This window comes from Venturia canescens, chromosome 1 (assembly GCF_019457755.1).
Source record: "Venturia canescens isolate UGA chromosome 1, ASM1945775v1, whole genome shotgun sequence".
Classification (NCBI taxonomy): Eukaryota; Metazoa; Arthropoda; class Insecta; order Hymenoptera; family Ichneumonidae; genus Venturia; species Venturia canescens.
Window position 1 is genome coordinate 10,054,864 of NC_057421.1, and position 139,424 is coordinate 10,194,287.

At 40.9% G+C, this 139,424-nt stretch overlaps 2 protein-coding genes across 2 annotated transcripts; one reads left to right on the forward strand and one right to left on the reverse strand.

The window, feature by feature from the left end:
- Positions 1–2,777: 2,777 nt before the first annotated feature.
- Positions 2,778–63,511, forward strand: brat (brain tumor). The gene is made up of 2 exons (XM_043421601.1): positions 2,778–4,684; positions 55,993–63,511. Exon 2 carries the CDS (start codon positions 56,012–56,014, stop codon positions 58,373–58,375), a length of 2,364 nt encoding a protein of 787 aa, XP_043277536.1. The 5' UTR covers positions 2,778–4,684; positions 55,993–56,011; the 3' UTR covers positions 58,376–63,511.
- A 27,272-nt stretch (positions 63,512–90,783) lies between these two features.
- Ets98B (DNA-binding protein Ets98B) lies at positions 90,784–128,701 on the reverse strand. The gene is made up of 6 exons (XM_043425994.1): positions 127,992–128,701; positions 100,477–100,862; positions 99,672–100,345; positions 98,748–98,902; positions 95,278–95,479; positions 90,784–95,030 (listed from the first exon to the last, which is right to left on the reverse strand). Exons 1-6 carry the CDS (start codon positions 128,022–128,024, stop codon positions 94,690–94,692), a joined length of 1,791 nt encoding a protein of 596 aa, XP_043281929.1. The 5' UTR covers positions 128,025–128,701; the 3' UTR covers positions 90,784–94,689.
- Positions 128,702–139,424: the final 10,723 nt, after the last annotated feature.

A 139,424-nucleotide genomic window follows, 5' to 3' on the forward strand; every position in this document is an offset into this window, starting at 1 on the left:
TAAGTTTAATCGGTACGTTGAACTCGGTCTAAAAGCGTTTTCAAAATTTATCACTCATTTGACTAGCATGCAGTACAGGAGTTACCTTAAGGATATATTGCACAGGCGATACAATGTTGCCATGCTAAACCATGCTAAAAACATAAAAAAATTCAAAATGATCAGAATTTTATAAAATTTGGTGAACATATTCTTTAGTGCCAAATTTGACAATACAAATTTTTTAAGATTTTTCTTCTGTACAGTTATCGAGTAATTGATCACTAAAGTTCACGTGTATAAGCATAGCGTTTCCATATATATAGGTATACATTCCAGGCATAAGAAATCTGCTTTAATGCGTAATTACTCGATAACTAAACAGAAGAAAATTTTGAAAAAATTCGTGTTTTCGCACTTGATGTTGAAGAACATTATCACCAAATTTGATTAATTTCTAATTATTTCGACTTTTGTATCATTCACCCTTAAAGGAGGCATTTTGGAGCTGGCAGTCCTGTGCCAGCACAGTAGTAATAATGTTAATAATATTGTCATATTTATATTTTATATTATAACATCTTATTATCAATACTCAATTGTATGAATTGTATCTTACATTATAGAATCTGTTATTAAGTATCTGAATATATATTCAAAAATTAATTCTCCAAGAAATAAGAATTTAAGTATTTAACTTGTAGTCAAAATTACTATTGTTTAATTGCCTCCGTGGTTTTTCAGAGGCATCAAAATAATTGAATATCAATATCTCTCGCGCTCTCTCTATCTCTCTCTCTCTCTCTCTCTCGCTCATGCAGGGAGCGAGAAGGTAAAGAAAGGAAGAAAATACATCGAATTCTACAGTATTGAATTTTTCGGAGTTGTTCGTCCAGGAAGTTAATAGAAAAGAATAGAGAACAAGAAGAGAAAATAGTGTTGATGAGAAGCGATAAAAAAGAAAAGAAAAACGTGGCTTTGCGAGAGTGTTTTTTGAAAAATTCTTTTTACTGTGCACGGAGAGAAAAAAATACAAAAAATTACTATGCCGCCGTAGTGTTAGGGTTCTATATCGCCCGTTTTGGAGATTTTTATCAAAAACGTTGCAATTTTCGTGTCGTTTCCAAAGAAAAATTTCTAAATTGCTTATTTACAGTTGAGCATATTTCAAGAGCGAAATTTCAAGAGCTCGAGTACAAGTGTCGTCGATCCTCCAAAATGTTTGAAAATTTACTATGGTACATAGCAGATTTTCATTCGCGCTTGTACCTTAATATATCGGTACACATGTGTACCGATTTGTTTTGGCATCGCACATAAATTTTCATCGAGTTTTCGCTTCACAAAAAATAATTAATAAATATTAGAACATAGAACCTTACTTCTTGGCACCATAGAGTAGTTTTTACTGAAATTTTCTCTCCATGTGCGTTCTATTGTGTGTCTCGGTCTCGTTGCGTCTGCCCTTTTAAAATTATTTATTGCTCCGTGCCATGCGCGCTCTGATTTACGACAGAAACGATTAGAGTAGGACGAAAGGATCATTTTTATGATTCAGGGAATTAGATCAACGTTGAAAAAAGTTCGAATCACCATTTCCGAAGGTTAGAATAAATGTTTGAGTATTGTTCTACACTGGAAAGCGGTCCAATCAAACAATCGGGTTTCGACGATTTCCGTTCGACTGAAAAATCCATTGAGCGGCCGGTAGGAAACGAAACGGGGAGCGCAAAAACGCCGGAATGGTATTTAGGCCGAGGATTTTTATTGCGACGCCACTGCTCTCGGTTCTGTTTTGGGGGCTGTCGTTGTAAGGGGCCTTCTGCGTCTCGCACGCTCGTGGAGATTTAACAGAGCAAGGGGGGAGCGTGCGGGTCCACGAAGCCTCAACGCGTCTCGGCGAGGTCCGAGAGGGGAAGCTCCGTCGGTTTGGCCCCGTCGCGGTGGTTCTATGAGTTTAAACAGATTCGCAGAAAAACGAACAGTACGTGCATTGACTTTGCGATCGAGCGATAGCATTAGCGCGCCATTGAGCTCGACAATGAGAATCACAACGAGAATCGAGTAAAATCCTTTCGCGCACCAATTATTTATCGTACCTGCCGGTTCGTTCCGGTGACAAATTGAAGCGGCACGGAACAGCGCCGGAGCCTAAGCTTCGTTGGATTTTCCGGGGGAACAAAACGAATTTGAATGAGCGTCGTAAACGATCGTGTCCCACCCGCTTCCAATGAATATTAACAGGTAAATGCCAATAAATCAACATCTCGACGAAATCAACTCGGGATTTCAAGAAAAATAAGTACGAAAAGGTAAAAAAAGAGCCGGAGAGCGAGAGAAAGTAAACAATGTCAATATAGCAGAGCAGGAAAGAAAGTGAATCGAAAGCGAAAGAGCTGCGATTGGTCATGGGAGCCGGATTTTACAGTTGGATTATGACCTCTCCTCATTCGTTTTCGCACCGTGTATACTCGCTTTCCGCAAACTACCTTTATTAAGGATACATAGACGGTTTCAAAGTTACCCGTACACGCTCTCGGTACAGCGATAGAGGGACGGTCTCGAGAGCGAGCGGCGTATGCTTACGATGTATCGTTCATGGTCCTGGGGATCGCACGGGAAGTCGAGAAGGGGCACCGCACACCAGAGCGGCGAGAGTTGAGAACGTAGGCCAGGCCAGGCGAGCCAGAAACCAGCAGCCGTAATAACGTGAGCGTGTGGTGCGCGCGTCTGCGAGCACGGCTCGAGTATATACAGTGTTTCAATTCGTATAGGCGAGGACGGAGGGTGTGAGAGAGAGAGGAACGATGGAGAGGCACAGAGGGATAGAGAAAAAGTGAGAGTAATGGGGAAAGAGACGGGGCGAGCGGAGAAGGAAGAAAGTTTAAAAAAAGATGGGAAATGGAAGGAGCACGAGAGCGAAAAACGAGGGAGAGAAGAAATGCGAGTGGAAGAGTGAAAAATAGAGAAAGGGATAAGAAAAGCTAAATATTGAAAGAGAGGGAGAGAGAGAGAGAGAGAGATTAGGCGGGAGCGAAAGATAGAAGCGAACGAGAACGAAACGCTAACGGAGAGCGAGAGCGAAGGAGGGAAAGAGCGCGGAGCGCTCCCCGGCTGTACCCCCACCACCGGGTCGCCCGAACCGGCGTGCGCGTCGTTAGACTCGAGGGACGCCGACGTCAGGACGCCGGACGCGCGCACTATTCAGTTACCAACAGACCGCGCGACTGTTCGTACGAGCGTGACGTTTACTTCGCGACAGCGAGCGAACGTGAACGGGGTTTAAAACAAGAGAGAGAGAGAAAGAAGAATCTTCAATGTCAAGAAAGGAGTGAAATCTCAGAAGGAACGGATAATAACAAGAGGAGTGTTTACAGTTTGGGGAAATAACGCAAAGAACAAACGATTTACCAGTATTGTGGACTCTTGAGATAAAACACTATAGAAATCCGTGGAATTCGGACTGTTTTACTCGGTTGGTCATCATTTTTACTCGTACCTCGTTTTTTTACCTCTGAAATTCTCGATTATACCCTGCCGTTTGATTGTTGTCTATCAACAGCGTCGCCAATTAAGTTTTTCAATCGTTCTATTCTGCGATAAATACGCGCGCGCGTGTGTATGTGTTTGGTAGTGACGTTGTGTGTGGCAAAGAGAGTCGCGGTCGAGCGGCATCCGCGCGGGTTGAACAAAGGAAGAAAGGCCCGAGAGCAGAGACAGGAGCACAGCCCCTTTTTGCTCTCGTATATCCCTTCTTTCTTGTCAATTTCATGAAATTTCACGGTAACCGGCTCACTTGGAGACTTCGCGAACCCTTGTTCCGAAAGTTCACTTTTTTCAATATATACTCGACGGAATTTCAAGTTATGTGAGCGTTCTTACCACCGTCTGTATATATACACATTTGTATATACGCATACATCCCATATTCATTTCTTCGTAACAATCGAGACAGACGAGCGCGCACCTATTTATATTCTCGGTCTACTCCATCCTGTGGCGTGAAATGTGTTTGTATCCGTCATATTAAAACATACTTCTAGCATCGTTTATCGAGTGTGTTCACGATACATTATCGTGATAAAAATTCGTGTCGGCTCCCGAAAGTGTGTAATTTTGGCAATTTTTGGGATTTTCCTTCAGGATTGGATTGACTAAAAATCTGAACGAAATTAACGCGCTGGACAATCTGACCCGTGTGTTCGTGCGTGCGTGTGTGTGTCAACTTGTGCGTTTTTTTATTTAATATATTTAAATATCTGAAAAATCACGTCGAGTAGAGCCGCACTGTCTCTGTCGTGACCGACGACCTAACCTCCAAACCGGAAGAACGCTGCGGACGCTAAAAAGACCCGACGCTCTTTCATAGAACCCAACGAGATTTATTCATATCGTTGAGTATTTTTATCCGCGGTATTACTCGGGTTCTCTCAAGGGACCAGGAAAATACGGAGCACCGAATAAATAATTGAAATAACGTTTCAACAATTTTTATACATTTTTGTTGTTGTTGAAATATTAGTTTCACGAGAAGCCGGCTCCCCAGTCTCGTTTCCCGCGCGCGTCGTGTTTCCTTAGACCGAAAGCAAATAAACGCGAGCGACAGAGAAGGGTAGAGTCTCTTTGTGTGACATGTGCCACGTTGAACGACGAGTTTGAAGGAGAATTTTTGCGAACAACTGCGGATTATTCTCGTACATATACGGTGAGTCATGTTTTTTTGTTTTTTATTTTTTCGTCGTTCTACTGTCATTTTTATTCCATTTCCATCTCCCTTTCCTTCTTCACGTTTTCAACGCTCTTCGGTTCTTTGTTGAACCACGTGCTCTATCTGCCGCTGGCTTCGGGGCCGCGTTCCTCACAAAATATGGCGTACCACGCATTTCCGATACTATTCTAGTCTGCGAGTTTTTTTTACATCGCATAACACGGAATACGTACCGGCAGCGTTGGGTTTTTCGTATTTTCTAAAATCCACTTCATTATCTTATTTAGAGTGCTCACTGTTGAGGTTACCTTTTTATTATTTGAAAATCTATTTCTGCTGGATGAAAAAATGATTTTCTATTATTTTTGAATCGTTGCAAAAAGCGACTTCGTGGGCATTAAAAAATAGAGAAAATTCAGGAAATCCATTATGCTTTTTTTTTTTATCGCAAACGAAATTTCGAATCGAAATCACGATTCGAATCGAGTAATAGACAGAATTATACGATGCTTTGCATAGTTCCGAAACTTTTTAGTGCTTATGATAGAGCTCGCTCGCTCGCAGAGTGCTCAGTGAGAGAAGAGAAACATGTAAACTGACGAAATATGACAGAAACAGTATCGATTCACCAACCGCTCGAGTGAGTCGCTCGTTCGATCTTCTCATGCGTGAGTATAGCGTTGAAATAATCGCAAATGACGGAAATGTGATCGAAATCGAAAAACCGGTTTTTCGCTACAATTCATCGTGATTTTTGAATTCCCATAATTTCGCTACGACTTTTTACCTGTTTTCGCGTCAACTCGAGCGTCGTTGCCATTCGTTTTTCCACTACATTAGCCAACCTCATTGTACCAGGGCTAAGGGGAGGGACAAAAGTTTTGACTGAAACTTTTTAAGCGAAAAAATAGTTGGCGTTTTTAATAAGCCGGTTTCTGCGTTCTCTCGTCCAACAGCACAGCTTTGAGTGTCGTGTTTTTCGAAGGATTATTAGCGCGCAGGTACGAAGGCATCTTATCTGTATCCAACGGTCTCTATGAATTATATTGCTTTTGGCTTTCATTGTAAGTTGCGCGTAGAGGGTAAAAAAGAGCCCTGGCACAGACAAGCCAACGAACCAGACCCCAGACGGGGGTCTTTCTCGTCTCGCACCGCTCATTCATTTTTTTGTTCCTCTTTCTCCCTCTCTCTCTCTCTCTTTTCCCTGTTACCAGGACGAGCAGCTGCAGTCGAGGACACTCGCTCGAATTTCTCGCTCACTCCTCCGGCTACGTTTACACACAACGCGCACACGGACACATCAAACACTGTAACGTCAAATATAATATCGTCCGCCGTTCCAGTAGGCTCGTGAAACAAAATTTCTCAGCCCTGACGTTAGGACTGTGCACTAGGAGTGCGCGCGGGGCTTGCAAGAAAAAAGGCAACAGTCAAATAAATTATAAGACTTTGAGTCCATTTACGAACAGGAATTAACTTTCTTTGAGAAATTCCATAACAGACCTTCGGTCTGCATTATTAAAATGATTGGGCTCCTAAATCGAGTTTCAAATCGTTTGATAATTGAGGCGTGCCATTAGCGAAGTAATATTTTATTATTGTCATAAATAATCTTCGATCAAATCATCAAAAATTTGCTTTCATCAACAAATATTTCTGTTATTTTTCGAGTGAAATCACGATCGTCAAACTTCTGATTGCTTTTACATTTCAGTTATCTTCATGCTGAATCGATAATATTTTGTGACAAACAAATCCGTCAAGATTTTTCGTTCTTCTTTGTAATTTCGCGAGCGAGAATGAAATTTTTTGTGACAAAGGTTTTCCTATTTTTTCATTCTTTTGCAGTCTCATTCTTCTTTCATTCACCCGAATTCGATCGAACCCAACTTATGACGCTGAAGTTTCCAACGTTGGAGTCCAACGAAATGATCGAAAAAAACTCTCCAATAATTCCAGTGATTCTGCTATTTTGTTCCCTGCCAAATTTCCGATTCGTAGTTTTTCAAACTGCACCAACGATTCGTGAAATAAAAAATTGGTGAATTACAAACGTTTTTTTCGTTCATTTCGTTGGACTCCAACGTTGGAAACTTCAGCGTCGTCCCAACTTCACATTCGTTGAAGCACTCAATGACTTGAAAACAAAAATCTGAAGTCTCACGCGAATTTGTAAATTCTTGCAGCCTCAAAACTCCGCATTTTTGTCTCCCCTGGAAATAAAGACTGTGGGAAAAGAGCGTGGAAAGTTGAGGAAAACAGTGAAAACTAGATGGGACTGAATTATTCGTAGTTCTCAGTTCGATCGCGTGCTGTCATTGCGGGCACTAAAGTGTAGTATTCTTCGAGAGCATTACGCATGTAACTTTGTTGCGAAGTGACAGGTGTAATTTTCATAATCTTTCAGCTGATGATGCACTCGAATTTTTATTCCTTCGTTCCTTTCGTGCCGACTCCGTTTTTCTTTCTCTTTATGTTTCATTCCTTTCGTCACTGCGGAGCGAGCGCGATAAGTGTAGAATAGTGTTGCGGGTCCGAGGGAGAAAGAGGCACGAAAGAAGTGGAAAGAGGAGGAGAGAAAGAGAACGCAACAAGTTGAGTCGGCACTTTGTGTCCGGAGAGTCTACCTCGATAGCTCACGCGATTTTTTTTCAACGTCAAGGTCAACTGTAGGGAGAAAATGGAAGTGAGACAAAGAGATTGCCGGAGCAATCTCCGGCGATCCTTTACAATGTATACAACGAATGTGCGGGCATTTCGTGTCACTTTTACGTTCTCAAACCCTGACCCCTTTTCATTCGTGGGAATCTGACGAGTTTTTCACTTCAAGGGGGCAAAAGGACTCGTATTTTCATCTGTTTTTTTCTCAGTTTCGACTTTTTTTTGCTTCCCTGAACCGAGGTGGCTGCGATTAGACGAAAGCACGAATGCTCCGGCGGAAATAAAGCTCAATGGGCTCCCATTCGCTCTTGGAAGTTTCGAGAATTCATTGAAAATCGATTGCGGCTTTTTCGGGTTTGCAAAGTACGTCGAAATCCGCGTGGACCACTCAAAATACTTTTTCACGATTTCTTTTTGGTGGAAAAAACAAAAAACGTGCGCGAACGAAAAGAGGGTGGAGTTGGAAATAAAATGGTGACGTGAGACGTCTCATGAGCGAAAGTGATCCGGAGAGGAGGCAAATAAAATGAAGACCGAGCACACGATCCGAAGCCCTTTTTTCTCTCGCTCTTTATTTCTCTTCGCAGTCTTTCGTATTTGCGAAATAAAATCAAATACTAGAAAACGTGCTGCGAGGACTCGATTTATTTTACGACTCCGTGAGATTTCTTGCTCCCCGAGATATTTTTCCATGCTCTAGAAAAAAAATCTATTCGTAGAGTCTAGAGGGAAAACAAACGTTGATTATTTTTTGAATTCGAACGAAAGAATTTTCGGGCTCAGCACCACCGAGAGCGTGCGTAGATCGGCTCAAGGTCACAGTCGTTGAACTTGAAGTAACCGATGCTCCGAAATAGTTGACGCTATTTTTATCCCTCTCGCCCCCAGATTTTGTTCGATTTTCACTTCTCGTGTTTTTTTTTTGAACCTTTTTTTTGAAACTTGGACGTAGAGAGTCCGTCAGATGAATCAACGATTAAAATCTCGTTAATAATTATCTGGAAACATTGATAGAAAGTGGAATCGGTGCGTTTGTAAATGGACGATCCAAAACGACGTTGAAGTTTGCAACGTTGAAGTTCAACGAAATGAACGAAAAAAAGATTAATAATTAATTATTTTTTTTTTCACGAATTATTGACGTGGCTTAAAGAATTATGAATTGGAAATTCGGCAAGGAAGAAAATTGGAGATTTATTAGAATAATTTGAGAGTTTTTTCAGATCATTTCGTTGGACTCCAACGTTGAAAACTTCAGCGTCGTCGATCCAAAATGATTGAAGAATTTTCCAAAAAGTATGAAGTTCCTCTCTTCAGTGTTGAATTCAATGCTTTCGTCAAACTTTTTCAAAGTTTTTTTATCGATCAATAAAAATTGAGCTTTTCACGTAATCTCGAAAATCTCAACGTCATTCAATGACAAATTCGTAAGACAAAAATGCCTCGAATGTCGTCAAAAGTTCTACTGCGCCGTGGACGTTCTTTTATTTTGCGTTCCTTATTTTACGAGACACGCACACACACGCAATACTAATCTAAAAAGTCACGCGATCGGTTACCTCGAAGAGCTCTTCAAAAACAGACTTGTACGCTGGGAAAGCAGTGACAAAATATTTGCGATCGCTCCGAGCACTCGTTTACATTCGCATCGATCGATTCTTCGCTCCTTATCGTACATGGTTTGTTCTCGCTTATCGTATGTGAATTTCTATCGTAAATAGATTTGACAGAATCGTTACTACGCGTGGGGATATGTCTATTCGGAGAATCGATAGACCCCGTTGAACCGAAGAAGTTGGAAGGTGCCTCAAGTTCACTCGAAATGAAGCACGTCAAGTTTTACTTTATCAGTTAAATAGCGAGCCACCACTCCCATTGTTGGTTTAGAACGCCATCAGAAGAGTGTGCAAAGCACGCTCGTCAAGACTCGAGCGATGAATTTTCCCTCCGATACGAAACTTCATGAAAAGTCTTAAAAAAGTGCGCGATTTTTTGGAATCCCCAAGAAGTACGTTTCTACAAAAACGAACGACGCTGAAGTTTGCAACGTTGGAGTCCAACGAAATGATTAAAAAAAAACCTCCAATAATTCGAGTAATTCTCCAATTTCATTTTTTGTCGAATCCGCAATTCGTAGTTTTTCAATCTGCGCTGATACTTTCGTTACGTAAAAAATTGGTGAATTACAAATGTTTTTTTCGTTCATTTCATTGGACTCCAACATTGCAAACTTCAGCGTCATAATTCGGCAGGGAACAAAATTGGAGATTTACTGGAATTATTTGAGAATTTTTTTAGACCATTTCGTTGGACTCCAACGTTGGAAACTTCAGCGTCGTCATAAAAACGAATGTTGAAATTGTGAAAACTAACGAACTCAAGTGCCTGAGAAAAATTACTGGAATTTCATAAAACGAATAAAGTTTTCCGTAGGCGAAAAATAGGGAATTCATTCCAGTAGATTAATTCAATAATTCATTAGCATATCTTACGATCTCCATATTTTTTCACGGAGTGCTTGTGACGTCCGGATCACTCGTCATTGTCATAACTTTTCTGAGATGCTCATCGGGCCGCTGCGCGAGTGCGACCCAGCACTGGTTGCGCGTTAGCAGCTTAAGTCAAGATTCCAGCATAATTTGAGTGAGTAAATAATCAGCGAATGTCCACTTTTTCACCATTCAATTTAAAGTGATTTGGAAGGCAGCGAGGGTCGTTTTATTCTTAGAGATAACGACGATGGGAATTAATCTGACGCGAAACGCGCCTTCGAATCGTACAGTTTATACAGAAACTCGAGTCTCTCGATTCAACGACGCTGAAGTTTCCAACGTTGGAGTCCAACGAAATGAATGAAAATAAAATGATTTATCCATCAGTTTTTTATTTCACGAATCATAATTGTGTAGATTGAAAAAATACAAAGTACAAATTCGACTGGAAATAAATTGGAGAATTACTGGAATTATTGGACAGTTTTTTAGATCATTTCGTTGGACTCCAACGTTGGAAACTTCAGCGTCATCTCGATTCAACGAACAGAACAAGGCCCGACTCATCCGATTTAGCAACGTAACGAGGAAATATTATTTTCGCACTCGCCGAATACGATGCCGGAGTTCGCACTAATTCATTCAAAAAGTATGGTGGCTGCGGATATTCAGGGACCTATTTAGGGTTAATTACTTCAATTAATCTGACCGACGAACGTCGAACGGAGGGAGGGATACTTGAAACCATAATTAATGGCGTGCTTTTCATTCCTCAATTCAGCATTTGCCAAACGCACGGGGGAACGTCCTGAAATCACTCCTCCAGTTTTCGGACGACTGCAATTTATTCGGGGGCATTTAAAACGCACAACGACACTCAACGAGCGAATGAAGCTGAATGAATCGTTGCGTTCTTACGAAATAAACCTCCATTCGGTTTGTTCGAGTCTCGAAACTTTTGCTTCTCTTAAATTCTTCGCTCGTTGCAGCAGCTTCTCCCAGTAATTCATTCACAATAATGAAAGCGAGAAAAAGTTTTTCCCTTGACAAAAGAGTCTCCGGCTTAGCACGCTGCTCTCGCCTTCGGCCGGAGTCGCATCGCCCATGAATCTTTGATCAGTCGAGCCGTCGCGAAGTTCGATTGCTCCGTCGGAACCCTCGCGTTGAATAACTGCAGAAAAGTAACTGGAAATAGTTGTCCTCGGAGTCGTACTTCGAGTTGAAAACTGTCGAAAATTAGGGAAATTTTGTTCGGGAATGATCGAAAGTTTCGGGGCTTTTATGGATTCGGTAATTTTTGAAAACGTCTCGACTCTTCGAGTTCTCAAATCTGTGACGAAGTTGATTCGGTCGGAAACAAATGATTCGAAGAAAGTTTGAAGTTCAGCAGGAATGAGAAACGACTCAGTGGTCGATCGTTTATTCGACGACGCTGAAGTCTGCAACGTTGGAGTCCAACGAAACGATTTTAAAAAAGTCTCCAATAATTCGAGTAATTCTCCAATTTCGTTCCCTGCCGAATTTGCAATTCGTAGTTTTTCAACTTGCACTGATGCTCCGTGAAATAAAAAATTGGTCAATTACAAATCTTTTATTCTTTCATTTCGTTAAATTCCAACGTTGAAAATTTCGGCGTCGCGTTTATTCGAATCCTTCGAAAGTCAGAGGAATAAATATCACACAATTTTTATGTCGACTCTGAATCTTCATTTGTTTCGGGAGTGTAATAAGCCCAAAAATGCGAATTCCGACTCCATTATTTCGTATTATTATCGCTCATTTCGTTCCCTTCACCGGAGTTCATTGCGCTGTTCTTTAAAAACGTGAAAAAGAAAAAAACAAAAGAATGAATTGAGCTCGGGGATTTATGGGACGCGCGAATTATTGAGCGAGCTCGTATGGACTCGCCTTCGATGCTGTTGTTACGCAAATTCCCATTCGAGTTGGCTCGATCGCCGTCTCTCTGGGCTTCCGGAATGAATGACGAGCCGCGGGGGAAAGAGGAGCGACGGTTTTGAGCGAAAGTTGTTTTTAGCGTTTCATTGCGAAGCGAAACTGGAAGTTGGGAAAATATCTCGGAGAGGTTCAACTTCCTTAGGGCGAACTATTCGCGCACGAACGACGAAATTGAAAAAATTGGAGATCCGGTCGGAAAATATGATCGATGGGAAAGTTGAAAGCCGGAGTTTGAGCGAAGCAAAATGATCGACGCAGTAAACAGGTGAAAAAAATTGTTGCGTTCAGTGACTGACTCACGAGTTGACTATTTCTCCAGGTCGACTGCGTGCCATTTACCTTGCTTAGGCCGTTTAATGCACACTCGTTTTTCTTTGTTCTCGAATATCGCTGTTTTCTATACGGACGAGATAAATCTCTAGCCAGTTCTCGCCAAGAATTTATCTCATTTGGAGTCTGTCATTATTTGAGGTTGCATAGTTTCGAGGCGCCGCACGAGTCGCTCGGGTCGAATACTGCTGCGTGAGTCATTTAAAGTAGATCGAAAGTCGGAGACAAGGTCGTTGGAATGATCTTGCTACGTTTATGGTAACTGCGCGTGAACTCGAGCGAATTTTTCCAAAATCCCGGAACTCCAGAACCCGAATTTTTATCCTTTGCTCTAGAAACGTAAATTCTTACGGAAGAAACAAAATCTCTATTCAACAAACACATCTATTTATTCGGGTACTTGAGGTAGTTCATACACGAAACGATTTCTTCAAGAAAGTCTGGAAATTTATACAGAGTTTTTATAACGAACGAACGCTTCTTACGAAGTTTATGAAAAAAGCACACAACAACAATGAAGTATGTGATGAAAGTTTGGGAAAAAATCGAGACGATTGTCTTACTGGTAATAAAAATATATTACGTTGAAGATTAAACGATATTGATAAAATGAGCACTCGTAACCTAAAATTTGCTTATTCCGAAATTTCGTTTCTTCTTGGCTCGGCCCATTCCTGTCGTAGCCTTTTGTCATGACGCTGAAGTTTGCAACGTTGGGGTTCAACGAAATCATTTAAAAAAGCTCTCCAATAATTCCAGTAATTCTACAATTTCGTTCCCTGCGAATTAGCAATTCGTATAGTTTTTCAACTTACACCGATGCTTCGAGAAACGAAAAATTGGTGAATTACAAATGTTTTTTTCCTTCACTTGGTTGGACTCCAACGTTGCAAACTTCAGCGTCGTCTTTTGTCTTTTTATTACCACTTTTTTCTCGATCCATTTCCCTTCGTGTTTTCCCTTGCGCTCTCTAATGCGATCTTTTACATAAAAAACTTGAGCATTTTCGCCGCAGGGACGAATGAAATGTTGGGTCAAGCCAACGATGGATTTCCGATTAATTAATGGCCTGCATTTTCATTGGCCAACAGATAAGTTGAAAAAATGTATTTACAATTTTGAATAAATAACACTCTGACATTAATTTAAAGCGATAACATCTTTAATTGGGAAGTGAAAATCGAGCAAATTTAGATGCCCATAAAATACGATCCTGCAGGCATGATCTACCTTAAGAAAAGCCGAGCACTCGAGGTTTTATTGAAAGATCGATCCCATTGAAGCTTGTACTTTGAAACGGTTACTTCGAGTGAAGTAACGATTGCGAAAGTGGCCGGAAGTCCGAGAGTGAGAAAGTAGTAACGACTTATTTGTTTTGTCTCTATCGCTCGTGCTCTTTTGCCCTTTTTTCTTTCTCTTATATTCTCTTCGAAGACCGGATTACCGTTGCTTTTGCTTATTTTCTTTTTACCTTTCTCGCCTACTCGTACTCTCGGTGCTCGTACATTACGTACGTAAGCATGCTGCTCGCACAGCGACGCACGCTGCCTCGTACCTTTTGTATACATACGAACGTTTCGACTTTGGCTACGTTCCCCACACTTTTCTCTCCTCTCCTTTCTCTCCCCCCTCCCCGCTCCCCTTGGCCGACCCTCGCTCGTATTTCTCCTCTTTAATTATGTAACCGTGTGGGTGAAAGAGAACGTTGAAAGCTCGGGAACGTTTCGCTGGCTAGTCTTTGGCGAACTCAACTCCGCGCGAGCAACGCTCAGTTAACGTTGCAGATACGAGAGAGAAACCGCAGTTACATACGCAGTCCTCTTTCCCCATGCATCTTTGTACACGCTGCATGTAATATGATCCGTGCGCAATACGTTGCGTTTGTCCCTCGCACCAATGAGCGAGCAATTTATGCTGAGTTCGATCGGAAATAATTCGACATTATCGAGCGATCTGAGGCTACGAAATGTTCGTTGTTATACGAAGGTCTTAAAGACTGCTGAAACGGTGCGTCTTTTCAAACGATCGAATCGCGCTTGGATCCAAAAGTTCACAGGCCCGATTGGTCCAACGATGGTGAAAGTTTCCGCTTTCGAAATTTGCGATTATTTCTCGTCGTGGTGGCCACTTGGTCGATTATATACTTTTAATAAGTCCGACTGGTCGGAGCCTCGAGCTTATGAATCCCAAACGAAGAGAGCTTATTCAGCAACACTCGAGCTTCCAAGCGTACATTTTTGTTTTAACTTCCTTCAGTACTTGGCAATTTATGATTCTACGACTCCCGTTGCGTGCACGGCGCAACTTGGTGCGCCGAGTTTCACAAATTATCGTTTCTCCTGTTGCTGCTCCTGCTGCTGTTCTGCTCGTCGCAGACACCAGGCCCGGTGCTTCCGTTATCGAATGACAATGATCGTGCAGCTATTGACAGACAACATAAAATCAAACTTTAGCGAGTAACGGCGATCGATGGTCCGTCGCTATTGCTGCCGGATCGCCACTATTATGTTTCGACTAAACTCCACTTGAACACTCGAAATTCAAGCTGATTCGGTGGAATCGAAAGCTCGTCGAAAGCCACAACGGAAAATGAAGTCGTAGAACGAAACGTGTGTTGTACACAATCGATTGGAATTTCGTCCAAGTTGGAAGGATAAAAGTGAACTTAAGTGTGTCGCAGAAAGTATATACGAATGGCTGTGACACACAAAGCCCGATAGCGACACGTAGCGATGTTGCTCTAAAGAAAATAAACGAACGTTTGACCCGCCAAATTATCCTCGTGTGCTATAAACTTAAACTTCTTCGCATTGCTTCACACGGCGATTGTCGTCTACCATGTACATGTGATGAACGCATTTTGTGGGGGGTTGGCTATTAGATTTGCGCACCGTGACGTGTGCAAAGCCGATTCGTCCTGAGGTAAACTCGAGAGAGATCGATATCTGGCGCACTACACCATCCCCGCAGTACATCAGCACACCAAACTCGAGTTTTCTCATACACGCATTAGCGCCAGAGCCTCACTCGCCTTCTCGCCAGCACCGGGGAATAGAAAACTTTAATTGAGCCCCCACTCGCTCTTGGAGTTTATCTTCATTGAGCGATCCTCGATCAGAGATGCTTCATCGGAGATTACGAAAGTTGGCACCGTTCGATGGAGCGGATTTTACGTCGCGGCTGATGAAATAATCGTTTTTTTTTTCGTGGTGCCTGCTTTGACGGATTGCGATTCTCGGACCGTGTGCGTAGCCTGCAAAAAGGAGCTCGATCCCCGACGATTTGTCTCATCGTCAATCGCACCGGTGCAGCGAAACGAAATTGACGCACACTTTGTCATGATTCATAGTCTTTCATAGAAAATCGATCGATTTCCGAATTTCAAATCAAACCTTTGGAGCAGCTTTCACCAATAAAATTGTACGTAACAAGTGCGAAAAACGAGAAATTACACAAGGCAACGAGAGTTGCCACGCGAAAGCGTCGATCGAGACGAATGCGAGGCGATTGAATTCGTCGTTTTCCGCACTTGTTACATCAAATATTTTTTTTCCATCCGGTTCACCATTCTTTTCGACAAACTTTGTACTATTCTTCAACACCGATAAATTTCATTGTGATTTGTAGAGTGCCTCGCGAGAAATGTTTATCGGAATTGATCGTTCGCTAATTGATTCCGAAGCATCGTGCAATCGCGATATCATGACTCCGATGGCTACTAATTAATTAGTCAATTATATGACTTACGTCGTTTTTATCGCGCACCGACTTTTTCTTCCGTGAGAAAAAGAGCGTCTCGCGATCTCGCACAAAGCAGGTGTGCGGCACGCGGGGTCTACGACTTATGGCCTTGGCACGCTTTGTCGCCCCTTCTTTCCACGTTTTTCTTTTCTTCCCTTCTCCGTCTTTCTCCCTCTCTCTCTCTTCTCATTCTTCCTCCTCTTCTCCTTCGCTCCTTTTACGATGCTGCGAGTATCTCCATAAAAGCGACGATTAAAATCACCTGTTTCATCAAGTTTAATTGATTGAGAAAGCCAGTGAAAGGCGTCAGGCTCAAACCCCCCAAATAAATGATTTTATACTAAATCGAATGAACGAAAACAAATTCAGTACAAAAAACTTACAGTTTAACGAGATTTCAATAAATGAAAGAGTGACAACTAAAATCAAACGACGTCCAGGAATTGCCACCTTAATTTCCACATTTTAAGGCCAGTGATCCAAAATTCCAATTTTCAAACGCATAACTATGAAATACAATTTTTTTATGACCCTGAAATTCGCAACGTTCGAGTCCAACAAAATGATATAAAAAACTCTCCAATAATTCCAGTTATTCTTAAATTCTGTTACCTATGACGCTGAAGTTTCCAACGTTGGAGTCCAACGAAATGATCGAAAAAACTCTCCAACAATTCCAGTAATTCTTCTATTTTGTTCCCTGCCAAATTTGCGATTCGTAGTTTTTCAAGCTGCACACCAACGATTCGTGAAATAAAAAATTGGTGAATTACAAACGTTTTTTTCGTTCATTTCGTTGGACTCCAACGTTGGAAACTTCAGCGTCGTCTGTTACCTGCCTAATTTGCAATCCATAGTTTTTCATTTTACACGAATGATTCGTGAAATAAAAAAATTGGCGAATTACAAATGTTATTTTCGTTAATTTTCTTGGACTCGAACGTTGCAAACTTCAGCGTCGTTATTTTTTCCAATTCCTGTAAAAAATCCATTATTCCCCCCTAAAAATCTGCTCACTTTCAATTGAATAATAAAAAAAATGGCTGTATCAGTATGCCGTTGATCGATCGGTATGAGAATGAATTATAATTATTACGTATGCTGTGCATACACACCAGGTGCAATGAACGAGACAAACCGAGACCGTCAACCGGACCCAGCTGTTTGTGTTATCAGCTGTGCTTCTCGCCTCGGCTCACCGATTACACACCTGGTGGATTTTTTTTTTTTTTATTATTTTTTTTTTCTTCTTTCTCTCCACATTTTTTCCTATTTCATTTCGTGACACACACCGTCGCTAGATGCGTGTGCGTGCGTCCCTTTTAGCACGAAAATCCTGTAAACATTATTGCAGCGATTATTTTTAAGTTCGATAATAACAGTTGAACAATGCAATGAATTATTCGTGCATTCCAATCGACCGGTTTTATCAGCATGAAAGCGCTCATAAAGTATTGACCGAGTAGAAAGCTCGTGTCATGCATTATTTGTATTTAAATTCATATATGAATACAAACGCTTGTTTTTTATTCCCCTACTTTTTTTTGCACAACGACTGCTTAACTTCTAATGATCGCCTCGAGGCCATCGTACGGTCACGAAACTTTCGCGTAGCGAAATATTCATCGGGGGCTTCTATTTATCCGCAGTCTTTGGACTATTATAGTTGCTCGTGTGTGGCAAATATACTTTCGAAAATGCGCGTCACGAGAATGTTTAGCGTTACGAAATATCGCGAATTTCTTCATCCTTGAATCAATATTGTTATTTGGCATAGCCGAGACACGTGTGCGTGCGGGGATTGGCGAAACGAGTCATTTTCTCGCGAATGATTGAACGACGATTATATACAACGGTGTCAACGCGGTAGCGAATGTCTCAACGTTTATGATGGAAAGCGGTTAATAATTGATCCAATTTGGTTGAAGTTACGGTAATAAAGATTGTTCAATATTCATTTAGGCTTGGAAACAGTTAATTTTCCTGTAAATTATCATCTCGACACACCTTTTTCTATCGGATTAATTCGTTGGAGTCAATCATCGTGCTGATTTTGAAGTAAACTTTCTGGATGGAAGCAGCTTAACGGTAAATTCGTTAAGGTGTAATAACTCGGAGGCTCATCTCAATTCGAGGTTCATTTACATTGAAAGTTTCTTTTTCAATTCTTTCCCGAGGCTGTAATTATGGATTCGTGATGTAATCCTGCGGCCGTCTCTCGTGACTCTTTCCTCACTCGCCTGCTGGACGTATTTAACACTTTGGCTTTTACAACAGTCGCATTCGACTTTTTATTACTTTTACTTTTGAACTTGATGCTCCAACTACGATGGAAATTTTTTCTCATACTTTTGCCCGTACTCAGTACGTATAACTGTCATCGTAAGGGAGCTTTCAGAGTTTCATTATCGTTTCGGAGTACGTAAACATTCATTTGGATGCTGGCTGTACAGAATTTTTGAAATATTATTTTGTGTGCACACGAGAGTGCTCGTTATCGCTACGACATGTGGTTCTATTTGCTTTTTGCGTCGCGGGAGAACATTTTCTCTCTCCGCGTATCACCGGAAGCGACTTCCGTTTTTTCTTCGAGTCCTTGGCTCCTGCGTTCTCTCCTCTATCTTTCTGGAACGTTTTCGACGCGTGCCCAGATGTGTTTCTCGCCGTTTTTTCCTTCCCATTTCTTTTTTACTCTCGCTTTTTTGGGCCGTTTTATGTCCACTTTTTTCTTCATTTTCTCACGTTTTTCACAGCATGAATCCTCTGCTCCTCCGTCCTCGTGTCCTACTGGCTCCATGAACGAAGCACTTTTTCGCGCGGGGAAAATTCGGAAGAACAGACCGCCTGGCACAAACGGTCGCCGCGTTTAATAACCTTTGTTTGTACCGCGTTGAGACCGAGCGCGCGTCCATGTCTGCGCATCGCCTTCGAGGATTTATTGTGCCTCGAAATTTCTCGTGGAACATTTCGGAGCTCCCAACGCACCACGTTTGTAGGTTAGTTCAGCGGATACACACTCCCTGTACTGCGACGAGCTTCTCCACGCTTCTCGCCTCAACTCTCCTCCTCGTTTCGACATCCTTCCGCAGGTACACTCGATCACAAAAGGAGAAAACTATTAGCCGCGCAGATGCCTTCGGACAAAAACGTTTGGAAATGGGACCGAGTTAATATTCCGAATATTCATAACCGGAAATCACAATTTTAATGATCATGTCAACGCGCCTACCTCGATTATTGCAAAGGATGTACGACGCTGAAGTTTCCAACGTTGGAGTCCAACGAAATGAACGAAAAAAACGTTTGTAATTCACCAATTTTTTATTTCACGGATCGTTGGTGCAGCTTGAAAAACTACGAATCGCAAATTTGGCAGGGAACAAAATAGAAGAATTACTGGAATTATTGGAGAGTTTTTTTCTATCATTTCGTTGGACTCCAATGTTGGAAACTTCAGCGTCATAAGGATGTAGAAGTGTACAAGTGGTGATAAAAAAAAATTACAAATACGATTTCACGGACAAGGTGATCTTCGGATAAAGTATAGAAAAGACAAAAGCTCTATTCGAACGATTTACAAAACTCTGAATATACAGCATACTATGAAAGTCTGAAATTTTTATTATAGAAAATCAGATCTATCGGAAAGTTCAAATATACTAAAGGCTGATGAAAGGTTCGTCAGGTTCACGAAAGTTTTCAACTCCGAAATTGATATTTTTGATGGTCTTATTTACCGAAAACCGTTGTAATTCGGACCGCTCAACATTCCGAAAAAGGACGTTCAGAATCTTCGAAATTTTGAAACCTCGCACGGAACGCAAATAGCGAGTAGGGCGACGCAGCGAAGTTTGAACCGTTGGAGTCCAACGAAATGAACGAAAAAAACGTTTGTAACTCGCCAATTTTTATTATTCCACAAAATATCGATGCAGGTTTTTTTTAGATCATTTCGTTGGACTCCAATGTTGCAAACTTCAGCGTCATCAAGTAGGTCGAATGCGTTTAGATAACGCAACACCACTGGAGTTTCGATAGTGCGGGAAAAATCTTTCGGAGTTTTGACCTTTCGAGATAATGTTTCTTTTCGGACTTTCAGTCTATTCGAGGTTTCGTATTGTCCGAGTTCTGATCATCTTGACCTTTTATTTGTGAATATAAAATGCATGAATGTTTATCTACTGAACGGTTATTCGACATTCTTATTTTTGAAACTTCCAACTGTACGAAGTTCAGCCCTTCGAGAATTGAACTTTCTAGTCAAACGATTTTTCAATATTTTCGACTTTCTAACCTTTTAAGCCTAACCTTTTAAGGACGGGAATTTTTAAGTTGAAATTGACCTTTTTTTACACGAAATTTGTGCATAATATCGATGAATTTTTCAAGCGGAGTGCCCGACCAAACTCGTCGTCAATATTTCGACCAGAGCCGTCCTACAAAGGTAGCCAAGATTTCAATATTACAAATTTTTTTAAAAACATCAAGTACTAGCTAGCAATAGAATTCTGAGCTTTCTAGTTACTCTAAGTGCATCACTTTAACCTCGTTTCCTGGAAATTCATTGTACAATATCGTTCGAGGTTTTTACCATCAATTTAATACACTCAAGCGAATTATTTCCACGTTTATAAAACTCACGATTTGAAGTACCTTTCCGGGAGAACGAAAGTCGATTGAATCCTTTCGTGCGAGATCAATGATTACAAATATTTCGTAACCCACTAAAAATCGAATTATTTTTTAGCAGAAGATCGACGACGACGGGCCAGTGGGAAAACGAAAGTTGATTTTACTGTTTCAATAAACAAACGAATCAATTTTTCCTCTTGCTCGTGCGGAAACGAACGAATATTTGGAAGCTCATTATTTCGACGTTTTTTTTGGACGACGCTGAAGTTTCCAACGTTGGAGTCCAACGAAATGAACGAAAAAAACGTTTGTAATTCACCAATTTTTTATTTCACGAATCGTTGGTGCAGCTTGAAAAACTACGAATCGCAAATTTGGCAGGGAACAAAATAGGAGAATTACTGGAATTATTGGAGAGTTTTTTTCGATCATTTCGTTGGACTCCAACGTTGCAAACTTCAGCCTCATTTTTTTGGGTCGGACTGTACAGCCGGTAAATTCTTAATGCCGCCGTATACATTTTCGTCCCACACACGCGCATATCCACCGGTTCCTTCTAATCTCTTCATTCCTCGTATCCTCCGGTTCTTTCTTTCTTTCTCCCGCTTCTACCTCATTCGCATGGAGATCGCAACTCAAGGATTTTCGAATGACAAAAGTATGATATCGTTGATCCGCGAGGGCGCGCGCGCGCAGTGGAGGCGAGACGACATAAACCTTGGCCGAATCGTTTTGAATAGTACGCACAAATAGCGCATTTACAGGAGCCACGCTGAGAACTCCGATTTGATGGAACAATCTCTCGGTTGGCCTCTCACTTTGCCATTCAACGATCGTCGTTCCCGACGCGGCAGTCTCGTTTCCGGCTTATACTTCGACGATCAACTACATTGCGGCTCCAACGCCGTTCACGTTACTCGTGAGACACGTTTCTGCGTATCTCTCGCGCACACTGCGACGAACCACCCTGATGAATTTTATAGCGTTGCCCCCGCAATTTTTCTCCTTTATTACTGCCACCTTTTACGTCATTGCTTCCGAAGAAAATCTCTCGATCTCGACGTAGTTATACAATGAAACCATTTTGCTGTACGAAACACTCCAATTGCTGGGTTATAAAAATGAAAAGTCGAGTAAAAAGCAACGAAACGAATACACCGGGCTGTAAACGCCTCGTTATTTTTGCCAAGCGAAATTCAATGTACAAAACGAAATATAAAATTCACCGGTGACATATTTCTACCCAATCTGAAGAAAAGCTTCATTTTCTTGCGCTCGTGACGAAGCTCGATCGTGTTTAACGAGGGGAAAATATCGTGCAAGACTCCAACGCTTGGGCCCAACCAACTTGCTCGTAATCTTCGACGAGCCTCGCTTTATTCGCTCCTTAATTACATCCGACCTTCGTTCTCAACTTTAGCCCCTCCAACGAATCTTTTCTTGTCTATTCTGTGAGCTATACAAGCGCAGACGTACCGAGTACGTGTATATCTATAACCCGTGTGAGACATCGATATACGTACAAGAAAGCAATCACGGGAATGCCCTATTACATTAGCAATGGTGTAGGAGCGCCGCGAGATTAAGAGATAACGAGGTTGACGCAGAGCTAGCTCATCTCGACTCATCTTTTTGTCTCGCCAATATTTTCAGGAGCATTTCGTTCCTCGAGCACAAAGTTAGCGAGTTGAACTTTTCCGGTTGAACTGTTACGCGGAAGCGAGCCGAAAAACCGAGATCGATTGTTCGACGTTGTCCTCTGGTTTTCATTTTCGGGCGAAATTCATTTGGATTATCGTTTCCACAAATATAAACTTTTTACCAATCAATGAAAACGCTGCAGATTTCCGAGGTAGAGAACGTTCGAGCGTTGGCAGCATTGACGTAAAACCTTCGAGTAGATTTTTGCACTGCCGCAGAATCGAAAGTTGTTGCCGCAGTTTGAGAAACCATGAAATAAGTGAGTCAAAAGTGACACTGAAGTTTTCAACGTTGGAGTCCAACGAAGTGATCTAAAAAAAAGCTCTCAAATAATAACAGTAAATCTTCAACATTGTTTCCCCCGTCGAATTTGAAATTTGTAGTTTTTCAACCTGCTCCAATGATTCGTGAAATAAATATAATTGGTGAATTGCAAATCACTTCGTTGAACTCTAACGTTGAAAACTTCAGCGTCGTTGAGTAAAAACAGAAGTAAGGAGACGGTGAATCCACGCTCACGTTTTCTTTGAGAACGTTGCAAATAATGTTGGATTAAATATTTAAACAGTGGATTCGGCTCGGAGGTTGGAACGAAAGCAGGGCTTGAGGTGCTGCACGCGAGCGTGCATAACATCAGGACAATTTAGAGTCGAGAGAATGACGCAGATAAAAGAGAACGAACAAGGGTGAAGGGGATGAAAAAGAAATGAAGTTGGAAAAGAGAAAAATAGGAGAGTCGGAGCAAGCAGACCTAATACACGTACTTGCTTTCCCATCCGCTTGTACCAGCGCTGAATGGCTTCTAATTTGCGACCGGTGGTTTAATTGTGACTACGTGCGTGTATTCAGAAACCGTATTATTCGTACGTACACGACGGAGGAGCCTCCAAAGCGGGGGGATTGCCCGTTTTCACGGTTTACGAACGATTGTACATGCTTTCGTGCACGTAAGACAGAGAAAAAAGGAGATGGAGAGCAACAGCGGGGAAAAGGGGAATTGAGTACGTGGCCAACTCCACCTGCTCACCTCCGCGTTTCTCACTCTGCAAAACTCCTGGCTCAATGCTTGAAGGAGAGTTAATTCCGTGACCGCACTTCCGCTTTTCGATGCCAGCTGCGAATTTGCGCATTGGGACATACGTCCGAGAGACACACGTACGCGAGGGTGCACGAAACTCACATATGGACGCGGCGTTTATATCTTCAAACTTATCATATAAAAATTTGTGTATATTTTTGTAGATAGAAATGGACGGGGAGGAGAAGAGCTTCCTTGGATAGAGAACATAGCCATCGTGTCGTTGTTCGACGACCGAATGCCTCCGAAGTCTGCAGTGCCACTACGCGGCCAATTCCAAAACTTTCTTGGTGCAACTTGAAGCAGGCGAATTATTCATTTTCGCATTATTTAACGGAATAAAGTTGTTATTTTTTGGCAGGTTTCGGTCGAGATAATATTGCTGCATTCGAGGGTGCTCTGATGCACAATTTCGACGTCGAGACGTTGAACTATACCAGTAAAATTTTATTGCTTCCCGGAGGGGGCAGAGTCTCCGTGGGAAAGTAAGAAACGGGCCAAATGGATCAAAAGGTTAAACACTGTCAATTCATCCACTAAACTTTCTGTTTCGACAACGTTAAAACGTCACTCGATCCAAACAGTTTTTTTTTACTTTCACGTCATTTTGGTCTCGAAGGCAATCGTTGTTGATCGGACGAAAACCGTATTTGATTATTTTTCACACTTTTTTCCCGAAATTTTCATTGTTTTCACAATGTTTTCACAGTCAAAATAGCACCCGGCAAATCGCACATTCGGACACAAGAGAGCGCGCACATCGGCAGAAGTGTTGCCCTCTATAACACATGCACGGTCTCTGTGTCGAGGGTTAAAATAAAATTCTTCATCCGTTTTTGGAGTTCTTTTTTCGTTTTTCGTACAGCGAACGTTCTCGATTGTTTTCGACCGAGTATCCATTTCCCGTTGCATTGTTTCTCGATTGTTTCGTGTCTCCCGATATACGATAATCGATTTTTCGTTATCAAGTGTGGCCGAAAACTCGAAAATGCTTATCGAACGGTCGCACGTATTCCAATTCCACGGGGCTCTAAGCTCTCGTTCTGTTCTTACGTTTTTTCCCCTCAAATTTACAGCTAGGCTGATGGCTATGCGTGCATTCGGGCCCCTAAGCGTATCCATATTTCTCCCCTCGCTTTGATGCCACGCCGCTTCACACCCTCGAGTGCTTTCTTCCTCGGTCGCGCAAACTGCCGACAATCTGCTCTCCGAACGATATTTTCCTATTGAAAGCATCGACGAGCTCCGCATTCGTGGCCTAAAATACGGAAGCGTATTACATCTCGTTGCGAACACTTTTGCGCGCACCCCCTGACGAAAAAATCCCGTTAACCTTCGAGCGTAACCGAAAGCCTTCCTGGAGATACGAAAAGCACTCGCGATGTCAAGCACTTTATTATAATACGTCGAATATTCGTCCCTCGTACACAGCGTCGAGGCAACTCCGTGCTTTTCGACGCACGCGCTCGCGTACCGCGTCACTGATAATGGAGCGATCCATTCAGATTTTCGATCCACGCCATCGAGCCCGCAATCTCTGCTCTTCATCGCATACGTGATCAGTCAAATCTTTCTCCCCAAATTTCTCATATTTTTTACCGCGTTAGAAAATGTTGCTGGTGAATCGATTTAAATGCATTTGAGAAAATTCGGTTATGACAGTGTGGGCTTTAGGAGATTCGCCAGTGGATAAACGATTTTGTTTTCAATTCTATGAACTTTATTAACTGACGAAAATTAAGCTACAATTTTGTCCCATCAATCTTGGAAGCATTGCGTAGGAAAGAGTGGAGTAATTCTGGACGCGGGTAAATATATGGACACTGCAATATCTTTATATTCCGAAAGCCTCACGTTCACGCACTTGAACGCATGCGATAGTCCTATCGATGTTTAATACACTCATATTATACGAGACGTGAATTTACATATATTTTCATCGAGGTAGGATCGATTGTAAAATTTCGTACATTTTGTATAATTTTTGCCTATTAAACGAATTGATAAAGCTAGGATGAACGGTTTTAATGTTATCGAGAAAATAAATTTAATATCCTAGTTTTATGTGAGTATCATAAACGCAGTTCAAATTTTGGCTTCTCCCATCGTTTTTTAACTATTAATTAACTCGTGAAATTTTGCAGTTTGGGGTAATTCCTAACGGCTTTTTGGGGGAATTCCGGACGTTCTGCTCCGGCCCCATATCAATTGATTTTTTAAAACTTCAGTAACGTCGTCAATACGTATGAAATAAACGCCAACGTATGATATTGAGTGCTTAAATGTAGCAGTGAACGATGTGAAAAGAAAAAGGGTATTTTTGTTTTGAAAAATATGAAAATTCACCACTCGAAGACTGGATTACGTGCATTGAGTGTGAAACGTGGGCTCTCAAAGTTGCAGAAGCGACAGTACGAGTCGAAGATATGTTTGCGATATGGCTAGCAATTTTTAATGCAATTTAGATTTACCTCAAGAGTCGTTGCTAATTATCTAGCAATTTTTATCTATCAGTTGAAATTTACATCGGAAATTGCAAACAAAGTACCGAAGAGTAAAATACATCGAAAATTTATTTTGTAATTTCATCATATCGTTCGTTATTCATCAATTTCCCTTAGACGGTCCGAATTACCTCAATTTCCCCTACTTTTTTTCAAAATTTTTCAACTCTGCAACTTTGCAATAAATTAAAGAATCTGTGAACGATTCCTTCACGAATGAAACCTACAAACTTGATATGTGGAATCGAAAATTTGACCTCCCAACACCTCAGGCAAATCCGTGCAGAGTAAAATTGCTCTTCTTCGCTCGCTCTTATGCCCTCGATTTTCACGCAGGGTTACCTTTCACAAATATATTCCGAGTTTCCGCATCTCGTTTCAGTGACGGAGAAGAGGAGAAGAGTCGAGCGCGCGATATCGCAGCCGGAAGTGAAAGAGAGCAAGCGAAGGCTTGTCGACCGTTTTATACAGCTTTTGCTGTCTTTGTAGCAATAACCTCTTTTATTTGTGCATAGATATACACACATTTTTACGGTTATGCGATGCCCTATACACGTAAATGTGTTTTTCTCACGATCGAATGCACAAATGCAGCTCAGTTGTGCCTCGAATCTCACGTACAACTGGAAAATCTCATTCGTTCGTAAAACTTTTTATGTTAAACGTCAAATGGGGAAGTACCTCGTTGTAGATATTTTCGATTTGATAAGACCCAAGACTTACTCGCGTCATCGACTCTTGCACACCCGCGGCACAGACGACAAAAACATTGTTTTTCACATGTGAAGAAACTTCATCTCGACGCCTGCATGAAAATATGAGCAACTGAGATAAAAAAGCAGTTGCAGTACATCTCGACCATAGGTGACACTGAAGTTTGCTGCAACGTTGGAATCCAACGAGAAATGGGCTGAAAAACCTCTCCAACAATTTCACTAATTCTCCAATTCTGTTACCTGCCTAATTTGCAATTCGTAGCTTTTCAGTCTACACCAATGATCCCCGTGAAATGAAAAATTAGTGAAATACGAATCTTTTTTTCCTTCATTTCGTTGGGCTCCAACGTTGCAAACTTCAGCCTCGTGAGCATAGAAATTCCGATGTAAAATCACACGCGAATATATTTTGTAGCGATTCAACGAGCTTGAGACTGCCAAGAGTGGGTAGAAGTACGAGTCGTGCGTGGTGGAAGTGCTCGTGTCGAAAGATACTCCAAGTGTTCAAACATATACTGCATTCAAACGTAGATACATTCAAGTACGAGCTTAAGTATCTTTATTACATTGCCATGCTTATGGTCAAGATCAGTCTCAAGGATTTGTGCTAGAATTAGAAGAAACTCTCACAAGTAATCGGAGGATCGATGATTAGAGAAGTGGAAATTTAATTACAAAAATCCACTGATCTTTCATCGATGTTATTTGTAATTGATCTCTCCGCATATTCATATCGATTTCAAGGGCTTGGAGGGGAATATTAGGTGTGTGAAACGAGGAAGAGGGAGAAAGGAACGAAGAAAAGGGAAGAGGCATTTTCTAGCACTCGTCACTCTCTCCTTGGCAGCGAATCTCGAGGCGTTTTCTGTTCCAGAAATTCATAGCGCAAGTCGACGAGCGAGGAGCTTAAGGAACTTATATGCTTGGTCGAGAAAGCCTCGTTAGATTCCCATGCAACCTGCAGGTTGAAGCTGAGGGAGGGAGAGAGAGAGAGAGAGAGAGAGAGAATGTGAAACGAGAAACGACAGAAAGTCGGAACGGGGTGGTAGGGATGGCTATATCCGCCAGGCATATCAGGGCTTCCTGATGATGGCAAAGCCCTGGTGAAGAATACAGACATACACGAGTACACAAATCGCCGGGAATTTCTCAGAGTTTTCTTGCTGCATGCTTCGAGTATATTCAGGGATTCTCATTCATTCGTCGACGATAAAGTTGTAGCATTCTCACGAAAGGGTTACTAGCGACCCTTCCCTCTCTCTCGCTCCTCCACTCACGAGGAGAGATTGAAGAGATCGACGACGAGACACTCGAGACGAACGTGCCCCTTACTTTTTTGCTCCATACGGTGGGAAACGCTTTAGTACTTGGTGTTTATGTACCTCGTGTACAACAACCCTGCTCGACCCCGTGTATGCTCCGAGGGCAAACATTTCCGAGTTTCATCATTGCCAAAGGCTTTTTTCACTTTGTACTGCCCTTCAACCTCTCGCTCTCTCTCATAGCGAATGTGGCACGCAGAGAATTTCAAACTTGAGATTTTTCAGAAAAGAGTCGACGTCTATGGGCATTTTGAGAATGCTCTTCGAGCCTCCTTGTCGAAATAACGAGCATCAACAGATTTCCTTGATTGAATCTCGCTCCCGAATCGATTTGGGGATTCGAAGGAATTTCGATCGTGAGAACTCGACCTGAACGACGGAGCACGTGCCTCTGGATTGAAAGTTTTGCACTGTCACGATTAAATGTGTGTTTCTGTACCTCGAATCTCAGAATAAAAGGAGCGGGAGAGAGAGAAAGGGAGGAAAAAAGATGGAAAACTTTTCCGAAAAGGGGGGGAAAGAGGGAGATGTTGGATATGGGAAAAGGCCGGGTCGAACTGCTGAGCACATACACGATATAAAGGTGTGGCTATCAGACTTTGGTGCTCGGGAAGTTCGCAACCGCATTCGAGAGAGATATTCCCGAGCCTATTGGCTGGTTGAGGTCACATTTTTGCCTCCTTTTTCACCTCATTCTTCCGTCTCATCCTTCGCCCCGTCCTCATTCTCCCGGCGAGAGTTTTCTTTTTTCCATTCTCCGCACCCTTTGTTGTCATACTGAATCTGCCATCTTGTCCACCGTATGTCTGCCTTTGACCCACATCCTTTTGAAGAATCATGTCATAAAGTGCCTCTTTCACAACATATCTTGGGACTTTCTGAATTTATTTTCTGTTGTACACACTACAATCTCAGATCGGCTCAAAAAGAATACAGAATCATTGTAACAATTTGTATACACCGACGAATCTCCATCTGTTCATCTTATCCATGCAATTCAGTGCCAAATAACCCTCTCGGACCGAGGCTTATTTCACGTTGAAGGAAAATTATTCCCTTCGTAATTTTATCTTAAAACACGTTCTAGTTTACGAATCCATTGTGACATTTTAGTTTTTTTTTTGTTAGGAAATACGAATTTTTGGCCATTGGGTGAGCGCAGCGCCAGGTACTTGGAGAGTGACATCAGGAAAATTTACGAATGAATCCCTAACACCTTAAATACATCGTATTAGCTTCCCTCTGAGAGGATATAACGTTTGGAGTTTGAAAAACAATTATGGACTCACTTTTTTGCGATAACAAAAGCACGTTTTCACACAGTGCCAACTCAACACAAAACGTCGACTTCATATTGATATTACGATGGGCTAAAGCAGTTTATCTCTTGGTTTAGGAGTATCTATGGTGCAATCTAACCTTGCTTGATGGAACTAGGCAGCAGCTAGAACCCCGATCTTACTGACCGTTGCAGACCGAGAGGGATAATCAAGTGTAAGAATGTCGAAAAAAATTGAGCAATTTCACTGACGAAACTTGAGTGAATTTTCCTTTTTTTGTTTAGGAGTATTTTCGAAAATTTTTACTACTAGAAATAGTGAGGAGTTTGAAAGAAAGTCTCGGAGAGACTTTTGAAAATAATTACATAACCAAAATTCATCGTTGACTTGAGAGTCGAGTAGAAAACCATTTCGTCTGAAATATCTGGCATTAAATTATTCCAATTAATAGCAACGTGAATCGTGGTAAAATGTAAATGCGATGACAGAAGTTTTCCTATGACTCAGCTTCGTTGGTTTCGTTCAACAATTCCGGTGTTCGCGTGACACGTGACGATCGTTTGGCGCTTACGTATCGATTGTACCTTCAACTCTTTGTTTTCCCAGCATGTATATTCAATACCATTTGGTAGTTTTCTGGAACCGAGGATCAACGCCGTTCGCGATGTTGCTCGAATTTCACAATTTCACAAGCCCCTAAATTCAGCGTGCGTGGACTGAAGAGCTTCCTTGCTCATGGACACGCACGCCCCTCACGATTGCCCTCCTGGGCAACTGGGCGGCTTCGATTACACCGGAAGTCTCGTCTTCGCAGTACGCTTGAGCTCGGGGCTTCCGGTCATCGATGCTCCGTCGATGATATCGAATGATTTCGATCCGCGAGTCCCCGTGTGAATTTGAACCTCGATCTGCCTCACAGAATTTTTTGCATCCTAGAAAAAAGTTGAATGGAGGACGGCAGAATCCGCTGACATTCGAGCGGATCCTCGATTGGATTTTCTGGAACGCAAAAGTCCTGAAGAAAGTCGCACTCACGAGTGAAGCTTCCCTTTGCCGTCACAAAAATCGTCCCTAATTTTTCGGACCGCTCTAATGAAAACGTCGATGTTGAACGGATTTCTTTTCGAGTAGATTCTCGACGTCAAAACCGTATTGTCGACATCGTCCTAATGAATATTGATGGAGCTGATGAAAGAGATGGTAAATTACCGGAAATACGAACTCACGAGCGCAGCATACACGCATACGTACATTGAAATAAACAGAAAATCTCCCTCTCTCGCTTCAGCAATAATTTTCTTCCCGGTGTGAGCACTCACGCGAATTCACCTTATATCCTCTGACGAACGTCGGCGTTAGTCGAGAGGGATGTGATCACTAAAAGCGAGATTAAATGGGATAGCGTTACCTCAACGGACGCGGGTGCGCACGGTGAAGAGCCATTTTGCGCATTGAAATCGAGGGCCATCAATCCTCACGTCTATTTTCTCTTCATCTCACCTCGTACACTGCGGGCGGGTGTTATACCTCGACGCAAATATACTCATTTACTTTCAAAGAGTGATAGCTTAATGAGGGGGAATGAGAACAAAATTCAGGGCATCCGGGGCTCGAAATCTTCTGCACTGCATTCCCGTTCGCCCTCGCCGTTCCGTAGTCCGTTCCAGTTTATCCGGAGCTTTCAGAAGTGCAAGAAAAATAAATTCTTGCTGCCTCAACAACGTTTGTTCTCAAGATGCTCGACATTTTTTATGCGTTTGAAAAAAGAGCTTCTTACGACGCCCCGAAAACAGTTTGCCCAATTAACTTGGACTAAATTCTTCAAAAACATTTCAGATGAGAGCGAGAGAGTTAGACAAAAAATACTTTTTATTTAACGACGCAAACTTCAACATCATAAATGAGGCTCGGTCTAGCTTACCGCATCGTACAATGTGTACACGAAATGCAACGCAGTCTTGACAGTTTCGGTACGACTTTTGCGAACGCAGCACCGAAATATTGTACCGTAGTGGTTTCTCGTAAAGGAGATGACGCGTATGTACGTTGGAAACTCCCTCGGGTCCTTACACGCCACTCACGACGCGAGGAGGAAAGTTTTCATTTTCTCTCAAATCGTGCATGCTCAGTCTCTCCCCGCTTTTTCTCTTTCTCTCTCCCTCCCTCGCCTGTCTTCCCTTACACGTTCCCACCCCCGACTCATCAATTTTCACTCCAACTTTTCCTTTCGGACACGTAAACATAGTTTTCCGATGGGAAACGGATGCTACGTAAACACGACGTCATCGCACACAGACTCTGCGTATAACATTCCCATATATCGAGTTGCCCCATAAGATATGGGCACGATGATGTGTAATCTGATATTATTTCGACCTTAATGTCCACACGAATGTCCAATATTTAACCACACCAAGTGCCTTGGAAGTGCATTGTATTACATGCAATTGGTCGATTAATAATTATCATTTTTTTTTCTCTCGTTTCAGGTGAGTCCAAACGTCCGTGCGAATACGTAGCTCTTATCGGATTATAAATGAATGCAGTATTGCGGTACGAATTTTTTGACATTATCATTATTGCTGTTATTGCGACTCAAGTTTTTGTGTCTCGCTAAGATCGTGACAGTGTCGCATTATTATTACGATTTGTAGTATCCACATTGAAAGCTCTAAAAATATACGTAATAGTAATGGCTCTAATTAGCTGTGTTTAATAAGCATTTGGCCCTGTAAAACGTCATGCCTGATCGCGTGTTCGAGACCGCTTGAGAGAACTTGAACCGCATTTCGGAGACGGTATTACTATCGACGAGGCTCGGAGTCTCGTCCCTGCAGTACAAAAAGTTTAATGGAATTGCGGTCATAAGTTCATAAAAGAAAAATCTTTTTCCTCATCTTTGTGTTTTATTTCTTATCGCTTGAAGGATTTGACATGTTTCTTATTCGCTCGAGACACAAATTACTCGCTATGCTTGATTCTCATTGCGAATATCACAGCCTGAAGTTGGGATCGCTGCCTTTTGTTTTGACAAGTTTTTCGTTCAACTTTCATTCCTACCATTATTTTTCGTAAGCGCAGAATACAAATGGTTACTTGAATAATCCACGTCGAGTTTGTATTTGAAGGTTTTAATGAAATTCTGTTGACTGTCAAGCAACGGTGCTTTGCAAAAAAGGGACAATTGACAATTTCGCTTCTCCTATCCGAGCCATTGTAAAACATTTTTCCCATTTCTGAAGCGAGGTTCTATCTTTTTTTGAGCGAGCTATCCGCTATCTGCCAGGTCACAAAAAAAGTTCTTCACTGCTGCAGTGATTGTGACCTTCTCCCTGGCTGAAACAAAAAAACCAAAAAAACTATTAAACTAAAAGCTATTGCCCGTACAATGACCCACGATTTTGATAAAAAATTGAAATTTACCAAAATGGCAGAGTTTTGAAAAACTGGAGGGTCATCGCACAGAGAAACATACGAAAAAGTTGAAGAAAATCGAAGCGATCAGATGATTTGTCTTCGAGCTACAGCTGCAGCAAATTTGAAAAATGTAGTTTTGAGAAAAAAGAGGTCAACCGCTGTGAGGTTACTCTTTAGAGGACTGTGACTCAAAAACTATTTGAGATATTCGTTTCAAATTTTACCATGTTATTTTTAAAGGTATAGACTACAGAAATATGCAAAAAAAAGTTATCTTCAAAAATTCACACTCGGTGGGCCATTAACATTCGCAAAGGCCATTCGATGGGCGACGACCCGTGAAAAATGTGTCGTGGCTCGTTGTGCCTACACAACGTAATGCAAACGTATCAACAATTTTCATTAGAAACTCGAATAATTACTCGATTACTCGAGGCCATATTGCTTATTAATAACATGTCCAAAATATCAGAGAATCGAACGCTGATTCAACAAACAAATATCCGGAGGCTTGTCACAATTTCAAAGCAAAATTAAGGCCTGCCCGTAATACAACGATCAGAATCCTCATTACTTTTTGCTCGCTGTCACGTCGATCGAAATCGTGCGTCAAAAGGTTTTGCTATCAAACATCACGACACGAAAACGTAGCCAAATTTCAAGAATATGCGTCTCATCTACTCAATTATTTTAAAAAAATGTTTAATTAAAAAAAATCAACAAAATTGTCAATTTTTTCTCTTCCCTAAAGTGTTATCCCCTTAATGCACCAATTAATGAGAGCTCGAGACCGAGTGACTTGCAATAAAGAGCGGTAACAATTAAGACGATGACAAAATATGAGGCTGAAGTTTCCAACGTTGGAGTCCAACGAAATGATCGAAAAAAACTCTCCAATAATTCCAGTAATTCTCCTATTTTGTTCCCTGCCAAATTTGCGATTCGTAGTTTTTCAAGCTGCACCAACGATTCGTGAAATAAAAAATTGGTGAATTACAAACGTTTTTTTCGTTCATTTCGTTGGACTCCAACGTTGGAAACTTCAGCGTCGTTGACAAAATTAGTAAACTAACAATTCGAAAACGTCTAAAAAAATGTGAGCAGTCACGCAGAAAGACTATTATGAGAGCAAAGCAGCAGATAGTCTCGAATGAGAGAGGACAGCAAAAGGAACAATAAAGAGAAAGAGAGAAAGAGGAGAAGGCAATAGAGAAAGGAGTAAAACGTACGACGGAGATTCTGGGAAGCAAGAGCGAGTGAAATTTGTCTCCGGTGGCCGGTAACAACGTGCCCAATTTCCGGAGAACGTCTCAACTCTAGTTGGTTATACGACAGTTGTATATGTCTGTCTGTGATAGGCTGCACGTGTAAAAAACTTGACTAGCATAATTTCAAGCCCTTATATCGTACAGAATAGCAGAAAAAAGCCTGTAAATCAAATTTTTTTCGTGCTTTTCTCCAAATTGAAATAAAACAAAAGTGTATAAACTTTTGGAGCATTTTCTTTCATTTTTTCGAGCCAATATGGGGGAGTTTCAATAGAAAGAGAAGACTCGAGTTATGATTGGAAGCCTCTGAAACGTTCGTAACCATCGATCCTAATCTCACGGATAAAAAGTGCTCGAGGAGGATCGATCATATTTGAATTTCCGCGCACATTTAAATCTACCACTCCACGGGATCGGGTCCTTCGGAAAACTCTTTTCACCGCGCGATTTCCCTTGATCCATCGTTCCTCCTTTTGATGGGCTGACGCGATTTTTCTTGCCTCCGTTTCCCAGCACATATTTGAGCTCACACGGATCGAATATAGTCAAGCACACACATATTTCTTCCTCCAAAGAAGAACAAGAGAGATCGCGGTGTTGCGAGGTTCGAGGTCCGGTCTGGAGCCTGAGCGAGTCATCGCACCCTGTAGTCGCTGCGAGCGGGGGGCTCGTTCAGTGCTCTCCGCGCTGGACAAAGGAGCTTCTCTCCTTGCCTCTCGCTGCTTCTCTCTACATTCTTCCCGATACTGGCAGCGGGCGCGAACCTCCATGAAATATATACATACACAGACACACGCATTAAGTACGAACATGGAAGTAATGGAGTAACATATTCAACACGGGCTCCGATCGACCTTCGATCGTGTACGAGACATACGCTAGCATTTTTTCTCCCCCAACAACCTCGCGCAAAAGATTGTCGGAATATAGATCCGTTTGAGACGTTCGTACGTTGTACTAGTACCTTAAAAAACGATCAGGGCTGCTCACATCCTGTGGTTTTCCTCGTGCGAATCGTTCCCGTTAATTTTTCTTCCTCGGACTCCGTCTGGTGGGGTTTTTTCCACAAGATGAGCTTTGTCTTCTTACGTTGAATTGAACGGCGTGGCGATTTGAAAGGAAAAAGCAAGGGCAGCCGAGGTATCCTCGTGTGTCGCAGAGCCACGGCAAAGCCTACTCGTTATTTCCCACCGACGTCATCCTCTTCTTCTACACTTATTCTTCTTATGCTTCATTTCTTCTCTTGCTTTATTTTCTTCTTTGCGTCATCTTCTCCCTGCTCATCGTCCTTCTCCTCTTCTTCTTCTTCTTCTTCTTCTTCTTCTTCGTCTTCGTGCCGAGTCGCCGGTGCACTTCTTCTCGCTCGGGCCTCTTTTCTTACCGCTTCTCGCGAATCAGACTCCTCCAATGTGGATTGGCCTGCGAACCCTGGCCGATCCTTCCTTTTTCAGCCTTTTGCATTCCCCGGGCGTGAGCGCTGGGAGCGTGCCCATGCTCGTTCCCCTCCCGCCTCGTTCCCGTTCTTCGCTTCTCCCGCGCGCACAACTCACCTATGATATTCGCCTCTCTCTCTCTCTCTCTCTCCCTTGCTTCCCTCTCTTCGCGTACACGTATATACAAATGTGAGTTTCTACGAGGCTCTTCCCCACGTCTTTCCATAATTCACGGTGCTGCTGCTGCGAGAGATAGCCGTGCAAACCTTAAATATCTCCCCGGAAAACAACGTGTCGTTTCGCTATATCTGTATATCTACTGGCTATTTTACACGAATGCGCATGAATTTCGTACCGCCGTGTTACAAGGGGACTTGGATTCATTGCAAAACGTGTGGGCGGATATCCGAGAATATTTGATTATCTTACATTTTTCCTCGAAGATCGATCAATCGTGAGTGGGAGTGGGGGAGAGATTACAGCAGAAGCAATTTCCCACATTATTCTCTCGCAGCATCCTCCACTCTGTTTACGCTCTTTACTGCAATAAAATTCTCCTGACGTAATGAACTCTTTGCCTGAATGCTTTTCCCTTTGGATAACATATTTTAATATCGCCAACGCATCGAGGGTACAAACTTCACTTTGCCGCTTCGCCTCGCAATCGTTGGGCTCCCTTTTCTTCTTGTTTCCTCTCGAACGACGCGCGTTTCAAATCCTTTTCGAGAGAAGATATACTTGAGGAAGAGAAAACGAATGAGGGAATAAGCAGGCTTGAGACACCGCGAGATTGATTAAATTCTCGCTCCTTTTCTCCTCCATTTTTTCTTCTCCTTTTTTTTATGTTTTTTTTCGTGAGATCTGGAAACGCGCGTGAGACGTTTCTCATCTCGGTATCTCTTCGCTTCTACCAGTCTGACGCGTGTACATGTCGGTCGTGCACGTGAACGTCCCCGCACATGTGAGTGTGTAGCTCGCGGCTTGATTGCGACGTCTCGTTCGTTTTCATACAGTCGAAACACGAAGGCATGAGCACAAGCAATCGAGATTGAGTGAGAGGCCGAAAGAACGGCTCGTCTTCTCGCGAATGTGTACGCGTGTGTGGTGGAAGGGAAGTGAAAGAGCGAGCACTGCGCTCAAATTGATATAAAAGCTTCGACTAGGTGCGAAGAGGCGTCAGCTCCTCCGGCTGATGTCTTGTCGGGAAAGAAAAATGCTCTACGAATACAAGAGAATTCTCCTCTGCATCGCGTCACAAATTCCCTCCTCCCCCCCCCCCCCCCCCCCCCCCCCCCCCCCGGTAAATAGTACTTGAAATTCCAACGAAAAACACTCATTTTTCGCCGCATCGTACGGATACTGGAAGCAGAAAAACGGGAGAAACCGGAGCTTCTGGTTTTTCGCCAAATGTCAGCCTGCAAATGGAAGTGGCATGCTCTCGGGCATGCCGGGTCATCCATTCGTATCCAATTGGTCCAGGAGCACAGACCAAGAGACTCTCTGGAATTTGGAAATTTATCCTCCACAACTATAGGAACAGTCACGTATGCCCGAGTAAATGAAATGTACCTAAACTGTGTCGATCCCCGTCTCCCTTACGCGTGTCCTCTCCGTGTCACGCGAGGCATCGCCACATCAGTGCTCCGCTATCCTGCTCGCGTGCATGCATCCATCAACCGAAGAGAAAATTATCATTTGCACGAGAAAACATTGACTCCCTCTGCTGCTCCAACTCCTCTGCTTTCTCATCGACACACAATCTTCCAAGAAGCCCTCGCACACACGAACAAACCTAGTAAAATCGCGTCCTCCCGAAATCCGCCTCGATGCATCGCCGAGACAACAACGATTTACACGTGTCTCGTGTATATGAGAAACTCCTTGGATCAACCGCTTCCCTTGCACCCTTCGTTCTTCGATCCGTCCTCTTCGACACGATTCTCTCTTGTGCACGCGAAACTCCCCCTCCCTCCTCCGACGAACTATGCTAATTTGAGGAAACTCTTTGTGTACGCAAACTGACGTGAACCTGCACTCGACAGTCACATTAAAAAGCCTTCCTGCTGCATGGGCTTAATGCGACGAAGCCCACGAAGCGACTCGTGATTTATAGAGTTTTATCGGGATTGAGAACAGTCATATATTCACAGATTCAAGCGAATGGGCCAGATATCAAATGTTACAGGATTTATATGTTGTTTTTATTGTAGATTGTCGATTACGTAATTACTGGTCCAGCTGCTATAATACCGAGTCATTCATGAATTTTTTCGACGGGTATAAATTATAAATATGGACATGAAAAGTATTGGGTCTAAAAAATACACTCTTAAAATACACAACATTTTTCTTTCATGTTTATTTTACTCAGTTTTCGCGCAGACAAATGGAGGAGAGGTCCAAAAAAGACGAGTTCGCCCTGTTGATGAAATCTCTAGAGTGGATGATCGGAGAAAAAAAAGAAAAGTGCTTTTAGGTTCGACAGGTAAATGGCTATAGCGGATATCATACGATTTTTGATTCTTACAAAAATGACAAAATGAAAGCCATTTTTTCAAAAGTTACGACAAAAAAAACACGTTTTTTTCATCGTTTTTTGCCAAAAAAAACATAGTTCCGGTAAAAATTTCAAAATTCGTATGATATCCGCTATAACTATTGTCACTAAGAACATTTGATAACATTTTGGTAAGGATCGGTCGAATAGTATCGGAGATTTTGGCAACGAGCCGTCTAAAAACGTAATTTTGTGAAGAACGCGTTTAAGAAAGACAGGTACGCGGTAGGTCTCTCAAAAGTAGACTCAGACTGTTCAGATATTTATAAAATTTTAGTATGATACTTTGAAATATGCATACTTTCGAAAAATGCAATGAAAAAAATCGACTCTTTGTAAATTCTAATTAGAGTAAACCCCTTAATTGTTACATCAGCTCCATCCCAAGGTTTGTGCCCACTGAAAAGTCGAGCTTTCGTCCAAATTGTTAATCCGAATAGCCAATTGTACCAGAGATCCAGCTTTTGAATAAGCCCCACACGCACAAGAAGCAACGTGTGTATCCCTGGTTGTTCATTGTTCACCAATCGAGTCCAAACTATTTCTATTTAACACTGTATCGTCGAAGCCCGATAAGAAACATTTGCTGCGACAGTCGTAGCGAGCAGTAATTATGACGAGAACGCTTACATTCGTGCATGCATACACGCAGTACGAAAATATCTGATTCGTGGTAGCTGTCCATTCCGACCACGATAAAATGTCGTTGGCGAGCCTCTTGATTTAGATATTCATGGATAATACCATATCCGAGGTACACACATGCACCCATCGAAACACTCTACAGAAACGAACTCGTTGAGGTTAATATTCGAGCTCCGCTACATACACGAACGCTTCGCCGTTACGCTTCGATAACACGTCATACCCACTGCAGAGAGTGCTGAGTATGTGTGCGAGTCTGTCTGCCGTCTATACCCTGTGTAATTGCGAGATCCCGTCGTTATTCTCGCCGATTTTCTGTATAAATTAATTCTCGCGACGCCATATTCCATGACCGCAGGCGCCATGCTGGTCCCCTTCGGGTGTGTACCCTTCGTTGGACGTTCACCGTCTGCGACGAGGCGTTTTCAACCCCCTGCATGCACGTCGCAGTATGCCAGGAAAAAACTGTAACTCAACTTCTTTCATCGTATTTTCATTCGGTTGTCGCCTCGTGGACGAATTTACAAAGGTTGTATATTATTTCATTGCTATTAACGGGAATCGAGACGAGGGAAGACTGTCTCACTCAAGTTTAATGAACGTCGTGTCGGGACAATTTTTATCCGCTTTTGCCTTTTTTCTGGCTTCACAAGGGGTGGAATAAATATCAATTGCCGTTGGACTTTACCCCGCGAATCTGCTCTGCTGAAAAGTTCCACGTACACACGCTTCGTTGTCATACAATTTGTGCTGATCGTTGCGGAACCTTGACGCGCGTGTTTCGTGTTTCGGTGCACTTGTCCGCGTCGAGTATTCCCACGATTATTTATCGTCTCAACGTTTCGTCGAGTCGGACGACCTTTTTCGATGGTGGGGAAAAGCGATCGGGGGTTGCATCATTGTTGGACGATCCGTCGAGCGTGACGAAGTGGACATCGACGAAACTGGCGACGGCAGAGCCGAAGGAATTGATTGTTCTAGCCTTCCCGGATCTTTTGTTTTTCGCTTCACTACTCGGCGCGACGTGATTCTTTTTCTCAGAATTTCCATTTTTATCAAACCCCTGGTAGATAATTATACTGGCAACTGGATAAGTTCAGGATTATTTCTTCCCTCGTATTCTCTCTTTGTTTCTTTCTCTCACTCGTATTGAAAAGTAATACCAACTGACACGCGAAACGTGGTATTACCAAGTTTGGTAGAACTGATAGACTCGCGACACACGAAGGGCATAGCAATCCCGACCGAGAGGGTGCCCCGCACGCAAACGTGTTTCAAATTCGGATTAAAACTTTGGCCGTGTTCGCTCCGCTGGCGAGCTCTTTCGTAAGAGGGTGAACTTTTACTTATTATATATCCGTCGCGTACGGAGAATAATATTTAAGAATGAATTTCTTCATTGACAAGAGTTATATTATCCGTAACTCGACGTCTCTTCGCATTTATTAAAGATCCCTCGTCGCCGGTGCTCCGTTGAAGATTAATAACTTTGAATTCGCATGAAAGTCCGTTGCGAATCATTCAATTCAGGCGGAAAAACTTTTTTCTCCCCTCCCACCAGGCTTTTCGCTTTGTTCGATCAACTTTATTCGGTACAAGACACACGAAAAATTTGACACTCCGAGAATTCCATCGTTCCATTCGGCATCCGCGTTGTCTCATGAATTTGCCCGGAAGATTCGAAAACCCTCGTAGGGGGTGCAGCCAGTCACATGATTCACTATGTCATGCATTTATGGATTTCGAGCTAGCATCAGTAAAGCACTTTCGTCCCATTGAAAAAAGCAGCAAAAAACGCATAAATTTATATACCCTTGGAAAAAAAACTTGCATGTAGATTACCGAGCGAGTAAAAAGCTGCAGGCTCGAAGATACCGAAGACGATCACCAATACTACCCCCCCCTGTTGCGATAGTCTGACGTTGAGAAAAGGGTGGTCTTTACATCCCCCAACGCAAACCCCGAGATAAAACGCTATACACGCTGGTGCGGAGGTAGCTATGAAAATTTATGAGGAAACATCGAATATTCCAACTTGCATGTCGGTCACGTTGAGCGCTCAGCAAGTCTTTTGTGCCTGCCTCTTTATTCTCAATAGTCTCGAGAATTCAACTATTCTCCAGTCGAAAATTCTCAACACTTTCGAGATATTCTTGGACCGAAGGATTCTTCAGGTTTCGTGACGAATGTTGATGCACACGCAAGTTGTCTTGGAAGTTTCTTGGCATCTGATTCATCGATTTGTCGGTCCTCCTGTATCTTTACTGCTCGGATTCCTCAAAATTTGTTGTCAAATCTTCGTACACTGCAACGACTTTGCACTCTTTTATTCGTTTCATCGTCGTTGAATAGACAAAGTATCAAATCCTATTTTGACACAAGCAACTGGATCTCGCCGTCGGTATGTTGAACAGAGATTGAGAAAATGAATTGAACGTTTACGAACGTTGTGTCGAGAAACAGCTCGAGATATTCGTTATTATTATTGTTCATCCCTCCGAGTGTACGGCATCCGCATGCCAGGATCGCCCTCCAATACTGTTCAGATTGTATCGCAGTAAACACGTGCCGTGTGTCGTAAACGAGGTGATATAAAAAAAAGCAGCAGCAAATTGAGTATAGAGAAAGAGTTTCGGAAAACGAGAGCACCAAGATGCCGATCGCGGCTCGTTGTGGGAATATGAGAGCGAAGGACAGAGAAAGAGAGAAAGACGGGGAGGCCCCAGGAGGTAATTTGCCAATTTGTATGCCGCTTGGGCCCAAGAGCGTCAAGCACATGGATCGTAAAGTATGATATAAACGCAAAGGTTACGTGCGCGCTCTCTCCTTCTCTTTCTGCTTATCTCCACTCTCACTCTTTCTAATCTCCTTTTTTTTCACCACAGTCAGTCAGCGAGAAATTCAACGTCGTCGACGACGAGCCGGTCACGAGGTTACCCCCCCAAGTCCTGGTGAACGTTTAATTAAAACGAATTGCTTACGTCAGCCCTCGTCTCGTGTACCTAATGCTAAAAAATAGGCTTGCTCGTCACCGCCCGCCTCGGTACGCGATTTCTTGCTGCAGCATGTTAATCCCTCTATCCAATCTCCCTCTTGTCACTAATCCCTTCAGATACGTTTGTACTATATTTCCTTTTTCAAATTGTATTATTGTTTCCTTTGTGGATATTTCCGTTCCTATTTCCCTCGATTTTATTTTCCTTTCGCGTCTACACTCGACAAACAAAAATGTCTCAAATTTCCTTTGTGATTCAAATATCTTCGCAATTCACCAACCAGAAATCTTGGCAATTTCTCGAATGAAATTTGCTGCTTCACTGCTCAGACGATAAAAGTTGAAATATAAGTAATTTGAAGATTTGTGGAGACAGCAAGTGATTACGTTCAATGAGAATGTCGGGAAGCTTCTTTACAATGATCACTGAGACAGAAATAAAATCCTCCATAACCTGACAAAGTTCAATGTACAATAATGTACACTTTGACCGCTGTTTATGTCCAATAATCGTTCTGATCCTGCTTCGTATATCTAGAAAAAGCTTAAAATTAAAAATAAAATTACTTTGAAGCTTGCACCGTCGGAGTCCAGTAATTCTCCAATTTCGAATTTGCAATTCGTAGTTTTTCAACCTACACCGATGCTCCGTGAAATAAACAATTGATGAATTACAAATGTCTTTATCGTTTATTTCGTTGTATTACAACGTTGCAAACTTCCGTGTCGTAAAATAAAATAATTATAAAACCCAAAATTATCTTCAATTCGTGCTAGCACAACGAAGTTAATGATGAAAATGTTAGAGCAGGTATCGCATTGTTGGCAGGAAATAAGATTTCGGGCAAATCACGTGAATTCAGTATTTTTAACCAATTTTTATTTCCCTGCACTCGCCCAGTCGTTCATTACAAAATCCTCGTATTCAATGGAGCTTGAAATGTTCATTTTTTACTTTTCGAGCCGCACAGAGATTCACTATTCATCCGGAATCCGGAATACGTCAAGAGACTTCGTCGAGTCTCTTGATATATGGAGGACCGCACACGCGTGTATTACGGAAATGAGCGCGCATATCCATGATACGGATATCGACGAAATCAAAGAATTCAGCAAAGCGAATGTCTCGCTCTGCTTTTTAAACCACACCGCGTCAGCGAGTATGTACACCCGAGCTATTCATTTTGTGTATAGTAGAAAAAGCACTGTACAGTCGATTTCACCTTCAAGGATATCGAAACGAATCTCTTTTGCTCTTGGTACTTCCCTTTGATTTCGCGATGCTCATACAAAATGATTTTTTGGTGCATTCGTTTCAGCACATTCCTCTCATAGATACACCGTTTGCTGTGGGGTTTCTTGATATCGAATACAAAGAGCATGTCACTTTTCTTTTCCATATTTTATAACGAATAATAATATTGATGATGAATCAATTTATTCGTTGCAATAAAATCGAACGCACTGAAAGCTTTTTTCGGATTTCGAATTGTGCAAATTTATTACTGAAAATTGGATGCTCTCTGAACCAGCAGCAGCAACAGCAGCAGCAGCAGCAGCAGCAGTGAGGAGTAAACGACATTGAATTTCAAGAAGGTTGGGAAACGCGTTGAATTATCGTTATAAATTCTATTTCTAGACGGCCCGAGAGGCATTCATGCGCAGCAAAGCTTTCCTGTCAAAAGCACCCTTCTCAATCAACTACGCACATACGCGAATCCAACTATCGATCCATTGTTGGAGATTTTTCACAGCGATAAATCGACGTGTCACTTCTCTTTCCTCGCGGACTTGTCGCAGAAAATATTCTCCGAAGCGTGTGAGCGAGAGTGTGGAGGGACTCATCCCGATTGACTTCGAGAGATCTTCGAGTGACGTATTCCCGTTTTTCTATTTAACATTTCCTCTGGCTCGGAGAATTACGAGCCTCAATCCCGGAATCCCAGTGTTTATGAGCTTTCTACCCAGGGATTCGACTATAGATTTCTGTGTTGTGGGGATGAATCTATGGGAGGTTTGAAGCGATACGGGAGAATAAGGGACGAGCAGAAATAAGTAACTGCAAAAGAAAAGCAGAAAGAAAAAATCAGGAATAGTTGGACAATCACCGAGTGGCAAAACTTGTTTCCCTGTTTTCCCAAGCTGTTTGTTTCGACATGAAAAAACAATGTGATTGAATTATCATGATTAACTAATTCAACGTGCAAATGGTACCACAGCCGTGGAAATTCGATTGAGAGTTAACCTCGTCGATTGTATAAGCCCGTGGGCCCCCATGGAATAATCAGATGAACGTGTTGGATTTTCGCGTCCCACGTTTCTTACTAACGTGCAAATATAAAGGAACAAAAGAAGAGGCGAGGCATCACCAGCACGGCGCCCGTATTTCTCATGAGCGGCGTTTCCTCCGTCCTTCCCGCTGAGAAAACTTTCCGTTAAGAGTCTTATCGATTGAGCTAGCCCTCCTACATTGTATACGAGATGTGTGCCTTCAAGATATACCGGCCCCGTACAGTCGGGACAAGAAAAATATTATTTTGTCGAAATATCGTTGTCGAAATTAAACTTCGCGAAGGCTTTATCTGAAAGGGAAGATATTTTAAAAAATCAACAAAACTAGTGATTTTGTCGATGATTTCGTTGAATTTTATTTTTCCTGCCAATGGCGGATGAGTGAAGATTAACAGTTAGTTTAATCAAGCCCCACCGAAGCAAGCTTTGAGTTCTTAATTAATCTGATTGCTCGTTTGTATTTTCATGACATTCCCAAGGGGTGACTTCGCCTTGATTTTGAGGCCTGCACAAAATTCTCGAAGATTTTCGTCACTCTGGCTCGTTTTTCCTCTTTTTCTTTCTTTCCATGCTCCACTTTTTATCCGCTGGTACAATTGGTTGTACCGCACACAGAGTAATTAGGCTGTTCCCAATAGTTTCTGATTGGATGATGGCCCGCACGCTTCGTCGGATTCTGCAATCGATTCTGCTGCAGTTCTTAGCAGTAGTACGATGAAAGTGCAAGTATATTCGCTGATCAGCGAGTGAATTAATCGCGAGTTGTACTGAGATTGGCTCTTTTGTGAATGAAGAAAAAAAAGGAGTTTTCTATATGCCCGTATGAGCACTGTCTCGCCAGCGTTCTCTTGAGCGTCCTTTTACTTTTTTCATTCTTTAAAAACGCATCCAGTTACTTGTCCCTCGTTGTACTTTTTGCTCCTCCTTTGTCTCGTGCTCGAGGGAAAGAGTGAGAGAGAGCAAGGTGCGAATAAGAATTCCTCTCTGATATGCAACATGCGCATTGTCATGATGCACGCTGTGCGGGTATACACGAAATACAAACGACGAGTGTCAAGTGTGCCGGGACCAAGCAGCGAGGAAATGAGAGATGCATTGATAAAATGAGCGAGTAGCTATACCGGAGTTTCAGAATGAGACGCGGAGGAGAAAAATGAGAGAAAAAAGAACAAAAAACAGAGGAAGAATGTGTGAAAGAAACATGTGGGCTCACCGGTGACAATGCTCCCAGTTCTTTCCTCCTTAACACTCCAAAAGCTCCCCCGTAACCTTTAATTCACTACGACTACAGTTCGCTTTCTTTTTTTTTGTCTCATCTCATTTTTTGATGGACATTCAATAGCGTACGATCCATTTCGGAGATTGCGATTGACGTTAAATGAATCCTTATTACGCCTGTAAATCTGCGCTACTTGTAGAAAATAAAACTGCGTAGTGTGGGGAAAATATTATTTTTTACGAGTGCTTACACGCTTGCAACGAATCGTTCGAGTTCGTCGGATATAATTCAACGATATCAAAAGTGCTGTATTCGATGGGTGAGAGCATTGGGTTATTGGTGACATCGATTAACGCCTTACATACGTCCAACAATGCCTGAAACGCGGTAAAGAAACTGTTTTTAGAAGAGTTAGCGATAGAAATTAATAACAATAATTTCTATGCGTTGCTTATTAGTATTTAAACTTTGTAAAGAAATTTATTGCAATTTTTTTTAAATTGCAACAAAAAATCATGTTTCTCGAAGCACCTTGAAAAAAAAGTTGCTCCACGGTCTGCATTATTTCTTCTTGAAATGCTGATAGATCTGCAAAACCTATAAAAAAATTCTTATAAAATAAAGTTGCAGTTATAGGCTGTCGAGCAGGATATTTGGAATTCGGAAAATTTAGCAATTTACGGCAGTTTAATCACAATAGTAAAAATCCGACTCGACAGACTATAGAGAAAACAATTTCGAATATTAAAAAAAAGCATCAAAAAGTATTAAAAATTGTACGAGTTATCAGTAGATTTGAGAAAAATGCATTTAAAGTTTCAAGTGCGCATTAGGCCCTCTCGTTGGGCAGTCACGTTTTCTACAATAACTTTCGATCTATGGGGAATTTTTACAATCGACTTTCACAGAAATACGCCTAAGACTACAGAGAATAATAACCTATAAAAAAAATCAATTTTTGGAAAATTCTGGACGCATGTAAGACCTTAATAACGTTCGCAATCGTGAAAACTAGATTATCGTTGAATACAAAACTGCATTTTATTGAAAGTAATGCGTCACAAAGAGCAGTCGGATTCGACGCAGTTTTTTCGTACCGTGATGTTAAGGAAGTTGAGGCATTAGAATGAAAATGATGTCGTCGCTTTTAAACCGATTGCATCTTATAAAGTGAAGTGTAAAAAAATCAGTTAAATTTTCAGACAGTTCAGGAGCGTCGTTGCTGAGAAAAATTAATAACAATTTGGGCCAAATAACATGTAACCTTATGGAAGTCAAGACACATTCAGTGATATCTCTGTTAAAAATGATGCTAAAAATATGAAATTTTTTGGGCAACATGAGCAAAGCTTGCCGAATAATGTCAATTTTTTCAGATTTATTAGGAGATTTGCTGAGATTATATTAATAATAATCTGTTTCCCGTGCAGTTTTTTGAGCCTAGGATCGTCACCGTCCGTGTTTTCGACTGAGCTTTCACCAGTTTTTCGTCTTTTTTTCCCGACTCTTCTTTAAAGTGTATGCAACGTTGTCAAACTGTAAACTGACCTAACTTTTGAAAGCTACAGGTCATAACTTTTGGGTAAAAAAAATGACTGTACGGCCTCAACTTCCTTAAAGTATTTGGTTCATTCGTCCATGTTTTGGGCCAGAGTGATTCGACGCTATTGCGTGATACATCGCATCCCATTTACTTTTGATAAAAGAGTGAAATTGAAAAGAGGAAATTCGATGATGGTTAAAGTCTGGCGGACGTAAGCGTGTGATAGGGTAAAAGGTGTGCGCAGATACGAGCACTATTACGACTATCGTTATCATGGCTACCGCCGTCACGAATAGGAACACAGTGTGCGCACGGTCCCGCACTTATCCTACATCTTGTCTCGTGGTGATGATAGTAGTTAACGCCACAGGTGTGCACTTCTAACTTTCTTTCACTCTCCTCGTCCCCCCTCATCCCAGTTTTCCACTCCATTTTCCATTCCGTATTTTTCTCTCCTGCAGTCGCTTTATCGTATTGTTAAATAAAAGTCGAGCTCTGACGCAACGCGCGTGCCCACGACCGTACATTCTGCTCTTCGATAATCTCCGGGAATCTTGAAAATCGTTATAGCGAAGTGTACTCGCTCGAAAGTATCAATCAGTCGTTAAACTTTGACTGAAATTTTTTCGTCCGAATTTCCATTGGCAGGGGTCGCGCAGCACGATGGCGAATACCCGTTGGCAGATTTTTTGTAACCGGTCAAAACCGACGACGCTGAAGTTTGCAACGTTGGAGTCCAACGAACTGAACGAAAAAAAAAACATTTGTAACCAATTATTTATTTCACGAGTCATTGCTGCAGGTCGAAAAACTACAAATTTAAAATTCACCAGGCAATAAAATTGGAGATTTACTGGAATTATTCGAGTTTTTTTTACATCGTTTCGTTGGACTCCAACGTTGCAAACTTCAGCATCGTTCAAAACCGAGTCGAGAAATTTGTTTTCGATATTTTGCAGTCATTCATGCAGAATTTGATTATGCCTCGAAGCAAGCCCAACATTCCCACTCATACGTCGTCAGAAGTGTTGAACCACTAATCCAGAGACGGCAGTAGTGGCTCGAGCGCAAGTATTTTAAAAAAAACGTGCGAACCCTCCTGCATACACTCTTAAAAACCCGAATACGACCATTTTCGGGCTTTTCTCTGTGTATACAAAAGCAGTAAATGTGTAAGTCAGCCTGATACGATCAAGAATTAAAGTCCTTTTGTTGATAGGTCTCAGGAGGGTTAAAGATACGGGTTAATTACTTGATGATCTTAATTGAGATCGTTCTTGAAGAGAGAGAGAGAGAGAGAGAGAGGGCTCACGAAATAAGTCCATTCCACTCGAAATTAGACACTTCCGTTCGAGCCGTCGACCTCTCTCCGCGCGTTGTCGTGTAATGTGTTCTTGCGAGAATTCGTGTACGCCCATTCGGCCATTGCGTCATCGCCGTTTCGCGTCTGACTCGGATTTTCTTCCAACCGGTCGATAATCAAGATGAAACAGCATTATGAAATAGTGTTTCATTAATTAAAAACGAGGAGGTTTATTCGGTGCGACTGTACTCGAATGCACGAGAAAATAATCGGCTCTTGAGCTGTTATTTAGAAGTAAAAATTCGGTCGTGAAAATCTCCACGATTTCGTTCTAATTATTAAGTACAAAAACGAGAAAAACTTAGGCAGAATTAAAACCACACGAGACACTTCGATCGGTGGAGGGGCCTAATCTCGTGGTCAGTTTCAGCAGCACGCGCACGCGGAATTGCACAACTTTACAAGTCGCCATATTCCCCGTACCGTCGGCGAGACTTCGTGAGAATTTTGTTCGCAAACATTCTAGATTCTCCGACGGTTGATTTTCTTTCAAGCCTCCGAGAATCCAACGAAAGCGCGTTAAAGCATAAGCGACCGAGTACATAGCGGCCTGTGGTGCGGCGCGGTGTGACTCACTAACCGGTCAAACGGTGCTTGAACTTCTTCGCATATCGCGCGATCTTGTGAAACTCTTGGTACAAGCGCTTTCGCGTCGTCTATTAATTATTGCTTCGTACAATGGGCATCTCACTCGCTCCCTTTTTCTGAGTCATCACCGCGGCTGATCCGTCACCCGGAAGTCGTCCGTCGACTCCCGCGTACCCCGGGGCCGGTGACTGTACCAGAGAAATTTCATTCTTCAAATCGCTTGGATCGAGCTTTTTCGCTCGCTGCCCATCGACGTCTCTACACTCGATGGGAGCGTCTGCCGTTCGAGCCAAACAACACTTTGCTTGCCTGAAAGCATCGAGGCGGAATAAAATCAGTTGGTAACAATCCCGCAAACGCGCGATTCAACGGATTTGCCCGATGCTTGGACGCGATAACTATTTTTGTCGTAGGTTTAAAGGAGGCGGATCGATTGAGGCGGTCGAGGATATTCCAGTACAAAACAGACGGCTTCGTTGCCCTGAAATACGCTGAGAAACTCTTGAGAGCTTCGAGAATCAATATGGTTTAACTTCAACAATGTAATGTGTATGTTTATATTTATATATGGAGAGGAAATGAGTGTGGCGCTTGCCTCGACGCCCCCGCGTTCATTCTCTGACTCTACTTTGACCTTCTCTCCCTCTATATCATTCTTTCCCTCCCCAGGGGTACACTGACCCCGCGTCGTGCTGTTTATTCCTCCCGCCATCTACTTCACGGAATATGGAACCAATGGCAGCGTTCGCAATGCTGGGTGACTTTCGAACTCGTTAAATTTCACTGCGAAACGAGAGACACGAATGCTCGCTTAGGCTACTGCTCGCGCGGATGCATTGCACGCAGGAGATTGAAGAGAAGCAGAGAGAGAGAGAGAGAGAGAGAGAGAGGGATTGCTACATCCGGAAATTATGGTACGACGTTGTCATCGTACCGAATCCCCTGCTCTCTCAGCAACGATTCTCGATCCTGTTGATAAACTCGAGAAAAACGATAACTGGTCGCGCTCGTCATGCTCTACGGGTGCGTTCAAATACTTTGAAAAAAAATAACATGCTAAAGCAGCCAGGCTGCTTCGTGGTTCTTGAACAAAGCAAGCTTCTCACTAAAATTCACGCAGCTTTGTCTTGAAACGTTCCACGATGTCTGGCATCCAGATAATGAAAACATATTTTTGTATGAAGAATATGTGGCGAGTTTTTTGTTTGCATGTTCACGGGGATGAATATTTAACGAGCACATAACTTTGATTCTACTCGAGTAAACTCAATTAGCATAAAAAACTTTAGTTCGAGGAGCAACGTTTATTTGCCCATTAAATAACGCATTGTCCATTTTCTCGTTTTATCAGTAAAACCTTCAATGACGAACAATATCGTGAGATTTAAAAAATCTGGTGAAAACTCGCGAAATTATCGCAACCGATATAGCAGAATCATTCAATCGTTTACGATCGTCATGATTCGGAGGAAGGCGGGTTAGGTTTAGTCGGAGCAGCTAGTGGCGTTGAAACGTTATTGATTTTGTCGCTCGACGGTGGCCGGAAGTGCGCCAGGTATTCAACGCGTATACACATTTACACCAACATCCGGGCTAACCTCCTCAGATCCATAAATCATTGGCTATTCTTATTGACACTAACCCCGAGGCTCCAATCGTACCTTCATATTTGCGTATCATCGATACTAACAATACAAAGCCTCGATCCCATCAGCATTGAACTTGAAGGGGCAAAGTTTTTGTCTTCCAAAGTTTTTCAAGCTGTAGATACTCCTGCATCAGATGAAAATGAATGAAAACAAACTTTGTGATTTTCCTCTCACATTATTCGCTTTCCTAAACAAATGTGTAGTTACATACTCACTCCCTAATAATTTGGCATTTCTGCGTCATCGAAGTTCGTAGGAGATCGACGATTGTACCGGACTTTGCGCCTGTTTTCTGTTGAGATTTTCCAGTTCAATGCTTGCGGTTATATTGACAAGGAAAAGATGTTTCTTTAAAAGAAATCCCGTGCACTTTGGGATTATTAATGAGAAAATACAAGAGCGCAAAGCTTGTTGAAATGGATTTAAAACATTGATGAGTACTCTGCGACGAGTTTAAAATAAAGCGCGTCAGACTAAGCCTTTGTGCTCGGTAAAACTCCACAGGGATGTGGACAAGAAAGAGAAAGAGGTGAAGAGAAGGGGGTGGAGGGAGCGCGCGACGATGAACGCGGAACTCGGGGCGTAGGGTCTTCGTTAAAGGGCGATGCACCGACGGCGTATTCTCGGGGGTGGTTCTCGCTCGCTTTTCCGTCGCTCTCCCGTTTCCTCTATCTTCGTGTTTCTTGTCCCTTCTCGCATGCATCGCAATCGGCCAGAGACCGGCGAGTCTGGGATGGCGTGGTCGTCGAAGCGCGCGCGGCGTTCGGGGGGCGACGGCGGGGTCGATGCGGAATCACCATGGCAACGAGACGCGTCGTCCGCCACCCCTTGCCGCCGCCGACTTGCCGGGGTGCATTCACCGAAGGGGTGCGCCCATTGCCAGCTAAATTACGAGGGGAAAGCGAACGATGACGCCCAGCAGTTTCTCTCCCATCTCGCTTCCCTTCTCTTTCAAGCGACCTAACGTTCGCGCCTCTTTCGCGCGCGCTCTCCCTTTTTGGCTCTCCCTCTTTTATTACTCGATTCTCTGTGTGATAGAAGAGGGGAGATCGTGCCAACAATTCCGTGTGTAGACGAACGAGTTTTCGTGTACTGAAATAACCGGGAATATCCGATTGGCTAAGTTATATATTCACCGACTCTCTGGGCGAACGTGGAATCTCGTATTCTAACGAAAATCGTAGTCTAGGGTCGAGGTTATAGTCCAACGCATCAAGGTCCCCGTTGCTAAATTTTCACGGCTCCGATGCACTTCCAAGGTCAGCCTCCCGATGCTTCTCCGTATCTCAGAATCTCAGCCTGGAACCCGCCTAGTTGCGACTGAGATGAAAAACGTTTTCGCATGCCCTCTTCCATTGAAATATCAGCACTTGGCTTCGTCCTACAATTCCTCAATGCGCCAAGTTCTCATCGAACAACAATTATTGTTTTGGGTGGGGATAAAATGGTAGAATTACTCAAATTTCGAACAGCTGAAATCTCGAGTTTAGACGATGCTGAAGTTTCCAACGTTGGAGTCCAACGAAATGATCTAAAAAACTGTCCAATAATTCCAGTAATTCTCCAATTTATTTCCTGTCGAATTTGTACTTTGTATTTTTTCAATCTACACAATTATGATTCGTGAAATAATAAAAAACTGATGGATAAATCATTTTATTTTCATTCATTTCGTTGGACTCCAACGTTGAAAACTTCAGCGTCGTGAGTTTAGAAACTTCGAACTGTTATGTGGAGACGGATGAATTCGAGTAGAGCTTTGAATGTCGAAAATAAATAAAGTTGAAACTTGAAGGTTCGAAGCACGTTTACAGCATCGAAAATGGAATGTAACAATCGCCCGTCGAACAACTACTGGAATATCGTTTTTCCGAAAATTTGGCTATCACTCTTTCGATTCATAAATTAATAGTCAGCAGCACTGTGAATAATCACAATTTTGAAAATATTATAACGAAAGACTAAATGTTAGTGAGGTTGGAATACTTTGAAATACCAAAAAGTCAAAATAAAGAAATGCAACGGAGCTCAAATACACGCGTCTCACTCACTTACCCAGACCGGTCATCTCCAATTTCGAACATTGCCATTTTGACTTTCGTCATTTCAAGCCATCGCTATTCTGCATATCCAACTTTTACAGCCTCGAAAAATTCTCCTTTTATATTATCCGTTGCTCTATATTCTGGTCTGTCTATAAAACAACTGCTCTTCATTTTGAATTCGAAAATATGAACTTTTGACATTCGTACAGTCTCTTAAAATTACAACTTTCCAAATTTCGAAGTATCGACCGTTCTACAATTTGGTTATTTCACATATTGAACCCTGTCCATTGTTTCACGGAACAATCATCTCGCCTACTCATTGCCCGTCCGCATTGCGCCACGAGACAATATTTCCCCAACAGTTGGGCGGACCGCGTGCTATTTTATTATTTTATAGAATAACTCCAGACCTCGAGTACCAAGGAAATCGATATACCTAATCAGATAGAAACTCGTAAGCACACACACACGGGTCTGGAGACTTGGAAAAACTCCTCGAGGGTCCTAATATACGATGATAGAAGGAATAAGTGGTTCCTCATTTCGATTCGGGTCAACGACCCGCATTATCTCCTAACATTATGGGGAAAAAGCTCCGTCACATAATGTCCGAGAGGTCCGTAGGTTCTCGCCTATTTGAGTCGATCGATATAATTGAGCTGTACATAACGTCAATTAAACGAGCTCCATAATATTTTTTCATTTATTTATTCCTCCTCTGTGCGATACTCCGAGTTCCCGACAATTCTTACTTTTCCAAACCCATCATTGTTTCCGCACAATTAAATTGATTCGTTGTTCCATGTAACTCGGGAGTTTTGGAGACCTATGCGCAGTACCCTATGACGCCAAGGTCGGCCATCATGAAAGTGTGTACTTGTGTCTCCTCGGGTGTCGAGTTCTGGCTACACACGTAGGTATATGCGTGTACACGCGCGCACAGATCGTTTCATATCTCCCACGGCAAAGAGAGGGGGACGAAGAAAAAGGGGAGTTGAACCAGCGGGAAAGAGTACCGCATGAGAGGGGCTCGAGTATGAGGGAGAAAAGAAAATACACGAGTGTGGAAGTGGTTGAGTTTGAAAGCCCAGCATGTAGAGGGAGAGCGTGTACATACAGAGCGATCCTTTCGACGATGTTCATCGATCGGTAAAGGGTGCGCGCACTGTTCTATACTACTGACTTTTTCATATCCATACACGCGTGTATGAAGATGCACTTTGGGAAAGAGAGAAAAAAAAATGAAAAAAAAAATAAGAAGAATTCACGTATCAGTTTTTATTCTGAGCGTGTCTCGCAAACCTGCAATTGCGTTGCGTAGTGCTGGTCTTTCGAGAGAGAAAAACTTCGAAACGTAATAACGAGCTTGTTGTAGTTGTCGAACGTTCAAGTTCGATCGAACCAAGTCCGCGAATGCGTTTTCGCTTAATCTCTTCTGCGTTACTGCGTGCACGATCTGTGCCACTGCGAGTTGCTGGATTGCCCCGCAATCGGAAAATAAAATCGCTCGAAGAGCTCGGAATATCTGCATATCGAGCCATGTCACTCACGCACTCGTTGCAACTTCAATCGCGGAGCTTCCAGGCATTGAATACGCCGAATTTATTTACCTTGGATCTTAGTAGATGCAAAGGTTCTTCTTCTCCGCTGCTGTTAAAGCACTGCGGTTTCGAAGAAGCTATTTTGCCTGTTGCGATCCCATCTGCTTTTGGATTTTACGACCTGCTGATGGCGAATCCTTTGGCTCGAACAGCCACTGCTATTGGCGTGTACTCCAAGGCGGGCTGATCAGTAAACATCAACGTTACGGGACATGGAATGTCGGTTAACCTTGGATTCGTGCTGTTTCTCTCTTTTAAAGACGAAAGACTTTGTGTATCTTTTGTAGCACTGGAATCGTTAGAAATCGCAGTTCAGCATCGTCCAACTTGAGTCATCTCAGACGATAACAGCGCTATAAATGATTGACATTTATTAAATTCTGCATCGAATGATTAAACAGTGAAATTCGACCTCGTTGGTAAATCCACCGTCGAACCATTTCGACGTGGACGTTTGATCGAGCATGCGAGAACGCATTTAACTCAAAACGACAATCCGAATGAAAGTAAAATAAGTGGACTGGAATGAAAGAGGAGCGGGAATTGCGGCGTAGCCCTATTCGACGCGAACGACTAGTTTTCATCGATCGTCTATTACGATGACGCATCCTTGAGTTCTCGATGTTTCTCTAGATTTTCCATAACCTCATCTGCGATGATACCTGTCAGTAATCGTCAATGAGACGAATGTCCACACTCCCAGTCTCTGTGGAGTCTCGACCAAGAGAACTTGCAATAAACAATAAAATAAATATACTCGACCACTAAACGGGCTTATTCAAAAGTCGTAAAATCCTCGGAACGTTACATCTCCCTGATTATCTCTGATGCCGTAGCCGAGACAATTGATGATGAGAGCGTTCCTTGCAAATGTGCAATGCTCGTGAGCTTCTCGAGTCTGTCAGAGAAACTTGAAGAGAGTAACAATGGATGCTCGTGGTAGTCGCTCGGCAAAACGACCCTTGGCAACGAGAACGTTAACCCCGCTCTCTGTATCTCTGGATAGCATCAAAATTCTTGCACGAAGGCGCAGTAGCAGCAGCAGCAGCAGCAGCAGCAGCAGTAACAGCAGAAAGGCGCAGCAGCGCGTTGCTTGTTCCACAGGCCTCTCTGCGGAGGGACCAGGATTTAGTTACAGAAAGAGAAGAGTCCTCCGTTGTCCTGGTGGTGAAAATGATGCTGGAGAGCCGTACGGTCAGGGCTGCAATGTCGACCGCCACTCAGAGATGCCACAGCGGCTTGGTCCTTTGTACCAGAGTCGCCATGAGTCCACCAATGCTTTCTTTCTTTTTCCTTTTGAGAAAGGCCTCGCGCGACTGTGGCTTCCAGTCGCTTCGTCGGTAGAGGCTGTAACACTACTACAGGAAACAAGCGATAAGAGTACTCGTAGTGGTAATAGTTATGTAGCAGTAGTAATCCTTACCGCGCTCGTAAATTCAGGAGAACCGGAGAAGGGGAGATTTCTGATGTGGGTGATGGTGTTCGGTGAGACAAAGAGCTTCGAAAATTGGAGAGTGGGGAGGTAGAAAGGGAACGGTCGGTGGGGGGGAGGCGAGAGAGCGAGGGTATTGTCGCTAGTGGGAGAAGAGCGATAACCTTCGCGCTCATGACCTTGGTCTATCTCTCTTTCTGTCTTTCGCAGGATGTTAGGTAGCCGAGAATGGCAGGCACTCGGCTGAAACATGGTCAGAGCCGAGCGATTTAATTAAAGGGTCGAGAGAGTATGCGGGAGGAAGACTCTGGCCGTGCTCTCCCCGTAACGAGAGTAGTATTCGATAGGAGAACGAAGCCGTATGAAAGACGTCTCTCCCGTGAGAATAACCTGCTTTATTTTCTTACGTGTCTTGATGAAACTCTCCTCTTATTGGCTCTATTCGGAGCCTCTAGTGCCCGTTATACCAAGCGATAAAGTATTTATATACTTGCGTGAAAAGCAAAAGAAAATCTGTATCGAACATTGGTCGTCTTTACCTGTCGTAAATCAGCTTCAGTCGCCGTTAAATTCATTCCAGACACGCCGGATATTGAATCCATCCGGATGAGCATGTGTGCATGTATATTTGCGAAGTACGTGTGTTTGTTTACTCGGGGAGTCAATAATGATTTATATTATTCGTAAATGCACAATTTAGGATTGAATTTGAATTATTATTGCAATGCTTTGTTGGCGTGGAGCAGATTTTTGACTTGATCGACGGATAAATCGTGCAAGTTCTGTTCAATGGCTGTAGTGGGCTCGAATCTTATGAATTTTCTTCTTTTCATCTGTTGCAGGGATGCCGGTTGACTGAAGATGGCCTCCCCGACACCCTCGTTGGAATCTCGCGCAAATTCCCTCGGCTCCCTGGTCTCGGTGTCACCGCTAACAGTGAGCGGTAGCTCTCCACCGGCAAGCGACTCAGCGATCTGCGACGTCGACACTTGCGACATCTGTCTCGATTCTGGTAAACCAGGTGACGGGCCTTGTCCTCACTGTCGGATTGGAAGCGCCGGTGGTGGTGTGAGGTGTACGGGCTGCAAATCAACCGAATCGGACGCGGTAGCGCGTTGCTTCGATTGCGCCAATTTTCTTTGTCCGAATTGCGTAATGGCGCATCAATTTATGCACTGTTTCGAAGGGCACAGAGTATTGAATCTCGGTGACTCGAAGATGGAACAGACCGAGTCGAGGAACAGCATTGTCATAAGCGGCAGTGGGGGCGGTGGAGTAAACGGCGGAGGCAACGGTGAAAAAGCATTGTTCTGTCCACGGCACAAGACCGAACTACTCAAATATTTTTGTCGCGCTTGCACCGTACCGGTGTGCAAGGAGTGCACGATAACCGATCATCCGGGATCCTTACACGACTGTGCTCACATCTCCGAGGCTGGACCACAACAGTTGGAAGCAGTTGCGAGGGCTGTCCAAGATTGTCGTGCCAAAGCGACTGAAGTACGGACCGCTGTCAAGGCTGCCGATCACGGTGCCGCCAGACTCCAAGTACAATATCACAAAGCCCAAAATGAGATAAACGACACTTTCCAATTTTATCGATCCATGCTGGAGGAGCGGAAGCAGGAGCTGCTCAAAGAACTCGAGTCTGTCTTCTCCGCAAAGCAAATATCTCTCGGCATCGTAACGCAAAAAGCTAACGAGATGGCTGACAAGATACAACAGACTTGCGAATTCGTTGAAAAATTAACAAAATACACAACCGTTACGGAAGTACTTATGGTGAAAAAGCTGCTTGACTCGAAGCTCCAACTATTGTTGAGCTACACCCCCGACATCGGTGGACAAACGGCTGACCTCGAGTTCGTCAGTAATTATCAGGCCATACAAGTCGGCGTTAGAAACACATTCGGCTATGTCAGAAGTACGGCTGACACGAACAATTGTGGACCCAGCAAACAACCGCCAATCGCGAGACCAACCGCTTTATCGAGCGGAGGTAGCAGCAGCAACGCAAGCAGCGGACCCGGAAGCGCCGGATCCCTGGGTGGTCTTCTCCTCGATAGGCCGTACAGCAACGGCCTCGTGTCGACGAACACCAACTGCGTGTCATCGACGTCGCCCTCTTCGTTCGAGAGCAACGTAATATCGAAAAGATTCAGCTCGGTGAACAGCCTCGGGCCATTTTCCACGACCATAAGCGATCTCAATCTCAACGGGATGAATAATCCTTACGAGAAATGGAGCAACGGCGGTAACGATTCTTATCCCGTAACGAGCAACGATCATTTTCCAATGCCAAATTCAAACGCACCAGCCAACGATTCGGTGCTCGATCTCACGTCGAAACTCATGTCAGCGGCCGCCATATTTCCACCCAAGTCACAGCTCAAACGACAGAAAATGATTTATCACTGTAAATTCGGTGAATTTGGAATAATGGAGGGACAATTTACGGAACCGTCGGGGGTCGCTGTGAATGCGCAGAACATCATCGTCGCTGACACGAACAATCATCGTATTCAAATATTCGACAAGGAGGGTAGATTCAAATTCCTTTTCGGCGAATGTGGCAAGAGGGACGGCCAGCTGTTGTATCCGAATCGCGTCGCCGCTGTGAGACCCTCCGGCGATATTATCGTCACCGAAAGGTCGCCCACTCATCAGATACAAATTTACAATCAGTACGGACAATTCGTACGAAAATTCGGTGCCAATATATTGCAACATCCTCGAGGTGTTACCGTCGATTCCAAGGGGCGTATAGTCGTCGTCGAGTGCAAAGTAATGCGTGTCATAATATTCGATCAGGCTGGCAACGTCCTTCAAAAATTCGGTTGTTCCAAGCATCTCGAGTTTCCCAACGGTGTTGTCGTCAACGACAAACAAGAAATATTCATAAGTGACAATCGCGCTCATTGCGTCAAAGTTTTCAACTACGAAGGTGCTTACCTCCGTCAAATCGGTGGCGAAGGTATTACGAATTATCCGATCGGTGTCGGGATCAATGCCGCTGGTGAAATTCTCATTGCCGACAATCACAACAATTTCAATCTCACGATATTCACCCAAGACGGCCAATTGGTATCGGCACTAGAGAGCAAAGTAAAACACGCTCAGTGCTTCGATGTTGCACTCATGGACGATGGCTCGGTTGTTCTCGCGAGCAAAGATTACCGTCTGTACATTTACCGTTACGTCCAAGTGCCACCGATCGGTATGTAGAATTGATCGTATAATAAAGTCGAATATTCGACCACCGCCAGCCCCTCTTGTGTCTATCGAGCTCCAAAACGTAAATAATCGTTTAATCGCACGACGTCGTGCTATTTACCGACCACCAACCGAATGTCTACACCTCCAAAGGGGAAACATCACTGGCAAACGAGAACCGTACGAATTGTATCATTTTTTCCGTGGACGTTGAAACGACCGAGCGTCAACCGAGCTAATTCGAAGTACCGAGCGTCGAGGCTGATTGTATGCATTGCCAGTGATCCTGTGACATCAAGAATCCTCACTCACTCACTTACCTCAAATTCCTCTCAAATCCGGAGGCACTCTGTACCCAAGACTGGATCTTGGACGTAATCAGCAGCAGCAGTAGCAGCAGCAGCAGCAGCATTACCCTCATGCGCTCCATCATCTTCGGCATCCTCGTAACCGACTTCTACAATGTTTGAATCATCATCGATTGATACATCCACCGAGAGCATAGTCGTCAGTATCCATCAACGAGCGCCAATAGCTACGAGCCGTGCTCACGTACATTTCCCTTTGGACCCACACACTCACAGACACAACACACAAAGACACATGCGAACATGAATTTTACTATTAATACGCGACCCGGTGAACTTGATGTTCAGGACGAATGAAGATTTTCAAGCTAAAACTCGAGACAAATAACGATGACGAAGACGAGCGTCTTCTTTACCGAACAAAATGATCGGATATTCGATTTTAATGGGTTTGATAAAAGTACGAATTCGATACGTGAAAGCGTGTCGAAACTGCTAAAGTTGAAGGCGAACGAATAAATAAAAAAACAGAAGAAAAAAAAGAGCGAAAGTGGGGAGAGAGATGCCCACGTCTGTTTGCACTCCTTGTGAGACATTTTGGAGAAATAAGCATAAGTGAAAAAAAAAAAACAAAATGAACAATTATTCTTTTCAAATGGTTACGACACACGCACAAATAAGAGGACGTTCCAAAAATCCCTTTGAATATTAAACGAGAAGAAAGAAAGAAACAAAAAACAACCTCCCTCTCCCTCCGAAGCGAACTCGGATACAAACCGAGACACACACGTACACACGCGCGAAACTTACTTGTTAATGTTGTTATATCTGAAAATACTGTTGTTGTTGTTTAGTTGTAGAGCTCGCCGCCGCTAGTCACTTTCCTCGTTCCCTTTATGCCCCCCCCCCCCCTCCCCCCGCCCGAGCCCTTCCGCTTTCCGAAAAGGAAAAGATAAAAGAAAACAAAAAATACCGTAAAATCATGCCCCCACGTTGCCTCTTAACACTTTCGTTGATCCTTCACCCTTCTCATTCCTTAACGACCATGTCCGAGTGATTCGAACATGCTCGTTTCAATCTCAGCCAACTTTGTCACCAATTGTTTTTCTCTCATATTTTTTTTTTTTTCCTAATCTCCAGTTTGTTACGTTCATCGAAGACTCTCCTTTGGAGTCGTGAGGATTTTTTTTATCTTGTCTCAACAGTATTCATATAGTTTAAAAAAAGGTTCATCGGATATTCAGTCCAAGCTCGTGCTAGCCTCTTCGCATTGATGACGCGACTGTGTTCGTTGACCTTGAGAGCCCCCAACTCTTTCGCCCAGCATCGTCATTATTACGCTCATCATTAAGGTATTGACCTAAATTTCTCCATTCGCGTGCAGAATCAACGCGAAAGAGAGAGAGAGAGAGAGAGAGAGGCATTTGTTAAATTTTACTTTACCTTATATTTGTTTATGATCCGTGGATGCGCCTCGGTCCTCGAGTTCGTGAAAGCCTCACCAATTTCACGTTCTAACTGTGTATGCGTGCGCGTGAGTGTGTCCAAATGCGCGGATGTATTTTTTTCCAATCGAGACATTAGAATTCATTAGGATCGCACGTGAGATAAGATGTGATAGAGATCAAGTAAGACATAATAATGCTGCAGGAGCATCGCCATCACGAAAGCCCCCCCCCCCCCCCTCCGCCCTCCCCTCGCCCCTTACGAGATGTGTTCCTTATACTTACTAATATCTCACTGTGAGCTCTCGATTATTTTATCATAATCGTGTGACTGGAACAATACAAAAAAAAACACGTTGATGCGGATGTTAGTCGCTGACGATCGTTTCGTTTTTTTTCTCTCTCTTCTTTTTATCTTAATTTATATTTATCATATTTTTTTAGTGTCTCGGATGAGAGCTCTGAAACGGGTGATATCCGGTGCGAAAGTTGCATTTACGCGTTGTATAACGAAAAATTAAATGGTCGTAGAACTTTTTTACAATGGGACTGTTCATGTCCAATTGACATTCGTAGATTTTGTTTGTTTGTTGGTTTGTTCTTATTTTTTTGATTTTCTTCTCACTCTTTTTTTTTTTTTTAATTGTGCATTATTATTATTATTAATTCTGTTTCTAATCTTCTTCTTCTCATCGTACTAATGAACGAGCCCTTGTACGTTTCAGCATTGTACATAAGCTCCATTCATATACCTCATTGTCCGATCGTACGGAAAATCCCAAGCAATCTCCTCCCCCCTCCGACTTTTCTCAAATCATCGCTCGATAATAATTCATCATGAAACAGATGCATGAAAAAATCGTACGATCACACATACGCATAGTAAAGTATTCAGAGAAATCATACCGGCGAGTCATGAGTCGGAGAAACGATTGACTTACGAATCAATCGATTCTCTCACTCGAATCCATCAACTTTCACACTTAAAAAAATGCTTCCTGCTCTCCTGTGTTTTTCTCTCCTTTCCATTACTTTTATCTGTTACATTTTCATGATGTTTACTATTCAGACGTAGTACCGTAGATCGTAGTCCGTAGGGAATTTAATTACACCATTTAAATTTGTTCTCTTAACTCGCTCTTTTTATTATTAATATTATTGATGATAATATTATTATTATTATTATTATTATTATTATTATTCCCTTCACCACGTGTTATTATCGATTATTATTATCGTCTTTATTAATATTATTATCCTACTGTCATCTATTATCATTATATTAATTCATATGACAATTACTATTTTTATTATGATTATGAATTAAGCATTAATTATTATTATAAAGTGACTGCCGAAACTCTCTTCTATTAATGATAAGTTAATTTTTTTTTCTATTCTTGTTTTCTCGTTTGCTGAATATCGCACGCAACATTTTGCTTGTCCTTTTCCCTTAAGCCCTGTAGAAAAAATCGAGTGGGTTCGCTCTCAGCGACGCGATTACTGCAAGTGCGTATTTTTTTTTTTTCTCGTGTACGCCGTATTCGATCGAAATTACATGGGCTCTTACACACATACATACATACATACACACACACACACACACACAAAAGTGAAGGACATAAACACAAATACGAAAGTATTAATATATTTTGTTGGATGAATCGAGATCGTTGTCGAATTGTGGACGGTTGTGGTCTACGAAAAAATTAAAGAAAAAAAAAGAAGAAAGAAGCAACGCAAATCGATTTCATGCATGTTTACTATTTACTATATTATTGATTATTGTATTATTACTATTATTATCGTATTATTATTGTATTATTATTGTATTATTATTGTATTATTATTATTATTATTATTATTATTTTCTATTTTTATCTACAAAACGCGCGATTGTATTTTCATGCCCAAAAAGTGGGCTAGGAAAAATAGATGAAATGAATTTTGAAGCACAATCGCACTGATCTCGAGACAAGCAATCGTTTGTTAGCGAAATCTCGGACGAAAAAGATACTATTAAAAAAAATAAAAAAATTGAATAGAGAGGAAAAGTAAATTATGAGATGAAGGAACGATGGAGGATTAGAAAAGCAAAGAGATACATTAATCAAAGAGGAAAAGAGTCTCTCAAAAATTGACGTAAAAAAAGACTGTAAGAGGTTAGCTGGCGAAAACAACACCTTAACAAAAATTTTTCTCAAGCGTTGGTTTTATTTGGCAAAAAAAACAAATGATTGTTAAATATTTAACGACAACAGGGAAATCATTGATAATGAAACGTGATCCGAACGAGAATTAAACGAAGAACGACAAACTCTCCGTTCCTTTTCTTCTTATTATTATTATTACTATTAATATTATTTCTTACTATTATTAGTATTATTATTTTTATCAACTAGTCCCAAGACAAATTGTCCGGAGTTCCGAATCGACGAATGAGACCTCGGTCCAGAACTCACGGGCTCATCGAATTACCTTCGAAATTACCCAAGAGACTCGCGAACGAGAAACTCCGAGTCGCCCACACTACGGGTCACGTCTCGTTCGATCGGTGAATGTACTTATTTGGAAACAAGAAAAAAAAAGTAATCATAATAATAATGAAAAATAAAATCTCCTTTGAAACGCCCTCATATAAAAGCTTCGAATCGCGCGGATGGGCAACATTTTCGCCAAAGACCTGTCGTCCGTCGGCTGGTCATGATCTCAAAATAAATGCGCGTTAGAAAAAAAAAACAGAAAAACGTTAATTACCACGCGTTTTTCCTAGCTCGTCGATCCTTCTGAGTGCTCGTTTTTTCTTATGTATTATTTTTACAACTCCTCATTGAAGATTCAAACTCGATGTACCAAAGTGCTGGATAATTATATTATTTTGTGATTTATAAAAGGAAATTTAAAAAAACAATTAATCGTAAATAAAAATGATAAAAGAAATAAATAATGCAATCAATGCCGCACTCACACTCCTCATCTCCGTTAGACTCAATCAAACTATCAGATCGCTGGAATTGAGTAGCGTCTCGTTTTGTGGGTGTTTCGGTTTGTTTTTGTTTGTTTGTTTTTTTTTTTTTTTTTTAAATATATACATTAATCGATTTATTTCGTATAAACATTTTCGAGTTTGCGTAGTATTTATTCTTTGTCGTTTCGAGAGCCGAAGAATACTGTTAACGAATCCATACGATTAATCACTTTCGCGCCAGCTAACCGTTTGAAAATGCGTCAATTGTATCCTGAATTTCGATATAAATGTTGAGAATGTCCTTCTTCTTCGCGAATAATAAACTAGTAGAAAGCGGAAGAAAAAAACAATTTTACGATGTGCGATCTAACACATTGTACTCACGTTGTACGTACACAAGGAAGAGATAACGAAGATTTAAGATAAACAACAACAACAACAACAGCAACAACAACACCAACAACAACAACAAAAGATCATTGAAATTTCACAACGATTATTCCTCTCGCAATCATTCTCTTTCTCTTTTTTTTGTACGGTTTGTTATGTTATTATTTTTAGTGATAAACCCAATTGTTCTTAATTTAAATGTACATTGTATTTTTGTTTGTTTTTTCTTTTTTTAGTTATTTTTTTGTTGTAAAAGGCTTTTTAATAATATTTTCAGTTCTCATTACAATGCAGTGGTTTCTGGTGTTTTTCATTTTTATTTTTAATTCTCTCAATATGATTTTCCCCGATCCTCGAATGTTTCACGATTTTCCTTTATTTATTTATTTTTTTTTTTTTTCGTTCACATCCGGAGCTCGTTAAAATCTCATTTTTCTTGCCTGTAAACGCAGACGAATTCATCGATTGAAAAATATCGGAGGTTTGCCCACCCCCCTCCCCCCCCCCCCCCTTTTACGCCGTAATACTTTTACAAGAACTATCATCTGCCTTCATTGTACAATTATCCAAACATTCCACTTCCGTAAGATTGTCCATTGTTTTGCTATGTGCTCTGGTCCATGTCGTGTTTTTTTTTCCATTTTTTTTTTGTGTTTTTTATTCTGTATATGGCCAGTAACCACGAACTTTTCGTGTCAACATTAGTTTTGTCTTCAATCATTTCGATTATTGATTTGTGTGTGCGTGTGTGTGTGTGTACATTTACGAGTGACTGCCTGCTGCTCCTGTCTGCATATATTCCTTCCACTCGTACTATTGTTATTTATATTGGAAAAAACGTAAGTCAGCAACAACAATCTGTAACGAATACTTGAATAATCACGAGTATGAGAGAACGGTGAGATCGGTAAAAATGCGGAAAAGGAACGAAAATGAGAAAAAAGCATTATTTCGAAATTCGATGAAGCTGAAGCGAATGAAAAAATCGTTGACCCATTCTACATTGTCAATTCTACGAAATGTTCGTTTTTCAAGTAGTATACTGCGAAGATTTGTTTTGTAGCTGGATGCTGCGAAATTCTATGCACATATAATATTCTGCGAATGATACAAAACAGGGAGTTTTTTAGATCGAGCAAAGATTACCAAGGGCGTAGTTTAACGAATCAGTTTCACTTGATACAAATATTCAAAACTCTTTCGAAATGACATTTTTTTTTTATTTTTTTTTTAATCTTGTACAATCAAACTGTCTCGGGATTACGCCCGTACAATTAGGGCTGCTGAATTCGAGAACGAAATATTGATAAAAGGAGGACCTTTCGAGCGAACCATGTCGCGTGGCGTTGGAGGGACGAAAATTATAAGGAACAAGGAAAAATAACGAGACACGATGCTTTTGAGGGTCGGGGGCTCTGTAATCATTTCTGCGGCGATCGAGGATTTTCTACTATACTCAACCGTACGTATTTATTGATTATCTCGCATTCTGGCGCTCGGCAAATGCATTAACTGATTGAAAACGACGTTTTTTAGGAGTTTAGCGTTCGGATAGATGACATATATATTTTTGTACGTTCGCATGTGTATGTACCGAGGGGCGCCGTTGCGAAGATCGTATTGCGAGAGCGTTTGTGTATCGTAGCAAAAAAAAATAAAAAAAATAATAATAATCATAATTTTGAAGATTACAAAGATTGCGCAAATTAGAAGAAAAACACGAAAGAGAGGACGCCGAAACGGACACGAGTGGATAGGAAGCAAAAACAAGCAAGCAAACAAAAGTCGCTTGTTCGAAGAGTTTGTACGTTGAAACGCGGGTGGTCGGTGGGGGGCGGGGGGGGGGGGGGGGGGGCGCGGCGACTCTTTGATAATCGAATATACTCTTCCCGGGCCCAAATAATGTTACTTAACGATACGAAAATATCGTAAAAAATGTCAAAAGATTTTGAAGAAGCGAGTGATTGAAAAAAAAAAATAAAAATAAAAATAAGAAGAAATAAAAGAAACAAACGAAAGAAAAGAAAAACAAAAATTTCGTGAAAATCCAAAGACGCGATTTACGCGTCGGAAAAATTCGCGAGAGGCGAGTCGAAGCTGAGGGGAAAAAAATTGAATAGTCGACGATAAAATATTTTTAAAAATCATAACAGCTCCATATTGTTGCATGCCTAGTTATCGTATAGCGATTATTCTCGATATATCCAGCTGTGGCGGAATTTTCAAAGCATTCAAAACGACACGTATTCGTAAACGAATAAGTCATATTATTTTTGCTTTGTAGCGATTTATCGTCTACGTAGGAATTAAGGTGGTACGCGTACGTTAATGAATATTATAATTAGGTATCGTATGTCATACTCGATATGAGTCTGTCTATCCGTAGATATTTCTAGGGAAAAAGAAATATCGCGAGAACGTTAGTATTTCGATGTCAACGTTCACGAAACATTCGAACGAGACTGGATGGGAGATTCAAAAAAAAGGTCACGAATCTCTAATCTGCGCTGTCACGTCGGAGGGGATAACGATCGCGAAGTTCATCCGAAGCTCCCAAGCGTATGTCGCAGGGCGATGATCATGAAGACGATTTTTCGAGGCGATCGAATCACCCAACACCCGTGAATGGCTCTTGGGCAATCCGCAAATGCGAGCAATTATATTATCTGCTTGAAAGGAAGAGAGAAAAAGGGAGGAAAAAAGTTGTACTTGCCATTCGAACAAGTATTATTCGGTTCGAGCTGTCTCATTATTACGTACGTACTTACGCAATATTGTTACGTCACGGATGCGCGAACCATTAACCCAAAGGCAGCTTTCTGTGGGATACTATTTCTTGGAAATCCGCCGGCGAAAGATTAGTCTCTGAATGATTTCTGATGTTGATTCGAACGCGAGGAGGCTGTTGAACCTCGTTTTTTAAAAGGCTCTTATAGCTCGAGAAATAATCGCCGAATAAAGTGAGGAAAATTGTTGTTGATTTTTTTTTCTTTAATTTTTTTTTTTTGTTTATCGGTCGACACGACTTAATATTTATCGTAAAGACACAACGTGTTCCCATGGAAGTGGTGTACTATTGAAGATCGACGGGAAGCTGACCCGAACGCATGAGAAATAACGGGACGATGATAAATGATGCTCGGCCGTACTTTTTAGGCCAAGAGATAATAAATGTGGATCTTGAGACGAAGGGCTCGGAATGTATTTCCTTACAGATATGAAATAAGGCAATTTCCGATTGGCCTCCGTCTCGCCTCTTTGTGTGATCATTCTTATTCATTCGTGTCTTGATATTTCCGTGCGGGAAGGGGGCGAAGGCTGCGAACTTAACGTAAGACTGACTAAACAAAGTTGCGAAAGGATCGACGTTGTACAGGGTGCGCGGTAACGAGGAACGCGAAAGATCGATCGAGCCTTTTCCCTTGTAACAACGGAAACTCGTCTCGAAGACACTCGAAGAGGAGAAAGAAGAAAAAAGTGATGAAAGAGAAACCAAGAAGGTTAATCAGGCCGTCGGAGGGTCAACAGTCCGGTCGGTCCATTCAGTCAAGTTCTCTCTCGCTCACTCTCGCACACTTACGATTCGCTGCTCAAATGAGAACCGGAAAGTCAAGAGCATCGAAATTCAAATTCATATCGGTTTCGGAGCTCTCTTCTCGAGATAAAGAACGAGAGACAAAGGAAAATACCGCCCTTATTCGCTGACGAATCTCGATAAAATGTTATCTCGAATTCAATACGAGATTGTAATCGCATTTCAAATGTTGGGTCGAGCGAATATCGTCTCGAGATGACGACTCGCGGATTTCGATAAATTCGAGATGCACGGGAAAAATAATAATGAAAACCACACAATTGAGGTACGAGAAATATCTCGCTAGACACTATCAATCGTCGATTATAAACCTCCTGAACAGCCTCGTAATCGGGATAAGTGTTAGACTATGATATTTTTAGAATTACTACAGCTGCGGTTCGAAAAGGGAATATTTGAACCGATCGTTGAATGAATATCTTGAGAGATTTCTTAATTTCGTTGCAAATAATATTGCAGAAAAAAACAAAATCATTCGCCAGAAGAATGACACTTGAGGGGACGCGGTTCAACGGAGAAAATAGTTTAACGATAAGGGAGAGTGCGATTAACGGGGGGAAAAATTAGAGTGTCGTTTAAGTGAATTCTCCAATAATTCCAATTGTGTCCGTAATCTTAATCGTGAACGTCTCTATTATATTTTTCATTCCCAACTTCCTCGAGGACTTATCGAAGTTGGATATGTGCTTGATTAAATAAGCGTATAGGTGTTAAGAGCAGTTATTATTGAAAGTAAGGTTGTAGTATTCGTAAGTCAAGTGTTTTTTCGGACGGCGACGTTTTCATGGTGCCGCCCGCCATCTTGTTATTAAATTGTACGATCAAATGTCTAGTCAAGGCCTCTCGAAGAGAAACAAAGAAAAATTGATGAATTCATTTCTTTGCTACTTCGCCCGATACTGCGTCAAATTCCACCGCGGTAATAACATTATATTAAATCAAGAAAATAAACAAAAGTAATGAAGAATCGCGATCACTTGATATAATCGTTGGCGATTACGAATTTCGTGAAATATTCAAAATAACTGTTAGGTTATAGGGCTTGACGTCATCCTAATTATTACCATTATCAGTTATCGTTTATATTATTATCATTATTAACTTATATACCGAGGCAGGAGAGGAAGAAAAAAATTAAACGCAAATTATATATAGATATGTATATGCGAATATATATATATATCACTATTGTCATTGGATTTATTGCAACACTTTTTTATCGATATTATTTTGACAATCGTCATTACGAAAACCGCGATAAATTATTATTAAACATTTTTTTTCAAATTCATTATTACCATTATTCATTGATTATTTATTAATTGCTACATTGTCATTCATTCCCACAGATTCATCAGTTATTGCCAACAATTTATTAATTATTCATTAATATTATTATTCTATTAATATTACAAATATTTCTCATTATTATTACATTTAATACTAACGTCATTATACTCGATAATTAAAGATAAAAAGGGAAAAAAAAGAAAACAACAAAAAAAAAACACTTACTCATATCCAATTGCTAACTGATATATACATATTGACACACAGCTATATATTGGTACATTAATAATTATATATATATATATATACATATTAATATATATATATATATAAAATTATATAAATTATATGAATATCAAAAGGGATATTGAGGTGTTGAGATTACGAGAAGAAGAAGGAGAAAAAAAGAAACGAAGAAGAAAGAGACGAAGGGGAAAAAAGCGAAACACTGATAGTGCTGGTGCGTTGTTTGACCATTTTTGGATAGTTAGAGAGGTGATCGCGGGGGGGCCTAATGTAATGATTCGCCCGGGCGTCTACGAGCATCGAGCCCCCAATTATCGAATTGAGATATATGTATTTTTTTAAATTTTGAAGATGAAAAAGAAAAAAGAAAAAAAGTGAATAAAAATAAACCTGGGAACAGAACTATTTATAGGCTATCTATATATATTTACCGTGTACTGACGATGTAACTGTTCCAACGCGATACGCCGTGTGTTCTATACTCCAGAGCGGACAATAACAAGCGCTGGCAGCCGAAAAATGGAGAAATGAAATAATTGAAGGATCAAATTGAAAATGTTTTTTGAGCTAGATGTTAAATGGAAAAAACGAGGGATTGATTATCCGAGGATTCTGAAAAGCGATGAGCGAGTTTCCAGCCCTCTGTTTCGCACGGATCCCGAATGTTTTTGTCGAGTTGAATTAATCGGAAAAAAAAATACCCAGCAAAGTATCGAGACAATACACAGAAAATAATGAAGCTTTTGAGAAAAAAAATCGAAATATCGAGTCGTGCAAACGAAGGATAGTGTGCTCGCAGCGGAATGGCAAAAAGGCGTTATCCATGAAATAAAAAATAAAAAAGAGAGACGGCACCAAGAGGAGGAAAGAAGAGTGCGTGAGGAAGAAAAAAGAATTTCGAGGGGAAACGGCGATTCGGGGGGTGAACAAATGTGTGCGTATGTGGAAGGGGAATAAAAAGTACCTATACCTCGTGATAAAAGTGTCTGAAAAAAGTGCAAACGTAGAAGAAACCGTTGTTGTTACAGAAGAAAAAAGAAAAAAAAAAACGGAGTAAAAGTCTGCAAGCTCGTTCCACTAGATTCCGTGTTATTGTATAGTGTTATTATACTCGTTGTATTTTACGACTTTAAGCGAAGTGCATTTTTCTCTTCTATATATCCAAAAACGTTTGCCGTTCTTAGCACCGCACATTATTCTCTCGTTGTGCCATCCCCACTGTCAACAGCCTCGTTCGACATTGATAAACAAAGAAAAAAAAAAAAAAAAAAAGCACGAAAACAATAATGAATAAATAACTGAAACTAAAGAAATCAAAAGATACCGTTACCGTTGGAAACTCGCTGCTCGATTTACGCTCCTCTTGAAAAGAGAAACAATCCTACAACGTTATTGAGGATTGAGACTCGAGAGTGAAATTATTTCATTCGCGTCGCAATATCTCGACGTTGATATACACCGGCAAATAACTTTTTTTTCAACGCTACAATGCCACGTTCTTTCTTTTTTTCTTCTGAAAGCCACGACGGTTCAGAATCATTCGTTTTAACGGGATTAACCGTTGCCACGGGGAATAAAAAATAACTTGATCGAGATGAACGTTCAGACGGATAAAACACGGCGCGTCGCGAAAATTATTAAGTATCTTCATGTCAATTACTCTAGGGAACATGCACAGTACGAAAGACCATTGGTATTTTGACTCGGAAGCTTCTACCAGGTATTCGTAACATTTTTTGCTAATGCTTTTCCCAGGTCCATCCTCCTCCTCCTCCTCCTCCCCCGCGCGCGGTTTTCGAATACTGCACTTCCTTTCCTTCCGGTTTTTCCTTCCACTCTGTCGTCTTTCCGAATAAATCACGTTTATTTCACAATTATTATACGCAGTTTCGGACAATAATTAAAGGATTAAACGACGCTTACATTGTCCGACTAAACAAGATCTTACCACTTGCCACGATCTCGCGATATATTGAAGAAAGACGATAGAACGGGATGTGATAGGAAGAGTTTAGGAACGATATTGCCACATTATTAACGTCGTATGAAGTATATATATAGGATATATGTATATATATGTATATACATACACTGCATACTCTCATGTGTTGTATGTATAAACGCATATATCGGTTTAACCGGTTGATTATATAAGTAATATTAACGATTATCTATTATCGTAAGGCGTAACGATTGTCTATACCGTATTCTTAGAGTGTTTGTAAGTATTTTTTCATTGACTGCGGTTTGCTCATGTTGGACAATTGAGATGGAGTTTCACGTTGTTGAATTGAGTAGGCATGAAATTACGCTAAACAAAATAAATGCGAGAAGAAAAAAATTGAGAAAACACAAATAATAAAATGAGAACAAATGGAGGAAAAATATGAGATAAATCATTCTAAAAAGAGCGTCTGGCTGCGCATCGTGAAAATACGAAATTTGAGCGTCCGATGGGGATTTACAGCCTCACAGACTTTCGGTGTTTTTGTTTTTGGTGGAAAAAAAAATTTTTTAATTTAAAAAAAAAAAGTAAAAAAATAAATAAATAAATAAATAAAACGAATAGAAGTTACGAAAAACAGTGTATAACGAAAGATACTGTACGAAATTATACGACGAAGGATCATCGTAATTCGGGTCTCGAGTCTATGTACATGGACACGTTCACATAATCACACACTCTTACATACCGTTACTTTCGAACGGCGCATTGTTGTATGCAACGGACTGTGATTTTTGCAATCGCTTTCGAAATTTTCGACAGGTCGAATAATTTTTTTTTTGTTTGGGTTTGCTCTCCTTTTTATTCCAACAATGTTATCCGAGCCACGAGCTTTCCAACGACGTTATCTCAATCGAATAATTTTTATGAACTCTGGAACCCCCTCGACATACAAGCATGACTCATCACTCTTGCGGGTTCGAACATTGCGATTTCTTTCTGCATCTTTGTGATCATTGGACACTTTGCAAATTTTAGGTATTTTTTCATATTTTTTTGTCTCTCGAAAAGCCAGCTCATTGCATCGTGATAACAGAATCACTCAAACTTTCGACGATTCTTCGATAAAATAATACATTTCGTAAATTTTGAACGACCTACTTTGAACTTTGGATTTTACCTCGTCTCCGCGAGAAATTGAGATGTCTCTTTGAGAAGCCACCATTGTTCCTTCTTTAGACGAGCAAAAAACCTGCGAGATCTCTCCTTCGTGAGCACGAAAACAACAGACAATCACTCACAAAATTTTCTATCAATTCATTTTCGAAATTGAGTGAATTGAGAATTTGGAACGGTCGGGTGACACATGAAATTTTAGTTTTTATGATATAGCAATATGAACAGTCGATGTTGAAACCGTTACAAAACCTTTGCACCAAAGGACTGAACGAATATATTTTTTTATGACGCATCCTCTGAAATATTTTTGAATATCAGAAATTTTCGGTATAAAATTAGTTATAACTGTCATTCGTGGCTTATCGTTGAAAAAATCATATCATCTCGATAGTTTTTTGATTAGAATTTATTTGAAATTTCCTTCGAATTCGTTGAGAGTTAAAATTGTTGGAGAAAAATGTTTAGCCAGGAAAAATAAAGTGCAAAGGGACAGCTCACTTTTTCCGAGCTTTGCTTTTCAGTATTGTTTGAAGAAAACAAAGTACGTTCAGTGGAGAATAAAACGTCAAAGTAATTTTATCGAAGTTATCTGGTTCGGGGAGAAGAAATAATGAAACAATACTCTTGCAACATTTGAAAGTGACCAAACCTGAGAAAGTGTATACCGATGGTGAACGTCATTATTGGAGTTGCATACAGTGGCAGGGAAAAGCGACTGGAAGGGGGGGGGGGGTCTGCCACGCGCTGGTGGTCAGTTCGCACCCATTTTCCGATCAAAATTTGGCATTTGATGTCGGATCCCGATACGAATTAGGGAGTGGCAAAATTGAATATTGTTCGATGATAATTGTGCGTCCAGAAATTGGTTGTTGAAATGTGCGTTATCGAAATGGTATTAAAGAGTCAATATTTATTCTACGAGTATGCAGGTTTTTCAAGTCCTTCAAAAGAAATTCGAATTACAGATTTATCAACAGCTTCACGGCTTAATATCCTTGGCAAGGAAAATTGCAAGAGTATAAAAAACAAACGTGATAGAAGCGTGTTATTGAACAGAAACAGATATAAATTCGTTCTGGAATCTGTGAAACAGCCATTTTTGGATGCAGACATTTGAATCGCGTAGTTCCAGTCGGTCACATTGTTTGAGAGTTTATCAACACCGGGAGTCATATCTGTATGGCGCGCGTATTGAAAATCGTTGGATGAAAAATAAGGGTAATTGACTGGTGAAGGAACAAATTATGAAATATTTGAAATGTTTATCGAGATTCCAAGTTGTTAACTCTAGTCTTCTGACGCCGTATTTCATTTTATATTTCTTAAATAAATAAAATAAAGACGAACAAAATAACGATTAAACAAGTGGAAAGTGAATAAAAATAAAAATGATTAAAAAAAAGCAAGCGCCTAATTTAGGATGATTGCACGATTGAACGATGATGGGGAGAGACTTTTATCGAATTTTCTATGAATCCGTGCACTCATTCATCGAACATTAACGCCGATATGATCATTATTATTGTCATTATTATTGTTATGATTGTATTAAGAGACGAAAAAGAAATGAAAACATGATATGATTAATGTATATGCAGCTGCTTGCAAAATGATTGCGTTATTGCGACGTTTCCACTATTTTATAATTGCATTATATTAAAAGAGAAGAATAATCGAACTGGAAATCTGGTTTAAAACTAGTCGAGGGATGAGACCGTAAAACATGGAAAGTTTTATAGCGCTCCTGATAATTAGAATGATGATGATGATGATGATGATGATGATGATGATGATGATGATGATGATGATGATGATGATGATGATGATGATGATGGTGATGGTGATGCGGAGAAGAATAATAAATTGAATTAAAAAATACGGTGAATCAAGCGAACTGTAACCGAACACCAAAGCTGTAAAAATGTATTCCTCCTTAATCTGTTATGGGAATTAATTAATCGATCAAACTAATTCAATGTCCACGATTAAGTGATATGAAAAAAAAAAATTGAAAACAAAAAAAATACTGTAGGTATGGTAGATACGTCGTATATATGATATATTACGTGAAACAATAGTTTTGAAGAAGATTGTCGGGAGAAAAACAAAAACGAGGGAAAGAGTAAATCTCGAAATGAGAGAATCAAATCCGTCGTTGTGCTTTGATGATAAACGTTTACAGGAGAATATCTAACGAATAAAAGATTGAAAAGGAAAGGGAAATGGAAGGATCGTGAGTAGGGGAAAGAGGGAGAAAAATATTGGGAAAAAGAACCCCGCCAGACGTTTACCGGTTCTTTCCCAGCGACTGCTAAATCTATAGTTATCTTTTGGATTATATGATGAAAGAGTCGTCTCGTAGTGTACAGATAAGGGGCAAGAGTTTATTCTTACGACTCGCGCAGACCAATTTTCACTTACTATACGAATCACCAGTTGAGTTTGTCCGGATGAAAAAAAAACAAACAAAAATAATAATCTCGGCAACGAATCCTACCCTAATCTCGGACGTAAATCAGCGTTTTTAAATGAAGCCTCGAAACTACCCCATCCCCAGATATAACGGTTATCCATTTACGAAACTTAATCGAGCCCGATTTAATTTTTTACCTGAAAACAAATAATAATAATAATAATAATAATAATGAAAAGAACATTTTTAGATTATTACTAGCGTACGAGCGTGCGAACTTTGACTACAATCAAAAATCACGAGAAAATAACCGTAAAACTTAATAAATAGGCCGATCAAAGGAGCTGCTCGGAGTGTCAATTTATTCGCAACGTTTATGCACTGTGTGAGCCTTCAAATAGTTGTCACGGTCTATCCCGGGTCTATTCTATCCTAATGATATCATTCGCTGATATACCGATTCATCACACCATGCGTACATACGATACACACTAACAGCGCACGGATGAACCACGTTATTCAAATACCTTCACACCTACGATCAATAAGTGTGTGTTCGAGTGTGTGCGTACAAACAAAATTGTCCATGTATGCGTCAAGCGAGAAAAAAAAGTTCGTTATCTCGTGTAGTATTGTATGCCGTAGTTTATTAGAACCTAAAAAAGTTGATAAGAGTTTTTGCTAGTATTGTACGACGAAACTTGAGGCGAAAAAAAGACAATTTGGGAAAAGTCACGTGGTTTTCGATATGCCTTGGAGTCGAACGTCCAGCTATTCGTATTTCCGGTTATTTATCACGAAACATTGGTCCAAATAAAACGATGAATATTGAGGCCTCGTTATTTCGGGCCCTAAAAACAGTTTGATCGAGACCTTTGTTTGTTGGGCCCCCACAAAACTCAGCCCCGTCATGAAATTCTGCACAATTAGAATTTCGACGAATTTCCTTGGTGAATTTAGTTCCCCATCTGCAGGACACTCGTACTTTCTTTTAATCCAACCTTCATATCCAGAGCCACGAATAAACGAGTCTCCGTGTCCCTCCCATTTTATTCGCAAGCTTTTCGACACTCACAGAAACGTATACAGATGAAAAAGAGAAAGGAGACAATAGACCCAGGTGTCGATAGAGCTTGGTCTCAGATACGCATAAGTTTCCGAAGAACAAACAGAGCGAGGGGGAAATTCATTTTCGAGAAAACGTGTACTACTAAAGTGAAAATAATAATTCTGGAAAAAAAAAAAATAGAAAATAACAAAAAAAGAAACAAGACAAGACAAAAGAAAGAAAAACGGGGGACGACAGTGAAAGATGTTTTTTGCTGATCTGTTATCGACAGGGCATCGGGCCGATTTAATGGCACGTGCCCTTCGTATAATAATTTTATTTTTTCTATCGTAGATCTCGACGGACGCGGTACCTGGCATCGTTTCGTTGGGACTCTCTCGTATATATTTACGAAATAAGCGCGCGATTCCGGGTGCGATAGCCACCGGGTCGTGCGGTTGATAATCGTTCGAAGGTTAAAATAGTGTTTAGGAAGTTTCAATAACATAAGTTCTAAACGTTGTCGCAAATAAAAATCGTTAACGAGCCTCGTGTATAAAATGAAGTAAGGAATAATTGAAAAGCCGTAAGAAAAACGAGAAAAAAAAACAAACAAACAAACAAAACAAAAATAAAATCATGATCGAGACAAAGAGGAGGTGAAAATGTTGGAATTTGTTGGCGACGAATGGTCATTTTGTCTCCTTCGTCTCGTCAGTAAATTGGGGGTCGGTCATTTTAGAATGATTCCCGTGTTCATGTGTGTAGTTTAGCAATAGACGTGGCGTGTTAGATCGTTGAACTCAATCGAAAGCAAGCCTGAGCAAAAATGAAAGAAACCAAATTGAGAGTAAACGAAGATATTCGAGCGTGAACCAATGCGGACGTTGGACAGTCGTTGTTATAATCGAGAATTTCTTCTTACACGAATCTATTGTTTGGTCCAACAATTGGATAGTCGCACGTAAACAGTGCCGAAATTCGAATATTGAATTTCTTTGTTTATTTCAAAGCAATGGCGCGCACACAAAAATAATCAGAGAATCAATGAGCACATTTGAAATCCATTAACGTTTCGAGTCCTGCGTAGGGGCGCAGGTTTATGAAATTCTTGCAAAACGTTAATTCTCCATAATGCACAGACCTACGGACAAAACAAAACGCACCGCTGAATAATGAAACTAAAAAGTGAGGAGGTGGGAGGAGGGGGGGGGGGGGGGGAGGGGGAAGAAAAAAACGAAAAGAAAAGACTTTATTCTTAGATGATACGAGTTAAGGGAGAAAGCGAAGAAGAAAAAAAACTGCACACTCGCACGGATAATCCTTTGGAATAAGCTCGAAAATATTTAAGAATATTTTTAAGGGAGTAGCGTAATCGACGTTGTTGTTCTTGTATGTCTGCTAATCGATAGTTATCGTGAATAGTTATGATCGTAAAACCTTCAGAGTAAAACAAACAAACAAACAAAAACAAAGAAAGCATAAAACAACCACGACACAAAATACCAATTAATAAATGGAGGTCTCGAAGGAACGAACGTCGTCTGTGAATGTGACCGAGCATACGTCCAAAAGTCTCTCGCTCGTCGACCTTTTGAAAAACGATCCATCGAGCGTTCAGCTGGCGAACAGAGCGAGGCAATTTTCGGAGGCCAGGTATGCTAATCGAAATTGTTGCCGCGGCAGCCACCTTTCGAAAGTCCTCGCGCTCTGTCACACGTTCAAGTAAGCGCGGATTAAAAGGACTGATCCTTGAGAATGTATATGTACTCATGCCCCACTCCCACCCTCTAAGACTGACTGTTTTTCTCGTGTTAAACAAACAAACAAAATGACAAAAAGATAAATAAAATACAATGAAAAACAAATAAAAATATATCAACTCGTACGAACTTCCGAAAAAAAGGGCCACTCTTTGTAACCAAATACTTTTTCTATACTGCTCCGAAGGGGCATCTCCGTGTGCTGGCAGAATAAAGCGAGGGAACACATTTGTACATAATTATTAAAAATCGTGCAAAGGTACCCGAGACGAAGTAGCGCTTGAAAAGAATAAATAAAAACCAAATAATATTTGCCACATCCGTTTAGAACCCCGTTGTGAAAATACCGGACGCTCATTCTCTGCTGTTATTTCCGATATTTCACAGAGCGCCAATCCACTTATGTGCACAAACGAATATCAGCCTTCGTCGAATAGTGCACTCGAGTCTAAACATTTTTTAGAGCTTGCTGGAATCTTCTAATACTCGGTATCCACAGTAGATCAGTTTTATGAGCGTGTAAATTCGGACGACATCCGCGACCAGTTTTGTCTCGTACGTTGAATCACATCGACGAATAAAACCCTTTTAAAAAGTATCGACGAGACTGCGGTTCATGAGACAAATTTGTCTTGTTGAAAAAAAAAAATTTTTAAATAAAAAATCTTTTTTTTCGGAAGCTTCGCATTCGATGACCGAAGATGCACTTTTAGATTAATCGTGAGGCCACATACAGAGAAAAAACATTTATAGAAGTTTAGGACGAAAATAATGATGAAAGATTAAAATGAAAAGGAGAGAAAAAAAAAAGTAATGTTTGAACAAGTCTTTGAAACAGCGTGATAATGTGAATTCACGAATGAAACTCTGAGACATTCCAGTAATTATGAAATAATTACCTATATGAACGATTTATTCTAACTCTATTCTATCTATTCTTCTACCGATTATATTTTTCTATTATATTTGTACGTTGAATTATAAAATCGAATTGACCAGCCACGTTCGTGCTTGTTCGTGCAATCAAACCAAAATGACATTAGATGATGATGATGATGAGCGAGAAACGAGAAGAGAGGGAGAGAGAGAGAGAGAGAGAAAGAGAAAAAAAATGATAAACCATGAAAGAGAAAAAAAAGAAAATAATTTTTATGGACAGTAAAAGTGTGCTATTGAGCTTCTCGTTACGTTTCGAGATTTAAATTTCGTTGCCCAATATATATTTTTCTTTTATACTGTAGAAATTTTAAGAGCCCGAACCATGCACCAAGCCACGAGTTGCAATGATCTTACGCTTGGAAAAAAATAAAAAAAGACGACCAAAATCCCATTTTTCGTTCGTTGCGATATTTATGGAAGGTTAAAGAATGTACGACTGTACGTTTATTGTATATTGAAAAGATGCCATGCACATAACCTTACAACATTCCAATCTAGCACCGGTTATGGCTTATTGAAATGCATCGTGACGTGATTGATAGTCTCGTTAATCGATGTGCTCTCTTACATATTAATCACATTAAAATCCCAACGTAAAGGACCTACGTAATATTAACGTAAACATGTGGATATATTATATTATCGATATATTATATATTTATTAATAATATATGAACTATTAATCCCAGTCGTGAAGTAGGACTTTAAGCTGCGACGATCACAACGGCTGGAGCCCCTACTCTTTTGGATAATCAAATGTGAGAGGATTAAAAATGCGAAACAACAAAAATCATTCGAAAATGGCGTATACCAAAAATGTAATGGCAACCAAAAAAAAAATTTAAAAAAAAAGATTGAGGAACAAAATAATAATGGATCATGGAGACAAAACGAGAAATACAAAAACTAATGGTAAACGATCGAGGAAGATCGGACGAGACGGAGAGTTGAAAATGAACACGCATTTGGGGGTCTGTTGTGAGAATAAACTGCGCTCATTTCGGTCTATTCAAGCAAAATTCAAAAGAGTTAAAAGTAATTTAAATCCCTGAATAGAAATGGAAAAAAGAAACAAAAAAAATACACTAAATTGCTTGGTATTTTTCGAGGTCGAATGGACGATAAATATTTTCACAGGCTCCCAATCGTTGACTCACGTTTGTTTGGTTTTTATTGTCAGAAGTTTCTATTTTTCCATATTTACGAATAGGAAACCGATAATATTTATTAATTGTGTAATTGAGGGAGAACGAGAGAGAGAGAGAGAGAGAGAAACACGTGAGGTGACGATTGCGAGAGAGAAAGGTTGAGAGAGAGTCGGAAAATGGTAATATCTAAGAATAATTATTATTGATAAATCGTTTATTACGAAGTAAATTAACGCTAAACATTCGTCATACTGTTAAAAATTTCAATAAACTGCTACCATCAATAATACAGCATGAACACGAGAAATACACACGCACACGAAAATACACACGAAACGTAGTTTCAAAAGACATTGAACTGAATAGCACAAGTGAAGAATAACGGCGGTAAATGTGACATGAAGAAAGAAAAAGAGAAAGAGAGCAAATAGCGAGGCAAACCATGTTTTCTTTTCTTGTTATAAACTAAGTGTGCCTAGTCAATAGAATAGATCTGGTCAATTTTAATATTATACATAAAACATATGAATTATGACGATTGTATTATTATTTGACTTTAATACCATAATATTTAATATGATGTGTACACTATCAGACATGAGGAAACAAAACATTCGTAATGCTAATAACAATAGCAACAATAATAATATTAATAATAATATTACTAATATGAACCGTATTTATAACGATGCGACAATGATTGTGCTGTGTTGTACTACGAAAAGTTGGCCTGTGACTGTATTTGTAGCATACATATACGTGCATACGTGTAATATGTTATGTGTAAGTTGTGCCATTTTGTCGAGAGGTACGTCGAGGCCGTACGTACAGCTTGATTAATCGATCACTATGATATCGTTGACGGGATGAGATGGCGCATTCTTTAAGCATATTCGTCGGAATTTCGTGTCTCTTCGATATTTCGATTCCAATCGATCGGATCGAACGTTGGATACGTCGATTATCCGATTTCTTCCTCCGCCTACCCAAACGCTGATCGGAACACTCTCATTTTTCACTTTCATCTCTATATATTTATCAACGATTTTTAAACAGACTGTTATATTTCGTGATTACTGATCGTACTCACCGTTATATGGGACAACACAAATCGTGATGTTTCAGCGAGGAATCTAATATTTCAATGATTTTTTCGGTTGGCAATCTATTCTGAAATATAAGCACGGATAAACACGTGGGGTTGTTTAACGAAACAAAACACAACACACACACACACACGCGCGACAGCGGAAATGAAAGAATGAACGATTAGGGAGAACACAAAACGATAGGATGCGATTTAACATCCTAGAAAAATCACATATTTTTTCTAACTGAACCTTCAGACGTGATCGAACCCTCATTATTACCCTATTACACGTGGTTTTCCACCGAGTTACAATTTTCTCGGTAAAATGTTGAGTCATAATATGAGAAAACGAAGAAAATAAGAAAAGAAACAAATGGTAAAAGTTAAATAAGTCAGAGGGTTAAAAGGAAGATTTGCGATTGTCATATCAAGGTTGGTTATATCGGAGTAAGAGGGCTATTTATTTAGGATATATACTGAATGGTCTGTTTTAATGTGTCACGGGCTACACGTACTGTACTATAATATCTAACAATAAAGTATTTTGTTTGCTTCAATATTGTGTCCTACCATTTCATTTCCAACTTTTCATCCTTCGCTGGTTCCGTACTATTTTTCGTAAGGCTTTAGCTCACAGTCACTACGAAAATGAAAATAACAATGAAGAGTGAAAACGAAATGTGAAAATAAAAAAATATTTTGTTGAACTTATTCCATAAAATTTTGTTGTTCAGCCTAAAAATTTCAAATAATACAAATTTGGTGTAATCTAAACAAATTCTTGTTAAAACGATGAAACAATTAGTTGCCTCGATAAAATATTTTGTTGAACGTGAACATATTGAACAAAATAATCGCAAAGTCTCCAGCGAAATTTCATTGTCAGTTACATTATGATTTTTTTCAATTTTATTTTCCTTCACAGAAAATAAACAATCTTGTGTTGCTGTTTTCGAAATTATTTAACGGTTCTATGTTTGTTTGGGTCGTTGGTATCTCACCACGGTGAGTGCAAGGGAGATGGCTGGAAATTTCGAAAGTGAGTTTTTCTGACACGGTTTGACCGATCACCAAAAGGTCTGTCAGCGATTTTTCGCCATCGTCCTGCGTGGGTCGAGGGAACGCTTTTGTAATCAGTCAAACCGTATGGAAAAATTTCAACTTTGCAAACCCGAGGCGTGGTTGGGTCATCGATTCATACCCTTAAGTGTAAAAACTTTATTCTCTGCACGAACACTCTAAGCTGATTACCTTTGTGGTTTAGAGAACAAACTAAAAACACCAAATATAGCGAGGTTTTGATTCTCTGACCTACAATAACACCCAAATAATCGGTCCTTTGAAGATCGAAACTTTGGCGAAATGGCTGATGTTGCAGTCGCTCCATCACGACCGAAACTCGTACTTAAACTTTTCATCCGATTAAATTCGTGTTTTGTGTCTATCATACACACATTAGACTATAAAAATTGAAGAACAAGAAACAAATCATGAATAATCTTCTTGAAATTATAGCTATTTCGGAAATGAGTCCCCTGCACTGAGAATTTTTTTTTTCATCAAACTAAATTCATGTCAAAGACATGTCGATTGAAAAATTCGCTCTTCTGACGAATCGCTCAAGACTTCGCTCATCCAATAAAATAATAAAAAAATTGTATACATTTATCCGAAAATCAATCAATTTATCCAAATGAACTAAACGATAATCGTCAGGATCATTGGGCGAATTACTCGTATTGTATGATATTTTATTCCAACCGATGCTTGTTGGTTCGATAAATAACTTTTCGTTTCGGCACTCGCAATTTTGTTTGTCACGTCAAAAGCATGTGGTGCTTGTCAAATGAAATATTTTCTTCGAGAAAAACGAAACTGGCATCGATCAATGAAAAGTTTTCTTCATGCATTTTGCACTCCAATAGAACTTACTGTAATTTGCATTTTACATTTTTCATGAGGTTCATATTTCGAGAATCCAGTTACATTGCATTTCCTTCAACTAAACATCCACGTGGTGACGTCATATTTTTGAATACACAGAGATAAAAAATATTTCGATAAATGTAAGTTAATAACTCGATTAAAAAATGACGAGAATCAACGACCTTCACGAGGCTCTATGAGTTGGATCGTTCGTTTCTGTAAACGCGGATGGATTAATAATTTATAATCGACTGTACGGTCTACTGTGTTTCGTTTTTTTCATTCTTTCACTGGAGACTTGCAAACTTCTTAACTCCCCGTGTACTTCGCGTAGTTTATTTTAAAGCATAAAGTGTAGTATTATTTGTTCGTCCATATTTCAACAAAGCTCTACCCCAGTGTGAAATGCCCCTGAAAGCTCAGCAGCTGGAGTTGCCGGCGCTTCAACCCGAACCGACGATCGATGAAGCGTCGCCCGCGGTGAGTAATCCATCGATGTTCGTCTCATTTAACCACCCACGACGGCTAGTCTATTCGTGTTTATCGTTTCTCAGACCCCCGGAATTAACAGCAGCTTCATTAGAAATTTTCCTTGAATTTTTTTGCTCCAAGCATATTTCCTTTCCCAATTGGGCCTCGTTCTTTCATCGACTGTCTTGGCCACGTGCTTAATTCCCTTTCGAGACAAATGTTGCTAAATACAATCGCTCCTGCACGTTCATTTGAGATTGTGAAATCTCGATCACCTCAAAATCACTCTCGGCTGCTCCTTAAGGTTGAGAAAACAAAAATTTCGTTCGAAATTCATTCGCCAATTCTATCATTTTGGACTCGCAACGACCCGGTAGAATCACTGCTTTATTAACAACCCTTTCGATAAACGCCATCGCATAATTTCACTTGTTCTAACATAGCAGTGCATAATGAATAATAAACCTTGTAATTGTTTAATAAACCCGACGTTCAACGAGCACTTTGAAGTCTGCTTTCACAGTTCGCTGGCTCGAACCGGTACCGGGCGCCAGTGCCGCCATCTTCAGGAACATCAACGAAGATTGGTGCTCGTGAACTTACGCTTGCATATGATAACATGGATCGTGCCTTGCCGATATAAAAAGATCAAAGTCGAAAAAATTTTTTAACAATTGCGATTATCTTGAGGCTTTTTTTTATTTCACAAAACAAAATTATCCAACATACGTTTTAATTGATCGAACAATCAACAGAGAACCATCCGGAAACGGGGTTTCCGAAGAGACAGCAGTGAGGGCGCTTTTCCGTAGCGGGGAACTCGGGAAGTGTAAAATACTCTCAACGGAACTCTGCCAAGGCTGCAGCTTCTTGGCCTGCTGAGAACCGTCGATATTTCAGGTTCATCTTACAAACTCGACGTAGTTCGAAAGATCAAGGGTGAATGATACAAAAGTCGAAATAATTAGAAATTAATCAAATTTGGTGATAATGTTCTTCAACATCAAGTGCGAAGAAACAATTTTTTTCAAAATTTTCTTCTGCTTAGTTATCGAGTAATTACGCATTAAAGCAGATTTCTTATGCCCGGAATGTATACCTATATATATGGAAACGCTATGCTTATACACGTGAACTTTAGTGATCAATTACTCGATAACTGTACAGAAGAAAAATCTTAAAAAATTTGTATTGTCAAATTTGGCACTAAAGAATATGTTCACCAAATTTTATAAAATTCTGATCATTTTGAATTTTTTTATGTTTTTAGCATGGTTTAGCATGGCAACATTGTATCGCCTGTGCAATATATCCTTAAACGGTTGGTGGAAAGGCAATCGGTAATGACGGAAAGTAGATTCAGCAGTCGGTAACGTACCAGCGAACTTCAAACGATCGGAATTCGATGGAAACGTTTCTCTTCTTTGTGAGATGAAAATGAGGGATTTCGTTACGGAAAGTTGATTTTAATTTTCTGACGATAAATCAGGGCTCGATAGACCAAGCGACTGGATGTGAAGTTGGCGAATGTAGAGCTACTTTGTTAAGGGAACAGGCTCACAAATAATGTCGATCGGATAATCAGAGTTACGATTCCCAGCATCTTTCGTGCGGGGTGATTGTCGGTAGTTCGTGCGAATGATCCGATCGATTCGAGTTATTTTGCCACAGCTAATTTGAATTTATGTTTGCTTTCGTACGTCCGATATATTCGTGATTCTACACTCTTTTCTCACCTTTTGTAGAAGCCTTGGTGCGTCGTTGCCCCACGATTTCTATGCTACAGGCTAATCGTTCAGCATAGGTTAAACATTTCTCGTGAATTTATATCGATGTTGAAAGAATTGATTGTTGTACCAGGTAGAAAATCAAGGGCCTGCCAGTAATCGGAAATTCAAGTCGAGGAAATCGCGCTTCGAAAGTTTGTGAGTGCTCACGAACGAGTTCGACTTTTGCAGAAGTGAATCTATCATAAAAATTTCATTAATTCATTAATTTCCGGTCGTATCTCCTTAAAACAATGATTCTTCGATAATTCCATTCTTGACGAGTACTTTTAGGACTATTTCATCCCATTATCGTGGATCTGTCCCCAAAAAATCTTTGGCTCACGAAATAAAAAAAGTAAAGCTGCCATTAAGGTAGATCATGCCCTTAGGATCGCATTTATTATGGATGTCTAAATTGGGTCGATTTTTACTTCCTAATTAAAGATATTATCACTCTAAATTAATGTCAGAGCTATTCATTCGAAATTGTAAATACATTTTTTCAATTTATCATTTGGCGAATGAAATTACAAGCCATTAATTAATCGGGAATCCATCACTGATTGAACCCGAAATTTCATTCGTTCCTGACGAATATACTTAAGTTTTTTATGTTAAATATCGCATTAGAGAGTGCACGGGGAAACACAAAGGGAAATGGATCAAGAAAAACAGGAATGACCCAAGCCAAGAAGAAACAAGATGCAGAAATAAGCAAATGTGAGGTTACGATTTTACCAATTTCGTTCCAATCTTTAACCTAATACATCTTTAATCGTCTGGAATTTTTTCCCAGACCTTCCTTTATACTTCATTGTTATTGTGTATACACGAAGAGATTTTTATACGAATATTTCGGATAAATTTGCTAGAAAAATTTGCTATGTTTTATAGCAGCGCTGTTCTATATCGCCATTCTATTACACTTCACCAAAGTGCATAGTAATTTTGATGCCGAGAACAGTTCTCTCAAATTTTACTATGTACGAGAGGCAAAATTTAGATCTGCGACATTCTTACATCGAACGATGTATCGATATCCGAATGCCACTCGTGTCTTTGGTGAAATGTTAAAAATTGGTGAATTGGACTGGACAAATTGCTTGAAATTTTACTATATGCCACCGGTTAATTTTCATGTTTATACTCGCAACGCCTCATATAATCGGTGGGCGCATGAATTTTGCTATGTTATTGAGCAAAACTCAGTGCGGTAAAAGGGAAAATACGAAACTATACAATTTTTCGTATAGCACAGAGAAACGACTGCTATGTCATCTCCTAAATTTTCATATCAAATCATTTACTATGTTTTTGATCAAAATTCGTTCGGTGTTCATTTTTGATGTAGTACAGCGCGTTATTTACCATGAACTGTGGTAATGGTTCCCCAAACTTTTGCATTATTTGACACACTCTGTAGCGATTATTATTATAATATTGAGGTAGTCCGACGTTACTATAAAAACATAGTAATTTTTGCTATAAAAGTCTCTCCGTGTACGTTATTCATAAACTTCGTAAGCGTTCATTCGTTATATGGAATGATAAACGATTTTTTACGCATGGTCCCTATATCCCTGTGTATTTTTCTTCACATTTAAACACCTTTATCTAAATAATGAATAAGACGTTTAAAATTTGAAATGCGTGTCAGTCGACTGTGCATTTAAACTCTGTGTAAATTTCAAGACTTTTAAAAGAAAATCCTTTCGTGCAGGAGCTACCTTAAAAAGAGAAACACAAATGTCGAAGTAACGTTGATAGACTAGAAGGCCTTCAAATGTCGCTTCCTCGTAGTTCCCTGGCGGTATTTAATCTCATCATTTTCCTGAGTATCCACCCCGTTCTCCGATACCAAACGATCGTTATCATATTCAGATATCCCAAAAAAAATCTATACATTCATTAAACAAACGGAACAAAAGATTATAACGAACAGCGAAAAACTAATATCAAAAAGTACCAACAATAATTATTTTCTTATGAATATTTTCTTAGGTTAAGCGACATTCTTTGATATCGAAGTCAAGCATTAATCAAGAAGTGACGTTAAATAATGCGACTCTCAGGAGTTAACGGTATTTACGAGTTACAGCAGCCTTATTTATTGCTCTTCCGAAGAACAGACACTAAATGTTAATTCGTCAATGTTTGAGTATACTTTACGAATAATGTTGGATAATGGAAGCATTAAAATCATAAGCTCGCAATGCGCTTATATACGCTATTATTGATAATCATTGTACACACATGTCGATCGGGCTGCTAGCGCCCGCGCTAGCAGCCCGCGCAAACTTTCCTTTTCTCTCGTTTTCTCGCTCTCTCACAGTTTGTCGTTCCTCGCCCGCATCGACTCCTTGTCTCACAAGCCAGCAATAAATTCTCAGTTCTCTATAGATAGATATGTGTGTGCACACCTACGAGTACTATATATTTACCAGGCAATTAGTTTCACGGAGAATGTTGTTGTCCTTGGTCAAACAGCCGAGCACGCGCGATTCTTCTTATAATACTCGCTATAGCTGAGTGTATCCAATAGTGCGAAGGGGTATATGCCTCCTTTCGAGTCGAGACAATACTCTTTGCCACCGTGTTATTGCCTTAACCACCGAGCCTTTTTCCTGTGTCTCTGTATGCAGCTTTTTACTTCCAGTATTTAGTCGCGACGCTGCGAATTATTGTTATTTTCTTTACACCGTCGTGTTACTTTTGTTTATTTCTGTGTGATTATTATTGGTCAGCTGGCAGATCTTGCGAATATTTCTGTTGAAAGGGCGATTAGCTGGACTTTGGGGCCAGCTGACGATGGTTCATCAATCATATTTGAAGGGCTTAAAAAACATTCGATTGCTTTCGATGTTCTTTGGGAAGAAGAGCTTGGTTTTCGGAAGGGGAGTCTGGCGAGTGGATGAAAAGTGTTTGGGAATATTTGGAGGTTTGGAAAGTTGAGCGATTCGAAATCCAGTCATCTTTGTTGAGGATACGCACATGCAGAAATCGTGAAAATCCTGGTAACTCGCTTGCTTTTTTTTTTGGAGGGGAATCCACGGCTGTGGCTCTTCGAATTGGAGCTCGACAGATATTGCTACGGCTAAGTGAATACGGGAGGAACAGTTTACACGTGTATTTCAGTGGACAAATACAGTGTGTATCATAATCTCGAATCAGGCTATAAAAATACACCGATATGTAGCATACGCTAAAGCCTCCAGCGTTAACCAACAATTTAATTGAGGCTCCTGGTAATTTAATCGTAGCTGGTTAACCTTCGAATGTGTTGTCGCTTTTTCAGGGTCGCTGCTGAATTTTTCAATGGTTTTTGATGTTTATTCCCATGTTCCACAGCTCCTGGATCTTTCTGGACATTTTCCTGGATATTTTTCTCCATTATTTTTCCCCTGGCTGATTCTGCTCGCTCTGTCTCTCAACTTCAAGGTCATTCTCTTTATTCTACTTCCCAAATGACTGGGTTCTCGGGCCCATTGATTTTGTTGTCAAATTGTGATGTAAAAAACGAGTTTTTTGTTGGGAAACTTGAGGTTGGAACGACTGGGATCTTCATTTAACGTCTGCTATCGCCAATCTCGTTGTGACTTTTGTTATTCTCTTTCTCAGTTTTCCTTCCCCCATATCAAGTTTCTAGGCTCCCGAGATTGTACGGTACAACAGCCCCCACTCCTCATAGACTTGATAATCCAACCGTGCATCAGAAGAAAATAGACGGGCTTTTCGTTGGAGTTTCAGGTTCGGTGCAAATGTTTGAGAACGTGTGTTGAGCCTGAGCGGATCGCAGCAACAGCTAAAAGCTCATTGTCCGTATGAATTATCCGTGTAATGTAGGATCACGGTTATCCGATGAAACGAACACCTGAGGTACATATATAATGTAATATTATAATCGATCCGGTCTTCAGCTCGGCTCTCATTTTAACTTGAGCGAGTCCAAACGATCTTTACAAGCGTCGATTTTTTTTTCGGTTGCTTCGTACTTTTTCGAGACTCTCTGCCTCCTTTTTTCTCCATCTCCTTCTCTGAAAGCCTTTGCCGCAGTCGCTTCACGGTCGAGGTGTTGTTGCAACAAGGTGTTAGATTAATTGTCCGATTAAGAGGTCGTAAATCAGGTGAGAGACGCCCACAACTCGCGCCCCGATCATGCAACTCGTCCGGCAAACTCTCGGATGAATCTTCATGTTCGCTACTCAACCGCAAACTTCTCCGACAAAGCTCTCTTCCTCCTCCCATACCCATGTGGGTATATCTCTAATAATATAATTTACTCTCTTTCTTTCTCTCTTCATGCATATTCTTGTTACCACGAGGCACTTATCTCATCGTCTTTTGGCGAAAATAAAATAGAGCTCCTCGAACCTTTATCGAGCCGTTTCTGAATGCGTTTCTCAAACTGCGTGCACCACTAGCGTACGATTGTTCAAGAGAATTTTGTCACGTGATTCTTGATAGAATGACCAAGGAAAAGGAACTCGAAGAGAGATTATCATTCCACTACTTTTCTTTGCTGTAAATGACAGTTTAAGACCCCCTGATAAACACAATTCCGGGGCCTCTTACGGGGCAAAATTTTGAATTATTTCATTTGCAATTTTGAGTCTTTAACACGGTACCCCCTATGAGAGAACTCACAATAATATTAATTGGGAAAAAATTGTGCGGTGTTCGAGCTTCGGAACAGTTTGTATCATGAAGAAAATTCATCACAGATTCCGTTTCTTTAAAAAAAACATTACGGGGCTTTTAAGAAAGAAAACCTAAAAAAACTTCAATTTTTGACGTGTCGAAAGCGGGTGTCAGTCGTTACGTTGGACTGTTGGTAACAACCGATTGAAGCTCGGGCAAATTCGGAAATCGCGGAAATCTCATCAAATTTATTTTTGAGACTGACTCACGTGCTTTCATTCGTCTAATAGCTTCGATTTTTTTTATAATGAATTAACAATTTCTTTTTCTCGGTGCCATGACACCGACATAAACTTTCTTTCGCACGATAAAAATGTTCCCTAGGTTATGTGTATTTCAAGTGTCACTGGTATCGACTCAGTCATTAACAAAACTAGTCAAGTTGAAAAATAAATTTTATTTTTTGTGATATTTTCATGCATTTTATTACATTCTTATGATAAAAATATTCTCAATGTGAATGTTTATTAATTTTATTAATAATTTAGACTTGAAATGAATTAACATAGAGTAGTTGCAAACTTGACTAGTCATGGAACAACCGAACTACTTTAAAGACATTGAAAAATCATGGAATCTCGAGGGCACCACAGAACTTTTTGCGAAAAATTTCGAACGTTTGAATTTTGAGTTTTGAGCAAAAGTTACTATATTTTGGGAATAAAAACTCCGTGATTTTTATCACAACACTTTTCTACGAGTTTCGATTAGGAATTCTGGTCGATAAAACGAATATAAAAACAACTGTAACGAAGGCGAAAATATTTTGAATTTGTGTTCTCGCGAATTCATTGAAAGATTTTTCATCTGAATATTACGTTCTGAGAAATCACCGTAAATTTTAATGCCACTAATAAATTAGTCGGCGTACATTGAAGGATTGAAAAAAGGTAAGCAGAGATTACGTAAAGGTTGCAGTAATTGTACTCATGCAGGTGGTGTTGCTCGAGTATTTTGATGTAGTACTCGCGATAAATTTTCGTCGCGGTGAACGGAGACCGATGAAAAGAGAAAAAACAACTGAGTATAAAAATAATTTGTGCAAAATGCACTAAGGCCCCACGTGCAAATCGTGATTGCGTGGTCTAACCGTATGAATCACAGGCTGCTTGGAACTCAGCGATTAGATCAGTTGCAAAAACCAGCGAGCCAGCACACACAGCCTCTTTCGGGGCACTTTCCCCTGCTCGAGAGTCTCGCATATCCCACTAACTCATTCGACAATACTTGCTTTCGTCGCTTCGGAGATTTCGTCGTAACACCTTTACCACTCATTCCGAAGAATCGAGACCCAGAAAATTTCAATGATTTTGATCATTATTCGTTGATAGGGCTTGTAGAGAGTCGAATCAAAATGAAAAAAATCTTCTAACTCATGATCTTTCAGAACTGGACTCGCCACGAGTTGAATCAATTTCATTGGTGCACCCTCAACTTCGACAACGATCGAATAATGTACGATGAATCAATCTGTACGAGAAAACGATTAAGACGATTGAGAAAATTCGATGTTTGCATCAGTTTTCAATTATTTTACTATAAGGTGTGAAAGAAAAGTTGAGATTTCGAATCGAAAAATGTCTTCGAATGTTACGTCGACCATTTCATTGCTGCTTTTTTCCCATTCCAAAAGTGATTTTCGATTTTGTGACTCAATCGAATGCTCAAAAAATCTCCATTTCCAAAGTTTTTATCATTTCTTCAGATAGTCTTCTTCAAATAGTCGATACTCACCGGCGCCTAGACGGATGAGGAAAGGAAAAAATGAAAATAATGCACAAGTGGTAGATAGTTTTTAAAATATTCAAATTTAATGCAATTTTCGTTCATCGAACGGGATGTGTTAGTGAATACAGCCGCCGAACGTTCCAACAGCAACAAACAATAATATCCTTATAATAAAATATATATAATCTCATTATTCGTATACGATAGTGCATAAAAAATACTAATACATGTGATTAAATTAATAATATCATCGATTACAATCAATACCAAAGAATTATACATGTACGTACCAAAATTTCGTAAAGATACGAGGAAAAAATATTTTTTGACAAAATATTGACGACAATTCGCAGGGCACCATGCATCAAAGTTAATTGCAATCGACTATTGAAAGATGAATCGATAAAATAAGAAAAATTATGATCGAAGAAGAGCTCATTCCTTCGACCCAATTTTTCATATCCAATCGAAAATCTAGTAAAACTTGAAGCCTCGAGAATATGTTTTGATGATTAAATCGTTCTCATCGCTGTTATTTTTTAATTTCATCATTTATTGTAATGAATCGTTCGATTATGCAAAAAAACTGTACGCTGCGCTCATGCTAACGGATAATTATACAGCGTTCTTTGTAGAAACGATTAAATGTGTTTTTGCTCAGTGAAACTTATAAATGTTCGAATATATTGTATACCTCGTGTAACTGTAAAGTATAAAATTTCAAATGTGTGCTGTACGTATGTGCACGTGTGTTATTTATGATGTTTCATGTATCTATAAAACGTTCTTATATATTCTTCAGGGTACACGTGTGATGCTGCAAATGAACAATGTTTCATCATAAGAGAGCGAAATTTACGTTGTTCAGAAATCGTGTACGCTTTACGATATTTATCGTTCGGATCGAATCAGAAACAGACTCTGAGCCACACACTCATACACAAACTTCTTTTCGTCGATCTCACGTTCTGCTCTACTCTTTGTATCCCACACCCTGGCCCGATACTGCTGCATGTTCATAAGAACCCAACTCGTTCGCCATAGTCGAATATTGTTACTTCAAATATATTTGCTCACATTCTAGTTATCGACTCTGTACGCCAATATTTATTTCAAGTCGTCGACACCACCGTTGATTATACGTATACTATTTAATATAACAACTTCATTTGAGTATTGCGACTTCTCCTCGATTACCATTCGATTCGAGAAATTATAATTGCTGAGTGCGAGGAGAGCATTCCACGCACCAAATTCACTCGAGTCATGCCCTCGAGTTCTCCGATTTCAGTGAGGTTACCGTATTCCACGATTCATTGATTTTTTCATTAATTTCCAAGTTTTTATCCAGCCAGCTTTGAAAATTTGTTTTCCCCCAAAATTCGATGTTTATCAGTTTTTCAAAAAAGGGGGGCATCAAGTTTGCGTTGAATTAGAATGATTTCAAGGAGAAGACACAAATTTTGGAAAAATTCAAAAATGCGGAGACGAAGCTTCTCCGAGCGGGTTTTTTCAATGAAATCGAATCAACACAAAATATTTAGCAGTGGATTTATCGTGAAGTGCCCTCAGCTCAGTTTTGTTAAATCAACCAAAATTTACTGAAGTCTGGTAGAAAATGAGTTTACAAAAATAATGATGAATTTTCGTTGACATCGATAAATGAAACGGTCGCCTCGAAGTGGAATTCCTCCTAGATATACCTCAGGTACGTTCGACTCGTACGTATCGTATCGAAGGATCCACACCCCCGTACTGAACCATATACTTTACGACCCCATTATGTAAACTCTCGGGATCGGGTGAGCAAAATCTTCGAGGCAAACGTTGTAGATGAGAAGGTACCTTGGTTCTCCCTATCTCTTTTGTTACCCCGAAGTACTGACCTTTTCGTAGCCTTCGGTTCGATACGATGTGCAATCTAAGTTGCCTATAAAGTGTTTCACAATTATATTTTTATACTCCGTTCCATTCTTTTTTTTTATTTCTTTTTATTTTATTTTATTTTTATTTTTTTAACGATACTGGATTTAGAATAGTACTTTCAAGCTCTTTATTTCACTGTATAATTGCACGTATAAAAATATCATTTTGATCGATGCCAGCGATCGACATTCTTTACAATATTTGAGCGACTGCCTGAATACGACAGAAACATATCTGTACAAAAGCGTGAGTGTATAGAAATTTTTGTCGTTTGTTCTTGCTGTTTTTTGAGGTTATAAATTTAGACCTGCCCAGGTATAGGAGGGGGAGTGACCTTTAGCAAAAACGGCCGTACAAACGTTTCGATGGGAGGAAGGCATTCGACATTTTATGAGCGTGATTGGAGGCTTATCGTGTATCACGGACGAAGAGGGTTCCGGCGTTGCAGACGATGCGGTGCAGCCTTATATTCGCCTGTGTTTCATCATATAAACATACCATAATCGATTATTTCTTGAGCGCGTAATGGTAATCGACCTAATAATATCATCTGGGCGTATCATTAAGAGAAATATATTATTACAGCGTAGAAAAACATGTGCTTAAACTAAATGATGAAACAATAACTTAACCGTATAGACTCGATTTACCCAAATCCCAAACAAAGAACCATTGCGCATAACAGAATCACCGCCTTTATCCCAATTAATAAGAAAAAAAAAAAACAAACAAACTATAAATAAATCGTACTTTTAAATAAATATTGTGTTTCTTTTTTCTTTTCTTTTCTTTTTTCTCTTTTTCATTTCATGAATATTTAGACGAATGATCGATGCGTACATCGACATAATAATTTTACGAGTGGCTCACGTGAGCCTTTTTCGCTTATTCTAATTAAATCCTTAATCTCTAATCGTTCATGGAACATACAATGTTTAATATATCATAGATATATGGGACCAAAATCACCAGAATCTGATGCCCAGGACGCTTCAAAGACGCGGGAAGGGATCCACCAATTCTCTGAGAAAACGAACCTGCACAGTTGTTTTCCGAAGCGATTCCACATTCGAGTCGATTATTCGGATGTTGTTGGTGAATTCAGTGAATCGAGAGAATCGATGGATCAGTAACGAGCAGCAACGAAGAGTTCCGTGCGCTAAAATTACTGCGCCACATGATCAGTCGCTCGAAATAACATTTTAAGAAAATGACATTTTTTCGTGTTGACTGATCCATGAAGCGGGCATCAGAGACCAGCAAGCAATCGTAAGAAAAGCCTTACGAATCACGAAATGTTTTACAAAACGAATATTATCGTGACTGCAGAAATAAAACGCGAATGAAAAAAAAAAAATAAAATAAAATAAAATAATAAAAAAAAAAAAAACAACGAAAAAGTAATTTAATTAAAATTATGCCAACTAGAAACTTGGGACGTACCTCCCAAATTTCTCAATTGACCACCGAATAAATCGATCAAATACTTTAGAATGATAGAGAAAATCATGTACAGCAATCGATTAAAAATACCGTAAAAAATACGAATATATCTCGAAATGTTAGTGATTAAAATAATAAAATAATACAATAGTGATAATAATAGATAGTCGCCCACATGGGCGTACTTGAATCAACCGAGCGTGAATTTTCATTATAATTTAAATAATGAAAAGACGCTGGATTATAATATGTTTTTGGCGACGTTCACAACAACAACAGGAATAAAAAAAAAAATACGTGCAAACGAGACATTCATTCGATCGATTCTTTCACTCGAGACACAAAAAAGGTACAACAGACACGCTCGAACAATCGACACGCATTTTTTTTCTCTCGTTCTCTCCGAGTTGCATCTTTCCCGTTCGGGAAAGAGTCGGAAATTCTGATTGTCGTTGGTGGTTTAAATTGTTTTGCTTGATCGAGATTCAGCGATCCGATAATCCAAATAATATCGGAATTATTAAGACGTGGCCACGTGGGATTATCGGATCGTTAAATTTCGAACGAACTCCCAACAGAATGCACTTTTTTTTTGTTTTTAAAGGCAATACGGATGACAGAACTGATAAACTAACCTCTGGCTTCGTTCTGTTTTCTTCATTATACCTTTTTTGTAGTATTGTCTGATGCTCCGACTGAGCTTGTCGTAATTCATTGCCGGACGGTTTTTTCGTTTACCCCACAATTTCGCGACTCTCACAGAATCTTCGATCTTGAAAACACCCTTGGTACGATCGAGCCAGCGGATGCACGAGCCGTGGAGCCCCGGACTCTGAAGAAGTTCCTTGAGAAATTGCCACAGATGAATGTGAGAACCACCGTTTCTCATTTTGCCTGTTCCATTGGTACTCGTTGCCGTGGTAGCCTCTTCATCCTCGTCTGCAACAGAGCCAACACGAGACCGTGAGTTATTCAGATAAGGCTCGCGAGTTTAAAATTAAACAAATGGATGGAGAGAAACGAAGAATTATTAGATGCCCGTTTCTTGGAATTTCGTTCTTCTCGCGTTCAAGCAAACGTAGATTACACAAAATTAATGAAAAAAATTGAATTTCCAGTTGCATTTCACGAGAGAAATTAATAGCCGATACAAAATCCGCTGCTTTTCATTCAAGCCGAAACTCACCATCGGAATAATCCATGGCGCATGGTGAACCTTTGATACTCTCAGGTCCAGGACTTGTCAGGGACGATGATGGGCTGGGATTTCCGTTACTCTGAGGCCCTACGACGCTCGTAGGGCTCCAACAGGCGGCCAATGTGTTTCGCGGTGATTCTTCGACCGCAGCCTTCCAGATTTCGAGCTGAGCGTGCAACATACTCCCGCACTAAAACATGTTCCAAGGTTCGCTCTTGTTAGCATCCAACATTTATTTTCTCACCCAAAATATTGTATTTGATCAAATGAATCGTTGACAACCGAATGCCACAATTTTTTCGACTTCTATTATTATTATGTAAGATTATAAACGTTATAAAGATGCTGAATTCAAGAATTTTCTAGTGATACTTTTCCAAGTGTTGAATATTTACAAAAAGTGCTTTTAGTAATGGAGCTGGAAAAAATAACGAATTCCCACGCGGTCAATGAATCGTCAAAGTTGAAAAATGTTCATTTTTCCATCATAGCGAAAAATGAATTTCCGTGTTCTCCAATCTTTCAAATGAATGATTCAAAAATGGATAATTCGAGAACACTAAATTACACGATATTCCAACGAGCAGTCAAAACGAACTTCACCATTCTTGGGTGGTTCACGTTCACTCCATTTTTGATGAAAAATCTTTTTTATTTTTTCAAATAAATTACTCGATTCTACACACTTTATTTTTTTCTCTCTTGCCGATAATATTTTCGTCCCTCCAGAAATGTGCACGCGATTTCTCGTTTTCTCTGCTTGTGTCAATGTACCGTTCGTCGATAGTGAACAATGGAGAAAAAACCAAAAAGTGAAGAAATCTTGAAGCATTCGTGACAATCGAAATGCAGTCCTATCGTCAACATCGAAAAATTGGATAAACTAATCCTCGGTTTTGTAAAATAAGAAACTGGTCAAATCGAAGGAAACGACAAAGTACAAGCGGAACGTCGGAAACGTAAAAAACGCCGTGTTTGTCGAATTCTCATGTACGGGATGTTAGTAGCGTGTTAGTCGTGCTCGAGTATTTCGTACGAGACGCGCGTAAGCTAGCAACACAGAGAGCGGAGCTTCGTGAAGAGAAGAGAAAGCGGCGCGACGCAACAGGCGGCTTGGCAATGCCTGGCTTGACCTACTTCAGGCAATAGCCAGCAAACTCGATGTAGTGGCTGTTCAGCAAAAGCGAGATACAACGAGGCAAGATCGAGCTAACATCGCGCAGGTATAAAATCTTCGTTGTTCGCTCATTCTACCTTTTCCCATCTTTCTCGCTCGCGCTCGCAGCTCATCGGGGGAGAGCAGGAGAGCGAGAGACTGAGATATAATAAACGGGTATGGGAATGAAGAAACAAACGCGAACGCACCTTAGATGCAGTTATGTTCGCGCTCGCGAGTCTTTATGCATCGTGACGACACGGTCCACATGATTCAGGACTCAAGCTCACTCGCCGTTTGCGCTAGCGAGCGCGCGAAGAGCTCAGCTCGCCAGATAGAAAGGCGCGCAGTTTCATCTATCGCACATGCACGTATTTTTATATACATTCGCTTATGTATTTGCTGAAAGAGTGAGAGAAAGAGCAGCGATGCATCGATCGCTATTTCGAAACGAAATATCTCGCGAAGAAAATACCTACGACCCTACGTGTCTCGGGAACATCGACTCTCTCTCGACTTAGGTTGTTACCAATTATTGCTTAACTTTTAAACCATCCACGGTTCGGTAACATTAAACATGAATTCTTACAGGATAAAAAGCAGGAGATTGATTGAGATGGAAACGTGGATTGGAAGCGACGTTGGTGTAGCACGATGATGAGAGGGAGAGGGAAAATCAAATATTTATCTTGTTTGGATATTAATTCAAGCGTTCGTCAACGAAGCAAGGTGGCGCGTGGGAATATTGAGAAAAAGTTATTCATCGCTGGCTTCTCAGTCGCTCATTCTTGCGCGGTTTTCAGATTATTGAGGCTTGTGAGGATGAAGAATGAGATTCGTCGGTGAAAAAAGTGAGAAAAATTTGAAAAATTGGCGAATTCGGATTTTGAGTCTGGGCCAATCGCGCGTTACAAAACTGCGCACGCTGAGAGCGAACTGCTGAGAAAATCCACAGCCTTTTCGATATTCTCGTATATCCGATGTATTTTGATGGATTATTGATTTTGGCTCTCGGCACAACTACCGCGCCACATACGCATTTGCCGCTTTTATTCTCAAACGGTACCGTTTACCGAGCTCCCTAAATATTTATAGCGTTTAATATCCGAAATAATTTGACAGGAATAGCCACTGCTACTAAATATAATCGAAGAATATTATCAGCGGAGGCTAAACTGATCGCGGGGCGCGACAACCATTCGAAATCATAATATTCAGCCTCGGCCAAGAGTATTAGCCGTTTTGTATTTATAGAAATTCAATCTAATAATATTATTTAAAGGGAAAGTTGCACCGGACTGTGTCGTTTCGATACCTTCGTCAATCCCAATTTCAAATTCGTCTTTGGCAATTGTGTTAAAAGTTTAATGCCAGTTTTATCAATTTTGCAAAATAAAAATCGTCACAAGAGTTTTCAACAAAAGCTCCGTGTGCTTTAAAGTACTTTCGAGTCTTTGGATTTTTACAATTTTTGCAAATCTTCGCGTTCACATTATCTGCTACGGACAATAATCCGAACGAGATTATTTTGTAGAGTAAATAATAGCAGTTTTGACGAAGAGCATCGAAAAATTTAGAGCAGAGAATTTAGCACGGAAATTCATAAATTTATTATTGAACCGAAGCGTATGGCCGGCTGATTGCATTTTTCTACAGTCACTCCCGATCGTGGTCGATAATGGTTAGTGCGTTGAAAGGAATGCGTGTTCCCTGAGATGCCGGATAAAGATCTCGTGAGCATTTTACGAGGAGCTTACGGTACTCATAGCACCGAGGAAAGAGATACCCACGAGTTCTGGCGCTGGGACGAGCAACGACGCACGTAGATTTCCAAGAAATTCACTTTCACCCGACTTTCCTCCCCCCTTCATCGCGAGCGATCGTTTCGCAATCGCCACTGAGGGCCATAAGTGTCTACGTGTATGATTATTAATATAGATTAAAGTAGCTGCTTCCTCGCTTCGCCATAAACCACAAGATAAGTTCGATTAATGCTTAAAAATGGTGAAAATACGATTAAGCATGTGGAGATTCCCTTGCGTTACGATTCGAGGTCTGCACGCGATGAAAAATGCCTCATGCAGAATTTCCGAATAATTCCAACGAAAACGGCTTTCACGTTGGAGCAGCATTGCCCTCGGTTACGAGAGTTTCGTCGAAATTTAACAACGCAGATTCGACGCAACATTGAGAGATTGGGGGCCGTGAGTCATTGACAGTCGTGGTAAAAGAAGTATGCAAACATGTAGCGCGGCTCCGAGACCCGTCAATTTGATTATATATACGATAAAAAGAAACTTACCTGTGGAGCTCGCTGACAAAAATCGTCTTCCGTGAGGCTAGCCAAGGTCGCACCATCGATGTTGAAACTTTCCAAAGGCACCGAAGGCAAGTGTAGTTGTCTTCGAGCCCACTGGACCCAGGCCGCAACGTCGGCTGCGCTCCAGCGGCGTGGTTCTGAACATGCAAACCGAAAGAGCGTGTTGAGTGCAAGAAATCTAACGACCGAGATCATTGACGGCGATGCAGCAAAATAGAGAAATTAACGAAATTTTCGACAATCATTGAAACATCCGAGCGTACGCGTGCGCGACCTTCGAACCTCGAATCGTCCTTGCCTGGTTCTCAATCGCCATTATTACAAAGCGAATACGAATGCGAGAATGGGTTTCGTAATGCAGTGATGGACGCTGGCACGTTAAACTTTTATTTCCCGAGCGTGACGTCATGCTCTGCAAAACGCTTTGAGCCGGTGATATAGTAATGGCGGAATACGATGTAGTTGTTGTGTGCCCGCGCGCTGCTCTGTTCTGCTCGCGGAAGAAACCGGTCGTGAGAGCGAGAAACTACGACGACGACTAATAGCCTCAGGACGATCGACAGGCTCGCACCAAACTTGTCTTTTCTCGGGTTTACAGGGACGGCGGTTTCGGAGCTACATCCAATTGATCTCGAACACCGCCAGATACGAATTGTTAAGAAGAATCGAAGGAGCGGAGTAATTAGAGGTCAGGATACATGCGATCTAACGGTCTCAAGATTCACGAGGATTTTGTTGAACCAACCAGCCCGGTCGCTGTGACGAGCGATTTTTATTTTTACGCCGGTCTCTGGAGAGCCAACATTTTATAAGCGAAATCGAGCCTTGAGGAGGACTCAATGTTCTATTATTAAGATAAAAGCGATGATTTGAAAAATGGCAGGAAAAACTTTGTCACTTTCTAACCTGGATGGATGCCGAGTGCCACACACGTGTTGTCAAAATCTTTCTGCAGTTGTTGAATCGCGAGACTGAGAACAGGCTCGATTTGCTCCCTGGCAAGATCGCCAACGCACTCGCTGCTCTCCATATCCTCAACGAATCCCGTGCCAACGCTGCCGAGATCGACGGGCCTCAGATTATACTTTTTCTGGAAGCTCGTGTCCCTCAGAACTTCTCGGAGTAGTTGATGATCGCTTTTCTGCGCGGCGTCATCGAAGATCTCTTCTTCCTTAGTTTTCATCGGTGTTTCGTTCTTCAGTCGAGCTTCGTCTTCCAGAACTTCGATTTTGAGGAGCGCCGTGCCATATTCCTCTTGGAGGCTCTGCTTCTCGTCTTCGGGTTCCTTCGCGTGCACGGATTTGCAGCTGTTGTTTGTTTTGCTGAACAGCAAATCTCGGAGGGGCGAACTTTCGTTCTTCTTGTTCGATTGGGGCACGGGGGACGAGGATTGAGACGAACTGATCGAGCGGGGCTCCTCTTTGAACAGAATTTCCTTCAGCAGTGGATTAGGATCTTCGCGTTTGGGAAAAAAATCGGTATCGAGACTGTTGTAAATGTCTTCCTCGGTACGTGGGGGCGTACACGGCACCGTACAATCAGTCGAGTCCTCTTTGTATCCAAGACTTTCGGCCAGGAGTCTGTAGAGCAGAACAAAAACATTTAAATTCCACGTGCACGACGAGCTTGCTCGAGAAATCTTGATTGAAAACTTGACTTTCAAGCAAGTAAGAAGAACAAATTTTCAGTGTGAATTGGAACGTTGACTCACCGTGATTCGTGAAGAATGGCCAAGAGATCGAGGCTCTTTTCCCTCTTGACCGGTTGTTTCGACGCTTCCTTTCCGGGGTTGTACAGCTGTGCGCTCTGCGGACTCTGCGGCACGTAGTAAGGGCTGGTCGGATATCCGGGTGAGCCGTCATGAGAGTAGTTCGGGGAGAGTTCGCCGGTAGCACCGGGATAGGGTGGGCTGGGGTAGGTGGTTGGCGAGTTGGGTCTCGGCGAGTGAGCTTCTTGTTTGATTTGTGTGGGTTTGAGGATGTAGTCCTGGGTGCTGGTGACGTCGTAGTCATCGGGGAGTAGGGAGAGATCGAACTGGAAGGTGCTGTAATCGAAGGGTGACGAGAAGCCAGCGGACGAAGGTACGGTTTGAGGCATCTAAAAAAAGGGGGGAAAAACAGAAATCGAGTCTTTAAATTCATCATTAGACGAAGGGGAAAATAACGAGATCGCTGGGGCGTGAAATGTTATTCTGTCTAAACGTCAGGTCCGTGTACTCGCGGAGGTATAAAATAAAATGATCTTGGTGAGGTGTTAACTCATTCGCGCAGGCTCTGCGTCGCTTTTGCACTCCCATAAAACCTAACATGGCCCATAACCGTGGCAGTAAGCAGCGATATTCTGTTGTACCTCTCTTGCCTTCGAGTACGAAGAAACGTCCACTGGTCAAAGAGCCTTTTAGCCAGGAGACGCCGGGGGCTAGATGCTTGTGTGTGTGTGTGTGTGTGTGTATGTGCGAGTCGCCGGAAAGAATAAAAGAAAAAATACGGATGACGGGAGGACGGGTTACGTCCATCGCGCGGCCGTAGCCCACCGAAACACTTTCGCCTGCGAGGATCCTCGCGAATAGTCGTATTGCATAAATATGTTTGTGTGTGTGTGTGTGCGTGTGTGTGTGTGTGTGCATGGAGAGATGCACGTATAGACGTAGATTACGAGAAGGCTCGAAGATTTCTTGATCCCTGGGATGCTGTGTGCTCCACGCCAACGAGCTTATATACATATAACCGGCCATTTATCTTGGCCGTGTGTTTATTGCCCGTCCTGTGCTTGACCTCGCATCAGTTTGTTACGCTTTGTAAGCCCATTACAGAGTTCCCAGTGGATACTCCGGGCTGTACACGCGGTTTCCTTCGAGGCGGGGTCGTGCTCTGACATCTTGACGTAGTGCATCGCAAAGGTCGACGAGAAACAAACGATTATACTCGCTCCGCTCTCCCCGGGAAGAACGCGAAAGAACGCGCGCCTCTCGAGTGAAAGACCACAGCCGCAGCTAGGCCTTTCGATTTGCTTTTTATCACGAATACACACCATCGATAACCAGCGTGAATAGAGCCACGAGCTTGTGGTCGCAGCACACACGCCGCACCGACCCCCGAGTGTAACACTATAAAATTCCACTCTACTTTTACCCTTTCTCTTTCACTCGAACGAGGTAAAGTACAATACTCGCATATGAAGACAAATGAAGATGCACGGAGGTATGCTCCGTCATAAGACATCGACGAAGATCGGTTGCAAGCAAGTGAGCAGGCTCGATCCACAACATTTTTTGTTGGGATTTCGTTGAAATTTCTTCAAATTTCCATTTGCAACCAGAGGCAGTCGTGGACTTTTGCTGATCAAGGATCTTCAACGTCGACGAAAGGACAGCCAAAAAAGAGTCCGTTGATACTTGATCGTTCATCAAACGCGGATGACCCGAATCAAGTGGACTTAACTCATCTGTGGAAGGTTTTAAATGGAAAAGTTCATCGATGCACCGCTCCCCATTATCGTCGTCAATTTAATCCACAAAAAAAGCAGCCCGGTAACATCTGTTCGCTTATGATTGATGAATCGAATTCGTCGAAGCAAAAATTCGTTTAGCACTGTACAATAATTCGTCAATCATCTTTCAACTCGGCTACTCTGATCATTATATTTTTTCTCGGCGAAACCGGACGCGACGATCTTATGGCTTTCCAATGTTTCTCTTTTTTGTGAGTTCCTGTTCACCGGATCTGCTACCACTGCGCGCGGTTGTTGCAACTCGAGTCCCATTGACGTCAGAGACCACGTAAGCTGCTTCGCCAACTATATATTTATACGTATCAGTTATTCGCAGCTCGTTAGTTTCACTCTCACTCTTTAGTCTCTTTGCTACTGCGCAGGGCCATCGACGGTTTCGACAATCGTAGGACTTCGCTCGAGTGAAAAACACATTTCATCACACGAAACACGCACACCGTGGTGTTTCGTATTTTCCCCGTGAAACAGAAACGAACCTCGTCGCATGACATCCTGCAACCCATTGCGGATGTGAGAAGAGGAAAAAATGAGCCAGAAAATGCGAAAGAGAACGATCCGAATCTCGAATCCTTCGGGGTCCCTGCATCCAGGACTTTGGGAAGTCAATCGCCATCGCCATTCAAAATCCTCCATCGTTTAAATATGCATTCGACAAAAGTTATAATAGCGCAGAAAGCTTGGCAGGAAGGATCGAGAAACGTCTGGGAAGAGTCGCCGCTCGCCAAGGCAACCTCGTAACTAGAGCGATCCAAGATGGCAGCCGGTGATTCGCGAGACCAGAGTTTGCAGCCGCCCCGGCGGCGTCGGTGGAGCACAGAGATCGGGCAAATCGAGCTGATGTTCATGAACGAGCACACCTATATCGTATACTTATTGTATCTTGTAGACAGACATAGGACGGTTCGACGACCCCGATAAAATATAAGGGTTCAAGGACCCACAACCTTGGCTCTCTCGCAACTGTGAAAGCTACATGAACGGCTGCCGCGACGAGATTTTTTTACTTAGCATGGTGAGTTTTTCCACTACACCAAATTTTGTTGACGCATGGAACACGTGGAACCTCGTTTTGACACTGCATTAACGACTTGAGAAGCAAAGGAAGGAAAAATATATTTTTCGAATTTAATGAAAAGTCACGATTTACAGTGGCTAGTGGGAAAATGAATTTCGTACTCTGGATCCCTGAAGTTTCTTGTGAAACGAAATATTTTATTGGGATGATTTTGTTTCGAAAACTAGCATTTTCTTCAATAGAAGTTTAAGGCCGTTTTCGGATACGATTTTACTGGATTTTTATTTCACAAAATATTTTAAAAACCGAGAGCATACAGAAGTAACGATCTTTTCATTCATCCCGATTCGCCTGTGGGGCATCCCAAGGGTTCCTCGGAGTACGTGACATGCCTGCGATGACTAAGGTTATTGACGCACGATCCGAGAATTGGAAATCTCTCCCGCGTTTTTTACACGGTCATCGGCACGTTCCATCGAACTCCTCGTTAGAGATTTCGCCAAAGTTCAATTTCCAACGAGAAGTCAAAATGTCAAAAAAAAGTCATTTGTTCAAAGAATTTATGCACATCCAAAATTTTTCCAACACTTTTCCTGAGACCCCACGACTCTGACTCGTCTACAGAAGAATGTTGGAGAAAGAAAATGATTTTTTAATCTTCTTCGTCTCTACTAACCGCCGTGTCGTATCGAAGATCGAGGTCGATCCTCGAGCTCTGGGCGGAGCTCACATCTCTCGATTTCATTCTTCACTATTTTTCGTTTATTCGTTTCCCTGCTTAAAGACTCGTTTTACACACGACTTTTGTCACGAAGAAGAAATATCCGCTGAATCACGAGAAAAGTCTGATGAGCTGTCGGGGAAAAATATCGTACTTTTTGAAAATCCGGTGCGCTCCGAACACTCGTATGTGCTCGATGGAATTCCACATGTTTGTGAAGCTCGTAGCTCGTGTCAATGACAACGCTAATGAAGCGGAAAACATGCGATGCATAATCATGACTGGTTAATTAGTGCGAGCTTGATCGAGGAAATCGTGAATCTTTTTTAAGAGATCAATTTCGTCTCAATTTCTTTATATTATTTTTTCCTTCAATTCTACAATTTCTCATTGTAAAAGTTAATTCTCGTGATTCAAAGACTTCGCCACAGTAAAGGATGAAAAATATGATAATCGACTTGAAACTACTGCGGTGGCTGACCGAATAAAAGATTTGGTTGAGCTCAAAAAGTCTCTGAAAATCCTACATTCGTTTGTAGTAATGAAGCGAGTACAGCTCATTAGAAAAAGCGGCTGACGAAACAGGTAAATTGACTTTTCATAGCGATGGTCGCAGATTCTCGTTGTAATTGAGCACCAAAACAACGATAACTTGCGGATTTATAACAATTGGGAAAACCAGAGAATCAGTCGATCGATGGATCCTGTAGAAGGAGCAAGATTCAAAGCCACTCGTGCAGCTTACAAGTTCGCTACATATGCGGACGCGCACGAGATTTTATGGCCGTGGATGCGCTCTCGTAGATCGAGGAGGGAGCCGAGCAAGTGTTCTTTCACAGAGTTAATAATGTACTCGTATAATGGATGAAGTAAGAATGAGAAAAACGCTACCGTCGCCGAGTTAGATCGTAGCGCGGCACCCGCGAGACTACATAAACTTCGAGGGGGACTTACATTTTGTAATCCAGGATAAAATGGCTCCGAGTTACATCGCCGCAGACCGAGAAGCCGTTCGTCTCGCGCGAGTCTGAGCCGATAGGGACAACGAGCAAGCGAGATCGCGGGATGGTGATAGAGCCTCGAAAATATCGCATTCGGAGCTCTTACGGACTGGCAAACTCTCCCGAAGCTGGGATGCGCAGTTGCTTTTTTAGCGAACTTTTGCAACCCACGCTTTCGCGCTCTTTCGAGGCGAACTGACTCCGTGAAATAATTGCGATTATTGTGACGAGTAATGAAGTGATTCCAATGCACTTTTGATTGACGAAGCCGATGGAGAATTTTTGTTCGACTCCGTTTTATTTTCATGACTCGCATTTGTTCGCTGTCCACTATTTTGAAAGGCGTCAATCGATTTCCCTCGGTGTGCTTTTCTACCATGAATTCTATCCAGGCAGCATGACGCAAGAATTTCTCCACAAAAGTGCATTGACATTTTCGTTCGGTGATGGCAGCGCGACATTGCATTGCCACGTCGTACGTTGTTCAAGAAACAGATTCAGACATGCAGGATGAACAGAGAGGAACGGAGGGAGGTCAAACTCGTTTGGGACGAAAACATAGAAACAGAGCCAGCGAAAGAAGCAACGAGGTGGAAAGAATAAAGTGTGAGAGAGAGAGAGAGACAGGAGGAATAAAAAAGTGGGGGATCGACAATAGCAATCGTATGGGGACTTTATTGCTGACTGTGGATTTCCCCAGCGTGGGCGATCGAAGCACGCGGCACAAGGCTCGATCCACGAGACAGGAACGCGCGTATGGAGACTAGTCGAGCGCACGTGCGTATGAAAATGAACAGTAAAAATGACGATAAAAATAACAGTATTAACGATTATAATAATCAAGTTATTAGCTTTGTTCGTACGTGACAATGCGTGGAAGTTAAAAAGCCATGCAGAGTGAGATTACTCGAGAGATTTTGAGCTTTCTTCAAGCCACAGCAAGCGGTGTACAGTACACGCATATAAATTGGGACCAAGTACAGCGAGAGTTGAAAACAAAGATAGCAAATCGAGTTGACCCGTAGGGAGTAGCCAACGTATCGCACACACGTTTTCTTTCGCGTTTCTTGTACAGTCTCGCGCGAGCGCAAAGCCTTGTTTCACGTGTTCGCTTTTATTCTCTTCATTTTTTTCATGCCTCGGTTGCTTTCTTTTCCTAACAATTTTTTTTCTCTCTCTCTCTCTCTCTCTCTCTCTGAAATCCTCGTCTCCGGACTCGCACCTCTTAACGCAGAATAATAATGCTCATGTACCTGCGAAATCGATATGCATATAGGGCCTATCATCTGGTCACGTTCTCTCCCTCGTATCTTATCCGAATATATGGACTTGCCCGCATTGTACTTTATTTTACTTTATCGAGGCACTTTCGGTAGACACGAATTTACACGCAGAGCACTGTTTATTTCGTGATTCGAGGTATGAGCGCGCGGCGTGCACGAACGAACGAAGGTAAAGTAACAAAACGGAAAACATAAATGCGTAATAGAGCCGCAGAGCAAAAGAGTGCGGATATTGCGAGCGAGATTACAGATAGATACGACGAGAATGCCAACTTCATTATCGTCATAAAAAATCGTATCGAATTGCGCGCTCGAATGAATTACCTTCGCGAATCCCGAATATTTCTCGACTCTCCTTTTTTTCCTTTACTTAGGGAAACAACACTTTTCATACGTGTATGCGAAAACACTTAATTTCCGACGTTGAAAAGTATGCTTAATAAATAATCTATTGGCGGCCGATTCAATTTTTGTATCGCGAGCGATACTCGCTCGCGAACGAGCGCCGTCCGATGGGGATAATATCCGAGCGTTTATCCGAGCCAAAGTCAACGGGGCCATCGGTACAATGTCAGCAGTTATCGAGCCTCTATAATAAGAGACGCGAGAGAGTGTCTGACGAAATTTATTTTCTCTTTTGTGCCAATGTCCACACGGTTCTCCGAACAAACGCTCTCCGTTCATGAACGAGATCTTTCGGTATACTTTGCTCGATTTACACTTACGATTTTAGCGTGGGACTTTCTCGTTGTGTGCACGAGTACGTGCGAGCAACAGAACTGATTTTCATCCTGCCGACTGTCAACAGCCGTAAAAATCAATCGAGCAACTTTCATTTTTAACATTTCTCAATGAGGAAGTGCGAATTAAGGGATCTACCCTAATTAAGGTTGTCCAATACCAAAACCCGATTTCTGACGAAAATTAAAAAATATATATCGCGCAGAAAAATCTAACGAATCGATTAAAGAAAAAAAAAAAAAAGTAGTTCTACCGTTTAGTTTTTCAGATATTGCAAGTTAAAGTTCTGTGGCTTCCCCATCCTGAGCACATGGTAATCGTCAAACAAAAAATGTGAACCGAAATAACTCGAGAACGGTTCTGACGATTTTGATTTTAAAAAACACAGTGTTAGAGTACTTTCTGAAGAAAAAATTAAAAAATAAAAAGCATGATCTACCGTCTAGTTTTTGAGAAAAAAATTATTGTTATAAAAATCGTATGAGAATTTGAGTGGCAAAATTTCAAGGTTCGCGACAGGGCAACGCTGTCGAGTGAGACGGGCAATGATTATCACTATAGATTTTAGGACGCTGCGCTCGTTTCAAACAGTTGCCTGTGTACAATGTTGTCACGATTGACGCGCTTCTAAGCGTTCATTTGTATGCTTGTATATGTACACACGGCATGAAGATGTACTCTAGCAGGGGCGTACGCAAAAGAGAAAAATGTAAAAAATCCAAAATCACGAGCAATTATGAATTTTTAGTAAAATATCGTAAGCATATATTTTTTTACTATTAATTAGCGATATTTTGAAGGACTTTTCGGACATATTTCACAACGAATAATGTTCACACAGAAAGGGGGCTGCACCCTATTTTTTATGCGGCACTTGGCTATCGAACTACGTTAAATGGGCAAAAAAACATCATTTTCACGAATTTTGTTTGACCCGGTACCTATAAATTATAAATATGGATATAAAAAGTGTTGGGCCTAAAAATACACTCTTAAAATACACAATTTTTTTTTTTATTATTTTTATTTTGCTCAGTTTTCGTACAGAAAAACGGGGGAGAAGACAGGTCCGAAAAAAATGGGCGTGCGTCATTGATAAACCCTGGAACGGATGATTGGAGAAAAAAAATAAAAATGGTTTTAAATTCGATAGGTAAAAGACTATAGCGTGTATCATACGATTTTTGATTTTTTAAAAAATCACAAAATGGCGGGCATTTTTTCAAAAACTACGAAAAAGCACGTTTTTTTAATCGTTTTTTCGCAGAAAAAAATCGTTCCACTAAAAATTTCAAAATTCGTATGATATCCGCTATAATTATAGTCACAAAGAACATGCGGTAAATTTTTGATAAAGATCGGTTGAATAGTTTCGGAGATTTTATCAACGAGCTATCCAAAAACGTAATATTGAGAAAAACGCGTTTGAAGAAAGGCAGGTAGGCGGTGCGTATTAGCGCGCTCAGACAGCCGAGTAAACGTCGCTCAAAATTAGACTTAGACTGCTCAGATCTTTATAAAATTTTTAGTATGATACTTTGAAATATATTTACTTTCGAAAAATGCAATAAAAATCGATTTTTTGAGAATTCTAGTTAGGGTTACTTTTCAACTTTTTGTGGGGATTTATTTTGTTTCCAGCCTCACAGCACATGGAGTTTCAACGAAAGTGGGAGATACAAATTCACTCGTTGCTTCCTGATCGAAGTGTTATTCCTCAATTGCTAATAATCGTGAATTTTCAATCCCTTCAAATTCAAATAGAGCGTTAGAAGGTAACGACGGTTTATAATTATTCCATTAAAATGGATGCTTAATCACAATTTGCGCGCATATCAATTTATTCTAGGTTCATTTTGAGAGGGAATGAAACCGGAACGATTCGTTGCGAAGAACGCTCTCGTAAAGTGCCTCGCGTAGTGAAGTATATGCTCGTTCATATAACGCTCGTTGGCGCCTGACCGATGGCCGATTATTTCTACTTCCACCGCGGTCAATGCTGTGGGTGGCAAGACGAAAAAATTTGAGCACACGATACGATGAAAATGAGACCAACACGAATTCGTGTCGGGTCGGTTTTCAGGTACTTTTCCTGATCAAGTATTTTATTTAAGCGCCTGTAAAAATTTCGAAAAAATCAAGAATACACGATTTTTTAAGTTGTCAAACCGAAACGTCGAGAGGCGAAAAACTTTCGTGAGAATATTGAAGGAAATGAGCTCGAGGGAAGGGAAAAGTGCGCGCGCACGAGAAGAAAGATGAGTTGAGTGTACGAACGTGAAACGAAAATAAGCGGGAAAGGGCAGACTCGATCCGTCACATTTACAACATGGAAGAGGAGCAAGACAAATAACTGGCCAGTTGCTATAGCGTAAATAGTAACATAATACTGCATAATGGGAGAGCATAACGTAGCACGGTAACGACCCTCGGTGCATCACTGCGTCGAGTTAAAGGCCGGCCTCGTCTTTGTCCGTCTCTTTCTTCTCCCCGAGCATTATTTGCCTTACCGAAAACTTTAACGCCACAAATGTTTGTGCCTCCCGGCTGTCAGTTGTTAAATATTTTACGCGTGAAACAGCGAAAGAGCCTCTAACGTTCGTACGAGTTGCCATTTCTCAGGGCCTTGAATAATCTGTGACCGAATATTTGAGAGGGTACTAAATCACGAAAAATATCCACTTTGTAACCTTCCTTTTGTAAATTGAAGGAGAAAAAAATGTGCGTAGAACGACTTGGATGGAATTCTCGTTTCGTCCGGAATAAACAAAATAATTCTTTTTAATCGTGCTCTAAAAACGACATCAAACTACCGGAAAATTGAAGTTTTCCCTGGCTTTATTCTACCCAAAAACTTCCACTTTCCTCGACACAATATTTCAATGAACATTTTCCGTTATTTCTAGAACTTTGTTGCACAACGTGCAACGTGCAGAGCCTCAGCTCGTTAAATCATTTCAAAAAATACCAGTTCACAGTCAGAAACGTCTTTTACAGACAAATCATACTGTTTTCGAAATAAACAATCAACCAAAAGTCGCACGTGACACTTCACATATTCATAAACAATAATTTGTCACGAAAAAATAAGAATAGCGAAGAATATGGAGACACAAATAGACCGATCGGGACGGAAGACAAGTCCATCAATACCCGGACTTCTAAACTGATCTGCAATCGATTGATTATCCTCTGAGCATATAAGACGCGGCGATATTACAGTATACTAAAGAAACTACTCAATTACGCTGATCATGGCGTATACTTATTTATTATTGATCGATATCCGCGTTGCTCTTGCGCTGCACGCAAACAATATGTAGCTGGGGATCGTTAATTTTTTATCGATATCAATTTGTAACGTGGTAAAAGATACTTCCGCGTACGAGTCAATACACCCCCGCCGAAGACAGCAGGGTGTCGTTTGGGCAGCGATAATCGATTAACTCTCGATACAGATGGCCCCGAGGCTTTTCATTTCGAATTTTTTTGCGTTCTTTTCAATTTTTTGTCTCCTGTGCTAAAACGTTGGCTCATGATTTAGTGGGTAATTGAATTTTGGGACTCTCGTCTTTTGTATTTGTCACACAATGAGATACGATCGTGTATTCGTGATCATCGGAGGAGATACGACGGACGGTTGACAGTCTGGAAATTTTCGTTCGGCACGAAGGATTCTTAAGGGAAATGGCAGTGAAGAAATTCGACTTTTAACTACGATAAATCATGCTATTCGCGAAAGCTACAATTTGCAAAACACATGCGCTTTCGGTGTTTGACGTTCGCTTTCATTTACCAGCTTTCCATTGAGGGCGTATCCAAAATTTATTTTAATGCCAACGATCTTTAGTATATTCTACGGGAAGAGCTCCAACTGCTGATAATATTTGTGACGTTTACTCGGCTAACAATTGAACAAACAACGGAAAAAGGATGAATAAAATATTCGAGTACCTCTCCCGTCGAACGAATATCTTGGACGTTACGTCAATCGGTAGCCGCAGACTTCTCGAGCTCCTTTTTTTGACTCTCGATCATTCCTAACATCCCTCGCACCCCTCCGAACCTCTCGAGAACCACTGAAGAGCCAAGAAATGCCAATCTTCGAGTGCCCCCCTTCCACGCCACACGCACACGAGCTTAAAATGTGTTTTTTTTCACAACCACTTCTTGCCTCTGCCTCAGTCTTTTTATTTCCCCTCCGGTCATATTTCTCTCCCTCTCTTGATCTTTCTCTTTTTCTTACTCATGCTTAGCTTCGTCCTCGTTGGAAGCGCGGAGAGAGAGGAACACGAGACGAGGACGGAGGTAGGAAGTCAACTCGTGCACACAGGACCGCACGTTTTGGAAAACCCAGCTCTCGGCTCACTCGCGGCCTTGAGACTCGGGGAACCCATTCTCCAGAGTCGGTGAGCGAGCGCGAAAAAGAGACAGAAAAATCGAGTCCTGAGAGATGAGAGAAAAAGAGAGAGATCAACGGAGAAAAGGAAGGGGCAGAATTCCAAAGCGAAAGAAATAAAGTTTGAGAAAGATCGAGCGAATCGTGCGCTTACGATCTCAACGAAGATGAAAACAAATTGAAAAAAATTAAAAAGTAAAAATGAGGATGAAACGATATTCGTGACTCCAGTTACCTACTCGATGACTGGGCGGACTCGACGAACGAGTGAGAAACAAAGGTAGCGAATAACGAAGATGAAAAATTAATAAATCAGCACAAAGCTGAGTACGCAACTGTCAAATATAGTTTCCAAAACAAAGGGCTTCCAGAAAAAATAACATTTCTTTTGTGCAGATTTATTCTTCACTGTTTCTGCTCGTGATTAGTTTCGACGTATTTTATATTCTCTCTGCAGCTGTATTCGTACCTTTATCGAGAGCTTCGTCACGTTAAATCTTATCGAAATCCATCGCATGCTCGTAAATATGCAAAGTTGATTGAAAGATTGAGGAAAAAACAGTATGCTAATGCGTCGATGGGTAGCAAAAAGTTGTTCTCTTATCGAGGTTATATTCACGGGATAATTACTGAATTATACGGAAGAGCTCGATGCAGAGTTGAAAGCAGCCAAAATCATTCCATTCTGTCGTATATTATCGTCGTCAAAAGTCGATTTTTTTATTCGAACAGATAAAATATGAAATTGAACCTCGGCCTTCAAACGTTACGACTCAACCCATCAAACTGCATCTCAGAAATATTTGCTCTGCTCAAAATTAACTTTGAGCTATAAATCACTGGAATAAATGAATGAGAATTCATTTGGAAAGTAACCATCTCATTCAAACGGTTATCAGAGTCCTTCCGAATTGGGTCAAGATTTGAAAACTGTTTTCTCATCTATTCGAATCGAGTTACAGAACATAAAGTGATTATTTCTCGCGTTCGTTGTAGGCACATCTTCCAACTGTGGTTCGGTACTTTTTAAGCAAATATTCCCTCGAAACGGTGTACCTGCGAACTGCATCTCTCTATCAAATAATTTTAATCTTCAAACTTAAAAAAAACACGAAGTAACGGCTACAGATAGTCAAAGTCAATTGGCTACGGTTATGAGAAAGCCTAGGCCGATTACATTGCGCGAAGATGCCCAATAAATCTACTTGGCTGGATAGTAAAACATATGGAAAGCGGTATAAAGTGGATGCTATTAAGCGGTATGCACACCGCGGGGATCCGCGGCCGAGAATGCCACGTGCATCATGTTTTCGAGATTAACGTGTGAAAGGACGTGTTTCTTCTGCACCGAAATGGCTATTTTAATACATTTATCCAGTCCTTCGATCCCCCTTTTTTCTCTCTTTTCTCTCCCTTCCGAGTTCACCTACTTCGCCGTTTTTTCTCTCCATAGCTACTTTTTCCTTCGTTCCAGAACTCAAGTTTATTGAAAAAGAGAAAGAGCTGGGTCGTGGCAGCGCTGATGAAAAAATCTAATCGAAACGGAGGCTCGTTACTCTTTTATATGCATGTAGGACGCTCATAGAATTTAGAGCATGTCACAATCGGGGAAGAAACCAGCAAGAATGTGAGGAAAGAATTCGACATCGATTTCAGACTCAAGTTGTTTCGTGTTCAGTGATGTCATTAGCTGATTTTCTGCTCCCAAATTAGGGGAAAAAATTGTTTGTTTCGACTGCGTGTTCCCTTGATATTTATTTTCGATAGAAAAAACCTTTCGATTCCAGGCCCACGGTGGATCGGGGTCGTTTTTCTTTATTTTCTCTGTTTTAATGAAAAGTAAGAAAAAATGATGTTTGAAATAACGAGTTTATCTCACACCCTTAGACGTGTGATCGTTGCGTGTAACATTTTATTTCTCGATCTCAAACGTTACGCTCGTGGCATATTTTAAAGCCACCAACTTATGTTTAATTCAGTGGTAAGAGTTTTCGTACACGAAAGCACGTGCGATCGAGCCGTGCGCCGGAGCGCAGTTCGCATACTCGAATAATATTCAACAATACTCGCAACGCGATACAAACGTGTATCCTACCATTCTCCTCAGAACAATGGACGGAGAGAAAATTGAGTAGAATTTTTCGAATCTACGATGAAAAGCTCGATAGTTTATCGCGATGAAACTTTTCCATGCAAAAACCAGAAGACAAACACTGATATTTCGCCAACGTTCGTTCCAACATTTTCACCTGAATGAATTATTCTCGAATTTGGCGGGCTAGTCGCAAGCGACGAGGTCAATCGATCACCAAAGTCAACCGACTCTGGAGTCTACATAATTCAGAATAAAAAAAAGTTCGTATCATTAAATGAATATTCAAAAGGAAGCCTATTGCAAAAAAAAGTGTCGACCATTTTTGTTTTCAGTTCCAGAGAACTCGAAGAATCTTATACACAAAGATGAAACGGCGAGGGGAAAAGCCTCCTGAATATTTAGCGATGATAATAATAGAAGATTCAGCCGAAACGTTTTTGATCGAAAGAATATCGCGTGGGTAGGGTTTATCGACAGACGGAATTCGTTTCTTCCCCACAATGGCAAGCGTTTGCGCATTACCCCTTTTGTTTACAGGGATCGTGCTGAAAGTCTCGAGTCGCGAGGAGCGCGCGAGTTTAACCGGTCAGATTTAACCCCGCATGTGGCCCTTGACAAGCGGAATGGCATTCGCTATTCGATGTAGAAAATAGTATATATATGGAATGAGAGAGAGAGAGATAAAGAGAGTATTGGAGAGAAAAAAAGTGAAAAACGAATGAAAGTAGGAGGAGGAACGGACGACAGAAGGCACATAAACCGAGAGGCTGCGAAGATATACTAGTAAGCTTTCGCTCTCGCGACACCGGAGCAACAACACATACGGTAGCCACTCGGAATATTATAATGGATTCAAACTAAGGGGGTTTTGTATTGAGATATCAGTATGTGGCCCTGGCGCAGCGGTAATGGCCTCTCGCTTCTCGGAACACACACACACACACACACACACACACACACACACACACACACACACACACACACACACACACACACACACACACACACACACACACACACACACACACACACACACACGCACACACACGCCTTAACAACTTTTCATGTGTATGAAAAATACAAGCTAAGGATAGATACGCGACTTGCACTTCTGTCTCTGTGCTTATGTATAATACACTCTCGTCGCCCGAACCGATACGACGCTCTCTTTTCGCCTTCCTTTTGGACTCCGACGACGATTCAACCCACTCTCGTTTTTCTAGGTCTCCAAAAGAATCCTGAGCATCGCGGTATACCGTGGCAGAGATATTTTTGTATGCTGACTCGAGAAAGATTCTCGATCGAAAATCAATTTCGAAAGTATGAAACGAAACAACGCTATGGAAATCCATCCCTCGAGTTCAATGGACGTATGCAGGGCCGCGTGAGAAGCCAATAAACTCAATTCATTTTTGGGAGTCGAAAGTCGAAGTAGTTTCAGTCAGAAAATAGTTTTCTGCTGCACCAAACTTTTTTCAGCTAAGAAAATAGCTTCGATACTCCGAAATTCAAATCGTTGCTTTTTCGATAAAAAATCAAATTCGATTCGATTAAGGTAGTTCACACACGGAATGATTTTATTAAGATAGCCTTGAAATGTACACAGAGTTCCAATAGTTAGTCGAGTAACACGCACATGAAATATTAAAGGGTTCGTCTCATTGATTATTCAGATAAAAACGTGTTTAAATATGAAAAAAAAAACACATAAAAAATCGTTCATCTTTCCATATACGAAGTTTATGAAAAAGTACACAATAACAATGAATTATGTAACGACGGTCTGGGAAAAAATTCCAGACGATTGTCTTGCTAGCAATAAAGATGTATTAAGTTAAAGATTGAACGAAATTAGTAAAACGAGCACTCGTAACCTCACATTTGCTTATTTCAGCATTTCTTGGCTTGGTCCATTCCTGTCACAGCCTTCTGTCTTTTTATTAATACTTTTTTCTTGATCCATTTCCCTCTGTGTTTTCCCTTTGCGCTCTCTAATGCGATTTTTAAAATAAAAACTACAGTATTTTAGCCAGGGACGAAAGAAATTTCGGGTTCAATCAGCGATGGATTCCCGATAAATGAATGGCCTGTAATTTCATTCGCCAAAAAATAAGTTGGACAAATTGATTTACAATTTTGAATGAATAACTCTGACATTAATTTAGAGTGATAATATGTTTGATTAGGAAGTAAAACTCGACCCAATTCACCCATAAAATACGAACCTACTGGCACGATCTACCTTAATGCAAATAATACATTAATCACGTCAATGTTTAAAGTGAGGCTTGAAATAACATGAATTTCCAACTCCTTCCACCACTCACGTGCAACAAAGTAACTTTTCTAATAACGTAGATACGAAATAATAATAATCATTCGATCGTAAACGATCGCATTGTGTACGGAGTTTCCATGTGGAATAATTTAGAATTTCTCGACACTGGTATCTAATATGGGCTATCAATCAAGCGTCGCTCTCCACTCGAAAGAAGAGCAGTGAGAAATTTATAGGTTTTGCTGTAAGAAGGTGCAATCCGGTGCTTCGAACGTTGTGCTTTCCACATGAAAACTCGTCGGTCACGTACTTACGCTTTATAAGTATCTCCTCAGTATCATAGTGTACGTAAACCGATATGTATTCCTATATAAAAGACATGCATGCGCGGACACACGTAGAGATTATGTGATGGAAAGAAGCAGTAGAAGGAGCAACGGTGTGGTAGAGATCGTTGAGTGGGTTAACGGTAAAGGCCGTTACGCGTACACCGAAGAGACTCCGTTGCTGCTGTTATATGCGACTGTCCACGCGTGTCCCATCCGCTATGCGAGACGCACATGTGTAGAATCCGCCGACTCGATCGTCCGGAGTAGTGGGATCGAGTTCAGTGGAGACGGCAGCGTAGGACACGTTTTTTTCTTCTTCGGCGAAATGTCAGCAGCGTCGTCATATCGAGCCACATTCCAACCAAAATCCAAACGCATTATTCACCGTTCGCGCACTCCTGGTCATGATAGCCGCATCAATCACGGAACGAATTCTTGCCATTGAAGAATTTTTTTCGTAAGATCGAAGAATTTTGATATCTCGACCGCAGGAGTCGATTTGTTTTACGAAATCATCAAATATCTCGGGCGCGAGCCCCGACGAATGTGCAAAGAGGAAGAAAACACTTTGAAGTCTTCTTTCACTCATCGTGGCTCCGTGGAAATTCGTCAAGTAATCGTTGCATCCGAATAGTGGGGTTTTATGAAGAAAAATAAAATCGTTCTCGAACCTTCGGCTGTTTTTGTTCGCCGAGCGTGGCCTTTGCCACGGAATGAGAATTTGACGTGAAACTGCAATTGTTAGCTCACTTTTTAATGCAGAACATCAATTATTCTAATCGCTGTTCCTCTACTTGTGAAAGACGTGAAAAATATTTTTTCGTTTTTTCGTTTAATCGTGCGAACGCGAGCTACTATTCCACCTGTTGCTCCAGCTTACGTCTATAATTGCGGGCTACTGCGATGCCGTCGTAAATTTTCATTCGATCCGTTTCATGAATGAATTGGCTGCTCTCTCGGCGAGATAAAGCCCGACGATGCATTTACGCGTATTACGCGTGACTCGATACAGCGTGCAAGGATGCGGCGGCGACTCGTGAGCTCAACGGTACTCCGGCAGCTTCAACGAGAATAATTGGAACGCGAGTAGTGGTGCACGCATAACCCGTGCTCTTATTGAAGCGCGGTGCGCGCACCTTATTTGAGGCGAGCCGCGTCGTTGAAAATAACATCGGGAATCCAAGTTCATGGAGAAAATTCGACAGTCTTAATTTTCACCTGCGCATGTCGAGAGGCAAAATGATTTGACAGAAACGAACTTTTTCTCGTCACGTCAACAGTTGCCAGATTTTCGATCGCCCCGGATGTTTTATTCGACGGTAAAGTCGATAAATCTGCCAGCTTCCTTTAAATGAAAATGATACGAGACTTCGCAGGCGAATGAAAAGTTGGTTCGATCGAGTGAGAAAACGTCAAGCCATCGGCGAATGCCTGATGGATGAAGATTTTTCGTAGACGAGAATACTAGATCGTGGGGAATCGAAGGCGTGAAGAGCGGGGCGAGGAAACGCGGCAAGAGATAGTTCTCGTCAGGACATTTATAGGAGGAAAGAGTGGAGAAAAGCAAATCGTTTGTAAATGGGAATATAGTCGACCTCGGGGTAAGAGAGGTGAACGGCGCGCAGTTTCCTCAGTACGTACGAGACAGACATAAAGCTACGGAGAGTCTCGTTGAGGGAAGCGTACACCCGCGAAAGAGAGAGAGAGAGAGAGGGAGAAACTTGGCGCGGAACTGAGAGGGAGCGTAGCTGGAGAGGTAAAGTAACAAAAAAAGGTACTCGACGCTGTTGGAGTATCTTTCTCCTCGGTGTATTCCCGCAACGACAAGACAAAGAATATCGGCTTATAATGGCCGCTGTAAATTTCGCGTTACCAGGAGGTCGAAAGCCTCCCCGGAGCACCGTAGGGATACTTGGACCGCGTGTCCGTCGTTATATAGTTTCACTATAAAATTCTCCGCGATACATACAAATATAAAGTGTCCGAGTCGGGTACGTAACTCCAGAACGATATAACTCGGAGCACGAGATACTTTCTGATGTATCTCTGTCCGCCTCGCCCCTGCTCTCCGCTCGCTTGCTACCATTTCGGCAAATCCTCTGCTGTAAATCCACTTCCATATTTGCTAGGAATCTACTACCCCCGTGCGAGTTTAAGTGGCAATAAAAGGTGAGAAGCACCGAGACAAGATTTCCAACGATTGACCTCGTTGCTTCGAAAAGTCGAGGAATAAAATCATTCATGCGAGATCCAAAAGAGAAAAACCAATAAACGATCCTTTTTCAATTTTATTTTTCGGCGCTTCGAAGTTTTAGATGCGAGCCCGAACGAGGGAAAACCTCTTCCCTTTTTCGAAGGTGAGAAATATAAATGAGCTCAACCTATGAGATTTTATTATATTCTCAAATATTTCAGGGCCTCTAACAAACCTACGAGTGATGACTAACGAAAAAACCCATCTCTGTTGATCTTCGTGTTTTCTCGATCTTTGCTACGAGAACCGCAAGCGTAGTATATAAACTGCTTCTTGCCAGTGCTCAACCGGTTTCTCTCCGAGTGTTTGCTCACAATCTACACTACATACACAAGTATATATAGGTGTACATAATTATGTGTCTATCGAATGAATAAAATATTTATACAAGCGAATACACTGAAAAATGTATGAATATGGGTACGAACAAAAGTGCTGTGTGCGATCAAGCCCGCGCGCTTGTACATTTTCTGCCAATATAGGAGTAAACGTACTCGAGTTCCATGTCGAACGATTTTACTGCTTCGAACCTAAGCGACCATTACAAAGAGCAGTTTAGTCTCGAATATTACAATGACATTTGCTATCGAATGATTATTAAAAGTCCAATTGTTAGACGGTTTGTTCTTCCTTCGTGATCGCGGGAAAAAAATCGTTAAAAAAACAGTCGAAAATGAACTCTGTCGAGTACTCCGTCGCCGGTACCACTCTGGCTTTTACTACTAGCGCGTCGTTCTAGGAGAGACGACACGAACGCGCGAGGAGACACACAAAGAGACGCGGAGATCAGGGGCCCGGACCCCCCGCGAGGAACCACCCTGGGACCACATGACCCTTCGTGGTCTTAGTGTTTTGTTCTGAAATTAGAAATTCTTTTGCGGATCGAATGAAAAGGTTGATGGATCAATCTCTGGCGTTTCGATTCTTCGCTGATTCTTCCTGGTACCTTCAAGGTTTTTCTGGGAGAAAATGCGTCTTCGCGTGATCTGTGATCGTTAGGGAATTTAGTTTTTGGTTGTGAAATTCAAAAAAACGATCAGGTGGACGAATTTATTTTATTTCGTTGAACAAGGACACTTGCTGAATCAACACAAGATTTTTTCTAATAAATGAAATAAATATTTAGCTCAATTAAATATTGTATATTCTCGGTGTTATTTACTCAGTGCCAGTTTTCAGGTGATCGCGGAATTGAGAAGGGATCAGAGAGCTCGAGGAGCGCCTACGAAGGACTGTTTTCATGCGTATTTTTCGATTCTCGAATCCAGGAGGGCACTGCTGGAAGAAGCCGAAACGTTTGTCCATGGCACGGATGGTAATTTTTCCATTCCCGAGGCAAAGTACATTCGCATTCGAAGAATGTAAGGTTGAGGACATGTCAGGGTTGGTTGCATGTTTTCTATCTGAAAATGAGATATTCGAGGAGATTCCACTGACACAGGCGAAGGAACGGTGATTTTTGAGAATATTCAAGAAGTTTCTCCCGCGGTCGTAGGTCGCGCGGCGAGAGTGAAGGGCGAGCATTATACCCGAACGTACAATTGCACCGATGAGAATTGCCCAGAGGGAAGATGTCTTCTCGGAACACGAAGAAGGTCACGAGTGGGGAGTGCCGTCGGTAGTCGATTTCCTTCGAAAAAATAATAAAGACGCGATCGAACCAGAGATCCATGTGAATATGAGTGTCGTTCCACCGACGACTTTAGCTCCAAATAATCGATATGAAATTGTGGACAAAAATAACATATTTTCATTGGAAGATTGCTCCACGAAAAATCCGGCGACGATTATCCATCGTGGTAGCAAATTTATTCAATGACCATTGACAATCGCAGCGGATAAATAATATTTTTTTCTTTGTTTCGTGATTCCCTATAAACGCACACGAGTGCAGACGATGAGCGAAGTATTTAAGCGTGGGAAGTTGCTTTCCCTCTCGGTAACACGGCGTAAAACATACGTACACACACCCACACACGCTCGTATCGGGGGGTACGTACCGTTAAATCGTATAATCGCGCAGAGATCGTACCGATGGAAATTGGTATCCGCGTGTATGCCTGAAGGATCGATCATTCGCGCGCATCGCGGTCCTTTATAAATATTTTTCCAAGAGTACAAATGCGAGGTACACGCAAACGCTGGAAATTTACGCGGATTATACGTGCGCTATGCGAAACGCGTAATCTGTTCGACTCGAACTGACCGATCGAGTTTATAAACTTCGAATGATAATATGGAGACAGATCAATTCGACTGGAGCTTTGAATGTCGAAAATAAATAAAGTAGAAACTTCGAGGTTCGAAGCACGTTTACATCGAAAATAGAGGTAACAATCGCCCATAGAACGACAACTAAAATATCGATTTTTTGAAAATTCGACTATCACTCTTTCGATTCATAAATTCCTACAATCAGCAATACTGCGAATATTCACAATTTCGAACATATAATAATGAAAGACTAAATATTATTAAGGTTGAAATACCAAAAAGTTGACCGATCAAAATAAAGAAACGCAGCGGAGCTCAAATACACGCGTCTCACTCACTTACTTAATTATTCAGACCAGTGATCTCCAATTTCTAACATCGCTATTTATTTGTCTTTGGCCTTTTCTAGACATCGCTATTCTGCATATCATGCAAGTTTTATAAGCTCGAAAAATTCACTTTCGATTTTAAGCTACTCTGTTTTCTGGTATGTTAATAAAACAACTACTCTTCATTTTGAATTCGAAAATATGAACTTATGACATTAGCATGGTCTGTTAAAATTCCATTCGAAATGAAAACTATGGAAATATATATTTTTGAGTAAATACGGGTTCGAAGAAGGAATATTCGGTTAAACACGTAATCCGCTAAAAATTCGATCGGAAATAAGAATTTCGAATTACTTATTTTTCTCCCATCTGATATCACAACTTTGAAAATATCAAAATATCGACCGTCCTACAATTTGGTTATTTGACATTTTGAACCCTGCCTAAATTAACTAATCTGCAAATACGATCTCATTAGAAGATTGTTGAGTGAATCGTTCCTTTAACGAATAAATTCAGACATTTTTTTTCCGCAAAGTGTTCGAATCCGCATGAAAATTTGTCGTGAATCGATGTATCGATTTTCTAACAATGGATCAAAATGGAATCTGATATCACAACTTTTAAAATTTTGAAATATCGACCGTTCTATAATTCGATTATTCGACATATTGAACCCTACCCGTTGAAGAAGAGAGAAATACGCAAATGGTGACGAAGAATAAAGTGAGAGAGAGAGAGAGACTCGGAAAAAGTCTGCTCCTCTCCAGGGTTAATGCGTATGTGCGCGGGAACAACGATAACGGTCGGATAATGAGACGCGCGCGCATGTAATTAAAGGAAGGAGCATTTGCACTTTGTAAGAGTCTACTTCGCGCGTGTGTTTAACCCAACAAATTCTATACAAATAAACGCCGTCACACATTATACAGATTTTTATGTTTGCACAGTTTAGTAGAGTCGATTCGTATACTATTACATTTGCATACACGAATACGCGGCTCCATCTCGAACGTAGAAACTGATGATTCCCCCCCCCCCCTCAATAATACGTACTCAATCGTCTGTCCTCCAACTACGATTCCCACGTTCCAACAATGTTCACAGCTCACAAAAACGAATTCACGAAGTTCAAGGACGTTCATCAAGAAATTATTGCTTGAAACCAAAAAAATTGGGTTCGCATGATTCCGACAGAAATTTCGGAATGATTGGCGGAAATTTTGGCGTTTTTTTCGAAAGAGAAACTCCGACGGAGATGCAGTGTACATTTTCAATATTCTGGTAATCGAAGTGGATGCAATCGAAGAGCGCAGTTCAGAGTTCACGTGACAATGTTGCACCACGAAAAACGAAAGTGTTGAGAGATCGGACGACTCGGGAGGTGACCGAGGAACGAATTTTCTACAACTTTTAATTTCTTTTCCCCCAACGCATGAGTTTCTTCCGACAAGCAATTAGGGAGCTTGGATGAACCGAGAGGACCATCACGGTAAAAATAGAGGCTAAAAAGTTCTACGGAGAACGACGGAGAGAGGGAGGGAGGCAAAGGGAGAATGTAAAAAATAATCGAGGTCGCGAAAGGCGTAAAAGTGAGGCAGGGGTCCTCTAGCGTGGAAAACGAGTCTGTCGCAATTACCATGAGCCGAGATACAGAAAGTGCAGATCGCTTGCCTCCTCCCCCGATCGAATCTGTTCCTCTCTCGCGGGGCTGACCAGCGACTCGGGTCTGTATGGCAAAAGGTATCGCAGCAGGCGAGGAGGAGAGTGAAAGATCCGAAAGGCCGCTGCCAACCACGCCCTCGCTAATGCAACATTGCTCGGACAGGAATCAGGATTCGAATTGGTGTGGCAAGGACGTCGAGTAACGACCACAGTACAAAGACACTTCTACCTCTGAATATATATATATACGTATATTTATATATAACTTAATTGGTATATTGTGGCAATGCCGGAGACAGAAATACGAGCTTTTGCTGAACCGAACGATTATTACGAGATTTTTTCTTTCAGCTCGCCTCATTACTATCATCATTATACTTTTCCGCAAGAGTTGTGACGCTCGAACGATTACAGATTCGAGAATACAAAGCAAAAGTGTGATTTCCCAAAATTTCATGTCGAAGCAGAGTGGCTGCTGATCTGTAATCTGAATCTACTCACCGATGACGCGAATGCTATTTCTATGCGAAAATTCGCGACGTTTTGTTTGCCGATTCACGAAATTGAGGAGGCAATAAAATGTAGAATTTTTTCTCCCCCACTGAATCAGAGTAAACAATTTTTCTCCGCGGTTATTTCGTTTGTAATGTCTTGCCGACTGGTTTTTGACGTTCGACCAAAATTCCACTGTTGATATATTGACGGTTTTCTAAAGAGTTGTTAAAATGCTTTGAAAACCCATCAATTTTTTGTTCATCGACACTTTTTTGGCCATGACATCTCTTTCGGCAGCTCTACTCAAGTCTGTTGAAATTAAAACACTTTTTACGAGACGTCAATAACAAACGACCGCGATTTCGGAGATGAGGTGACTTAAATGCGAATTCGAATCCAGAGTTTTCGTCCGCACGATTCTATACCGCAGCAGCTCTTTGTTCGAATCAATTAGAAAGAGTTGAGTTACTTAATGTTACTTCGGGGATTGTTTCACGTTTTTTCTCCCCCGTGTTAACTTATGGGGAGAACAACCCTCATAGAGAATTCACGGCGTGACCGGTGATGGTCCGCTAATTGGATCGGCGCGCTCTCTCGCTTACGGAACGTTCGTATCTGCTACGGAGACTCACACGCACGCCGATCGTTGTCGTCGTCTTTCAAAGCGTATGTTCAACGAGCAGTGCGCCCCTGAACTCTATGAACTTGGCCAGGCGGTAACAAGTTTTTTCGAATATTGCTTTCGTTCCCATGAAATTAAAAATGTTGCAAAGACTTTTATCTTCATAATATTTCTTATCGGATACGCGATGAGACACTCGAAATAATATTTGTAATTTTTTATCCTCAACTACTACGGCTCAAGAGGAAAAAAATTATCGAAACTATAAACGAACATATTTACGCTGAGCTCTCTCATGGGACTTGTGATATTCCATTTGCGTAACACCTGAATACCACGTTACCAAATCGAAACTCCACTTTGATTCATTGTTAGAACATCGATACATCGATTCACGACAAATATTCACGAAGATTCGAAAACTTTGCGGAAAAAAAATGTCTGACTTTATTCGTTAAAGGAACGATTAACTCAACAATTTTCTAATGAGATCGTATTTGCAGATTAGTTAATTTAGGCAGGGTTCAAAATGTCAAATAACCAAATTGTAGGAAAGTCGATATTTCGAAATTTTCAAAGTTGCGATATCAGATGGGAGAAAAATAAGTAATTCGAAATTCTTATTTCCGATCGAATTTTTAGCGGATTACGTGTTTAACCGAATATTCCTTCTTCGAACCCGTATTTACTCAAAAATATATATTTCCATAGTTTTCATTTCGAATGGAATTTTAACAGATCATACGAATGTCAAAAGTTCATATTTTCGAATTCAAAATGAAGAGTAGTTGTTTTATAAACATACCAGAATACAAAGTAGCAAAAAATCGAAAGTGATTTTTTCGAGCCTATAAAACTTGCATGATATGCAGAATAGCGATGGCTAGAAAAGGCAAAAGTCAAAATAGCGATGTTTGAAATTGGAGATCACCGGTCTGAGTAAGTGAGTGAGTGAGACGCGTGTATTTGAGCTCCGCTGCGTTTCTTTATTTTGATCGGTCGACTTTTTGGTATTTCAGTATTTCAACCTCAATAATATTTAGTCTTTCGTTATTATATTTTCGAAATTGTGAATATCGCTGATTGTAGGAATTTATGAATCGAAAGAGTGATAGTCGAATTTTCAAAAAATCGATATTTTAGTCGTCGTTCTATGGGCGATTGTTACACTCTATTTTCGATGTAAACGTGCTTCGAACCTTGAAGTTTCTACTTTATTTATTTTCGACATTCAAAGCTCTAGTCGAATTCATCTGTCTCCACATGATCATTCCAAGTTCATAAACTCCAGATTTTAGCTGTTCGAAATGTTAGTCATTCTAACATTTTATCCCCACCCACGATATCTTCGCGAATTCCATGGACTGGTGTACTCGCTGAATGTAAAAAAGGAAGTTTTTGTGTTAATTTTAGCCGAACGATGAGGCTGATTTATTGAAAAATACGTCCAAAGTCCGCAGCAATAATGCATGAGATACTGGTTGAGCGGCGAGAGTACGATAACACAAGTATTTTCACGACCCGGCGTGTTATCGAATTTGGTTCGAGTATTAATCGAGACAACGGTCGGGAAGAGCCAATTTTGTCTATACTATTTGAACGGTCAGAGGAGACGAGATAGAGAGGAGAGACTGAAACTTTCGAATGAAACTTTCGAAAAAAGTTGTAAACAAGAAGCCGTATTTTAGCGAACACGCATTGATTTATCTGCATTGTTAAGTGTGGATGTTTCGATTATCATTCAGTTGAACTGGCAGTCGCAAGCTCACGCATGTCAAGACACAAATTTGTACGAATCTGAAAAAACAAAATGAGCAGAAAATAGATTTGTTGACCGATTGATTTATCCTCGATTATTTCCCTTCGTAGATTCGATTGCTACATTTTAATCGATTGTCCAATTAAGAAGTCACAGCGCCCTCTCAAGGACAGCAATACTTTATTCGTTAGCAATAAAATTCAATCAGATTCTCTCTCTCTCTCTCCTTCCCGCTTTTCAAGACTGAGAAGATTGCGTAAAAGTAACGCTCCGCGATTGATTATACGACAAAAGAGCAGCACACCGAGAGGCTGTAATAAACGAGATTATTTATGGGTATACTCGTACGAATGGAATCGTTGCAATTCGACAAACAACAAACAAGAATATTTACAGGGGAGAGACAAGAGAAAATAAAAGCATGATCAACAGCAAAGAGAGCGATGGTCTTTGAAATTTTCCACGTTTTATAAGCATCGCGAAAGAGCGACAGAGGGAGAGAGCGTGTTTTGTCGGTTGGCCGGGCCCCCAGGAGTCAAGGAACGTCGCAACACACGGCGACTTGGAGTCGCGCAAGTCGAGAGCAGCGGTAGATTCGAAAGTTATAGCCTTCCGCGTCCACACAGCGTAAGCTCTCTTTCCATATCTCGATGTTCGCGAACTCGGCAAGGCTGACTCACACATAAACATTTTTTAACGAATAAAAGGTTGAGAAAAATATCGCCAACGATTTACGAGTGATCTTAACGATTATGGGCCGCTCTGTCGATTCAAATCAAGTCCAACATACTTTGACCTTTTCACGTCACATAAAGGCTTTCGCGAAAATTATCCGCAAACTGTAACGAACAGGCCTGGCTTCAGAGACCTCGATGACAATAATCGTCTCCATCTTTGTCAACGATTCATCATCGAAAATATCAATAAGGAAAGCCTATCGAGTGCAGAGATAAGAACAAGTGGGAGTGGCTAATGCGAAGCGATTATTCTCGGGCCCATCGAGCGCAGCTGCAGAGGGTGAGCAACGTCGCCCCCTGCCAGTTGCCCTTCCCGTCTTAAGATCTGCCTCGAGACAAAATTTCACCGGAAATCCTCGAACAGAATCCGCTCGTAAACTCAAAACAAATTTCAAAATCGCTTCGTCTTGAACGTCAGCGTTGGGATGATGGAAATCAGCAAAAAGTTGATTGCACGATGAGGGCGTTAAGGCGTTCGGTCCAAACAGTCTAGCTTCGTCTTACGTCGCGGTCTACCTTATGGGTTTGTGGTTCGGATATATTAGAACATTGTGGCGAGAAAAAACGGGGAGAAAACAAAAACCACGATACCACGGGACCTCGTGAGGCCTGCCTTTTCAGCCTTTTTCCAGGTATCCTCGTGACATCATAGAGCACTTTAGGAAGTGACGATGGAAGGGTTTCAACTTCATCAATGTGTTGAAGGTGCTCATACGATTTATCCTGAGCTTCGACAAAAGTCATCAGATTTTTGTCGATACCGTCCCTCCATCGATTCCATTAATCTTGGACCTTAATAAATCTAATAAAAAGATAGTCACGCCAAATCGAGCAGAAAGTAGCTTTTGGCCGAGTGGAACATTCCTAAGTGTTACTACGTACTTGGACGAATGAATGTGTCCCAAAATATGGGAAAAAAAATCTTCCGGAGCATTAAAAAAACGAAGAACTTCGAATCGAATCGTCGCATTCTCAGCTGCAGCAGGCTGGAAACCCATTTTTCAATAATACAATTAAACGCCTGAGGAAAAACGTTTAAACTACAGCGGAGTGACTTTCCAGCAATCGTTCGAGATTTCTCCACCGGCCGCAGAGTCGCCGCGACTGGGTCAGACTACGCACTGTCCACAACTACTTTGCGGTGGAGAATTGTTTGCACGAGCGTCTCTCCTGTCACGCCCCGACTAAACTCATTCTTTCCTCTGCCATTTTCAATGCCGCTCAAACTTTACGTTCCTCTCAATCTTTCGTTTCAATTGAGCTGCAACGGTACGAACCATCGTTCATAATCTTCGACGCAGAAAAAGGAAGTCCGATAACTCCAAATATTGGCTCAGCGTTTCTTCCGATGATCTCATTTCTTCGTTTTTCCTCTCTACTGAAAGGTAGAGAGAGAAAAAATCATGTGACCCGAGGATGCCTGTCGGTTTTATAACCGAACTATCGAACATGCGCTCAAACTGCGATATCGCGAGGTGTAAAATATGCTGGTATCGGTTCGGAAAGTAAACTTCCAAAACTTTCTAATCTGTAACTCATTTTACGAGAAGAAATGACGGAATTGCGTCGTTTCAACTTTTGGAATTGAAGACTTTTGCGTTTTGAATACCGAGCGTTCCAATGTCGGAGTAAAACCAAGAAAATTGATTTATTTGATCTCGGAATATGTGAAATCGGTCATTATTGGAAGGCACAAGTCAAGTCATACGCGTTTTTTGTGTCTTTGCTGTGTTTTGTTTTGTTTTTTTTTAAGAAATTTAACAAAAATGAACTCACCGTATCCATGTCGAAAGCACCGCGGTAAACCATCGTGATGTTCGTTAAAAATGGTTGATCAGCTTCGATATCCGCGTAGAACGCAGATTGCAAAATCACAATCTGCGAGACGTTCCGGTGCAAACAGCTTGGGAATTGAGCGCGTGCGCAACTCAATGTGGTCGCGCGGGAGTAGTAAACTTTTCGATCGTGCACTCGTGAAAATAAATGACAATTTCTGGTGTCACCGTTTCTTCATTTGTGTGGAATCCTTAGAATCACAGATTTGCGGAAATGTTCACTGCTCCGAATTGCAACGGGGGTGGTAAAAGCTGTGAAACAGTGATACACGTGAACGTGCGGAACACCACGTGCTCGACGAGTGTCCGGCGACGGTTCGATCATTAAACGTCACTGGCAATAGTCAAAATCGCGAATTAACGAAGCCCGCAAATAAAACGGGTTCGTTATAATGGAAGTCACATGAATCTATCGAAGGAAATATAAAAAACTGAAGTTCGATGGGAAACGTCACTCGATTTATCACTTTTTGACTTCTCGGTCTAGTTTTGTTTCCAGCTTTTCCACTTATTTTATCCTCGTTTACCGTCGCGAGGAGGAAATTGGTGAAAAAACGTAAAAGCAAGAATTGTTGAGCCGGCAAATGAGCGGGACCACTACTCCTCCGTTCTTTCTTTCGGTCTTTCTCTCTCAGGCGCACGCTGCGTCTAGCGAAGGCCTACGTGTGACTGAACGAGTTGAGAGCAGGCGAGCGAGCGGGTTCGCGCGAAGGAACGAGTGGCGACCTACTAAGCGAGCGAATAGCGCATGCGCGATTGGCTATACTGACGAGCGCGGTACGAACCGAACAAACGAGCGCCAACCGACCAATCCACCCACCACCGGCCACCACCTTCCTCGTCTTCTTCGTCGTCGGCACCTCCTGCACCTCCACCATCTTTCCAATACCTCGCAGTAAAGAAAAAAAGAGATGGAGGGAGCACGTTTGAAAATATTAACATTTGAAAATTGAAGTAGCATCCAACCTCCGTCTCATTTCAGTGTGTCAGCCCATGAAAATGGAAATGAATATTCACAATTACATCAAATTATTAATGTTGCCTGAAAGCCCATGAAATCTTGATTGACAAGGAAATTACGACAGGATTCAACCAAAAATTTATTCTCAACATTTAGATGGGAAAAAAAATCTCATTCATGGAAAATTCCCATGAAAAATCATTTGAAATTTTTTCTAATATCTTCCGTTCCTTCACCAACCGAATATGTACGCACATGTAGAATTGAGACTGGAATTTTATTTAGAAACGAGATATGAGGTTGCTCAATTATTAAGGTTGTTCATGCACGCAACGATTTTCTTAAGAATGTCTTGAAATTTACTCAGAGCACAAATGGGTAGTCGACTCACACGTATATCAAATTTTAAACGGTTCGTTTTATTGGTTATTGAGATAAACGTTTTTAAATATGAAGAAAAATACACAGGGGTATAGGGACTATGCGTAAAAAATCGTTTATCTTTCCATATAACGAATGAACGCTTCTTACGAAGTTTATGAAAAAGTACACAATAACAGTGAAGTATATAATGATGCTCTGGAAAAAAATTCGAGACGATTGTCGTACTAGTAATAAAGATATATTACATTAAAGATTGAACGAAATTGGTAATGAGCATTCGTGTAACCTCCCGTTTGCTCATTTCGGCATTTTGTTTCTTCTTGGCTTAGTCCATTCCTGTCACAGCCATCTGTCTTTTTATTAAGGAGGGTGGCTACATTCGTCAAAATGATAAGAAATTGATCAAATTTGGTGATAATGTTCTTCAACATCAAGTGCGATGACACAATTTTTTTCAAAATTTTCTTCTCCTGAGTTATCGAGTAATTACGCATTAAAGCGGATTTCTTATGCCCGGAATGTATACCTATATATATGGAAACGCTATGCTTAGACGCGTGAACTTTAGTGATCAATTACTCGATAACTGTACAGAAGAAAAATCTTAAAAAAATTGTACTGTCAAATTTGGCACTAAAGAATATGTTCACCAAATTTTATTAAATTCTTATCATTTTGAAATTTTTAATGTATTTAACATGGTTTAGCATGGCAACATTGTATCGTCGCTATCCACCCTCCTTAACACTTTTTTCTTGATCCATTTCCCTTTGTGTTTTTCCTCTGCGCCCTAAATCGATTTTTTACTTAAAAAGCCATAGTATTTTCGCTAGGGACGAATGAAATTTCGGGTTCAATCGGTGATTGATACCCGATTAATTAATGGCTTATAATTTTATTCGTCAAAATATAAGTTGAAAAAATTTATTTACAATTTCAAATGAATAACTCTGACATTAATTTAGAGAGATAATATCTTTAATTAGGAAGTAAAAACCGATCCAATTTAGAAACCCACAAAATACGATACTTCGGGCACGATCTACCTTAAAATCGTTTTTATAGCATTATAGCGTGACCATTTCTCATTATGGATTCATTTTTGCATGATTGATGTGATTGGACTTGTGAATATGATGAATTTATAATCTGAATGAAGCGCCATTACGGCCTATTGAATTTATTTTTAGACCGTGATTTTCCTCAGCGACAAACAACAAGCTTCGAAACGAAACTTGTCTCCTGTTAGTCCGATGCTTTCGAAGCAAAGAAGCTTAACTACAAAGTGCACGAGAAAGCTTCGGAATGTCATGTAATGATACGTGAAAAACAGGGAAGTTACATTATTTCTAGCAAGACGAAAGTCTGTTGAAGATCGCGTACAATATTCGAAAAGTTCCCACGTCTTTGCGCTTGACCCGACGATCCGTGGTGAGTCACATATCTCCAGTCTCTTCTGCCGCGTTATCTATTTACGCAATAAAAAAAGTTGGTTACTCTATCAGAGATATCGGATTCACTCCAGTATTGTTTCCGCATTTAATACCAGAGAAATTATTTGCTCTCGTTGCGGTGATTTATTGAAATTCATTCAGAATTTGACCGACCTCCTGGGTCAACTTACATTCGACTCGCATTATCTCCACACCTCGAGGAAACATTTTTTTTCACAAAACCAATGACTCCACTGAATTCTTGAATGTGCGACCCTCGATCAATGACTTCGGGGCTAAGAAAATGCAGCAACGAGACTCATACGATGAAGATTTTCACCGATCCTTAGCTTTTCACATTTCATAGTTTTTGTTCAAATCCATTGAATTTTCATTCGATCCCACCAAAATTGATTTCCCCACTGCCAAATGGTTCGATGCTCCGATATCGTACGAAATCTGATGTAATAATAGTACCTGATCTAATTACAGCCACATCCTATAACACGTTTAATCATATGGTAATAAATGTTTGCATGGAATATCTCACAATCGTTGCACAGTAGCCCTCATTAAGTATTGAAATATGTGATAGTATAACATTGATGTATAGAGAATAAATAAGAATTGAATCAGGACGCAGATCGCGTTGCGGATCCGGAGTGCTCCCCGATGGTGCGCGCTTGACACGCACGCCTTACGGACACTTACATATATGCAGGCGCAGAGCACAGAGATCTTTAAACCTGAATACAATGGCTCACAGCATCGTGTCTATAGATTCGCATAGTACGAGCGATTCGCTCGCTGCTCGCGAGAATTCGCGTAGGTGGACTCGCGAATTCGTCTCGATCGAGTTCCTTCGGAGTGGATTTTTTCTAGAGCTGCGCTTACCCTGTCGAGCTACACCGGTGCGCTCCGATTTCTTTTTTCCTTTCTCCGTATGCACGTAACGTTGCAACAAAGTCTTGAAATAATTGCGGGAAAATGAATTGAAAAATTGGGGGAAATTCGTTGCTACGCAGGATCGTTGGGATCGTTCTATGTCGACGCAGAAATCGTGGAAATATTGGGCGAAAGAATATTAAAAAACGAGCACTTTGTTACTAAAATATTCGCGAGCGTTATACAGAGCGTGTTTGTTCGAACAAACCGTGCTCGTATGCAACATAATTTCACGATAATGAACATGCGCACCAATTAGCATTACGTTTACAAGATTTTCTTTCGATAAGTTCACCTGCTGTTTCCAAGGGAAAATACAAAACTATGAGCACTGGGGAAAAAATCTGTTGATTCAACGAAATCCTTGCGCTCATATCCGACAAAAATTTTTTGAATTTACAAACGTTTTTTCTGAATGAAAAGCTACGATGACTTTGAGAAAACTACACGGAGAAATGAAACGCGGTTTAGCGTGAAACTCATTGTTAAATTTACCTCAATATATTTGACTGCAGGGACAAATTAAGAGGTTTACCCTAATCAGAATTTTCAAAAAACCGATGTTTTTTATTGCATTTTTCGAAAGTATACACATTTAAAAGTATCATACTAAAATTTTATAAAGATCTGATCAGACTAAGTGTACTTTTGAGCGACGTTCACTCGGCTGTCTGTCTGAGCACGCTGATACGCACCGCCCAGTGCGGTACCGCGTACCTGCCTTTGTTTAAACGCGTTTTTTTCAAAATTACATATTTCGACGGCTCGTTGATAAAATCTCCGAAACTATTCAACCGATCCTTACCAAAATTTTACCACGTGTTCTTCATGACTATAGCTTTAGGGCATGTCATACGAATTTTGAAACTTTGAGTGGATCTATTTTTCTTTCGCAAAAAACGATGAAAAAACGTGGTTTTTTGTAGTTTTTGGAAAAATGGTCGCTAAGCCATTTACCCTTTGAGTCTAAAACTTTTTTTTCTCCGATCATCCATTCCAGAGATTTTATCAACGGCGCACACCCATCTTTTTTTTGAACTCACCTTCTTCCCCACTTTTCTGTATGAAAAATGAGTAAGATAAATATTTTAAATAATGTTTGTGTATTTTAAGAGTGCATTTTCAGGCCTAACCCTCTTTATATCCATATTTATAATTTATACCGGTAAAAAAAACATCCTGAAAATAGTGTTTTTTTGCCCGTCTAATTAGAGTAGACCCCTTAACGAAAAGTATTAATTCCTGCAACGCATTGGGAAATTTTCAGTTTTATACCAGTAAATATTGCAGGTAGGACGTCAAAATTGACTAAATACTCCGATAAAAGTTTCTACTTGGAACAATAAATATTATTTAATTTGAAGGAAAATTTAATTTTCCTCAATAATATCCTGAATTGCAGCTCGTCAGTGAACTATCGTTACTCCACGGTAATTTTTCAACTTTAATTCTCTCCGCTCACGTACTTTTTTACATGATACTTTTTACTCGTCATTTTCATTGCAATTCGTTCTTCTACCTGGAACATTATTTCAGCATTTTACGGAACGATCGAGATGCAAAATTGAGTGTTTACATGTGGAAGAAGTTGTTGCTGGTCACACGCTGAAAACATGAGCGACAGACTCAATCGCTTGATCGGTAGTTCAAATGAGCTGTTCGAAAAGTATTTATCACGGTAGTTTTGATTTGCAGGATAAATATTTGTATTCGACGTGTCCCCCGTTGCGTGCGCAGCGTTATTTATAATCTCGTTTAATGCCCCATTAACATAGTTCTCGTAGTGATTTAATTGGAAAATGGAATATTTGAGGCTTGAATCATTCGAGAGATTGATTTAAAAAGCAGATTCTCAAGGGGGGAGAAAATTGCACAAAATATACGTGGAAAGCCTTCGCGTCAGAGGAACACGTGCGCACCAGAATCTTTCTCTTTCTCGTAACGAGAAAAAAGCAAAATAGAATATCGTACCAGGAGAAACATTTCGCGTGGGTGCTTATACAGTCAATCTCCCTCTCTGCGAGATTAAATCCACCGCCGTACTTCGTGGTCTATTGAAAATATAACGAGAGACAATGGCCCTTTGTGACTTACGACTGACGCGGTGTGCTTGTGGCAAGAACTTTGCCCGGAGTTCTCTGTACTTTAATAGTCTTACCGCCACTCCTGCGCCGATCGCCCTCCTCGCGGCTCATATTGTACGCCGAGATTTCTGCTCGTACGCGCGCGGGAGCTCATTGTTTAATGAATTCCAGGACACCTTGCCGGACATCGTGACGTACTTTCCTAACGACGATTAAGCACTCGCGAAAGTATTTGTATTTTATAGCCGATGCACTCTTGCGTGACGCCGTGACGTCAAACCTCTCAGCTCGTATCACTTACGAAAACTTCGATTCGTGGAAGCCCACCGCGCGAGCGGTCATGAATCTCGTGCCCCTTCGTTTCATCGAACGACGAGGAGAAAGGAAAATCCAGTTTCTGGAGCCCTCGAAATTGTCCTCTTCTCTTCGCGAAAAGGAATTCAATTTGCTTCCCGATTGCACGCTCCTTGCCCACCGATTCGTAATCTCCCGGCTCTCGGCTCGACCAAACTACCGAATCACCGCTTTACCTCGAATTCACTTTCAATTTTTTCCTAGCAGTTGATATTCCTCGAAAATGCAACGAAAACTTTTGAAAAGTCATCGATTTCAAGAATTCAGATATCAAGGAGAATACCAAAGCATTTGTAAGTACAGACAAGCACTTGTTTGTTAGTTTTTTCGTGTGGTTTTTTTTATAAGGTACAAAACCCAGCAGTCCCACTTTCTGGGATACTTTGACATCGGATTAAAATTCAATAAAACGAAATATTTACGCATGAATTTTCTATGCTCCGCACTGATTCATTGAACCGTATTTTCTTCCATTAAATAATCCTCGAGTAAAATACCCTTTGAATTATCGTCGGAAACAACAATAAATATATCACGCCGTGTGATTCGCTCGCGACAAATAGAAAGAAAAGGACGAAAGTTTGTGTGAAAAGAGAGAGAGAGATTGATTGATTGATTGATATAATTTATTAAGCCTTGGACAATCGTCCTTGAGGCTAAGAATACAAAATAAAGTATAAAGTTGTAAATTTAATTAATATATAGACTAAAAATAACAGTTTACATTTAATATAAGAATATAATATAATACAATATAATACAATATAATACAATATAATTTAGACATAAGTGCTAGCATAGCTATATCACAATAATATAGGAATAAATAATGAGAAAATAAAAAACATAAATCATAACTATATTTAAAATTTTTAAGTGGCTACATTCTTAAGGTGCTTTGCGCATCCACAACATCAAATAAATACGAAAACAGGCGAGTCTTCAGAACATTCAGAGATGAAGAGCTGCGTATCAGATTAGGTAAGGAGTGCCAAAAGTAGATGGCAGCTATGACGAATGAAAGAGAGAGAGTGGGGAAAAGAAAGAGGAAACGTTCCTCGCCTTCTCACTAAAATTACGAGTGTTTGGTTAAGCTGGTACAAGCGTTAACAATGACTCAATAAATACTTGTTCTTAGAGAATTTGCGTACCGGTATAATCTACTCGTGTTACTTTTTACGGCGGCTGAACCCTCGACTACACTGCCGTTGTCCAGCACGTATATATTCATAACTCTCGGTCTCTTTCAACGCTTGTAATTTCACAGTCTCGCTTGACTCGGTTCTATACTTGTACGACTTGGACTATCAATCCACCGCTCTCTCTCGACATCGACCTCTATAATTTAGGCAAAGTACGTTATACTCGGTGGATCGATTGAACAATCGATAAAAAAACGACCGTCAAATCTCACGATCGATCGGGGAGCTTACACAATATTGGTTTCCAGGTAATCTTTCGATTTATGTAACACGCCATCGCGGTAATAACTTTTCAAAGGATTCGCACCCGTTGAAAAGTGAGGAGAGAAAACTGGGAGAAAGTGGCGACTCAATGGAAAGGGATTTGCTCAACTTTTGGCATTAATTCTCAAAAAACACCAAAATCACGAACCATTTTTGTGAAAGATTGTTCCACGAAGTTGTCGTTGCTACACTTTTGGATCGACATCCTTACTTTTATCTTCCAACTCGAAATTTTTCATTCCGTCATACTATTTCTCGCAATTATCTTAGTTCACCGACTGTGGAAAAAGGCCTGAAAAGAAAACCATCTCGATTTTTTATTTCAAGTAAAATTTCGACCTCCACTGATCTCGGCAATTTGAACCTTTCGTAGCGAGGCACTTCGTTTGTGTAGCTTCAGATATTTCGATGAAATTCGTTATGATTTAGCCTCCGACTCCGTGACTGCCTCGAATTAGAAAATACAATTCAATCGTTCGATGTTGATCGAAATCTTTTCTATTCAGACTTTTTTCTTTGTTAAAAGTTCACGGAGAAAGCGAGGCCGAAAATTCAAGAGGAAAGTACTAAAAATATAGTAACTCGGGGACGGTATACGCGTACTGGATTGCAGCATTAATTCGAAGAGCAGTAATAAGAGTTGTTTTATCCACCACAGTAAAAAGACTAATACACATACTTTTTATTCAAAAGACCCAAAAGTGTTTTCTCTATAAACATAGCAAACAATGCTTCACTTTAAATGTTTACATTACAAAGTATGTGATTTACAATGAATTTCCAATTATCAGTAAGTGCTAGTCTGACACGATGAATAAAACTCGAAAAGAAAACTAAATATAGTTCTCACGTCCATCACTTTTTGCTATCCACATAAAGTTGCTTGGAATTCAAGGGACGAAAAACGGCAAAATTCAAAAAATCTTATGCTGTTTGTAATCGGTGGTTAAATACTTTGAAAATTCTTAAAAAATAATATATTCCTTACTATACAAAACGAATCCGTTTTCTCCGTGTTAACGAAAATATTGTTGCGTTCAAATATCATTCAGTTCGATTAAAACGAACGAACCGTGTTAAGTTTGATGTTGAACATTTTTCAATATCGAAGTTACGAGACAAAAAACTTATTACGGATTATCGAATAAGACCGTTTGAGAATAAATGGCTACGAATCGTGTTGAGCAGCACTCTCCTGAATGGGTTCGATCTTGTAACAAGAAACAATCCATGTTGGTACATGCAGGATCTGGTTTTCCCCAGAGATTGAGAAAGTCCTTCCTCGTTGCGCGTCTCAATACTTGTCTCTTTTCTCTCCGCTGCGCCGTTGCTCGTTCGGTAAATGTCTCAATAATTTATCCCGCGTAAAAAAATATGAATTTATGTATCATGAGAAATAACATGCTTGTCCCCGTGGGCGAAAAGAAAATTTGTTCCGCCTCACCATAGTTCCGACTCTTTTTCGAACGTTCTTAGTGCATTACGCGAGTGATAAGAATGAGATAAAAAAAAAACTGATTGAGATGCAGTGACCGGAGTTCCTCGCACGTTGCTCTCGAAAGTAATTTTTTCGGGAGCTTATCCGCATTTGAAAAATTCAAGTGTCTGATTAGTGACGAGTGTCTTTGAAAAATTACAGTAAATTATGTCCTGCGGCGCAGACGATAAATGTGTTTCAAGAAGCTCACGGGATTGGCGATTGAAATAAATTCTTTTCATGCTTATAGAAATAAATTTTCTGTTGGTATGATAAATTTTTCAAAAACAGATAAAAATTCAAGCAGCAGCTATAAAACGGGATGGATTGAGAATGTCGTCGCATATCATTTCAAAAACCGGAACGATTTCCGCGAAGTCTTTTATGATTGAAAAAAAAAAGCACATCAAAAATGAAATCTTTTGCTGACAAAGAGAATAAACCCACGAAACCAACGCTCTCTGTTGATCTGAAAATTAATTGACCGTCGCTGAGTTTAGTCGCCTTATGACTAAAAGCTGGTTGGGCCGCTCTCACGTTCTGCAGCCAGGACAGAGTGCGAGGCGCAGTAAGAAGAAAAAAATTTGGGCCGGGGGATAAGAATGACAGTGTACGTCAGCGAGCGAAGAGAAAAGGGAGGCGAGGCGCGGTGCTTTCGCATTGAAAGCGTCACGAGCAGCAAAACGTGCGTTTCTTTTTCCACGACTGCATGCGTTAGTCCCTTTCGAGATGCTTGCAAAATCGTGTGACTCTGACGGAAAAATAAAGGTCAGTCTTTTCGCGTGACGTTGGTTTTCGCTCATGGCAGCTTCTATATGCACATGCATATATACAGCATGTAATTTCACATGGGAACATTTCAGCGAAAGGAGAAAAAAAAAGCGGACTCGAATGACTGAAGAAACAAATAAAGAAATATCGTGCAGCCCTAAAATGGTGCAAAAAATTGTGTGTGTTTTTTTTTTTTTATTATTATTTTTCTTTCGTTCATCTCCGAGGGCCCCTCGCGTAAGATTTCGCATCAGGAACTTGATTTTCTCAACTTTTATTTCCATCGTTCTCAACGTCATGAGCCTTGGTCCAGCCAGCCTCGATATCTCCGTCGATCAGTCTTCGATATGAGAAGACATAAGTACAGTGTTTTCGGAGATAATTTCATATCAATTATGCCTCTTTTTTTCCGACAATCCATAACTACATCGGACAATGTACAATCGCTCTGTTTTATAATATAACGCTAGCCTCGATGTTTCTTGTTCTCAGATCCATACCGATCTATCGAGCTCACGATTTCCATGGTTTTCCAGCAACAAGTGTGCTCCGAGATTCTCGGACGGGGGTGCATCAATATGTACATTCAAAGCTTTCCTGTACCCCGATCCTCGATGTGACAGCACGTTTAAACGTTTCTGACTCACGCTGGCAGGTTTGTTCATACGTCGTGCTGACAAGTGCTGTTTCAATAAAACGGACAGTGCATCGATTAGTCGATGCATGTCCTTTGACATTTGCAGACATTTGAAAAGACATTTGAAAAGAATTTGTCCCAAATTGATGGATTGATTTCTACCTTTAGCTGTCATGAAAGACCGTTTTTCAACGAAACATGAAAGACTGAAAAGCATCGTCGAAGCAAGTGACCCCGACAGTTTACGAAGGAATTTCATTAGCGATTCTACCCTGGATATTTCACAGTGGAACGTTTTCAAGAAAAAGTTTGATGCAGGCGCTTATTGAGCATCGCGGTCTCGACTTCGCTCGCGTCGAGTTAGGATCGACCGGGCGCTTTGACTCCGTCGGGATCATGCATGCAGGGATGCAATGCTCTCGGTCTCTTTCTGATTGAGGGTGCTCTTGTGGCGTGCGTAAATATAGGGCAGCGCGGAGCGATGCACCGTGGAGGGTGACCCCGATAACCCGATGTCGAGCGGGCTCCGAGAGGAGAGCAGAGCCAGAAAAAAAACAATGCAGAATAAGAAGAAGAAGAAGAAGAAGAAGATGATGTAAAAGGAGAATAAAGGAGAATAACGCCGGTGCGGGCGAGGCGGGAGGGGGGGGGGGGGGGTGGAGAGGCAAGGGGGAAAAGAGCTGGAGAAGGGAAAGAGGAAAGTGTACAAGTCGCCTCGCTGGCGAAACTCGAGAGAGCGAAAGGGCCAAGAGGGAACGAGAGAAAAAATAAATAAAGGAGATGCGCCTGACTCGTCTCGCAGTGAGAACGTAGCTCGAAAGAGAGTCGGAAGAGTAAGAAGCGAAGGACGGAGGATAAGGAG

Coding starts and splice junctions, on each gene's coding strand:
- Ets98B (XM_043425994.1), bottom strand. CDS start 128,024: ATGGTTTACCGCGGTGCTTTCGACATGGATACG. Junction 100,863..127,991: donor GTGCTTTCGACATGGATACG/GTGAGTTCATTT, acceptor CCCTTTTTTTAG/ATGCCTCAAACCGTACCTTC. Junction 95,031..95,277: donor CGCCATGGATTATTCCGATG/GTGAGTTTCGGC, acceptor GCTCTGTTGCAG/ACGAGGATGAAGAGGCTACC.
- brat (XM_043421601.1), top strand. CDS start 56,012: ATGGCCTCCCCGACACCCTCGTTGGAATCTCGCGCAAATTCCCTCGGC.